The sequence below is a fragment of the Hemiscyllium ocellatum genome, chromosome 29 (assembly GCF_020745735.1).
Source record: "Hemiscyllium ocellatum isolate sHemOce1 chromosome 29, sHemOce1.pat.X.cur, whole genome shotgun sequence".
Taxonomy (NCBI): domain Eukaryota; kingdom Metazoa; phylum Chordata; class Chondrichthyes; order Orectolobiformes; family Hemiscylliidae; genus Hemiscyllium; species Hemiscyllium ocellatum.
This window is the reverse complement of record NC_083429.1, coordinates 21,808,835-21,953,013: the sequence shown is the minus strand read 5'-3', so window position 1 is coordinate 21,953,013 and position 144,179 is coordinate 21,808,835. Positions and strand designations below refer to the sequence as shown.

Genomic DNA, 144,179 nt, shown 5'->3' with positions numbered 1-144,179 from the left:
CATAGCCATGCAGCCTAGGGAATGTCACTGAGAACAGATAAAGCTGACAGCAAATGTTTTGGGAATGATGACACTTGAAGGTATGAGTTTGGTATCTCTGCTCCAGTGAGTGACAGAAGGAGCGTGTGAGTCCATTGCTTGTGTCTAGAACTCCCCCCTCCTCGTTTCCATGAGATCAGCACTGAACTCCTGATCTGCAAGTATGTTTTCTTTATTTTACTCAGGTTTGTTCCAGCTGGCAGCTTGCAAATACTCTATAGCCAACCTGCAAATGAACAGTCCAACATAATCAGCCTCCTGCTAATGTCAAACAGACACCAGAACAGGCACAACAGTGCTCCACTTCCACTGAGGAAGGGAGACGGCCAATACAGCCCACCGCCTGCCAGAATAGCCAGTCGCGGAACAGCCAAACCTGTGGAACTATTCTTTAATATATTGCTTCACCTCAATTCTTCTGTCAGGGGGTAGATGGTCAGGGGTGAAGTTGGAGGGATGTGGTTGGGAGCAGGGAGACTATTTGTCGAAATGCTTTCCTGGGCTAATATATACACCCAGCAAAGACTTCACAGCTTCACTGACTGTTCATTTTAACCCTTACTGAGCCAGGTAACTGTGTGCTCCTTCAGCCCCTCCGTATCAATACAATTTCCTGGGACAATGACAATACAGTCACTAACAGGGCCAGTGGACTAAGTGATAGGAACTATCTCCAGCTTATCCCATTCCCTCCTTGACACTACGCTAACTCCTTTCTAAACAGCTAATCTTTGACTCAGAGGTCTGGTCCAAAATTGACATTAATCATACCGATGTTGTAGCTGGAAGGTTATTTAACCGTATCAGGCCTCATCGCCATTCCAGATCTCATCCCAGCAGCGCTTTGTGGAAAATAAGCAAAAGCACGATCTCTGGCTGGCGATGATAGTACACACACTGTGGTAGAGCTGAAGACACATGCTCTGCTTTCCTTTCTGGCAGAACTCACCCGCCATGGAATTGGAGCTAATTTTCCTTCACAGATTCTGGAGTGTGCACTCACTCTCAGCTCTCATCCCTCACTCTCTTTCTCTCACGGGGTGCTGTCCCTTTCTCTTTCCCTTGTTTACCCCTAGGTCTGCCTATTTCCTTTCTCAGTTATCATTTGCCTCTCTCCGTCTCTTGTTTTCTCATTGTTTCTATCTCTCTTTCACAGTAAAATTTCTATGCCTCTCTCTTTTATTCCTTATTTCTACCTTGCTTTTGCTTCTCTGTGTGTGTGTGCTATCTATCTCCCTTTTCCCTTCCCTCTGTTCAGTGACTGCTGTACACTAGTTTTGTATTTTACTTTATTAACTGATGGGATGCAGGCACTATTGAAAAGGCCAACATTTATTGACCTTCCCTAATTACCAATGAGCTGAGTAAATTGCTTGGCATTTCAGAGGACTATTAAGAGTCGACCACATGGCTGTTTGGTCCTGACTAAGTAAGGATGGCAAGTTTCCTTACCTGAATGGCTCTGATGGTCCAGATAGCTTTTTATAACAACCGTGGTCTCATTGCTGAGAAAAAGCTTTATATTCCAGATTTTATACATTAATTTTAAACTTCAGACACTGAATTCCAGATTTTAATTAAAGCCAAATTCACCATCTGCCATGGTAGGATTTGAACACGGCTCCCCAGAACATTGGCTAGGTGTCTGGATTAACAGTCAAGAGTGTGGTGTTGGAAAAGCAGAACCAGTCAGGCAGCATCTGAGAAGCAGGAGAATCGATGTTTTGCGCATAAGCCCTTCATCAGGATTCTCTTGCTCCCCGTATGCTGTCTGACTGGCTGTTCTTTTCCAATACCACACTCTCTACTCTAATCTCCAGCATTTGCGCTCCTCACTTTCTCCTCTGGATTAACAGTTTATTGATAATCTCACCAGGCAGTTGCCTCCCTTGCTGTGTAATATCTGTGAAAGGACAGGAGTATGGAATGATAATTTATGTAGGTAGGCTCAGAGACTCTGAGATCATGTGAAACCGGAGTGAGGTAAGTCTGACAGAGCAGCCTGCCACTGGATTGACACTACAATACAAGCACCCTCTCCCTCCACCACCAACGCTCGGTAGTAACAGTGTATGCTGTCTACAAGGTATACTGCAGAAATTTACCACAAAAATCCTCAGGCAGAATCTTCCAAACACAACATCACTTCCATCTAGAAGCTCAAGGACAGCAGGTACATGGGGACACCACCACCATCATGTTCCCCCCCAAGCCATCACCATCCTGACTTGGAACTCTTATGCTGCTCCTTCAGTGTTTTCATTAGATTATAATCCATTTCCTACAGTGTGGGAATAGGCCCTTCCGCCCAACCAGTCCACACCGACCCTCCGAAGAGTAACCCACCCAGACCCATTTCCCTCTGACTAGTGCACCTAACACTACGGGCAATTTAGCATGGCCAATTCACCTAACCTGCACATCTTTGTGACTGTGGGAGGAAACTGGAGCACCTGGAGGAAACCCACGCAGACACGGAGAGAATGTGTAAACTCCACACAGACAGCTGCCTGAGGCAGGAATTGAACCCAGGTCCCTGACACTGTGAGGCAGCAGTGCTAACCACTGTGCCACCGTGCCGTCCTGTGTTGCTGGGTCAAAACTCTGGAATTCCTTCCCTATTGTCATTGTGGGTCTATCTACACAAAATGGACTACAGCGGTTCAAAACTAGTTCTGTTTGGTGGCTTGGCACTTCATACCTAGGTATACTTGATGCTGCTCCTGGCATGCCCTCCTGCGCTCACAATTGAATCAGAGTTGATCCCATGGCTTGATGGTTGAGTGTGGTAATATGTCAAGTGTTGACGTTGCAAATTAGAGTACAATTCTGCTGCTGCTGATGGCCCACAGCACTTTCTGGATACCCAACACTGAGTTGTTAGATCTGTTTGAAATCTATCCAGTTTAGCGTGGAGATAGGGCCACACAACACAATAGAGGGTTTCTTCAAAGATCCCCCAAGGATTGTGAGCCTACAGCCAAATCAGGCACGATATTATTGAAAAACAGAGCAGACACGTAGGGCCGAATGGCCTACCCCTGCTCCTAAGTCCAATGTTTCTAAAGACGGGTCACACCTTGAAGTGATTTGTCCCAATGAAGTACTTTATAAAATGCAGTGACTGCAGTGAAGTGCTGCAGCCAGTTTGTTCACAGCAAGGTGCTACAAACAGTCATGTAAAAAATGATTAGTTTTCCTATTTCCGCGACATTGATCACGGATTAAATATTGCCCAGGCTCTGCTTTTCCTTGAAATCATTGGACTGAATTCAATGGCTCTGGAGAAGGCCATGTTTTTGAGAACCCCAAAACAAATCTGTGCCCATCAGATAAGTACCAGACTGGCATTAAAGCTATCTTCTCTTTAAGATGGAGATGACATTTGCAATAGCTGTCCATCCATCAGATACTAAACATGATACCAGGGTCGGTCAGGAAGGCCCTGTTGAGGGGAGGGTGCGGTTGTTGGTTAGAGGAGTATTTTGCTGTTTTGTCCTATGCCAGGGAATGTGTGCTCAAGACAGACTGGCCACGTAGAAGGGCAAATTAAACACCTATTTAGAATTTTTTTGCACATTAATACTACATGCAGCCACGTACAGTAAGCTGAGACTCAGCAGGGTTGGATCTTACTGTGACATTACTCCAAGACTACTATCAACACATACTTATCCCCACCACACTCTGCTATTTATGCCCAGTTGAGGGCAACTTGATGACATCATTACAAGTTGATCCAGGTGCTCTAAGACTTTACATTAGAGGGAGAGAGGCTGTTTCTGAAGGGGTAATCCTTAACTATGAGGAGGGGAGGAGGCTTGCTGCTTGGCCCCTCAGTTAGGAAGACAGTTTCCACACCCCATTCCCCTCATCACCCCCATCCCACCCTCTATTCCCCTCCATCCTCTCTATGCCCCTATCCCTGCTACAGCCCCCACAATCCTCCCTATCCCCCATTACCCCATCGATCCTAACCTCACCACCATCCTCCCATGCCCTTCCCCCTATCCTGCTCCTATCCAGTCCAAGCCCGTCCAGGGTTCATTGGGCTGACTCCTCAGCTGTGGAATAGGTCCTTAATTTACTTCATATTTAAAGGCTTCAATTGGCCTCTGGTTGTGAAGACTATCCTTGTCTTCCCTCTGCACTAACGGAATGCACTGGTGAGGGAATTCCAGTAGCTCCCATTCTCCTTCCTGAGTCAATGCCTTGCTCACCAGGGCCACATTAAAGTCCTCCCATAGCGTGGGATCCATTATGTTGTGAGAGGGGAGACAGAGCCTCACTTTAAAAACCCCTCCCGAAGGCAACATCTCCCACACACTGGCTCATCAGAATGTCAGCCAGGCTTTGGTGCTTGAACCCACACACCAGGAGTTGAACCCACAAACCTCTGAGACGGAGCTCAAGGGCTACTGCTGAACTAGCGCTGAAAGCTGCGGTTAGAAGAATTTAACAAGATGGGCTGTCTGGCCTTTGAAGACTGCAATCCCTTCAGTGCTGGAGTGTCATCAGGTTTAGCAGCTGGATTTACCCTGCAGCAGGAGGATGTCTGACTGTAATAAGCAGCGGTTAGATACAGGCCAGAAAACAGGAGGAGACCCCATCGGTCAACAGTCAAAGGAAGGACACAGCTGAGGATGGAGGCTTTTCTTCAGAAGCAAAAGGCAGACGGGTTGCATTAACCTTTTGCCTTTGAAGGCATTTGAGGGGAAAAAAAATCACAGCAACTTTTGAAAGCAAACCAATGTAAACTGCTCGCTGTATTGGGTTACTGAAACTTTGTGCTCACTTCTTTATATTCTGATCCTGATCCCTAAGAAATTGATGGTAAGAGGTCATTGTATTTGCCTGCCTCCCAATGTTGGAGAACTTGTGGAACTGTCTCTGAGCTCAAAGTTCTAGGTTCAAGTCTCACTCCAGGACCTTATGGCCTGAGAAAGGCTCATTCCTGATACAGTCAAACTGGTCAAATGTCAATTTGTCACTTCCTTTCAACACACACCAATGGCAAAACAGGAGAGATCTGGCCCGCCAGGTGATGGAAAGAACAATAAAACTTCCATCAGCATTGTACATAGCTCCAGGGTGCAGCATGCAGCTCAGTCAGGGCAGGGACAACAGTTATGGTAAACGGCTCCCCAGCTCAGGACAGTGGGCCCAGAGTCCCAGCATCCAGCTGTTAGATCCTAGTATAAATGTGCATGTTGCTATAACAATTTGGATTTCTTGTACACATCACCACTCCCCAACAAAAGTGTAGAATGGAGTTGGCTGGATTGACCATTTGTCTAATGATGATAATGGGTTGTGGTGCTTAAATCCTCCCACAAAGGTGTGATTTGAAAATCTCAACCTTTCTTGCTTGCTCACTTTAAAGCATTGGGGTAAACATCTGACCGGGAGACAGTGAGGTCTGCAGGTGCTGGAGATTAGAGTTGAGAGTGTGTTGCTGAAAAAGCACAGCAGGTCAGGCAGATTCTGAGGAGCAGGAAAATCGACGTCTTGGGCATAAGCCCTTCATCAGGCTCTGGCCCGAAACGTCGACTCTCCTGTTCCTCGGATGCTGCCTGACCTGCTGTGCTTTTCCAGCAACACACTCTCAACATCAATATCCGACCCTCTGCTGACTGAGCTCCTGATCTCAGCTGCACTGTCCAGGAAGGGAGGTTTGTGGAGAGGGTGCTCTGCCTTGCTTACTGCCCCCTGTTGACCAGTTCCAGACATTGCCAAGAGCACTGGGATCAGCCTAAACCTCTGAGTATTCAACTCAGACATGAGAAAACATTGAAGGAAGGGAGAGGATATAGAACATAGAACAGTACAGCACAGTACAGGCCCTTCATCCCTTGATGTTGTGCTGACCTTCTACCTTACTCTAAGATGAGACTAACCTGCATACCCTTCATTTTACTATCATCCATGTGCATATCCAAGAATCGCTGTAACGTCCCTAATGTATCTGACTCTGCTACCACTGCTGGCAGAAAGTGAGGACTGCAGATGCTGGGGATCAGAGCTTAAAAATGTGTTGCTGGAAAAGCGCAGCAGGTCAGGCAGCATCAAAGGAGAAGGAGAATCAATGTTTCAGGCATCTACAGTCATTGTTTTTACTCTGTCAATCGCCTTCCAAGGCAAGTGTACACTTCCTTAATTAAGGAGACCAGAACTGTACACAATATTCAAGGTGAGGTTTCACCAAGACTCTGCATAAATGCAGCAGGATGTCTGTACTACGATGCTCCAATCCCTCTCTGATAAAGAGCAACATACAACCTCATTGCTTGCTGTAGTCATAACTAGACAAGCCAGGAAAGCATAACTAGTCAAGCGTCACAGAATCTCACCACCATAGCCTGGTTACCTCACCAACTTCAATTTGATTTTTACTTTCAGTATGTGGAGGAGTAGCTTGGAGGAAGTGTTGAGATGAGATGATTAGATTCCCTACGGTATGGAAATAGGCCCTTTGGCCCAACAAGTCCACACAGCCTCTCCGAAGAGTAGCCCACCCAGACTCATTCCCCTACCCTGTATTTACACCTGACTAATGTACCTAACTCTATGGGCAATTTAGTTTGGCCAATTCACCTGACGTGCACATCTTTGGACTGTGGAAGGAAACCGGAGCACTCAGAGGAAACCCACGCAGAAACGGAGAGAACGTGCAAACTCCACCCAGACAGTTGCCCAAGGCGGGAATTGAACCCGGGTCTCTGGTGCTGTAAGGCAGTAGTGCTAACCAGTGAGCACTGAGCCGCCCCGGAGACGCAGTGGGTAGCATTCCTGTCTCTGAGCCAGAAGTCCCAGTTTCAAGTCCCATTTCTGAGCACAATTCTGAAAGGATTGGCTGAACAGGTCGATTATCAATTTATAAATTCTTCTATCATAACCATGGCAGATGGTAAGAGCTGGACAGTCTCCTGCTTGTCCATGTAAGATGTGGAGTAGCTTCCCTCCAGCTACAGGCTTCTCCCACCAGACTATTGACCTGTTTCGAGAAACAGAGAGAAGGTGGTACTTTGTTTGCCTGATGTGTCTCTCCAGATGCTGGAAGGGTAAGCCTGTTGTGGCTTTGGGCAGGATTTGAGACCAGCAACACTCCGGTGCAATAGTTCAAACCCAGCTATGAAAATTGGGACAATTAAATTCAATAAATGTAGAAATTTGTGGGTTTGCATCAGAAACAGTGGCAAAGGAAATTTCAAGATCATTGTCCCTGTCCCAACTAGTTCACCAATATGTTTTCAGGGAAGGGAAACTGATTCCCTTCTCTAGCTGAATGTGATCCCACAATATGTGGTGATTCCCAATGTCCTTGAGGAACTATTGGAATGTAGCAACACTGGCACGCTAATACAGCCCTCACACCAGAAATGTTGTTTCTTCAAATTCACTTATTGACATTTTTCTTACCTCAATGACCATTTTGGATTAAGCTAGGCAAATGCTTCAGATCTAAGCCAGGGCTCAGCAGCCTTAACTCGGAAAGTGCTTTTTGTTTAAAGCTCTATAGTGAGAAATTGCAATATATCTATAGAATGACAGTGCTGTTGCTCAAATGCCAATGGTAATGAAAAAACCCGAGGGGATACTCCTCAACAATATTTTAAAGGCGTTTGAAGAAAGTTCTTCATTGAGTAATCTTTTCTCACAACTACAATATTGATGAAAGTTTAGAGAAAACAAAACAAACCATTAATTATCATCAAAGTGGGCTCAATCACTAAAGTCTGAATACCACATGAGCCTTTGATGAGGGAGGCTGCCAAGACTGATGCCAGTTCTCAGCAGTAGATGTAGAAACCAGTTTTATAATAAAAACCCAGCCAAATCCCTTTCCCTCCCAGTCACTGATAGCATCTTGCCTCTAGATTGAAGTTAACCATTGGTACACAAGCCAACTCAGTTATGATAGGGGCCATAGCAGGTAAATATGGACACAGAGCAGCTTAGATTAGACTTTATTGTCATGTGTACTCAAATACACAGGAACATTAGTACAATGAAAAGTTTTCAATGCCGTCACACACCCTACCATCTTAGGTACAAGAGCCAATGTGCAAAATTTAAGGACAAGGTAGAACGAAATAAGGATTAAAGTTAAAAGCTAAACATTATAGTATGAGAATAAAGAAATAAAGCTAAAAGTTCAACATTGCAGCCTTTCTTAAATGTTTAGCCAAGCTGGGTGCACTTCACACAAGGGTTTGATCACCTCCGCTTTGGCACGCTTTCCCTGTGCTGGCTCGTTCTCCCCTGCTCTCCTGACCATTGGATCTTAGACTGCCAAACCCTCAATCCTAGCTCCATCCATGCCGGGCCTCAGTCTCGCCTTCGGTCCGCATGCCAGGCTTTGGGATCTCACCGAGTGTCCGGTCAGATCCCCAGCCGCTGCCTCACACTGGACATTTAGCCAACCGCCAAATTCAACGAGCCCGATACCGCCGCCACTGCTCTCCAGAAGGTAGGTTAGGAGAAAGAAAACTAAAGCAAAATGCTGAAGCTAAAAAAAAGAGAATGATAAATGAGAAAAGGAGAGAAAAGAAAAGGAAGACGAAGAGAGGTCAGAGTTGATGAGCCTGCTCTGACACCTTTTGCAGAGTGTGCAGACACACACAGCAGCTCAGTTATGAGCAGGCCATACTTGAGTACACTCCATCAAGTCTGAATTAACACAAAGCACCTGATATAGACACAGAGCAGGCTTGGCTACAACCCTCAGATACTGTAGCATAACACTCCCAACACAAGCTTTCACAAAGTGACATTCCCAAAACACTGAGCTATTTCAAATATTTTTAATGAAAGATGAGAGAGATATTAAATAAATGGCAGCTGTTGGCCTTCATGAGAAACATGTTTTTAAAATGATTGCAGTCTTCAAAGTGTATTTGAAAGCTAATTGGGGCACTTCTCAAAACACTCCAAGCAGGAGAACAATGATTCAGAGCACAAATCTTTTCATAACCTCACAAAATGACAGGAGTAACTGCTTTGAAGTCAGAACAGTCCAGGGTTGTTTTCAGTTCCTTTGTGAGCTGTTTTTCAGCCAGATATTAACTCAGTATTCCTGCTCCGTGTTGAGACGAGGACCTGAGGGCACAGCCTCAGAGTGGAGGGATGACCCCTCAGAATAGAAATGAGGAGGAATTCCTTCAGCCAGATGCTAGTGAATCTGGGGAACCCGTTACCAGAGAGGGCTGTGGAGGGCAAATTATTGAATGTATTTAAGACTGAGATAGCTATGTTCTTGCTTGGTAAGGGGATCCATGGTTACAGGGAGAAGGCCTCTATCCTTGTCCCCTTCCCAATATTAACTATGGTTCAATGTGGGGAAATTTCCTGTAAATAAAATCCTGTGGCTTTGTTCAGGGAATGACAGGAAAATTTACAAAGTTTCCATCCAATATTTGGCCCTTACCCAATACTGTGAAAGAAAAACAGTGGATGCACCTTTAGGGGAGCAAGTATAAAATTATAGCAAATCCTAATAGTCCCACATCAATTTGGACGTTATAAATGTCAGTAATGGAAGTCAGATGTACTGTAATTAGCTTCTATGTTATCGTTATTTTCAAAAACAAAAGAACCTACATTATTGTTTCACCCGTTGAAATTGATATCTTAACGTGGAAGAGAACAACGTAACACGCTATCAATGTACCATTTGTGAGATCTTACTGTGTACAATCTGTCTTTTCCTATAACACAGTACTTTACAAAGCACTTTATTGGGACGTGCAGAGACTGGGTGAGGCATAGTATAAAGACAATTTGTATTCTTTCTTTTAGTACCGCTTTGATATTGTGTAAGAGAATCAGTGAGCCACTGCTGTCTCATTCCTCAGAAAGCGGAAACATCATCTGGTTTTGGTTTACAGTGCTGGCTGCTGGTCTTTCAGATGTTTGAGACAGAAATCCACACTAAGTGAGAGCGAGGGGACAGGCAACCAGGGAAAAACAATAATAGTGAGGCGTGAGCTGGAAGGGCCAGCAATGTTTGAGATTGCAGTATGTCATGAAATAATGTCTTCAGTTCTGAACTTTGGCAAACATCTCCCTGCTGCTTGCTGCTTTGTGATGCTAAGAGAATAATCAATCAGATTTACTTCTCAGTCTCACATACACAGGCTTCAGTCCTTCAGTCAGGCCATTTGGTGTCTATGACAGGAAGTTAATTTGAATATCTTCGGCTATGTATCGCTTCCTTTACCTTGAGATGCCCAATCCCACACTCCATTATCTTTGACACTCTGCCCAGAAGAGGGATCACTCTCTTCCAATTACAAATCAATAAAATCACTCAGACAGTACCTCCACTGGAGTAAAAACCTGCAGAATGGGCCCTACCCCAACACAGGATCCACAGGATAAATAGGGAAAATACGTATACATCAGTGGATAAGAATCAAATTTTATTTTACTGTGTAAAGGATTCAAGACCCTGGAACCATCTTGCAATGATATCATGGGGCTACATATCACTGAGAATAAATAGCGCAGAGCCAACGTGTAGGAATATGCAGCTCTCTCTGGAAGAACACCACCTGACTGTAAGACTCACATGAACACACGGAAATAGATTAGCCATTCTCTAGACTATAAGATATTGGAGCAAAGTTAGCTCACTCAGCCCATTGGGTCTGCTTTGCCAGTTGATCATGGTTGAGATGTTTCTCAGTTCCATTCTCCTGCCTTCTCTCTGTAACCTTTGACCCACTTACCAAACAAGAGCTTGTCTATTTCTGTCTTAAATGCACTCAATAACCTGCCTGCACTCCCCCACCCCCCAGCTTTCTAAGGCAATGAGTATCCTATATTTTTCACCCTCTGGCTGTAAACCTCCCCCCCCCCCCGCACCCCTCATTTCAGTTCTAAACCTTGATTCTGAGGCTGTGCCCTTAGGTTCTGATCTCAACTTGTAGCAGAAATACTGAGTTAAGCATTTAATGAGAGAAGATGTAACTTTTCTTCAATTTGAATTCAAGCTGCTGTATTAGAGATTCAAAGTCAGATCACTAGGATATTAGCTGTGTCCCTGATTGAGCAACAACACTATTAGGTCATCACCTCTCCCTTAAACGAGAACATGGAATATATGTGCACGTTTGGCAATACACAGTATTCATGCAAAATAAATCATGCTACTTTGTGGTCTAAGGCTAAAGACTTTCTTGACTTTGCCTTTTTCTTGATCAGTCTGTCATAGAGTCATTCAACACAGAAACAGACCCTTCGAGTCCCATTTGCCTGCATTTGGCCCATAGTGCTCAAAACATTTCCTATCCATGTACCTGCCCAAATGTTGTAACTGTACCCACATCCACCACTTCCTCAGGCAGCTCATTCCATACATGTACCACCCTCTGCATGAAACGTTGCCCCTCAGATCCCTTTTACATCTTTTGCCTCTCACCTATACCCTCTAGTTTTGGACTCACCTATCCTGGGAATTATTTATAAATCGTCCTGAACCCCAAATGACAATGTATCATCAATCAAACCCGACAGTGAGAGCCTGTAGCTTTTTTAGGATTGTAGAGTGAGACATAGTGGGAGCCAATATAGGGAATTAATGTCCAGCAGAAAGGTATCAGACCTGACTCTAGCTGAAGTGCCCTTTGATAGACCGTGAGATCATTATACATACAATTGTGCAACTTAACTGACTCCACTAGTCCCCTTCACAGGTATTCAAGTCATTGACTGAGGGGCATCTGAGTATTTCCTGGCCTATTATTCTTTAGAAACCACAGGACATTGATCATCAGGAGGTAGGTGGATTTTGAACGTTGCTGTGGAGACAGGAGGAAGGGTTTTGACTTTCCACCATGACATACCAGTCATTCCCACCCCAAGATTTACCCTCGGTTCAACTGCCAGAGAGGCCTGGGGTTTGGAATTAATTTCTCCAGCTTGATAAGATGCACATCTCAACACTCTGCAAGTGCCATCAGCTCACCCGACTGAGTCCCAGAGCTGCTTCCCCCCTCAGTATTCTCTTCATCACCTGGCTCATTCTCCATTCTAGATTAGAGTGATGCTGGAAAAGCAAAGCCGTTCAGGCAGCATCCGAGGAGCAGTAAAGTCGATGTTTCGGGCAAAAGCCCTTCATCAGGAATACAGGTCAATTGCTGTGGGAGAGGGACTCCCTGAGATTCTTGTAGAGAGAGGAGGAAAACTTCTTCAAGGCAGGCATCCTTGCAAGAGGATTCGCAGTAGGGTTAAAATCAACGAGGTAAAAATAATGACTGCACTTTGGATGCTGCCTGAACTGCTGTGCTCTTCCAGCACCACTCTAATCTAGAATCTGGTTTCCAGCATCTGCAGTCCTTTTTTTTTAAACCTAGTTTTTACCTGCTCATTCTCCAACCAGGCGTGAGAGTGGGACACCATCAATAGGCATCCAGATCAAGTTGAGGGCATCAATGGAATTAAGGAGGACTTGTTGTATTTTTTTAAAAAGTGAAGTAGTGATAGAAAAGTTGGAGAAATTCCCACTGGGAATGTAGCTTTTAGGAAAACTACACTAAGTGATGACTTAGGGAACACAACTAAAATATGCAGTAGAAAATTCAAACTGACTTCTGACCAGAGCAGTGTCAGAATCAGGGGGAGTCCAGCAAGCAAAGCCATCCGACTGCTTCAGTCAATTAAGCAGCCAAGGCGCCTCATGCAATTTTTTGAAAGAGAATGAAGGACTCTCTGCACTAACCTGTTCCATCTTCAAGCTTCAAGCTAAGCAATTCACTTCTGGGCAGATCAACTGTAAGCCATCACAGCTGCTAGGAAGTCTCTGCTTATTTCAAGACACTCATTTCAGCCAAAAGCAAAAGCTTGTCTAAGAAATATCAGGCCTGCATTGAAATAGAGGCTGAATTAGGTTGCATTTTTATAATTACTGTTTTATCTTATTCAGGGCAGGGCTTATACACTCAATGGTAAGGTCCTGGGCAGTGTTGCTGAAAAAAGAGACCTTAGGGTGCAGGTTCATAGTTCCTTGAAAGTGGAGTCGCAAGTAGATAGGATAGTGAAGAAAACATTCGGTGTGCTTGTCAATTTTGGTCAGTGTGTTGAGTATAGGAGTAGGGAGGTCATGTTGCAGCTATACAGGACATTGTTCAGACCACTTTTGGAATACTGTATTCATTTCTGATCTCCCTCTATAGGAAGGATATAGTGAAACTTGAAAGGGTTCAGAAAAGATTTACAAGGATGTTGCAAGAGTTGGAGGGTTTGAGCTATAGGGAGAGGCTGAACAGGCTGGGACTATTTTCCTTGGAGTGTTGGAGGCTGGTGGATGAATTTTATAGAGGTTAATGAAATCACGAGGGGCATGAATAGGGTGAATAGCCAAGGTATTTCCCCCAGGGTAGGAGAGTTCAAAATTAGAGGGGAGAGGAGAAAGATTTAAAAAGAACCTAAGGCGCAAATTTTTCATGCAAAATGTGGTGCGTATATGGAATGAACTACCAGAGGAAGTGGTAGAGGGTGGGACAATTACAACATTTAAAAGGCATCTGGATGGGTATATGATTAGAAAGGGTTTAGAGAGTCATGGGCCGAATGCTCCCAAATGGGACTAGATTAATTTAGGGTATCTGTTCAGCATGGATGAGTTGGACTGTACCTCTATGAGTCTATGACTCTATTTTTGTGCATGTTTTGTAATCGTTTCGATATGTTTCATGAGTAAAACATTACATTTTCGTGAATCTCCAGAGAAAGTGTGTGAGAAATGAAAATCTTTGCTTCATTTTAAATTCACTAAAGCTTGCAGCAGCATGTTTAAATTGACGCAATCACTTCAAGGATTAGAAATGCTCGCATCTATACTGATCACAAGGAAATGAAAGGAGCAACCTGAAGCTTTCCTGTGACAAGAGAGGCACATTTTTCATCAGGAGTCGTTTGGGAAAAAAATCCCAGCACATTTCCGCTAATCGCCCATCGCCCAGTGGAAGGAAGTCAAATGTTACTTCCCAACAGTCAACCCAAGTAAGATCGACTTCCAATAGAGGTTACCAATTAAATCTGGCAATTTCCTGGTCAACTTTTGCCTGAAATGTCAATTTTCCTTCTCCTCGAATGCTGCCTGACCTGCTATGCTTTTCCAGCACCACTCTGATCTAAACCCTGAGGTAAGAGATGGCTGACTCATTGGGTATCCCATCAGTGTACGAGCTCCAAGGTAGAGGAAGGGGGACTGTCTGCTTGCTTTATACCAGACAGTCTGATTATCACTGGTCTGCCCTCGAACCAGTGAAGGGGCTGAAGCACAGTTGGCTGAATGCCTACCATGTGGGGTTAATGGAAATCTGCTGGGATTTTTCTTCCTAATGACTCCTGATGGAAAATGTTCATGTGCTGCCACAGGAAAATTTCAGGTTGCTCCTTTCTCCTGCTTGTGATGAATATGGATGTGGGCCCTTCTAATCCTTGAAGTGATCGAGTCAACTTAAACAAATTAGGAGAGTGGGTAAATAAGTGGCAGATGAAATACAACGTGGGAAAGTGTGAGGTCATGCACTTTAGTCAGAAGAATAGAGGCATGGACTATTTTCTAACAGGGGAGAAAATTCAGAAATCTGAATGCAAAGAGACTTAGGAGTTCGAGTCCAGGTTTGTCTTAAGGTAAACATGTAGGTTGAGTTGGCATTTAGGAAGGCAAATACAATGTTGTCATTCATCTTGAGGTTACTAGAATAGAAAAACAGGGATGTACTTCTGAGGGTTTATTAGGCTCTAGTCAGATCGCATTTAGAGTATTGTGAGCAACTTTGAGCCCCACACCTCAGGACTGATGTCCTGGCCTTGGAGAGGGTCCAGAGGGGGTTCACAAAAATGATTCCAAGAATAAAAGCCTTAAGACATCAGGAACATGGAGTTTAGGAGGTAACTAATGAGGGGGTATCTGATTGAAACTTTCAGAATACTAAACAGCCTGGACAGAGTTCACGTTGAGAAGATTTTTCCAATAGTAGGAGGGACGAGGACCCGAGGGCACAGCCTGAGACTATAAAGAAGATCTTTTAGAATGGAGATAAGGAGAAACCTCTTCTAGCCAGAGAGTGGTGAACCTATGGAATTCATTGCCACAGAAGGCTGTGGAGGTCAGGTCATTGAGTATATTTAAAACAGAGATAGATAAATTATTGATTGCCAAGGGGGGTCAAAGGTTATGGGGAGAAAGTGGGAAAATGGGGTTTAACAAACCTATCAGATTTGATGGGCTGAATGGCCTATTCTCTGCTCCTATATCTTATGGTCTAATGGTAGAATGAAGCTAACAGCAGGGGTTCAATTCCTGTGCTAGCTGTAGCTGTTCATGGAGACCCTGCCTCCTCCCTTCACCCCACTCTTGAGCAAAGGTTCTCTGAGCTGCACGTTCTCTTGTAGAGAGCGAGTTTTGTGGATTATAGCTCCTTACATCTCTCCAGTGTTCAAACTCCTATATCCAGCCTCGAAGAATTCTTAAATACTTTCAGAGTAATTAAATTAAGACTCTGTAGTCTGTTAAAATTACCTCATATATATCTTTTTGCAAACACGTTTTAATTTGATATTGTACATTTGCAACTTTCCTTTCAATTGCCATCTCCTTATACTTACAGACAGGCAGGAGCCAGGGGGCGGGGGTGGGGGCAAGTGGGGTGGAGTCAATGGTCCTGTATATGAAGGACTGATCCTTATTTCAACTCTTCAACCCCACTGTCCCTTATTCCCCCAGAGGTGCCTGTGAGTGGCTGATGACCGGAGGTCATTGCTTTGGATTGTGAGAATGTGCAAAGCAGGAGGGAGGCGTTGCCAGCAAGTGCAACTCCTCATTCCCCTTTGCACCCCTCCCACTCTCTCCTCTACTGCTTGCCCTTCCATCTCCCCCTCCCCATAATCTCCCTGTCCATTCCAGTTCTCTCTCCATATTCCCCTCCCTGTTCTCTTGCACCTTTCCTACACTCCTGCCCCTTCTTTACTCCTCCTCCCTCTTCCTCCCCACTGTCTCTTCCCTACCTCTTCTGCATTTACCTTCTACTCATCCACCTCTCCTGCCCCTCCCCCATCTCTGCATCCTCTCCCCTGCCCCTTGCCCCACTGCATTGCACCCCTCTCCCCCATCCCCCACATGGTCAAAATGAGTCTTATTTCATTCCATTAGAACTGGTCAACCTCCGAGAGCAGGGGAAGAGTAACTTAAAGGTGGAGCTTTATGATCGTCCTGTTTAATCACAGCAGCGTAACAAACATCTTCTGTGCACTGCCATAGGTGATATTTCAAATAGGAAACTAATTAGCGTTTCTTGAAAGACAAGAACCAGACAGCATGGATATAAAGCAATTTTCAAAAATAGCAAACGCTTTGTGAGAAGCGAGTCATTAGGGTCTGAAATGTACAGTTTCCTCATTTCCCCTTCCCCCACGTCATCCTAGTTCCTAACTTCCAGCTCAGCACTGTCCCCATGACTTGTCCGGACTTGTCCTACCTGCCTATCTCCTTTTCCACCTATCCACTCCACCCTCTCCTCCCTGACCTATTACCTTCATCCCCTCCCCCAATCACCCATTGTACTCTATGCTGCTTTCTTCCCAGCCCCACCCTCCTCTCGCTTATCTCTCCACGCTTCAGGCTCTCTGCCTTTATTCCTGATGAAGAGCTTTTACCCGAAACGTCGATTTCGCTGCACTTTGGATGCTGCCTGAACTGCTGTGCTCTTCCAGCGCCACTAATGCAGAATCTGGTTTCCAGCATCTGCAGTCATTGTTGTTACCTCTCTGAAATGTATAGCCTGGAAATGTGGGGTGGAGGCAGGTTCAACTGAAACATTCAAGAGGAGCATTGAATGATTGATTGACTGATTTATTGTTGTCACATGTACTAAGATCCAATGAAAAGTGTTGTTTTACATGCTACACAGGTAGATTCTATTATACAAAATGTATCAGGGTAGCAGAACGGAGTGCAGAATACAGTGTTACAGGCACAGAGAAGGTACAAAGACTGAGACATTAACATTTGAGAGGATCCATTCAAAAGTCTGATAACAGCGGGGAAGAAGCTGTTCTTGAATCTGTTTCTACATGCGTCCAAACTGTTGTGTCTTCTTCCTGATGGAAGAGGGTGAAAGAAAGTATAACTGGGGTGGGTGGGGACTTTGATTAAGTTGGTTACTTTCCAGAGATATAGGGTGTATGGATGGAGTGGAAGACTGGCTTGTGTGACGGACTGGGCTGTGTACACGACTCTCTGTAGCTTCTTGTGGTCTCAGGAACAGCAATTACCACACTACACTGTGATGCGTCTGGATAGGATGCTTTCTACAGTGCATCTATAAACATCGGCAAGAGTCCTTGTGGATATACTGAATTTCCTTAGCCTCCTGAGATATTGTGCTTTCTTGACCATTGTGTCAACATGAGTGGACAAGGACAGATTGTTGATAGCTTGAATAGAAATAATGAGTAGGGTTATTGGGAAAAGGCAGGAGAATGGCATTAAGGTTTATGCTCATTTGGAGAGACAGTATTGACGTGATGGGTGGAGTGGTCTCTTTCTCCACCATGACATTGCTGGGAATCTGTGATTCTGTGAAGACTCGGAGCCAGCAGCTTTGCTTTGTGAAGGGTAAACACCATGGAATCACGGGAAGAAAAGGTTTGTGTCGCAAGAAATCGCGGTTTTATATGTGATTGTATGCCCCAGCGAGCCATCCTGCAGGGGGAATACAGAGATAAGAGTCAAGAGTGTGGCGCTGGAAAAGCACAGCAGGTCAGGCAGCATCTGAGGAGCAGGAGAATCAACGTTTAGGGCAAAAGCCCTTCCTGTTCTCTGGTTTGCCCAGCGCCACCTGCAACATTTTCTGGTTCCCAAAAATGCGAGAAAAATCAAATTTTAGACTGGATAATGTTGGAGCTTCACTGAGTGTATTCCATACTGCTCTCCGTGTGTTCGATGGACTCAGACATTATCACACAGTAAATGCAGCACTTGTACAGTCACACCACAATTAGCACCCAGCTCTTGGTGAACAGTGTAACACGGCTGCCACATTATCCATGGGGTTTGAAACATACCCACCTTGTCTATCCCTCCTGAGTATTTTATTTTCTAAAATTTGTGCAGCATTTGCTTTCAAACTGAGGGACAAGTTGCTGCATGTTTCATGACAGAAGTGTGAGATCCTAACGACATGCCTTGAAATTATTTTCCCGAGGTATTCTGGTGATAGAGCTAAATGAACTACAGCTGGCTAGTAACGTTAGAGCACATGCAAATGCAATGCCCATTTTCAATTACAATGGCCTGTCCTTAATGTAATTATTTTTGCATTGAAAGGGTGCATCTGCTATTCTTAAAGCTCCACCAATGGCTAGGCTAAGGAGAGCAGGGTGGAAGAAATAATAGGAACCTCAAACATTATGGTGTGTTCATCTCGGGTTGCACTTTTTCTATACTTGAACGTGTTCAGTCCAGCTCAGCATTATTAATACCTATTCTGTCTGAAAACTCTCATCCACAAGCCATGAAGGAACAAATATATTTTAAAAACTTCCTCTTAAAATAGGCATTGACTTAAGGGTCAGCAGGGGTAGAATGGGTTCAATTATATTCACAATCTATCCCACAACAGACGATTCACTTACAGTCATCCCAGGCAAAAGACTTTGACCAAGATGTTCTCCGCACTCTTCAGCACATAACCCTTAATTCTCTGAGACACAATCTTGCTTACAGTGAACAGAAAGTACTTTTGCGGTAGATGTATTCAGGACTTATTGAACCGCTGTATCTGCCCAGAGTGTTCATGAAACAAGTCTCTTTTCAGAGTTCTTCTTTAAATTAAGCAACACTTATGGACTCATCGAGTTATACAGCACCGAAACAGACAATTTGGCCCAACTGATTCAACTAGGCTTCCTTAACCGAACTAGTCCCATTAGCCTGCATTTGGCCCATATCCTCCTAGATATTCCTATTCATGTACTTGTCCAAATGTTTTTTAAATGGTATAGTTGCACCTGCCTCTACCACTGCCTCTGGCAATTTGTTCCGTACATGAACTCCCCTCTGTGTGAAAAAGTTGTCCCCGACTTCCCTTTCAAATATTTCCCGTTTCACCTTAAACCTATGCCCTCTAGTATTGGACTCTCCTATCCTGGGGAAGAGACCTTTACTATTCAACTAATCCATGCCCCTTATGATTTTATAAACCTCTATAAAGTCACCCCTCAGCCTCCAATGCCCCAGCCTAACTGGCCTCTCCTTGTAACTTAAACTCTCCAGTTTCAGTAATTTCCTTGTATATCTTTTTTGTACCATGTTCAGTTGAATACCATCCTGCCGAGAGCAGGGAGGCCGGAATTGTGTGCAGTACTTCAAATGTGGCCTCACCAATGTCTTGTTCAGCCATAACATGACGTCCCAACTCCCATAATTAACGCTCTGACCTATGAAGAGAAGTGTGCCACACCTTCATATTTCAGAATAACCTTTCATTTAAAAAAAGTAAATAAAATCAACAGAAGTTGAATCTGGCCTTCAGTTCCCTGCTCAATGGAGTGTGTCTGAGAGTGTTGCGATCCGATGACCAATTTTATTGGGTGTATGGCAGTGGGGGGTGAGGTTTGCTGATTTTGAGGCATCACTCTTTCTACAGGGAGAATCTTTACTCACTGCAGGAAAGAACCTCTGAACAGAGTTGGGGTGAGGACAAAGACAAGAAGGAATGCTTCTCTCAGAGTCATGAATCTGCGGAATTCACTACCTCAGAGTGAACACTAGGAAACTGAATAAATTTAATGAGGCGATAGACAAATTCTTAATGAGCAAAGATTTAAAGGGTTAAGGAAAGCGGGCAGGAACATGGAGTTGAGGCCAAGATAGATCAGCCATGATCACATCGGGGGCGGTGTCACCAACCGACTGATTTTCACACAAGGGAGCAGTGTCACCAACATCCTGATATTCACACTAGGGGGCTGTGTCACCAAGAACCTGATGTTCACACAAGGGGGAAATATCACCAAGCGCCTGATGTTCACAATAGAGGGCAGTGTCACCACAGACTGATGTTCACACTCAGGTGCAGAGTCACCAACAGCCTGATGTTCACACTCAGGTGCAGAGTCACCAACAGCCTGATGTTCGCACTAGGGGGCACAGTCACCGACAGTCTGATGTTCACACTCAGGTGCAGTGTCACCAACATCCTGATGCTCACACTAGGGTGAAGTGTAACTAATAGCCTGATATTCACACTCGGGGGCAGTATCACCAACTGCCTGATGTTTCACACTAGGGGGCAGTGTCACCAACAGACTGATGTTCACACTCGGGGACAGTGTCACTAACAGCCTGATGTTCACACTCGAGAGTCGTGTCACAACAGGCTGATGTTCACATTAGTTGGCAGTGTCACCAACAGCCTGATGTTCACACTAGGGGGCTGTGTCACCAACAGGCTGATGTTCACACTAGAGGGCCGTGTCACCAACAGCCTGATGTTCACACTCGTGGGCACAGTCACCAACAGCCAGATGTTCACACTAGGGGGCACAGTCACCGACAGCAGATGTTCACACAAGGGGGCACAGTCACCAACAGTCTGATGTTCACACTTGGGGGCAGTGTCACCAACATTCTGATGCTCACACTAGGGGGAAGTGTAACTAATAGCCTGATATTCACACGCGGGGGCAGTATCATCAACTGCCTGATGTTCACACTAGGGGTCACAGTCACCAACAGCAGATGTTCACACTAGGGGGCACAGTCACCAACAGTCTGATGTTCACACTCGGGGGCAGTGTCACCAACATCCTGATGCTCATACTAGGGGGAAGTGTAACTAATAGCCTGATGTTCACACTCGGGGGCAGTATCACCAACTGCCTGATGTTCACACTGGGGGGCAGTGTCACTAACAGCCTTATGTTCACACTAAGGAGCAGTGTCACCAACAGCCTGATGTTCACATCAGGGGGCAGAGTCACCAACAGGCTGATGTTCACACTAGGGGACTGTTTCACCAACAGACTGATGTTCACAATTGAGGGCACAGTCACCAACAGCCTGTTGTTCACACTTGGGGGCAGTGTCACCAACAGCCTGATGTTCACACTAGGGGGCAATATCACCAACAGCCTGATGTTCACACTAAGGAGCAGAGTCAAAAGCAGGCTGATGTTCACACTAGGGGGCAGTGTCACTCAACAGCCAGATGTTCACTCTCGAGGGCTGTGTCACCAACAGCCTGATGTTCACACTCGAGGGCAGTGTCACCAACAGGCTGATGTTCACACTAGGAGTCAGTGTCACCAACAGCCTGATGTTCACACTTGGGAGCATGGTCACCGACAGACTGATGTTCACACTAGGGGGCACTGTCACCAACAGCCTGATGTTCACACTTGGGGGCAGTGTCACAAACACCCTGTTGTACACACTAAGGGGCAATGTCACCAACAGGCTGATGTTCACACTAGAGGGCACTGTCACCAACAGTCTGATGTACACACTCAGAGACAGAGACACTCAACAGGCTGATGTTCACACTGGGGGGCAGTGTCACCAACAGCCAGATGTTCACACTGTGGGGCAGTGTCACCAACAGCCTGATGTTCACATTAGGGGGTTTTGTCACCAACAGACTGATGTTCACACTCATGGGCAAAGACTCTCAACAACCTGATGTTCACACTTGGGGGCAATGCCATCAACATCCTGATGTTCACACTAGGGTGCAGAGTAACCAACATTCTGATGTTCACACTAGAGGGCAATGTCACCAACAGCCTGATGTTCACACTCGGGGGTACAGTCACCAACAGGCTGATGATCACACTCAGGGGCTGTGTCGCCAACAGCCTGATGTTCACACTCGGTGGCAGTGTCACCAACAGCCTAATGTTCACACTTGTGAGCAGTGTCAGCAACAGCCTGATGTTCACACCAGGGGGCAGTGTCACCAACAGCCAGATGTTGACACTAGGGGGCAGTGTCACTCAACAGCCAGATGTTCACTCTCGAGGGCTGTGTCACCAACAGGCTGATGTTCACACTCGGGGGCACTGTCACCAACAGGCTGATGTTCACACTAGGAGTCAGTGTCACCAACAGCCTGATGTTCACACTTGGGAGCATGGTCACCGACAGACTGATGTTCACACTAGGGGGCACTGTCACCAACAGCCAGATGTTCACACTAGGTTGCTGTGTCACCAACAGCCTGATGTTCACACAAGGGGATAGTGTCACTAACTGCCTGATGTGCACACTAGGGGGCAGTGTGACCAACAGACTGATGTTCACACGAGGGAGCAAGGTCACCGACAGACTGATGTTCACACTCGGGGGCACTGTCTCCAACAGACTGATGTTCACACTTGGGGGCAGTGTCACGAACACCCTGATGTACACAATAGGGGGCAGTGTCACCAACAGGCTGATGTTCACACTAGAGGGCACTGTCACCAACAGTCTGATGTACACACTCAGAGACAGAGACACTCAACAGGCTGATGTTCACACTCAGGGGCAGTGTCAAAAACAGCCAGATGTTCACACTGGGGGGCAGTGTCACCAACAGCCTGATGTTCACACTGGGGGGCAGTGTCACCAACAGCCTGATGTTCACATTCGGGGGTTTTGTCACCAACAGACTGATGTTCACACTCATGGGCAAAGACTCTCAACAACCTGATGTTCACACTTGGGGGCAATGCCATCAACATCCTGATGTTCACACTCGGGTGCAGAGTCACCAACATTCTGATGTTCACACTGGAGGACAATGTCATCAACAGCCTGATGTTCACACTCGGGGGCACAGTCACCGACAGGCTGATGATCACACTCAGGGGCTGTGTCGCCAACAGCCTGATGTTCACACTCGGTGGCAGTGTCACCAACAGCCTAATGTTCACACTTGTGAGCAGTGTCAGCAACAGCCTGATGTTCACACCAGGGGGCAGTGTCACCAACAGCCAGATGTTGACACTAGGGGGCTTTGTCACCAACAGCCAGATGTTCACACTCGGAGGCTGTGTCACCAACAGCCCGATGTTCACACTAGGGGCAGTGTCAACACCAGGCTAATGTTCACACTAGGGGGCCCAGTGTCATCGACAGCCTGAAGTTCACACTCGGGGGCAGTGTCACCAACCGACTGATTTTCACAGAAGGGCGCAGTGTCACCAACATCCTGATATTCACACTAGGGGGCTGTGTCACTAAGAACCTGATGTTCACACTAGGGGGAAATATCACCAAGCGCCTGATGTTCACACTGGGGGACAGTGTCACCAAAGGGCTGATGTTCACACTCGGGGACAGTGTCATCAACAGGCTGATGTTCACACTCAGGGGCAGTGTCACCAACAGCCTGATGTTCACACTTGGGGGCAGTGTCACTAACAGGCTGATGTTCACACTCAGGTGCAGTGTCACCAAAAGCCTGATGTTCACACTCGGGGGCAGTGTCACTAACAGGCTGATGTTCACACTCAGGCACAGTGTCACCAACAGCCTGATGTTCACACTCAGGGGCAGTGTCACCAACAGCCTAATGTTTACACTAGGGGACAGTGTCACCAACAGCCTGATGTTCACACTCACGCGCTGCGTCACCAACAGCCTGAAGTTCACACTCGGGAGCAATGTCACCAACAGCCTGATATTCACACTAGGGGGCTGTGTCACCAAGAACCTGATGTTCATACTGGGGGCAGTTTGATGTTCACACTAGGGGGAAATATCACCAAGCGCCTGATGTTCACAGTCGGGGCCAGAGTCACCACAGGCTGATGTTCACACTCAGGTGCAGAGTCACCAACAGCCTGATGTTCACACTCAGGTGCGGAGTCACCAACAGCCTGATGTTCGCACTAGGGGGCAGTGTCATCAACAGCCAGATGTTCACACTAGGGGGCACAGTCACCGACAGTCTGATGTTCACACTCAGGTGCAGAGTCAGCAACAGCCTGATGTTCGCACTAGGGGGCAGTGTCACCAACAGCCAGATGTTCACACTAGGGGGCACAGTCACCGACAGTCTGATGTTCACACTCGGGGACAGTGTCACCAACATCCTGATGCTCACACTAGGGGGAAGTGTAACTAATAGCCTGATATTCACACTCGGGGACAGTATCACCAACTGCCTGATGTTCACACTGGGGGGCAGTGTCACCAACAGGCTGATGTTCACACTAGGGGACTGTTTCACCAACAGACTGATGTTCACAATTGAGGGCACAGTCACCAACAGCCTGTTGTTCACACTTGGGGGCAGTGTCACCAACAGCCTGATGTTCACACTAGGGGGCAATATCACCAACAGGCTGATGTTCACACTAAGGAGCAGAGTCAAAAGCAGGCTGATGTTCACACTCGGGGGCAGTATCACCAACAGGCTGATGTTCACACTTGGGGGCAGTGTCAAAAACAGCCAGATGTTCACACTGGGGGGGCAGTGTCACCAACAGCCTGATGTTCACACTGGGGGGCAGTGTCACTCAACAGCCTGATGTTTACACTTGGGGGCAGTGTCACGAACACCCTGATGTACACACCAGGGGGCAATGTCACCAACAGGCTGATGTTCACACTAGAGGGCACTGTCACCAACAGTCTGATGTACACACTCAGAGACAGAGTCACTCAACAGGCTGATGTTCACACTCGGGGGCAGAGTCTCAAACAGCCAGATGTTCACGTTGGCGGCAGTGTCTCCAACAGAGCGATGTTCACACTAGGGGGAAGAGTCACCAATAGCACGAAGTTCACATTCAGGCACAGCGTCACCAGCTGGCTGATGTTCACACTCGGGGGCAATGTCACCAACAGCCTGGTGTTCACATTTGGGAGCAGTGTCACCAACAGGCTGATGCTCACACTAGAGGGTTTTGTCACCAACAGACTGATGTTCACACTCGTGGGCAAAGACTCTCAACAACCTGATGTTCACACTTGGGGGCAATGCCATCAACATCCTGATGTTCACACTAGGGTGCAGAGTCTCCAACATTCTGATGTTCACACTAGAGGGCAATGTCGCCAACATCCTTGTGTTCACACTCGGGGGCACAGTCACCAGCAGGCTGATGATCACACTCAGGGGCTGTGTCGCCAACAGCCTGATGTTCACACTCAGAGACAGAGTCACTCAACAGGCTGATGTTCACACTGGGGGGCAGTGTCACCAACAGCCTGATGTTCACACTGGGGGGCAGTGTCTCCAACTGGCTGATGTTCACACTCGGGTGCAGTGTCACCAACAGACTGATGTTCACACTCGTGGGTAAAGACTCTCAACAACCTGATGTTCACACTTGGGGGCAATGCCATCAACATCCTGATGTTCACACTAGGGTGCAGAGTCACCAACATTCTGATGTTCACATTAGAGGGCAATGTCACCAACAGCCAGATGTTCACACTCGGGGGAGTGATACCAACAGCCTGATGTTCACACTCGGTGGCAGTGTCACCAACAGCCTAATGTTCACACTTGTGAGCAGCGTCAGCAACAGCCTGATGTTCACACTAGGGGGCAGTGTCACCAACAGACTGATGTTCACACTCGGGTGCAAAGTCACCAACAGCCTGATGTTCACACTAGGGGGCAGTGTCGCCAACAGCCAGATGTTCACACTCGGGTGCAAAGTCACCAACAGCCTGATGTTCACACTAGGGGGCAGTGTCGCCAACAGCCTGATGTTCACACTAGGGGGCAGTGTCACCAAGACCCTGATGTTCACACTAGGGGGCTTTTTCACCAACAGGCTGATGTTTTCACTATAGGGTAGTGTCACCAACAGCCAGTTGTTCACACTCGGGGGCTGTGTCACCAAAATTCTGATCTTCACACTCGGGGGCAGTGTCACCAACAGCCTGATGTTCACACTAGGGGGCACAGTCACCAATAGCCTGAAGTTCACACTCGGGCACAGTGTCACCAACTGGCTGATATTCACACTAAGATGCAGAGTCACCAACGTTCTGATGTTCACACGAGAGGGCAGTGTCACCAACAGCCAGATGTTCACACTCAGGAGCAGTGTCACCAACATCCTGATGTTCACACTAAGATGCAGAGTCACCAACGTTCTGATGTTCACACTAGAGGGCAGTGTCACCAACAGCCAGATGTTCACACTCAGGAGCAGTGTCACCAACAGCCTGATGTTCACACTAGGGGGCAGTGTCACCAACAGTCAGATGTTCACACTTGAGGGCAGACTCACCAACAGACGGATGGTCACAGTGGGGGACAGTGTCACTAACATCCTGATGTTCACACTCAGGGGCAGGGTCACCAACAGATTGATGATCACACTAGGGGCAGTGTCACCAACAGACTGGTGTTCACACTCGGTGGCAATGTCACCAACAGCCTGATGTTCACAGTGGGGGGCAGTGTCACCAATAGGTTGATGTTCACACTAGTGGGCAGTACCCCACAACAGCCTGATGTTCACACTCAGGGGCAGTATCACCAACATCCTGATGTTCACACTCGGGAGCTGTGTCACCAACAGAGTGATGTTCACACCACAGGGGACAGTGTCACCAACAGCCTGATGTTCACACTCGGGGGTGTGCTACCAACAGCCTGATGTTCACACTAGGGGACAGTGTTACCAACAGCCTAACGTTCACACTTGTGAGCAATGTCACCAACAGCCTGATGTTCACACTCGGGAGTAGTGTCACCAACAGACTGATGTTCACACTAGGGGGCTTGGTCACCAACAGCCAGATGTTGACACTCGGGGGCAGTGTCACCAACAGCCTGATGTTCACACTAGGGGGCAAAGTCTCTCAACAGCCAGATGTTCACACTAGGGGGCTTTGTCACCAACAGCCAGATGTTCACACTATGGCGCAGTGTCACCAACAGCCTGATGTTCACACTAGGGGGCAGTGTCACCAACAGCCTGATGCTCACACCAGGGGGCAGTGTTACCAACAGCCAGATGTTCACACTCGGGTGCAATGTCACCAACAGGCTGATGTACACATTAGGGGGAAGACACACCAATAGCCTGAAGTTCACACTCGGGCACAGTGTCATCAACTGGCTGATGTTCACACTAGGGGGCAGTATCACCAACAGCCCGATGTTCACACTAAGGAGCAGAGTCAAAAGCAGGCTGAAGTTCACACTAGGGAGAAATGTCACTCAACAGCTTGATGTTCACACTCGGGGGCTGTGTCACAACAGCCTGATGTTCACACTCGGGGGCAGTGTCACCAACAGGCTGATGTTCACACTCGGGTGCAGTGTCACCAACAGCCTGATGTTCACACTCGGGGGCACTGTCATCAACAGAGTGATGTTCACACTAGGGGGCAGTGTCACCAACAGGCTGATGTTCACACTCGGGGGCACTGTCACCAATAGACTGATGTTCACACTGGGGACAGTATCACCAACACTCTGATGTACACACTAGGGGGCAGTATCATCAACAGGATGATGTTCACACTCAGGCGCACTGACACCAATAGACTGATGTTCACACTCGGGGGCAGTGTCACCAACAGCCTGATGTTCACACTCCGGGGCAGTGTCACTCAACAGCCTGATGTTCACACTTGGGGGCAGTGTCACCAACAGCCTGATGTTCACACTCCGGGGCAGTGTCACTCAACAGCCTGATGTTCACACTAGGGGGCAGTGTCACCAACAGGCTGATGTTCACACTAGAGGGCACTGTCACCAACAGACTGATGTATACACTCAGAGACAGAGTCACTCAACAGCCTGATGTTCACACTCGGGGGCAGTGTCACCAACAGACTGACGTTCACACGAGGGGGCAGTGTCACCAACAGACTGGTGTTCACATTCGGGAGCAGTGTCACCAACAGACTGATGTTCACACTCGGGGGCAGTGTCACCAACATCCTGATGTTCACACTAGGATGCAGACTCACCAACATTCTGATGTTCACACTAGAGGGCAGTGTCACCAACAGCCTGATGTTCACACTAGGGGGCAGTGTTACCAACAGCCTGATGTTCACACTAGGGTGCTGTGTCACCAACAGGCTGGTGTTTTCACTATAGGGTAGTGTCACCAACAGACTGAAGTTCACACTCGGGAACAGTGTCACCAACAGCCTGATGTTCACACTCGGGGGAAGAGTCACCAACAGCCAGATGTTCACACTCGGTGGCTGTGTCACCAAAAGTCTGATGTTCACACCAGCGGGCAGTGTTACCAACAGCCAGATGTTCACACTCGTGGGCAAAGTCACCAACAGCCTGATGTTCACAGTAGGGGACAGAGTCACCAACAAGCTGATGTTCACACTAGGGGATAGTGTCACCCAAAAGCCTGATGTTCTCACTCGGACTTAGTGTCACTCAACAGGCTAATGTTCACACTAGGGGGAAGTGAAACTACACATTCTGATGTTCACACTCGAGGGCAATGCCATTAACACCCTGATATACACACTAGGGAGCAGTGTCACCAACAGGCTGATGTTCACACTAGGGTGCAGAGTCACCAACAGCCCGATGTTCACACTAGGGGGCAATGTTACCAACAGCCTGATGTTCACACTCGGTCTCTGTGTCACCAACAGCCCGATGTTCACACACGGGGGCTCTGTTACCAACAGGCCGATGTTCACATTAGGGGGCAGAGTCACCAACAGACTGATGTTCACACTAGGGGGCTGTGTCACCCAAAAGCCCGGTGTTCACACTAGGGGCAGTGTCACTAACATCCTGATGCACACACTAGGGGGTATTATCACCAAAAGACTGATGTTCACACTCAGGGGCAGTGTTACCAACAGCCTGATGAACACACTAGGGGGCTGTGTCACCAAGACCCTGATGTTCACACTCGAGGGCACTGTTACCAACAGCCTGATGTTCATACTAGGGGGCTGTGTCACCAACAGCCTGATGTTCACACTAGTGGGCAGAGTCACCAACAGCCTGATGTTCACACCAGGGGGCAGTATTACCAACAGCCTGATGTTCACACTAGTGGGCTGTGTCACCAACAGGCTGATGTTTTCACTATAGGGTAGTGTCACCAACAGACTGAAGTTCACACTCGGGAGCTGTGTCACCAACAGCCTGATGTTCACACTCGGGGGCAATGTCACCAACAGGCTGATGTTCACACTAGGGGGCACAGTCACCAACGGGCTGATGTTCACACTTGGGGGCAATGTCACCAACTGGCTGATGTTCACACTAGGGGGCAGTGTCACCAACAGCCAGATGTTGACACTCGGGGTCAGTGTCACCAACAGACTGATGGTCACAGTAGGGGACAGTGTCACCAAGAGACTGGTGTTCACACTCATGGGCAGTGTCACCAACAGCCTTATGTTCACACTCGGTGGCAATGTCACCAACAGCCTGATGTTCACACTCATGGGCAGTGTCACCAACAGCCTGATGTTCACACTCAGGGGCAGTGTCACTAACAGCTTGATGTACACACTAGGGGGCTGTGTCACCAACATCCTGATGTTCACACTCGGGGGCAGAGTCACCAACAGACTGATGTTCACACTCAGGGGCAGTGTTACCAACAGCCTGATGTTCACGCTAGGGGGCTGTGTCACCAACAGAGCGATGTTCACACTGGGAGGCAGTATCACCAACAGCCTGATGTTCACCCCAGGGGGCATTGCCACCAACAGCCAGATGTTTACACTTGGGTGCAAAGTCACCAACAGCCTGATGTTCACACTCGGGGGTAGTGTCACCAACAGCCCGATGTTCACACTAGGGGGCTGTGTCACCAACAGCCTGATGTTCATACTAGGGGGCTGTGTCACCAACAGGCTGATGTTTTCACTATAGGGTAGTGTCACCAACAGACTGAAGTTCACACTCGGGGGAAGAGTCACCAACAGCCAGATGTTCACACTCGGTGGCTGTGTCACCAAAGTTCTGTTGTTCACACCAGCGGGCAGTGTTACCAACAGCCAGATGTTCACAGTAGGGGGCAGAGTCACCAACAAGCTGATGTTCACACTAGGGGATAGTGTCACCCAACAGCCTGATGTTCACACTCGGGGGCAGTGTCATCAACAGGCTGATGTTCACACTCAGGGGCAGTGTCACCAACAGGCTGATGTTCACACTCGGGAGCAATATCACCAACAGACTGATGTTCACACTCAGGGGCACAGTCACCAAGCGCCTGATATTCACATTAGGGGGCTGTGTCACTAAGAACCTGATGTTCACACCAGGGGGAAATATCACCAAGCGCCTGATGTTCACAGTAGGGGCCAGTGTCACCACAGCCTGATGTTCACACTCGAAAGTTGTGTCACAACAGGCTGATGTTCACACTCAGGTGCAGAGTCATCAAAAGCCTGATGTTCGCACTAGGGGGCAGTGTCACCAACAGCCTGATGTTCACGCTAGGGGGTAGTGTCACCAACAGCCAGATGTTCATACTAAGGAACAGAGTCAAAAGCAGACTGAAGTTCACACTAGGGGGCAGTGTCACGCAACAGCTTGATTTTCACACTCGGGGGCTGTGTCACCAACAGACTAATGATCACACTCGAGGGCAGTGTCACCAACAGGCTGATGTTCGCACTCGGGTGCAGTGTCACCAACAGCCTGATGTTCACACTCGGGGGCACTGTCATCAACAGAGTGATGTTCACACGAGGAGGTAGTGTCACTCAACAGCTTGATGTTCACACTCGGGGGCAGTGTCACTCAACAGCCTGGTGTTCACACTCGGGGGCAGTGTCACCAACACTCTGATGTACACACTGAGGGGCAGAGTCAAAAGCAGGCTGAAGTTCACATTCGGGGACAGTGTCACCAACAGACTGATGTTCACACTTGGGGGCAGTGTCATGAACACCCTGATGTACACACTAGGGGGCAGTGTCACCAACAGGCTGATGTTCACACTAGAGGGCACTGTCACCAACAGACTGATGTATACACTCAGAGACAGAGTCACTCAACAGGCTGACGTTCACACTCGGGGGCAGTGTCACCAACAGGCTGACGTTCACACTAGGGGGAAGAGTCATCAATAGCCTGAAGTTCACACTCGGGCTCAGTGTCACCAACAGGCTGATGTTCACACTCGGGGGCAATGTCACTAACAGCCTGGTGTTCACATTCGGGAGCAGTGTCACCAACAAGCTGATGTTCACACTAGGGGATAGTGTCACCCAACAGCCTGATGTTCACACTCGGGGACAGTGTCATCAACAGGCTGATGTTCACACTCAGGGGCAGTGTCACCAACAGCCTGATGTTCACACTCGGGGGCAGTGTCACTAACAGGCTGATGTTCACACTCAGGTGCAGTGTCACCAAAAGCCTGATGTTCACACTCGGTGGCAGTGTCACCAACAGCCTGATGTTCACACTCAGGGGCAGTGTCACCAACAGCCTGATGTTCACACTCGGGAGCAATGTCACCAACAACCTGATGTTCACACTCCGGGGCACAGTCACCAAGCGCCTGATGTTCACAGTAGGGGCCAGTGTCACCACAGCCTGATGTTCACACTCGAGAGTTGTGTCACAACAGGCTGATGTTCACACTCAGGTGCAGAGTCATCAAAAGCCTGATGTTCGCACTAGGGGGCAGTGTCACCAACAGCCAGATGTTCACACTAGGGGGCAGTGTCACCAACAGCCTGATGTTCACACTAAGGAGCAGAGGCAAAAGCAGGCTGAAGTTCACACTAGGGGGCAGTGTCACTCAACAGCTTGATGTTCACACTCGGGGGCTGTGTCACCAACAGACTGATGTTCACACTCGGGGGCAGTGTCACCAACAGGCTGATGTTCACACTCGGGTGCAGTGTCACCAACAGCCTGATGTTCACACGAGGGGGCAGTGTCACTCAACAGCCTGATGTTCACACTCGGGGGAAGTGTCACCAACACTCTGATGTACACACTAGGGGGCAGTATCATCCACAGGCTGATGTTTACACCAGGGGGCAGTGTCACCAACAGACTGATGTTCACACTAGGGGGTTTTGTCACCAACATTTTGATGTTCACACTCGTGGGCAAAGTCTCTCAACAGCCTGATGTTCACACTTGGGAGCAGTGCCATCAACATCCTGATGTTCACACTAGGGTGCAGACTCACCAACATTCTGATGTTCACACTAGAGGGCAGTGTCACCAGCAGCTAGATGTTCACACTCGGGGGCAGTGACACCAACAGCCTGATGTTCACACTGGGGGGCAGTGTCTCCAAAAGGCTGATGTTCACACTCGGGGGCAATGTCACCAACAGCCTGATGTTCACACTCAGGGGCAAAGTCACCAACAGCTAATGTTCACAGTAGTGGTCTGTGTCACCAACAGCATGATGTTTACACGAGGGGATACTGTCACTAACTGCCTGATGTTCACACTATGGGGCAGTGTCACCAAAAGGCTGATGTTCACACTCGGGATCAGTGTCACCAACAGAGTGATGGTCACTGTAGGGGACAGTGTCACCAACAGCCTGATGTTCACACTAGGGGGCTGTGTCACCAGCAGCCTGATGTTCACACTCGGTGGCAGTGTCACCAACAGCCTGATGTTCACACTCGGTGGCAATGTCACCAACAGCCTGATGTTCACAGTAGGGGGCAGTGTCACCAACAGCCTGATGTTCACACTAGGGGGCGTGTCACCAACAGAGCGATGTTCACACGAGGGGGCTGTATCACCAACAGCCTGATGTTCACACCAGGGGTTAGTGTCACTAACTGCCTGATGTTCACACTAGGGGGCAGTGTCACCAACAGAGTGATGTTCACACTAGGGGGCAGTGTCACCAACAGCCAGATGTTCACACTATGGGGCAGTGTCACCAAATGCCTGATGTTCACACTCGGGTGCAAAGTCACCAAATGCCTGATGTTCACACTAGGGGGCAGTGTCACCAACAGCCTGATGTTCACACCAGGGGGCAGTGTTACCAACAGCCTGATGTTCACACTAGGGTGCTGTGTCACCAACAGGCTGTTGTTTTCACTATAGGGTAGTGTCACCAACAGACTGAAGTTCACACTCGGGAGCAGTGTCACCAACAGCCTGATGTTCACACTCGGGGGAAGAGTTACCAACAGCCAGATGTTCACACTCGGTGGCTGTGTCACCAAAATTCTGATGTTCACACCAGCAGGCAGTGTTACCAACAGCCAGATGTTCACACTCGGGGGCAGTGTCACCAACAGCCTGATGTTCACACTCGGGGGCAAAGTCACCAACAGCCCAATGTTCACACTAGGGGAAAGTGTCACCCAAAAGCCTGATGTTCACACTCGTACTTAGTGTCACTCAACAGGGTAATGTTCACACTAGGGGGAAGTGACACTACACATTCTGATGTTCACACTCGAGGGCAATGCCATTAACACCCTGATATACACACCAGGGAGCAGTGTCACCAACAGGCTGATGTTCACACCACGGGGTAGTGTTACCAACAGCCTGATGTTCACACTAGGGGCAGTGTCACCCAAAAGCCTGGTGTTCACACTAGGGGGCAGTGTCACTAACATCCTGATGCACACACGAGGGGGCAGTATCACCAAAGGACTAATGTTCACACTCAGGGGCAGTGTTACCAACAGCCTGATGAACACACTAGGGGGCTGTGTCACCAAGACTCTGATGTTCACACTCGAGGGCACTGTAACCAACAGCCTGATGTTCATACTAGGGGGCTGTGTCACCAACAGGCTGATGTTCACACTAGTGGGCAGAGTTACCAACAGCCTGATGTTCACACCAGGGGGCAGTGTTACCAACAGCCTGATGTTCACACTACTGGGCTGTGTCACCAACAGGCTGATGTTTTCACTATAGGGTAGTGTCACCAACAGCCTGATGTTCACACTGGGGAGCAGTGTCTCCAACAGGCTGATGTTCACACTCGGGGGCAATGTCACCAACAGCCTGATGTTCACACTCAGGGGCAAAGTCACCAACAGCTGATGTTCACAGTAGTGGTCTGTGTCACCAACAGCATGATGTTTACACGAGGAGATACTGTCACTAACTGCCTGATGTTCACACTATGGGGCAGTGTCACCAAAAGGCTGATGTTCACACTCGGGATCAGTGTCACCAACAGAGTGATGGTCACTGTAGGGGACAGTGTCACCAACAGCCTGATGTTCACACTCGGTGGCAGTGTCACCAACAGGCTGATGTTCACACTCGGGGGCTGTGTCACCAACAGCCTGATGTTCACACTCGGTGGCAATGTCACCAACAGCCTGATGTTCACAGTAGGGGTCAGTGTCACCAACAGCCTGATGTTCACACTAGGGGGCTGTGTCACCAACAGAGTGATGTTCACACTAGGGGGCTGTATCACCAACAGCCTGATGTTCACACCAGGGGTTAGTGTCACTAACTGCCTGATGTTCACACTAGGGGGCAGTGTCACCAACAGAGTGATGTTCACACTAGGGGGCAGTGTCACCAACAGTCAGATGTTCACACTATGGGGCAGTGTCACCAAATGCCTGATGTTCACACTCGGGTGCAAAGTCACCAAATGCCTGATGTTCACACTAGGGGGCAGTGTCACCAACAGCCTGATGTTCACACCAGGGGCAGTGTTACCAACAGCCTGATGTTCACACTAGGGTGCTGTGTCACCAACAGGCTGTTGTTTTCACTATAGGGTAGTGTCACCAACAGACTGAAGTTCACACTCGGGAGCAGTGTCACCAACAGCCTGATGTTCACACTCGGGGGAAGAGTCACCAACAGCCAGATGTTCACACTCGGTGGCTGTGTCACCAAAATTCTGATGTTCACACCAGCAGGCAGTGTCACCAACAGCCTGATGTTCATACTAGGGGGCTGTGTCACCAACAGGCTGATGTTCACACTAGTGGGCAGAGTTACCAACAGCCTGATGTTCACACTTGTGACCAATGTCATCAACAGCCTGATGTTCACACTACTGGGCTGTGTCACCAACAAGGCTGATGTTTTCACTATAGGGTAGTGTCACCAACAGCCTGATGTTCACAGTAGGGGACAGTGTTACCAACAGCCTGATGTTCACACTTGTGACCAATGTCATCAACAGCCTGATGTTCACACTCGGGAACAGTGTCACCAACAGACTGATGTTCACACTAGGGGGCAGTGTCACCAACGTCCTGATGTTCACACTCGGGAGCTGTGTCACCAACAGAGTGATGTTCACACTAGGGGGCAGTGTCACCAACAGCCTAATGTTCACACTCGGGAGATGTGTCACCAACAGAGTGATGTTCACACCAAGGGGCAGTGTCACCAACAGCCTGATGTTCACACTCAGGGGCAGTGTCACCAACGTCCTGATGTTCACACTCGGGAGCTGTGTCACCAACAGAGTGATGTTCACACTAGGGGGCAGTGTCACCAACAGCCTAATGTTCACACTCGGGAGATATGTTACCAACAGAGTGATGTTCACACTAGGGGGCAGTGTCACCAACAGCCTGATGTTCATGCTAGGGGGCAGTGTCACCAACAGCCTGATGTTCACACTAGGGGACAGTGTCACTCAACAACCTGATATTCACACTCGGGGGTGTGCTACCAACAGCCTGATGTTCACACTAGGGGACAGTGTTACCAACAGCCTGATGTTCACACTTGTGAGCAATGTCACCAACAGCCTGATGATGACACTCGGGAGCAGTGTCACCAACAGACTGATGTTCACACTAGGGGGCAGTGTCACCAACAGCCAGATGTTGACATTCGGGGGCAGTGTCAACAACATCCTGATGTTCACACTAGGGGGCAGTGTCACCAACAGCCTGATGTTCACACTAGGGGACAGTGTCACTCAACAACCTGATATTCACACTCGGGGGTGTGCTACCAACAGCCTGATGTTCACACTAGGGGACAGTGTTACCAACAGCCTGATGTTCACACTTGTGAGCAATGTCACCAACAGCCTGATGTTCACACTAGGGGGCAGTGTCACCAACAGCCAGATGTTGACATTCGGGGGCAGTGTCAACAACATCCTGATGTTCACACTAGGGGGCTTTGTCACCAACAGCCAGATGTTCACACTATGGCGCAGTGTCACCAACAGCCTGATGTTCACACTAGGGGGCAGTGTCCTCAACAGCCTGATGTTCACACAAAGGGGAAGACTCACCAATAGCCTGCAGTTCACACTTGGGCACAGTGTCATCAATTGGCTGATGTTCACACTAGGGGGAAGACTCACCAATAGCCTGAAGTTCACACTTGGGCACAGTGTCATCAACTGGCTGATGTTCACACTAGGGGGCTGTGTCACCCAAAAGCCTGGTGTTCACACTAGGGGGCAGTGTCACTAACATCCTGATGCACTCACTAGGGGGCAGTATCACCAAAGGACTGATGTTCACACTCAGGGCCAGTGTTACCAACAGCCTGATGAACACACTAGGGGGCTGTGTCACCAAGACCCTGATGTTCACACTAGGGGGCACTGTCACCAACAGCCTGATGTTCATACTAGGGGGCTGTGTCACCAACAGGCTGATGTTCACACTAGTGGGCAGAGTTACCAACAGCCTGATGTTCACACCAGGGGGCAGTGTTACCAACAGCCTGATGTTCACACTACTGGGCTGTGTCACCAACAAGGCTGATGTTTTCACTATAGGGTAGTGTCACCAACAGCCTGATGTTCACAGTAGGGGACAGTGTTACCAACAGCCTGATGTTCACACTTGTGACCAATGTCATCAACAGCCTGATGTTCACACTCGGGAACAGTGTCACCAACAGACTGATGTTCACACTAGGGGGCAGTGTCACCAACGTCCTGATGTTCACACTCGGGAGCTGTGTCACCAACAGAGTGATGTTCACACTAGGGGGCAGTGTCACCAACAGCCTAATGTTCACACTCGGGAGATGTGTCACCAACAGAGTGATGTTCACACCAAGGGGCAGTGTCACCAACAGCCTGATGTTCACACTCAGGGGCAGTGTCACCAACGTCCTGATGTTCACACTCGGGAGCTGTGTCACCAACAGAGTGATGTTCACACTAGGGGGCAGTGTCACCAACAGCCTAATGTTCACACTCGGGAGATATGTTACCAACAGAGTGATGTTCACACTAGGGGGCAGTGTCACCAACAGCCTGATGTTCATGCTAGGGGGCAGTGTCACCAACAGCCTGATGTTCACACTAGGGGACAGTGTCACTCAACAACCTGATATTCACACTCGGGGGTGTGCTACCAACAGCCTGATGTTCACACTAGGGGACAGTGTTACCAACAGCCTGATGTTCACACTTGTGAGCAATGTCACCAACAGCCTGATGATGACACTCGGGAGCAGTGTCACCAACAGACTGATGTTCACACTAGGGGGCAGTGTCACCAACAGCCAGATGTTGACATTCGGGGGCAGTGTCAACAACATCCTGATGTTCACACTAGGGGGCAGTGTCACCAACAGCCTGATGTTCACACTAGGGGGCAGTGTCCTCAACAGCCTGATGTTCACACAAAGGGGAAGACTCACCAATAGCCTGAAGTTCACACTCGGGCACAGTGTCATCAATTGGCTGATGTTCACACTAGGGGGAAGACTCACCAATAGCCTGAAGTTCACACTCGGGCACAGTGTCATCAACTGGCTGATGTTCACACTAGGGGGCTGTGTCACCCAAAAGCCTGGTGTTCACACTAGGGGGCAGTGTCACTAACATCCTGATGCACTCACTAGGGGGCAGTATCACCAAAGGACTGATGTTCACACTCAGGGCCAGTGTTACCAACAGCCTGATGAACACACTAGGGGGCTGTGTCACCAAGACTCTGATGTTCACACTCGAGGGCACTGTCACCAACAGCCTGATGTTCATACTAGGGGGCTGTGTCACCAACAGTCTGATGTTCACACCAGGGGGCAGTGTTACCAACAGCCTGATGTTCACACTGGTGGGCTGTGTCACCAACAGGCTGATGTTTTCACTATAGGGTAGTGTCACCAACAGACTGAAGTTCACACTCGGGAGCAGTGTCACCAATAGGCTGATGTTCACACTAGGGGGCAGTGCCCCACAACAGCCTGATGTTCACGCTCAGGGGCAGTGTCACCAACGTCCTGATGTTCACACTCGGGAGCTGTGTCACCAACAGAGTGATGTTCACACGAGGGGGCAGTGTCACCAACAGCCTGATGTTCACACTCAGGGGCAGTGTCACCAACAGCCTGATGTTCATGCTAGGGGGCAGTGTCACCAACAGCCTGATGTTCACACTAGGGGACAGTGTCACTCAACAACCTGATATTCACACTCGGGGGTGTGCTACCAACAGCCTGATGTTCACACTAGGGGACAGTGTTAACAACAGCCTGATGGTCACACTTGTGAGCTATGTCACCAACAGCCTGATGTTCACACTCAGGAGCAGTGTCACCAACAGACTGATGTTCACACTAGGGGGCAGCGTCACCAACGTCCTGATGTTCACACTCGGGAGCTGTGTCACCAACAGAGTGATGTTCACACTAGGGGGCAGTGTCACCAACAGCCTAATGTTCACACTCGGGAGATGTGTCCCCAGCAGAGTGATGTTCACACCAAGGGGCAGTGTCACCAACAGCCTGATGTTCACACTCAGGGGCAGTGTCACCAACGTCCTGATGTTCACACTCGGGAGCTGTGTCACCAACAGAGTGATGTTCACACTAGGGGGCAGTGTCACCAACAGCCTAATGTTCACACTTGGGAGATGTGTTACCAACAGAGTGATGTTCACACTAGGGGGCAGTGTCACCAACAGCCTGATGTTCATGCTAGGGGGCAGTGTCGCCAACAGCCTGATGTTCACACTAGGGTACAGTGTCACTCAACATCCTGATATTCACACTCGGGGGTGGGCTACCAACAGCCTGATGTTCACACTAGGGGACAGTGTTACCAACAGCCTGATGTTCACACTTGTGAGCAATGTCACCAACAGCCTGATGTTGACACTCGGGAGCAGTGTCACCAACAGACTGATGTTCACACTAGGGGGCAGTGTCACCAACAGCCAGATGTTGACACTCGGGGGGCAGTGTCACCAACATCCTGATGTTCACACTAGGGGGCTTTGTCACCAACAGCCAGATGTTCACACTATGGCGCAGTGTCACCAACAGCCTGATGTTCACACTAGGGGGCAGTGTCGTCAACAGCCAGATGTTCACACTAGGGGGAAGACTCACCAATAGCCTGAAGTTCACACTTGGGCACAGTGTCATCAACTGGCTGATGTTCACACTAGGGGGCAGTGTCACTCAACAGCTTGATGTTCACACTCGGGGGCTGTGTCACCAACAGCCTGATGTCCACACTCGGGGGCAGTGTCACCAACAGCCTGATGTTCACACTCGGGGGCTGTGTCACCAACAGGCTGATGTTCACATTCGGGTGCAGTGTCACCAACAGCCTGATGTTCACACTGGGGGGCAGTGTCACTCAACAGCCTGATGTTAACATTAGTGAAGAAGTGTCAACCACAGGCTGATGCTCACACTCGGGGGCACTGTCACCAATAGACTGATGTTCACACTCGGGGGCAGTGTCACCAACAGCCTGATGTTCACACTCGGGAGCAATGTCAACAACTGACTGATGTTCACACTCGGGGGCAGTGTCACCAACAGGCTGATGTTCACATTCGGGTGCAGTGTCACCAACAGCCTGATGTTCACACTGGGGGGCAGTGTCTCCAACAGGCTGATGTTCACACTCGGGGGCAGTGTCACCAACAGCCTGATGTTCACACTCGGGGGCAGTGTCACCAACAGGCTGATGTTCACACTCGGGGGCTGTGTCACCAACAGCCTGATGTTCACACTCGGGGGCAGTGTCACCAACAGGCTGATGTTCACATTCGGGTGAGTGTCACCAACAGCCTGATGTTCACACTCGGGGGCAGTGTCACTCAACAGCCTGATGTTAACACTAGTGAAGAAGTGTCAACAACAGGCTGATGCTCACACTCGGGGGCACTGTCACCAATAGACTGATGTTCACACTCGGGGGCAGTGTCACCAACAGCCTGATGTTCACACTCGGGAGCAATGTTAACAACTGACTGATGTTCACCCAAGGGTCAGTGTCACCAACAGACTGATGTTTACACTAGGAGGCTGTTTCACCAACATCCTGATGTTCACACTCGGGGGCACTGTCATCAACAGCCTGATGTTCTCACGAGGGAGCATGGTCACCGACAGGCTAATGTTCCCACTCCGGGGCAGTGTCACGAACACCCTGATGTACACACTAGGGGGCAGTGTCACCAACAGGCTGATGTTCACACTAGGGGGTTTTGTCACCAACAGCCCGATGTTCACACTCGTGGGCAAAGACTCTCAACAGCCTGATGTTCACACTTGGGGGCAGTGTCACCAACAGCCTGATGTTCACACTGGGGGGCAGTGTCTCCAACAGGCTGATGTTCACACTCGGGGGCAATGTCACCAACAGCCTGATGTTCACACTCGTGGGCAAAGACTCTCAACAACCTGATGTTCACACTAGGATGCAGACTCACCAACATTCTGATGTTCACACTAGAGGGTAGTGTCACCAGCAGCCAGATGTTCACACTCGAGGGCAGTGTCACCAACAGCCTGGTGTTCACACCAGGGGGCAGTGTCACCAACAGCCAGATGTTGACACTATGGGGCAGTGTCACCAAATGCCTGATGTTCACACTAGAGGGCAGTGTCACCAACAGCCTGATGTTCACACTAGGGTGCTGTGCCACCAACCGGCTGTTGTTTTCACTATAGGGCAGTGTCACCAACAGACTGAAGTTCACACTCGGGAGCAGTGTCACCAAAAGCCAGATGTTCACACTCGGGGAAAGAGTCACCAACAGCCAGATGTTCACACTTGGTGGCTGTGTCACCAAAATTCTGATGTTCACACCAGCGGGCAGTGTTACCAACAGCCAGATGTTCACACTCGGGGGCAGTGTAACCAACAGCCTGATGCTCACACTCGGGGGCAAAGTCACCAACAGCCCAATGTTCACACTAGGGGATAGTGTCATCCAAAAGCCTGATGTTCACACTCGGACTTAGTGTCACTCAACAGGCTAATGTTCACACTAGGGGGAAGTGACACTACACATTCTGATGTTCACACTCGAGGGCAATGCCATTAACACCCTGATATACACACTAGGGAGCAGTGTCACCAACAGCCTGATGTTCACACTAGGGGGCAGTGTCCCTCAACAGCCTGATGTTCACACTCAGGGGCAGTGTCACTAACAGCCTGATGTACAGACTAGGGGGCTGTGTCACCAACATCCTGATGTTCACGCTCGGGGGCAGTGTCACCAACAGACTGATGTTCACACTCAGGGGCAGTGTTACCAACAGCCTGATGTTCACGCTAGGGGGCTGTGTCACCAACAGAGGATGTTCACACTAGGGGGCTGTATCACCAACAGCCTGATGTCCACACTAGGGGATAGTGTCACTAACTGCCTGATCTTCACACTAGGGGGCAGTGTCACCAACAGAGTGATGTTCACACTAGGGGGAGTGCTACCAAAAGCCTGATGTTCACACTAGGGGATAGTGTCACCAACAGCCTGATGTTCACAGTAGGGGGCAGTGTCACCAACAGCCTGATGTTCACAGTAGGGGGCAGTGTCACCAATAGGTTGATGTTCACACTAGGGTGCAGTGCCCCTCAACAGCCTGATGTTCACACTCAGGGGCAGTGCCACTAATAGCCTGATGTATACACTGGGGGGACGTGTCACCAACATCCTGATGTTCACACTCGGGGGCTGTGTCACCAACAGTGTGATGTTCATACTAGGGGGAGTGGTACCAACAGCCTCATGTTCACACTAGGGGACAGTGTTACCAACAGCCTAATGTTCACACTTGTGAGTAGTGTCACCAGCAGATTGATGTTCACACTAGGGGACAGTGTCACCAACAGCCAGATGTTGACACTCGGGGGCAGTGTTACCAACAGCCTGATGTTCACACTCGGGGGCAATGTCACCAACAGGCTGATGGTCACACTAGGGGGAAGAGTCACCAATAGCCTGAAGTTCAAACTCGGGGACAGTGTCAACAAGACCCTGATGTTCACACTAGGGAGCAGTGTCACCGACATCCTGATGTTCACACTCAGGGGCAGTGTCACAAGCATCCTGATGTTCAGTCTAGGGGGCTATGTCACCAACAGCCTGATGTTCACACTAGGGAGCAGTGTCACCAACATCCTGATGTTCACAATCAGGGGCAGTGTCACCAACAGACTGATGTTCACAGTAGGGGGCAATGTCACCAATAGGTTGATGTTCACACTAGGGGGCAGTGCCCCTCAACAGCCTGATGTTCACACTCAGGAGCAGTGTCATCAACAGCCAGATGTTGACACTAGGGGGCTTTGTCACCAACAGCCAGATGTTCACACTCGGGTGCAAAGTCACCAACAGCCTGATGTTCACATTCGGAGGCTGTGTCACTAACAGCCAGATGTTCACACTAGGGGGCAGTGTTGCCAACAGCCTGATGTTCACACTAGGGGGCTGTGTCACCAACAGGCTGGTGTTTTCACTATAGGGTAGTGTCACCAACAGACTGAAGTTCACACTCGGGAGCAGTGTCACCAACAGCCTGATGTTCACACTCGGGGGCAGTGTCACCAACAGCCTGATGCTCACAGTAGGGGGCAGTGTCACCAATAGGTTGATGTTCACACTAGGGTGCAGTGCCCCTCAACAGCCTGATGTTCACACTCAGGGGCAGTGTCACTAATAGCCTGATGTATACACTGGGGGGACGTGTCACCAACATCCTGATGTTCACACTCGGGGGCTCTGTCACCAACAGATTGATGTTCACACTAGGGGGAGTGGTACCAACAGCCTCATGTTCACACTAGGGGACAGTGTTACCAACAGCCTAATGTTCACACTTGTGAGTAGTGTCACCAGCAGATTGATGTTCACACTAGGGGGAGTGGTACCAACAGCCTCATGTTCACACTAGGGGACAGTGTTACCAACAGCCTAATGTTCACACTTGTGAGTAGTGTCACCAGCAGATTGATGTTCTCACTAGGGGGCTGTGTCACCAACAGCCAGATGTTGACACTCGGGGGCAGTGTCACCAACAGCCTGATGTTCAAACTAGGGGGCTTTGTCACCAACAGCCAGATGTTCACGCTAGGAGGCAGTGTCACCAACAGCCTGATGTTCACACCAGGGGGGCAAGGTCACCAACAGCCTGATGGTCACACTAGGGGGAAGAGTCACCAATAGCCTGAAGTTCAAACTCGGGGACAGTGTCAACAAGACCCTGATGTTCACACTAGGGAGCAGTGTCACCAACATCCTGATGTTCACACTCAGGGGCAGTGTCACAAGCATCCTGATGTTCAGTCTAGGGGGCTATGTCACCAACAGCCAGATGTTCACACTTGGAGACAGTGTCACCAACAGCCAGATGTTGACACTCGGGGGCAGTGTCACCAACAGCCTGATGTTCAAACTAGGGGGCTTTGTCACCAACAGCCAGATGTTTACGCTAGGAGGCAGTGTCACCAACAGCCTGATGTTCACACCAGGGGGGCAGTGGTACCAACAGCCTGATGTTCACACTCGGGGGCAAGGTCACCAACAGCCTGATGGTCACACTAGGGGGAAGAGTCACCAATAGCCTGAAGTTCAAACTCGGGGACAGTGTCAACAAGACCCTGATGTTCACACTAGGGAGCAGTGTCACCAACATCCTGATGTTCACACTAGGGAGCAGTGTCACCAACATCCTGATGTGCACAATCAGGGGCAGGGTCACCAACAGACTGATGTTCACACTCGGTGGCAATGTCACCAACAGACTGATGTTGACACTAGGGGGCTTTGTCACCAACAGCCAGATGTTCACACTCGGGTGCAAAGTCACCAACAGCCTGATGTTCACACTCGGAGGCTGTGTCACTAACAGGCTGGTGTTTTCACTATAGGGTAGTGTCACCAACAGACTGAAGTTCACACTCGGGAGCAGTGTCACCAACAGCCTGATGTTCACACTCGGTGGCAATGTCACCAACAGCCTGATGTTCACAGTAGGGGGCAGTGTTACCAACAGCCAGCTGTTCACACTCGGGGACAGTGTCACCAACAGAATGATGTTCACACTAGGGGGCTGTGTCACTAACAGCCTGATGTTCACACTCGGGGGCAGTGTCACCAACAGCCTGATGTTCACACTCAGGGGCAGAGTCACCAACATGCTAATGTTCACACTAGGCGACAGTGTCACCAACAGGCTGATGTTCACACTCGGGGGCAGAGTCACCAACAGCCAGATGTTCACACTAGGGGACAGTGTCACCAACAGGCTGATGTTCACACTTGGAGGCTGTGCCACCAACAGCCTGATATTCACACTAGTGGGCAGAGTCACTAACAGGCTGATGTTCACACTAGGAGGCAGCGTCACCAACAGGCCTGAAGCGTCGATTCTCCTGCTCCTTGGATGCTGCCTGACCTGCTGCGCTTTTCCAGCAAACATTCAACCAGGTTCTACTCAATCAGAACCCTTCAGATGTGATGGCCTCTTTATAACCTTCAGACATTGCGAGAGCCATTGTAATTGCTGCAGGTCAAACGTTGCTGGTCAAACAGTTAACTGAGAACAAATCACAATCACAATTCCAATCCCAATCCCAAACCCAATCCCAACCTGTAATGGGAGCACATTCAGAGATAGCCTTCTTCTAAGTTATCCTTCCCAGAAAGACCCATTCCCTATAAAGGCCACTGGGATAGACATAAACGGAACTGCGGCCTACTTTGGCAATCCCTGCTCTCCCCACTTCCAAGTAAGGGTCACATTCAACTCAAAACATTAACTTTTCTCTTTCCACGTGTCCAATAAAGATATTCAGGATTTTCTGCATTTATTTACTGCTTGTCTGATGCTCAGTTTTGAAGTATTTCTCTTTATGCAACATTTGAGAGAGTGCTTCAGAACACCCGGAACAACCCAGGTCAGCACACATTCCCAGGGAGCACACACCACCTATTGGCAGCTCGTATTATTGCAATGCAAAGTGGTTTGGGACTGTTCGGAACTGAATATGAATCTGCTCCATCCCCTCACTTGTCCATTGTTTGGTCAGTTCCTGGTCCGTCACAGCACCCGCCTCACGGAGTTCGATGCTTGTGGGTTAAAGTCACACCCTGGAGACCAGGACTCAGTTTCAGCTGTCCCTTCAATTTCCAATGCCATGTTAAATATCCTTTCAGGTGGATTATCAACAAACTCATTGTTTGAAGGATAACAGAAGAGTTCTCCCCTAGTATCGACATTTATCCCTCAACTAACATCACCAGAAAACCTATCTGGTCATTTCACACCTATTTGTGGGTACTTGCTGTATTTATACTGACTGCTGCATTTCCTTCACCCTATCAATGACCAGTTCTTACAAATACAACATCTTGTAATAATATATCACTCTTAATGCAATAAAGGAATGTTGATGATCAAAATTTGACACTGAGCCCTAATTGGGGATATTTGACCAGGTGGCTAAATCTGGTAACAGAAGTGTTTTCATTGGTTGCTTTGAGATCATCTAAGGCGCTCTTTAAATGCAAGACCTATATTTTGTGGCTGGGCTCTGACTCCTGGCTTTGAACAACATCCATGGATGCTAGAAAAGAAGAATTGCTCAATAAACAACTTATTCCAGCACAGGGCACTGTAGGAGCTCAAATCGGATGTCAGTCACACAACGTGAGCTGGAACCTGCATCCACAACTCAAAAGAAAGCTAGGTTTTCTCAACCCCCTGATCTACCAACAATCTACTAACAATAGCTGTTCTTCATTGAGATAGTGTCATGAGATATTTAATGTTGTCCCAGGGGCAGCAGATGTGATATCGGCTTCAATGAGATATTGGAAAGGCGCTGTCTCTGAGGACTGCACGGGAAAACCCACCTCGATTTTACGCTCAACTCTTTGAAGTGAGTGCCCACAACTTTCTCACTCAGGGGTGAGATTGCTTTTGTGTCTTGAATCTGTGCAGAAGTTGCATCCATATCCACCCCACTGCCTGACAATCCTTGCTCCATCCAGGCTGAGATTAACTCTGAGCCAGCACCAATGGCACTTGGCACTGTGCCACCCTGTGTGGCTCGGTGCCGCATAACTAAGGGGTCCTGTTTTTAAAATAATAGGGTATCCACTTACAAGGGTGATGAGGAAACCTTTCTTTTTTTAAAGGCTAGTGAGTCTTTGGAATCTGTTTCCTCAAATGGCAGTGGATGCAGAATCTTTCAATATTTTTAATTCAGAAGTAGATAGATTCTTAGAATCATAGAATCCTTCCAGTGTGGAAACAGGCTCTTTGGCCCAACAAGTCCACACCAACCCTCCAAAGAGTAACTCACCCAGACCCCATTCCCTTACCCTAATATCATATATTTACCCCTGACTTATGCACCTAACCTACACATCCTCGAACACTATAAGCAATTTAGCATGGCCAATTCATCTGACCTGCACATCTTTGGATTGTGGGAAGAAACCAGAGCAGCCAGAGGAAACTTATGCAGACACGGGAGAATGTGCAAACTCCACACAGACAGTAGATTACCAGGGCTGGGGGAATGTGGCAGCGTGGGGTGGGGGGGGGTGGTAGGGGGGTGGAAGGTGGTGGCATAGAATTGATATTAACACCAGGGAAGCCATAATCTTATTGAATGGCAGAACAGTGTTGAAGGACTGTTCCTTGTTCCTTGTTCATATGTTTGTATGTCTTGACTGACCAAACATTTATGGTGGCTCAGTGGTTAATGCTACTGTCTCACAGCACCAGGGACCTGGGTTCAAGTCCACCCTTGAGTGACTGTCTGTGTGGAGTTTGCACATTCTCTCTGAGTCTGGTGGATTTCCTCTGGGTTCTCGGGTTTCCTCCCACAGTCCAAAGATGCAGGTTAGATGGATTAGCCATGGGAAATGCAGGATTATAGGGTAGGGTGGGGATGCCCTTCAGAGGGTCAGTGTGGATGCGATGGGCTGAGTGGCCTGCTTTTGCTCTGTAGGGATGCTATGATTCAAACAATAGTGGTGCACGAGCTGGGACTAAGGATCAGCCACGCGATTCCAACAAATATCCAAAGGGAAAGGATCATGTGGTCTGGACCTGTGTCTGGAAGTTATTGTCTAATCTAACTGGTAAACGGCTTCCAAGCTTAAATTGAATCCAGCCTTTCTGAATTCTTGCAGAATCAGACAATGTTAAGCTGCGAGGTGAATCAGACTGGAGAAAAGCCAAGCTGTCATTCTCTGCACCAAATCTGCATGTCTGTCTGATTCAACTGGAGTGGTTCCACTCTGTCAAAGTGATCTTGGGGTTCAAATGTACTGAGGGCACTGGGCCAAGTGTCATTCAGAAACCCTGCCTTGGATGTAACTTCTGTGGAGCTTCAGGGTTTAATAGGAGTCTCGCCTTGTTTCTGGGTTAAAAAGTCATTGGTTTGAGTCAAGATCCATGGCAGTGCAGTACTGACAGAGAGCGATACTGTCAGAGGCACTGCCCTTCTGAGCTCTTGGTAGAACTGATCTGCTCCCTCAGGTGAACACACAATATTTCACAGAATTACTTCAGAGAGTCTCGCCAGAATCCTGTCCAAAATTAATTCCTCAAGCAGCATAACAAAATGTGGTTAGCATAACGTTGTTCCACAGGTGCTGTCTGACCTGGTGAGTATTTCCTGTACTTTCTAGTTGTATTGCTACGATATGGGAGCTGATCTGTGAACCACTAACTGTCACAGGTTTCCATTATTACAGAAATACATTACCATCTCCAGGGATCTTTGGGATATTCTTGGGAACCCAGAGAAAGAACGGGCAACCTGTGTCTGAAATAATCTTCACAGGCACCAGATCGCTCCGCTAATAAAGTACTTTGGAAAAGGTCTCACCGTTATGATGTAGGAAGCACAATAGTGAATTTACACTCAGCAGATTGCTACACACAGCCTGATAATGACTGGTTCATCTGTTTTGGTTTTGTGAGGAGGATTAATTGAGGATTATGTATTGGCCAGGAATTGGAGATAACTGCTCATGTGCCATGGATCTGTTGATTCCACTTGAGCAGGCAGGTGGGAGCTCAGTTTAACATCTCACTTTTAGATTGGATTCCCTACAGTGTGGAAACAGGTCATTTGGGCCAACAAGTTCATACTGACCCTCCGACTAATGCACTTAGCACTACGGGCAATTTAGTTTGGCCTATTCACCTAACCTGCACATCTTGGGATTGTGGGAGGAAACCGGAACACCTGGAGGGAACCCACGCAGACACAAGGAGAATGTGTAAACTCCACACAGTTTCCCGAGGCAGGAATTGAACCCTTGTCCCTGGCGCTGTGAGGCAGCAATGCTAACCACTGAGCCACCAATGAGATATCTGGAACATGGCTGTTTCTACCCGGTTCTGAACCGGGGACCTTTCGAGTGTTAGGTGAATGTGATAACCACTACACTATGGAAATGGGCCCACTTGAAAGGTAGTGCAAAGATCTCTCAGTACTGCTGTGGAAGGTCTTGATTTTTGAGTTCAAAACATGGAATTGGACTTGAACCCCAGGACCTCATGATTTGAACGTGAATGTGCTACCAGCTGAGACTGCCAGCTTTATTGAAACCAATGCTCATGATATCATTTGACGAAGATTTTATGTCTGTGCTCATCACAAGGAACCAAGGAGAAAACCAATAAACAACATTTGTACTACGTGAGAGGAAAGTGCAGATTGTTTGAAACTAATTGGTAGACGTATTGCCAAGGAGAGTGCACCCATTGATGATGATTGACAGTTAACTGCCAGGCTTTGTTTAAAGTCTAAACCAGGCAGGTTTTACCAGGTAGGCAGGTCAGATACACTTCAGTTCTGCACTGTCAAATGACCATTAATAATTTTATTCATGTTCTTGTACACACACAAGAGAAGAGATGTCAACAGCTGGCTTTTATAGATCAGACTATAAGGCTTGCTGACTCTTAGCATTGTCTCCTGTGGATCTTATAGTTCTGCTGTAGCTTTTCCACAAAGATACTATAAATGTATTTGCCCAGTGTCACGGAGAATTCTAATAACCAAGGGGCAGTGGCCACGATAGATTTCACCTGCTTTTTACCCCTCCCCCAACCGATGAAAGAGATTCCATGGATAATGCTGAAGAGAACCAATTATCAGCCGCAGGTCTCAGGTATACACTCACGAGACGTCTAGGAATGTGCAGGGGGATTTCTGGAAATGATGCTCTGAGGAAATATCTTCATGTCCGACCACAGAAACAACACTGAAGTAAGGGAAACGCATTCCTGACCACGGGGGACGTATTAAGAGTGTGACTGGCAAACATATGTTAGCACTCTGCAGTGACCTTTCCCTGGTTAAACCTTCTCTTCTGAAGATATTATAATAATGTTTCTGTGAGGGGAGACAGTGCTTCAGTCACACATGGGCCTGTCTAAAGGCAACCACTTTGATCAGTGCTGCGGATCCTAGTTCTCTATTTCACCTCCATTACAGATAAGGCGACATGTTGTCTGTAAGTATGCATTCCTCTCCTCCAACTGCAAACAGTGGACTCCTTCACAGATAAATCACTGGAATCCCCGATCCATTCCCCTAAAGCTCTCCGTCCAGGATTGATTGATAACAGACTGCGGTCATGCTCTGCGCTGTCCTCCCCACTCCCCTGAATCCAACATTGCAGTGCCCCTAGACAGACACACTTAAGGTCAACAACTTGCCCAGCTCAGAGTGCAGTGCCTGGAAATCTGTACAATCCAGTTGCACACTTGGAGACAGCTTTTCCCAAAACGGCTTGCCAAGTTTGATGGAAGTTAGGGATCTCCATCTATATTTGCACCTTGATGTGGAGGTGCCAGTGTTGGACCGGGGTGGACAAAGTCCGAGGTCGTACGACACCAGGTTATTGTCCAATGGGTTTATGTGAAATCACAAGCTTTCGGAGCACTGCTCCTTCATCTGGTGAGTCTGACGAAGGTACAATTTCTGTCCAACACTGCAGGCGGCTTCAGGAAGCATTTGCCCATTCCTAGATATGGGTGAAGCCAGAACACACTTTACTGTCCACCTTTTAGAATAGGAGGAGGCATTCAGTTAGATCACAGCTGACCAGTACACCAATCCCACAGACCAGTTAGACCACAGCTGACCAGTACATCAATCCCACAGACCAGTTAGACCACAGCTGACCAGTACAGCAATCTCACAGACCAGTTAGACCACAGCTGACCAGTACACCAATCCCACAGACCAGTTAGACCACAGCTGACCAGTACACCAATCCCACAGACCAGTTAGACCATAGCTGACCAGTACACCAATCCCACAGACCAGTTAGACCACAGCTGACCAGTACATCAATCCCACAGACCAGTTAGACCACAGCTGACCAGTACAGCAATCTCACAGACCAGTTAGACCACAGCTGACCAGTACACCAATCCCACAGACCAGTTAGACCACAGCTGACCAGTACACCAATCCCACAGACCAGTTAGACCATAGCTGACCAGTACACCAATCCCACAGACCAGTTAGATCACAGCTGACCAGTACATCAATCCCACAGACCAGTTAGACCACAGCTGACCAGTACAGCAATCTCACAGACCAGTTAGACCACAGCTGACCAGTACACCAATCCCACAGACCAGTTAGACCACAGCTGACCAGTACACCAATCCCACAGACCAGTTAGACCATAGCTGACCAGTACACCAATCCCACAGACCAGTTAGACCATAGCTGACCAGTACACCAATCCCACAGACCTGTTAGACCACAGCTGACCAGTACACAATCCCACAGACCAGTTAGACCATAGCTGACCAGTACACCAATCCCACAGACCAGTTAGATCACAGCTGACCAGTACACCAATCTCACAGACCAGTTAGACCATAGCTGACCAGTACACCAATCCCACAGACCAGTTAGACCACAGCTGACCAGTACACCAATCCCACAGACCAGCCTGCGATTAATATTCCTTGATCTCTCAACCTTATAAAGTCTATCAGTTTCAGTCTTGTAACTTTCCATTGAAAAGCCTTTTTGAACTAATTTTTCAAATGTTATTCTAATATTTTAGTTTGGTTCAAACTTTCAAAACTTACAATTTGGTTTCTTGGAAGGAATATGGATAGAACAAGCAAATAAACACCATGAAATCATTATTATGGTTTATTGTGGTAAATATTGTGTCTACATTTAGAGGGTAAAAGCATTAATAGGAACCTGTTAAAGACTGGAATGCAAAATGCATTGAGTAACAGACTCTTGCTTATAACAAGGTGGCTCAGTGGTTAGCTCTGCTGCCTCACAGATTCCAGCCTTGGTGACTGCCTGTGTGAAGTTTGCACATTCTCACTGTGTCTGCATTCTGGGTGCTCCCGTTTCCTCCCACAATCCAAAGATGTGCAAGTTAGGTGGACTAGTTTCTCATGGTGTGCGGTGGGGGGTGGGGTTGTGGATTAGCAATGGAAATACAGGGATTGGGTGGAGTGCTGCTCAGAGGATTGATATGGGCCGAATGGTCTGATTCTACATTGTTGTGATTCTATGACAGAGGGAGTTCCAAATTTCCCGAGCCTTTTGCCTGAGGAGGTGCATAACTGATTTTATTCCAAATATCCCATGCTTAATTTTAAGACTATTGGCCCTCCTTCCAGATTCCCACTCCAGAGGATGTTGTTTCATTGCATCCAACCCTTTTATCGAATCCCTTTACAATTCAGGGGCAAGAGAAAGGAAGGAGGAACTAGGACTAACTCAATCGGTCTTTCAACAAACTGGAATAGGAAAGATGGGCAGAATGTATTTTATCTGCTCATAGGATGTAAGCGTTAATGGCTAGGTCAGCATTAATTGTCCGGAGGATAGTTAAGAGTCAACCACATTTCTATGGGCCCTGGAATCACATGTAGGCCAGACCAAGTAAAGAAGGCAAATTTCCTTCCCTAAAGAATATCGGTAAACCACATGGGTTTTGACAACAATTGGCAATATTACATAACCTCCATTAGGCTGGTCTCTTTATTTAATCATTACTGACTTCATACTTCACTAAGGTGACATTTTAACCCATGTCTACACAACATTGTTTCTGGATTATTAGTCCAGAGACATTACCACCGCTCTACCACTTCGCTCTGAATGGTCTTCATTGGGTATTGGGTGACTCTAGATATTCCTAATTCAAGGATGTCCCTACACACCTCTGGAGCAGCTGAGACACAAACCTATATGTCCAGAAGTTGGAACACTACCTGCCACAGGGTCTGCTGTTCTTTTGGTATTCCCGGGGTTGGGGGTGGGGGGGGGGGAGGTGGAGAGTGGGGGCTGTGTGGTGGGGAATTTCTCATCCAAGTGCTACCCCAGGCCTGATTCTGCTTATACCCTATGGTCAGACAAGGCTAGGCATCTTCAGCTTAGTGCGACCACAGACATTTCAATGACACAGCCAAGCTGTCAGCTCGAAGTAATGATGTGAAAAGGATTCTGGAAGCATGCCACATTTCTGACATCACTTTAAAACTTTAAAGTTAGTTTTAGTGACAGCATTTGCTTTTCCAAGAATGTGCTCAATTGTTTCTATGTTATTTGCTGTGGGGGTGCTGTTGCCTCATCACAACCCCCTTCTACACAAAGCACATTGCGCTCTCAGATGGGTAGTTATCTGTGAGGGAAGATTTAAAGGAGCAGGGACTGGTGAAGGGATGCTGGGCCGGTCACTGCCCATATGCTTCTACAACTCTGCCAGGGTATTCCAACAGCTGCAAACTTATCGGTATTGGTCAGAGGACAAACACCCATTAGGTTTTAGTTTAACAAAAGCAGAAACTCCACATGACTGGCAGCATCTGTGGAGAGAACCCTTGGAGGTTTTGTTTTAATTTAAATTTTAATTTAATTTATAAATTTTCAGATTGTCTCTCTCCTACATTCACCAGCTGATACTTTCTGTGTTTATAATAGAACATAGAACAGTACAGCACAGGAATAGGCCATTCAGCCCACAACGTTGTGCCAAACATGACGTCAAATTAAACTAATCCCTTCTGTCAGTCCTTATCCCTCCATTCCTTCCATATTCATGTGCTAATTGAAAAGTCCCTTAAACTCCTCCAATGTATCTGCCTCCACCACCAGCCCGGCAGCAGACTCCTGTCACAGTCTGTATAAAATAAACCTGCCATTCCCATCTCCTGTAAGCTTTATCCATCTCACCTTAAATGCATGCCCCCTATTATTACACATGTCAACGCTGGGATAAAGAGTCTGACTGTCAAACCTTCTTTTATAGACTTCTATCAAGTCTCTCCTCAGCCTCTGCTGCTCCAGAGTAAACATTCTGAGTCTCTCTAATCTCTCTTTATAGCCCGTACCATCTAATCCAGGCAGCGTTCTGGTAAAACCCTCCTGCACCATCTCCAAAACCTTATATCCTTCCTCCAATGTGGCGACAGAATTGAACACAATACTCAAAGCATGGCCTAAACAAAGTCTTACAAAGCTGTTAAAATTCCATCCTGACTCTGTTGCTCAGTGCCCCAACCAGTAAAGGCAAGCATGTCATATGCCTTCTTTACAACGGCAATGTTTGGGGAAGGCTGCTCCATTTCCTTTGTCACATTCGAAATGTAAAAGGATGGAAATAATGATCCTCATTACAAACAAATATCACCATTTTGTTTTTAGAACCATGATGTGCTTTGACGCGGATCACTTGAAAATAAACCCAGTTTTGTTTCTTCCTGAGTGGTGCGAGAGCAAAGCGACTGGTGCCCCCTATAGGGTGAGTGCAGTTCCAACAATGCTCAAAGAAACCCAACACCATCCAGGACAGAGCAGCCCACTTGACTGATATCCCATTCAACACCTTTCCCTCCACCAATCACACACAATGGCAGCAGAGAGGACCACATACAAAACTCATTGCATTCAGGTTTACCAGAAACATAGATGTAGTGCAAGATGTCGACTTATTTTTAAAGAAGTTAGATTACTTACAGTGTGGAAACAGGCCCTTCGGCCCAACAAGTCCACACCGACCCGCCGAAGCGCAATCCATTCATACCCCTACATTTACCCCTTACCTAACACTACGGGCAATTTAGCATGGCCAATTCACCTGACCCGCACATCTTTGGACTGTGGGAGGAAACCGGAGCACCCGGAGGAAACCCACGCAGACACGGGGAGAACGTGCAAACTCCACACAGTCAGTCGCCTGAGTTGGGAATTGAACCCGGGTCTCAGGCGCTGTGAGGCAGCAGTGCTAACCACTGTGCCACCGAGCCGCCCACCGGCAGAGTGCATTGTCCCGAAGTGCATTGTCCCAAACCTTATTAATCACATGTGACTAGGGACGACTTGAGTTCAAGGTGGCATGGCTTCAAAAGTAACTTCTAAAGCACGTATCCCAATTTCTGGTGCCCCTTTGTTTTCCTGCAGTTCCTCACTAAGATTCTATGTTGGGCAAGTTTGCCCAATTCAAATTAACTTCAATATTAAAAAGTGGATAGAGAAATGCAGTCTCAGACATGAATCACTCTTCATTATTGCCTGGTATCTCTCATACCTATCAATTGTCAGATTTCAGTTTAGCAACTCCAAAAGCACCCAGCTCAGAAATGAGATTGGTTCAAGTGGGACGCTAACTGCCCTGCAGGTGAACAGTGAGGGTGGGGGAGTCAGGGATAACCCTACCAAAACACTGGCAATGCAGAAAGGACAGAGAGCATTCAATATTTCCAGGCTTACTTGCCTGAGTATTTTTGGCAACTTGGCTTTCATGGTTAACAGTTATACCAAAATACTGCAATGAAAATCAGACTTTTTGGTGTCATAGTGCCCAGAGCCTTCCATTAAAGGAAATACAGGCAGAATGTGCCTGCCAGAATTCTCTCTCCAGTTCTGTGCTGCCCACTTCACAAAGATGATTTGGAGATGCCGGTGTTGGACTGGGGTGTGACAAAATTAAAAATCACACAACACCAGGTTATAGTCCAACAGATTTAATTGGAAGCACACTAGCTTTCGGAGGTAGTGGTGGTAGTGAAGGAGCGTCGCTCCAAATAATGATGGAGATTCCTTCCAGTGATGGCCAAAGCCAATCCTTGCTGACAGAGAAGTGGCCTTCATCTGGAGAAGTGTTGACTGACTCAGACATTAATGTGTTAAATAAGCCATTTCATTCCTCTTTATTCACAAATCTTTCAGTGAAGTGCTATTGATCTGATGCATTCATCAAGGCAAGGCGGGGCAATGGTCTTTAAAGAACAGACAGAACCTCCGCGTCTTCCCTTACCTTTCAAGTCCAGAGTTAGTTTTGTATTCACTAATTTAAGCTTTGATGGTGCTTAGCATCTTTACCTCTCTAACATAAATCATATGGGAATATTCTACATCACATGACACTTCCTCCGACATTGCAGTTGCAACCATTGCTTTGTTTGGCAGCTCATACAATATTGAAGCACCTGTAAACTGACTGTGTGCAGCACCGTGAAGTCACCACAGGCTACAGAGAGCTCTGTGTTACCTATCTCCACAAATTCAATCATAACAATACTTTCAGCCAGAATGAAGCCCTCACTCATCAATGTTGCCTTTGTGTGTTTCTGAAAGAATCCATTGTTGACAAGAACCCACCTAGCTCCTCCCTGCATCTTTCACCTCCCTCCAGCAACACTCTTAATCAGCTCCATATATTTATCGAGGTTTTAATGAAAGGATTCCTCCTATTTACTTTTGTTGCCCTTAATCTGTAACCATATGCCCTTCACACTTATCTCATTAAAGCTTCTTTGACTAACTTTCATAAAAGTAAGAAAAGAACGGTCATCTATCTTTCCTTCTACATGATTCCCCACTTCAGGCCTTACAAAGGAGTGAAGATTATTGATGAGTTACAGAAAACAATTGAGTCTGGGAGACTGCTCTGAAGAGCAGTAGTGATTGCTGTCGTGATTCATTCTCAGGCTGAGACGAGTGAACTCCAGTGACCACAGCCACCTTCCTTTAGAAAGATGCCTCCAGCCTGTGGAGAGTTTTCCCTGATTTCTGAGGTTCTGCTTCAGTAGGAGTTCCTTTCTGCCTCACTCCACTGGATGCTGCCTGGTGTTAATGTCAGTTGCTCTCAACTCTTGCTGTTAACTCTTGTGCCTGTTACATAGTGAGGCTGTGGACAAGATGGAACCTAATGGTCTTGGTGTAAGGTAATCTGAACATCAGGCACCGTGTAATCAGTTACTGCTCTGTATAAACATGGAATGAAATAATCAGAGAAATATTATGGCGGCTCAGTGGTTAGCGCTGCAGCCTCATAGCACCAGGGACCCAGGTTTGATTCCAGCCTCGTGCGACTGTCTGTGTGGAGTTTGCACATTCTCCCCATGTCTGTGTGGGTTTCCTCCCACAGTCATGTGCAGGTTAGGTGGAGTGGCCATGCTAAAATGTCAGTAGTTTCCAGAGATGTACAGGTTAGGTGAATTAACCATGGGAAGTACAGGGTAACAAGGACGGGGTAGAATGTTCTTCAGATGGTCAGTGTGGACTCAATGAGCTGAATGGCCTGCTCCATACTCTTGGGATTCTATAAAGCATAGAAATGGACCTCTTGTGTCATGCTGATTCCTTGAAATATTATCCCACCCTCTTTCCTCATAATCCTGAAAGTTCTCCTTTTCTGGAAGGAAGGAAACAGTGGAGGAATCAGTAACACCTTGAAATGAACCATACTCATTTTTCTAGAGCATTGTTCTGAGGTACGCAAGAAAAGTCAGGCATCATTTATATGTTTCATGCATTCTTCCTTCTGGTACATATGGGATATTAAGCCAAGGCCCTATTCGCCTTCAGAGCTAAAGACCCCATGATGCCTCTCACTGAAGAGCAGGAGGACTCTCTCCTTATTATCCTTCAACTAACATCACAAAAACAGATTCTCAGGTCATCATCATATTGCTGTTTTTAGGAACTGCTTGTGCACTAGTGAATTAATGCTGCATTTCCTACATCACAACAAATATCTAAGCTTCAAATGTACTCCATGGTCTGTAAAAGTGTAACTACGTAGAAATGGAAATCTTTCTTCCTTTAACTACAAATTCCCTGTTGAAAGTTATCGTTCACCCTCTCGGGCAGTGTGTCCTCGACTTTAACCACTTACTGCGTTAAAAAAAAATCTCAATTCTGATTGTGTTACAAAATATTTTAAATGTATGTTCTCTCATTTCTGATTCACATTCCAATGAGGTCAGTTTTGTCCCCTTATTGTTCAGTCAAAATCCCTCATAACATTGATAACCCAGCCTCTCCAGCTCACTGAGGTCCCTCATTCCACTGGGGTAAATCTGCTCTGTACCCTCTCCGAGGTCTCTGAGATCCTTCCCAGAGTGTGCTGCCGAGAATGGGCCCTGTATTTCTCAAACTTTCCTTCCATGGTCACTATTTATTGCCCTTCTGTAAAAGGTGGTGAACCTTTGTGAGCAGGAGTCCTCGTGATGCAGGTAGGCCTACTGTGCTGTTAAGGAGGGAGTTCCAGGATTTTAACCGTTCGACAATGAAGAAGCAACAATGCAGTTCCAAACTGGGGAAGGGTTGAATTACAGAGGGATGTTAGATGCTTCCATTTAGTGGCATCCCATGTTCCACTGCCTTTGCTATTCCAGGTGGTTCACAGTGCTGTCACTGAGAGTTGGGCGGATTGAATGGTGATCAGTAGGGTGTCAATCAATGCAGGCCAATTTATCCTGGATGGTGTCGAGCTTCTCGAGTGTCATTGGAACCACATTCATACAGACGAATGGAGAGAGTTTCACCACACTCCTGATTGGTGCTTGTGAAGATTTTAGGGAGTCAGGGAGTGAGGTTGGTGTTGCAGACCCCCCGGCCTCTGACCTGCTCTGATATTTATGTAGAAGCATTGAAATAAACATTGAGAGAGATATAGCACAGAAGGAGACCATTCGGCCCATCTTGTCTCAGTCAGCCATGGAAGGGCTAACCAGTCAATCCCCACCCTTCTGGCCTTGATTCATATTCTCATGAATTACCACACTTCAAGGACACATCCAAAAGATTTTTTTTTAAAGTTGTGAGCATTTCTGTTTTGTGCACCCTTTAAGGTTCTGACAAACCACCTTTGGGGTAAAACTTCATTCTCGTTTCCCACTAATCCTTCGGCCAAAGGTCTATGCTCCCAAATCTTTCATCTTCCTACTGAGACCGACTGGAACTTCCAACCCACTCTATTCAGAACCCTCATAACTATATGTACTTCAATTAAATTAGCGGCCTTTGTTGCAAAGAAAGCAAACTGAGGCAATCTAATCCTTGCAGCTAAAATTCTCCATTTCTGGCAAAACCCTCATTACCTCCTGTGCAGACCAGAACTGTACACAGTGCCCGAGTATTTTATACAGTTCTAGCGCAAACTCGTAGCTCTTATACCTCCAGCCTCAGCGAATCAGGGGATGATTCCCGAAAGCTTTCCTGATTCCTGTTTTGCAGGCTTCAGGAACGTGGAGACATTTACTCTGCTTTTTCCTCTGTATTCCCTCTGCCTGTCTGGCCCCAGAAAACTCAAATTACTTTCTGTCTCTTGACTGACCAGGAACCCCCTCCACGTTTGCCATCTGTGATGATTAAAATACTCAGCCTGCATAGCCATTTTGGGAATGCAGTCCCCTTGGTCATTAAGTGCTGGAATGGGACTTGATTCCAGAGCTTCTAACTCTGATACAAGGGCACGACTCACCATGCTACAAGACTCCCTCAGGGCTATTGTATAGCATTGCAATTTACTTAGGAGATCCCTGATTATCAAAGTATTTGAAAAGACATCTCGCAACCACAAATGATGGACAACTATTGGTCTAACAGCAGACCAACCAGCCTCTGTATTAACATTAAATGTAAAGTCGTTGCATTGCAATGTAAGAAATGAACAATAACAGGAGTTTTACAAATTTCATCGATACAGTGATGACACTAATGGGATGGTGATTCCTCTTGAGATTTTTGTCTCCTTATTTCCTTACCACAAAGTTAGAAACTTAAAGCTGGGAATTATCAGTCAATTACATTGACATGTCTAACTGGAAAAGTGCTGGGGTTGAACTTGAAAGAGCTCATTCAAAGCATTTAATCAGCGTTAAATCCAAAGTGACAGGTTTTTGAAAGGCAGGTCATGCAAAGATTTTTCCAAATTCTTTCAAGGTCGTGGCACACTTGGGAAATTTTCTGGAACTTGATTTGCATCAAAACTTTCAGAAGGTCCCAGGCAGAGTGGTTAGTCTGACGAGATTCTCTCTTGGGACCTGAGGCAGAATTATAAATTGGATTAATTGGTGAAATGGGTGGATGCATAATAGGGATAATTGGGAAGTGATGGCCAAGGTGACTCAGAAATCACAGTGTAGCAATTGTTAAGTGTGCTGGAATTATTTATATTTGGTTATTCCGATGGTTAGATTGTGAAGGGAGTCAATGGTGGAAACCAGGGTCAAGACAAGTAAAAATCGTTCAGCAAATTGTTGTGATCTGGAATGTATTCCCAGAAAGGGTGGTGAAAACATATTCAAGAATACTTTCTAAAATCTTACACCTGATAAAGAGAAGAAAAATCTGTAGGGTTAGAAAAATAAAGCAGAAATAAATAGATTACTCTTTCAAAGAGCAAGCATGGTATGATGGAATGAATGGCCACCTTCTGTGCTTTGTGATTCCATGGATGTTAGTGAAGGTCTTGGTAGAACAAAGATACACCAAGCATACAGAATTCCAGAGTCATACAGCAAGGAAACAGACCCTTCAGTCCAACCAGCCCATGCCGACCATAATCCCAAATTAAACTAGTCCTGTCTGTCTGCACTTGACCCATATCCCTGCAAACATTTCTTATTCACGAACTTATCCAAATTTCTTTTACAGATTGTGCTGCACCTGCATCCATCGCTTCCTCTGGAAGTTCATTCCACCCATAAACCACTCTCTGTGTAAAAATATTGTCCCTCGTGTCTTTTAAAATCTTTCTCCTCTCACCTTAAAAATATGCTCCTAGTTTTGAAATCCCCCACCCTAGGGAAAAGACACCTCCCATTCACCTCATCTATACCCCTCATGATTTTACAAGCCTCTATAACGTCACCTCTCAATCTCCTACGTCCTCATGAAAAAAAAAGCCTCTTTATAATTCAAACCCTCCATTCTTGGCAACATTCTTGTAAATGTTTTCTGAGCTGTCTCTAGTTTAGTGATTTTGTTCCTACAATAGGATGAAGGGCTTATGCTCGAAACGTCGAATTCTCTATTCCTGAGATGCTGCCTAACCTGCTGTGCTTTGACCAGCAACACATTTGCAGCTGTGATCTCCAGCATCTGCAGACCTCATTTTTTACTACAATAGGATGACCAGAACTGGACACAATACTCCAGAAGAGACCTCATGGACATCCTGTAGATGGCACAGTGGTATCATCCCTAATTCTGAGCCGGGGGGGGAAAGTTTAAAGGCCCACCTGTTCCAGAGGGTGTGTATTAACATACTATTAAAGGTTGATCAGCAAATTTCAGCGGCCATCAGATAATAATCAAGCAGCAGGGTAGACTGGCACATGATACAGAAACTTCAAGGTAGCTGAAGCAGGGAAAAGGACTAGAAGCCAAACTCAGTTGGAATTTGAGGAGTTAAATTTGAGGGATATGGAGTTCAACTTCCTTCTTATTCCAGTCTTCCTGTCTATCTCACACACTTCGCTTGTACATGTGCATAAATCACAAAGGCATCCAAATCTCAAGTTCAATCTTTTGAAGCCTTGTCCAAGATGTCAATGACTGGATGGACCTTCTTCCCATTTGTTTGACAGCTAGAACTGTGGAATATGTGGTGCAGATACTTCAGAGGAATAGGGGTTACTGAGGGGGTGGGGCGTGGCAGAATTTGACTAAGCTGCTGCAGCTGGCCTGCGAGATGGGGAGATGGGAGGGAGCTGTGAAATTGTGAGGAGATGAATCAGGATAGCTCCCTGATTCCAGAAACTGTTTCCCAAGAACCGAATGCGAAGCAATTGGTTGACACCTCTGAGGAGACTGTCAGCCCACTTGAAAACTTAAAGGAGGAAGGAAGGGCCATTTTGCAGAGTTGCCATTATTTCATCACTTGGAGAAGCTGCAGCATAAAGGAACCCAGGGGTCCATCAGAAACAGAAACTCCCTGGTCCATGTTCAGGAAAACATGCCCTCCTGTACCTCCACATTTTGCCCAAGGGCAACTCTCTCCAACTCTCAGCGCCCTGAATGTTTCATTTGGTTTTTGACATAATTGTCCCAGTTTCTGTGATCTCCAGCCCATGATCTTCAGTGATTGCCCTTCACCATGGTGCTGCTGAGGCCTCAGGCAGGTTGCCCTTTGATTAAGCCGATTAGGGCACACTAAGCTGTGAAATGGTCAAATCTTTTCCCCTGGCTGGGCTCAGTCCAGTTTACTCACCCTGACGTTGCAATCCCACAGCTCACAGTAACATTCAGCTCAAATACAAGTCAGGTTCATTATTAAACAGTCGACTGACAAGAGACAGATGCAGAACTTATCTAAATACTGGTGTAAAACTCAAACAAGAAACAGGAGATGGGTTGCAGCCTAGCAATTCTAAAACCACGGAGCTGAAGGAGTGAGTGTAGAGAGCCCAGTATCTGATGATAAACAAATGCTTCTGCTCATCTATAACATGTCACTGGCAGATACACAATGCACCAAATAATCTCCATTTTAGAGTAATTGCTGTGAATCAAACAGTTTTATGTGTGAACTGTTTATATCACTATCAGGTTCTCATTGAGCAAGTGTTCAGTGCAAGAGGTTACCCTGAAAAATAATGCATGCCATTACCATAAGTGGCCATAGCAAAACGCAGCTTGCGTCAGCACTCATATTGGTTCTGTTACAATTATAAAATTGTGTTATTCAGTGTTTCAATGTGGAAGGCAGCATAGTCTAGAATTTAGTCTCACTTTCCAATCACTGCTGACCCACTAAAGCCCTAAAATGGTGGGACAATCATGTATGTATGTTTCGTACCAACTGGACAACCCTGAGACGTTCTTAGACCATAAGATACAGGAGCAGAATAAGGCCTCGAATCTGCTTCACCATTGGATTATGGCTGATACCTTTCTCAAACCCTGCCTTGTCCTACCTTCTCCCTGTAAATCTTGATCTCCTCATCAATCAAGAACCTACCCATCTCAATCTTAAATACACCCAATGAATTGGCCAGCACAACCTTCTATAGGAATGAGTTCCACAGATTCACCAACCTCTGGCTGAAGAAATTCCCCCTGATCCCAGTTCTAAAGGACCTCCTTCACTCTGAGGCTGTGTTATCAGGTCCGAGACTCTCCTATTAATGGAAACACCTTCTTCACATCCAGTCCATGCCGGCCTCTCAGTATTCTTTAAGTTTCAATCTGAGCCTTCCCCTTTTATCTTTCTAAAATTCATTGCGTACAGACCCAGTGTCCTTAACTCCTCATATGAGAAGACCTTCAACCCCAGGATCATTCTTGCAAACCTCCTCTGGACTCCTCCCAATGTTAGCACATCCTTCCTTAGATAAACAGCCCAAAACTACTCATAATAGTCCAAATATGGTCTGATCAGAGTCTTATACAGATTCCTGAAGAAGAGCTTATGCCCAAAATGTCGATTCTCCTGCTCCTCGGATGCTGCCTGGCCTGCTGTATTTTTCCAGCACCACATTTTTCAACTCTAGTCTCCAGCATCTCACTTTCTCCTTTCACAGCCTTAGCAGTACATCTCTGGTCTTGTATTCGAGCCCTCTTGAAATGAATGCCAACAGTACATTTAACCTTCCTAACTGCCACCCGAACCTGCATGCTAACCTTAAGAGAATCCTGAACTAGGGATTACCAAGTCCTTTTGTGCTTCAGATTGCCAAAGACTTTCTCCATTTAGAAAGTAATCTATGCCTGTATTTCAACCTACTAAATTACAGAACCTCACACTTTCCCACATCGGATCCCAGCTGCCATTTCTTTCCCCACTCTCTTGACTGTCCAAGTCCATCTACAGCCTCCCTGCTTCCTCAACACTATCTGTCCCTCCATCTATCTTGGTGTCATCTGCAAACTTAGCAATGATCTCTGAACCTTCACCCATACTGTCAATGCATAACGTGAGTAGTTGTGTTCCACCAGTCACCAGCCGCCATCCTGAAAAAGACCCTTTTATCCCTAGTTTCTACCTTCTGTCAGTCAGCCAATCCTCCTTCCATGCAACCTCCAATCCTTTGTCCATGCCAGTTCCTTGTCCCTACCACCACAGCCTCTTTTTCATTCAGGAGCCTCCTGTGCAGCACCTTCTGGCTTCTTGAAATCCAAATGAACCCCATCCATTGGCTCTCCTTTCACTAACTTGCTCATTACCTTCCCAAATAATTCTAACTGATTTGGAGAAAGTGAGGACTGCAGAAGCCAGAGATTAGAGTCAAAGCGTGTGGCGCTGGAAAAGCACAGCCGGTCAGGCAGCATCCGAGGAGCAGCAGAATCGACATTTTGGCCAAACCCTTGTCAAATAGTAACCAGCTGAAGCCTGGAGGAAGAATGCCTCATCCTCCGCCTTGGGACCATCCAACCACAGTTTCCTCATTTCCCCCACCACCATCTTATCCCAGTCCCAACCTTCCAACTCGGCACCGCTCCCTTAACCTGTCCTACCTATCCATCTTCCTTCCCATCTATCCGCTCCACCCTCCTCTCTGATATACCATTTTCTACTGTTAGAGCAAGTTAAGAGTTCATGTAGAACTCTGAGCTCAAAAACTGCATGAATTTATGTAAAACACTGTTATCTCACTTTTTAGATTAGAATCAATCTAAACATCAGGTCATAGACAGAGAACACAGGGGGCTAACACCTTCAACATATTGTCTAGCTATCACCATTGTTAACAGCTAACCCGAGAATGCAACTTTTAAAAAAAGGGTTTTGTAATTTACACATGAAAGAAGTGAAACTATCACTGTATTCTAACAGATGAAAGGCTTAACAGACAATCAATTTTTCAATGTATAATTTCAGTTACATCACACTGCAAATTTTTGCTATAAATTCTGTGTTACGATCGAGCCCTCCACAGTCACCTGATGAAGGAGCGTCGCTCCGAAAGCTAGTGTGCTTCCAATTAAACCTGTTGGACTATAACCTGGTGTTGTGTGATTTTTAACTAAATTAAGTTTGCCTTTAATGTGACTCTATTGTGGTGGGCTTTGAACGTGAGCTTCAATTTATCCTGTTTTAAAAAAAACCTTACAAACCATGATCTGAAACCAAACAAGTAGAAAGTATCTCTTCCCTCTGTACTGAATTCTCACAGGGCCTCCAAATTCCCTATGTACTCATTTGGGCTGTGTCTCACCCTGGAGGTGATCTCACCTTCCTGACCCCATGTGAAGCTAACATCACATCAAGCAGCCACCTGAGTCTTTAGAAACCCAAGGCCTCACTGAGAATTCCTCTCCAGGTTGGCTTTCCCAAAGGCAGCTCTAATTGTGCACTCAGAAACCCAAGCCTAGGGATTGCCTGCCAAGCCAGAGGATAAATAACTTACCTGAATGTGTATCATGGAAGAGAAGGACTGGGGAGAATATCTGGGGAACTTTGACCTCTCCATTTCAGTATGCCCTTCAGCTTCCTCATCCGTCTGTGTGATATGTTAATGAGTTGGTACACATCATCAGAGGGAGTGACATAATGTTCAGTCACTTTCTCTCGCAGCCTTGTGACAGGATGAAGCTACAGCAAGATGTTTCTTTTATAAAGTTAATACTTTCTTTACCTCAATCGATTTGGAAAATGTATAGAACAAGAGCCAGAAAAATACACATCCAAACAAACACAGAGACAGACAGACAGACACAGATAAAGACACACACAGAGACAGAGAAACACACACACACACAGACAACAACAAATAGATGCACAAAACACACACACATAGATACACACAGATACACCCACACACGCACAGAGACACATACACACACACAGACACAAAACACATGCACATATATGTAAGTTTTCTTTCTCTTATTGTCCTTTCTGTATTTCCAAGACTCTTAAAGAGAAGGAGCTCTGCATTGAGCCATGAGGATTAATGATGCCGTTACGCTCAGTTACTCCATTCCACGGCACAAAGCTGTTGAGAGACAATATGGTGCTTCTGTGATCGTTAGCCAGCAGAAAACAGTGCATCTCCTGAGCTCCAGCTTCAGAGGTCAAAGAAATTCCTCAGTGGTCACAAAATATATTTGTCAAAATGTTTTGGGTGGCTGGCATTACTGTGTTTGAATTCTGAGCAAGTTCCCTTCCTCTGTTCCCTTGATGTAGTGGGTAGAGAAATGATGGACTGTGCAGTGTTTTACCTGCTGTATGTGTTGAATCCTGGCTTTCAATGAAACTTTGATAAATATTTACCCTCGCTCTTCACTACACTGTGGGTGTGCCTACAGCTCAGGGACTGCAGTGGTTCAAGAAGGCAGCTCATCACCACCTTCTCAAGGGGCAACTAGGGGTGGGCAATAAATTCTGGCCCAGCCAATAATACCCACATTTCATGTATGAGTTAAGAAAAATCTAAATGTAATTACAATGGAATGGGCACATTGGGGAGCAATAATTAAGATCTCACTGGCCTTTTGGAGAACTGAGCTGGGTACCAGGAAGTATATTCAGAGCAGTAAATAACCATTTAGCTACACTAAGTGCTGCATTTGAGTACCAGTGTGGACTGCTTGTTCCAACCCCTCCAACTCAGCATGGACCTTACCTTTGAGCCGTTCTCCCTTTTCTGGTTCCAAAGGACTGTGCCAGAGCCAGTCAGTGGAAGGACACAAATGAAGGAGTGGGAGGGTAGTGGCAGAGTAAGGAAGGAACAAGGTCATTCACTGTGACACTGACACTTACATTACACATGCTTAGCAATATGCAAAACGCCCCATCTTCTGCCTCGCAAAACTTCAACCCCAGGGCATCAATGTGGACTTCAACAGTTTCCTCATTTCCCCTTCCCCCACCTCACCCTCGCTCCAAACTTCCAGCTCAGCACTGTCCCCATGACTTGTCCAGACTTGTCCTACCTGCCTAGCTCCTTTTCCACCTATCCACTCCACCCTCTCCTCCCTGACCTATCACCTTCATTCCCTCCCTCACTCACCCATTCTACTCTATGCTACTTTCTCCCCACCCTCACCCTTCTCTAGCTTATCTCTCCACGTTTCAGGCTCTCTGCCTTTATTCCTGATGAAGGGCGTTTGCCCGAAAAGTCGATTTCGCTGCACTTTGGATGCTGCCTGAACTGCTGTGCTCTTCCAGCACCACTAATGCAGAATATATTATGAGCCACTAGACTTGAGGGCACTACAGACAATGTTGGAGGCAAGAGTAACATAGACATCACCTCACTAGAGAGCAAGATCATCAGCACGGACTGTCCAGATGATACAGATAGGCCCATTGATGGGTTGGCATACAGACTAAGGATGATGTGTATGCACAATGGAATGTTTGGTCTGCAGGTTACCCCAAAAAGCCTGGAGGAGGTCAGCAGTTGCAGGGCTCCCGGCACCGTTGGAAGCTCATTCTTGATGGAGTAGATGTGCCAAGCCAACACCAGGAGAAAACCTGAAGCCCCATCCACGGTGCAGCATTGAGTCTCTGACTCTGTTGGAACGTAAGCAGAAGCCATACACATAATTGCATGTGGTGGTGGAAGCTCAGGTTGCTGCCGTGTCATCTCACCGTGCAGCCACAGAGGCTCAGGCGGATGGCCAGGAGCTGTGGTGACCCGCGTTCGAACAGGATTGCAGGCCGTCACCACAGACTGGAAATCTGGCCTTGAACATACAGGAGGAGCGGCCAAAAGCCTTTTGGGAACAAATCAATTTTTCTGAACAAAGCACTTTCTCTCAGGCATGCGCTGTGATTTTGACTCCCCTTGGCCTACAACCTGACAGTGAGATGGAGTGGATGTCAAGTTGCTCGAAGTGAAATGTCGAGGAGCAGATTTCCAGTTGCTGCTGTGTCCCAGTTATCTTTGCCTTTGACACACATGAGGTGATCGAGATACAGTCATAGAGTCACACAGCACAGAAACAGACCCTTCAGTCCAACCAGTACACACCGACCATGACCCTAAACCAAACTAGTCCCACCTGCCTGTGCTTGGCCCATATCCCTGCAAACCTTTCCTATCCCAATATCTTTTAAACATTGTAACTGTACCTGCATCCACCACTTCCTCTGGCATTCTACAACGAACCACTCTCTGTGTAAAAGAGTTGCCCCTCAAGTCCTTTTTAAGTCTTTCTCCTCTCACCTTAAAAACATGCGCCCTAATTTTGAACTCCCACACCCTAGTGAAAAGACTCTTGTCAATCACCTTATCTATGCCCCTCATGATTTTATAAACCTCATTAAGGTCACCCCTTAACTTCCTATGCTCCAGTGAAAAAAGTTCCAGCCTATTTCTATATCTCAAATCCTCCATTCCCAGCAATGTCCTAGTAAATCTTTTCTGAACTTTCGTCAGTTTAATAATATCCTTCCTATAACAGGGTGACCAGAACTGCACACAGTACTCTAGAAGAGGCTACACCAACATAGTAAGGGTAGAGTCTCCCATTCTTTCCATTGAGCGTGGCTGATGAAGAATCTCTCTCTCTCTCTCTCTTTCTCTCTCTCTCTGCCTGGCAGGGATATACATTGGAAGGGCCTGTAGTCGACAGCAGTTTGTAGTTTGGCTGCATTATGAAAATACTGTCCTCGGCCATCAAGTCGTTGGCTGGAACTTCAACCCAGGCCTTCTGGTTCGGAGGCAGTGACACTGCCAACTGCAACACAAGATCTGCTGGAAAGGTTCTTCACAGATGTCAAATAACACATTGTTACGCTTTACTGAAATGTTATTAAGTTTTTTACTTTAGAAGTAATTCCTTAGTGAAAGAAACATGCACACGTTAAGTCAATGTGGCAATGATTGCAAAACTGGAATTTGAGAGACACAGCACAGCTGAAGTGTAATTAATATCTGTTGCTCATGTTGAAGGACCACACCAAGAGTCAAAAGGCTGCAGTAAGTAAATCGATTTTCTGAGCTACAGATCTTGGTTCAGATCTCTAAGCAACAGGACTGGGAAGTTTGAGTTATAGGGGAGAAGCTGAACAGAGCATAGGAGGCTGAGGGATGACCTTATCAAAGTTTAGAAAATCATGAGGGGCATAAGTAAGACAAATTGCAAAGGTGTTTTCCCTAGAGTAAGGGAGTTCAAAATTAGAGAGAATAGGTTTAAGGTGAGAGAGGAAAGATTAAGAAAGGACCTAAGGGGTAACATTTTACACAGAAGGTGGTGCATTTACAGAATGAACTGCCAGGATAAGTGGTGGAGGCTGGTACAATGACAATACTTAAAAGGCATTTGGCCAGGTGCATGAATAGGAAGGGTTTAGAGGGATATAGGCCAAATGCTGGCAAACAGGATTAGTTAAGCTTGGGAAACCTGGCCAGCATGGATGAATTGGGCTGAAGGGGCTGTTTCTGTACTGTATGACTCAATGACTTAATAACAGAATCACATGAGAGAAATTCAAGTGTACAGCTCACTTGAGTATTATTCTCCTACTGGCTAAAGGTCAATGATTGAAAATAGTTGTCAGTGAGTCACCCAGTAGGAGAACTGGGGCACCTATATAAGGACTGGGGCTCCACAGCTGCCCTGCTCACTGACAGACGTACAATCTGAAGATGGCAGAGAAGGGGAAGGTGATGCCACTATTCTCCCAACATGGACCTGGATGCTTGGGGTGGGGCAGGGTTTGATGGTGGGAGCATGGTGATGATGGTGCAGACGAGCTATGTCAGAGGAAGCCATGATCCCAGAGCCAAGCATTCTGGTTTGAGGTTGCTACCTGAAACACTGTGATTTTCATAGTCTGCAGGATTGGCCAATAGCACCAATGGCCTTCTCTGCCAGAGTAAGTGCCATAGTCATCACTCTGCTATCCCACACTTATCTCTTCGACTGCATCCACTTCCCACCAAGGTCCATGCTCTGCCATTCCTACTGTTGCCCTGTAATTGCCCCCCCACTTGCTCTTTCACTCCCCCCCCCACCCCTTTCCAACTCACAAACCTCCCATAATGCAAACCCTGCATGCCCTCTGCGCTGTCTTATCACTCCCCGGGAACACCTCACCACTTTTCCCCCACCAATGGCTCTTCCACTCTCCTCCAACCGCCACCAAGACAGAACCCCACTGGTTCTCACCTACCACCCCACCAACCTCCGCATACAACGTATCATCCGCCGCCATTTCCGCCACCTCCAAACGGACCCCACCACCAAGGATATATTTCCCTCCCCTCCCCTATCAGCATTCTGCAAGGACCACTCCCTTCGTGACTCCCTCGTCAGATCCACACCCCCCACCAACCCAACCTCCACCCCCGGCACCTTCCCCTGCAACCGCAGGAAATGTAAAACTTGCGCCCACACCTCCACACTCACTTCCCTCCAAGGCCCCAAGGGATCCTTCCATATCCGCCACAAGTTCACCTGTACCTCCACACACATCATCTATTGCATCCGCTGCACCCGATGTGGCCTCCTCTATATTGGTGAGACAGGCCGCTTACTTGCGGAACGCTTCAGAGAACACCTCCGGGCCGCCCGAACCAACCAACCCAATCACCCCGTGGCTCAACACTTTAACTCTCCCTCCCACTCCACCGAGGACATGCAGGTCCTTGGACTCCTCCACCGGCAGAACACAACAACACGACGGCTGGAGGAGGAGCGCCTCATCTTCCGCCTGGGAACCCTCCAACCACAAGGTATGAATTCAGATTTCTCCAGTTTCCTCATTTCCTCTCCCCCCACCTTGTCTCAGTCGGTTCCCTCAACTCAGCACCGCCCTCCTAACCTGCAATCCTCTTCCTGACCTCTCCGCCCCCACCCCACTCCGGCCTATCACCCTCACCTTGACCTCCTTCCACCTATCCCACCTCCATCGCCCCTCCCCCTAGTCCCTCCTCCCTACCTTTTATCTTAGCCTGCTTGGCTCTCTCTCTTATTCCTGATGAAGGGCTTATGCTCGAAACGTCGAATTCTCTATTCCTGAGATGCTGCCTGGCCTGCTGTGCTTTGACCAGCAACACATTTTCAGCTATCTGCTCTAGAACCACAGGACTGACCATAACCCGCTCCCTGTATTGCAGAGGCGCAAACCCCATAACAGAGAATGTGGGTGGCACGGTGGCACAGTGGTTAGCACTGCTGCCTCACAGCGCCAGAGACCTGGGTTCAATTCCCACCTCAGGCAACTGTCTGTGTGGAGTTTGCACGTTCCCCCCGTATCTACGTGGGTTTCCTCCGGGTGCTCCAGTTTCCTCCCACAGTCCAAAAGATGTGCAGGTTAGGTGAATTGGCCATGCTAAATTGCCCGTAGTGTTAGGTAAGGGGTAAATGTAGGGGAATGGGTCTGGGTGGGTTGCTCTCCGGAGTGTCAGTGTGGACTTTTTGGGCCGAAGGGCCTGTTTCCACACTGGAAAGTAAACTAAATCTAAAAAATGCCTTGACTGTGGCCAATCCCCTGGACTGGAATCACAGGCTGTTCTGGACTGACTGCGCTGTGACTCTATGACTGATGGATAACTGCATGGACTGTGATGAGAACAGTTCTGTGTAGACTTGGAGACGCGGCTGCCTGCTTTCTGCACAAGCCATGTCTTTGCCGCATTAGCTGCTGGTACATGGTGCAGGAGTGAGATTGTCCGTCCGTCTGACTGAGGACTGTGGCCAGCAAAGGCAAGCTGCCTGGTTGTGTGACTGAACTCATTGACACAACAAGACCTGGCTAAGGGAGGAAGTGGCTATTCCTGAGGTACAGCCTGGTCTGATCCATGAGCTGGGTCCCTGTCCCTGCGATTAAGGTGCCCCCCGCTGCTTTCTAGACGAGATGCTGGTGCACCCTGTGAAGCAGCTCCGCACTTCCAAAGGCAAGTGGATCGGAGAGCTGCCTTGGGGACAGTGAGGGGTTGGCAACTCTCAGATGCCACTGCCCCCAGATGAGGGGTGCATACAGCTGGTGCCCATGACTCATGCCCTGAGGTATTGATGCTGAGCAATATGGAGCTTCCTCACAGTCAGTCAAAGTCACTCAGTACTCACTCTGACTTCCATGTTGAGATTCCTCAAGGTCCAGTGTGCTTGCTAAAATAGGAAGTTGATTATTACTGAGGTGAGTTATGACAATCAGGCGTTTTACAAAGAATCCTCCTCCTTAATCAGCAACTCACTGCTGCCTGGTGGAAAACCTGCCTCACTGCTAGTGCAGAAAAAAAGAAGGATGATAACCTTAAGGTCGAGGTGGGTTTGGTCAGATTCCTTACCTGATTCTGTCACAAATCTCTCTGAGACCACAGCATTCAGACCAATACAAGATAATTCCCAATATGTCTATAGTTGCTGATGACACAAAGCGATGTGTGCTGTGAGGAGGATGCAAGGAGGCTTCAAGGGGATTGGAACAGGCTGGGTGAGTGAGTAAGGGCATTACCGATGGAATATAATGTGAAAAAAGATATAGGTAGAAAAAGAGAAATGTAGAATATTTCTTAAATGGTGAGAGTCTTTGGCAAGTGTTGACGTCCAAATGGCCTGGGTGCCTTTCACAAACTATTGAAAACTAACATGAGGTGCAATGAGCAGAGAGGAAGGAAAATAATATGCTGCATTTATTGCCCTGCCAGTGAAAAATCTGCCTGACTCCATGACTCTCTGAGGAAGATTAGCAACTCTGTGAAGTAACATCTCTCCATTTCCATCTTCAATGGGAGATCCCTTAGTTCAAAATTGTGCCCCCTGGTGTTAGACTCCCACAGAACACCCACAGCAAGAATCCAACTCATTTCTTTGAATTATAAATCCAGACCTCTGGATATCTAGTCTAGTAAGCATAGAGCTTTATTATTGTACTGTACTTGACATTGCTATTAATTTTGTTGACCCCAATCCAAAGTGATGATGCTGCCAGTAATGGTACAGGGCCATAAAATACAAGAATGACTGATACTCATGATGGTCTAAGTTCAAGCACTGTGGGATCAGCCTCTGAATGCAGCAGCCTGAACAACAGCTGGAAATCTCACTGGAAGGAGAAGCTTCAGATAATGGGGGGAGGGAGGGTGGCAGGAGAAGGAGGCACAGGTGGCCATGCACTATTAGCAATAAAGTCATTTGCAATGAAATTCATGTATCTTTCATAGTCCAGTCAATTGCAGCACATATTAATATAATCATTTCCTAAAGTTGCTCAGCACTCGAACAGAAACCATGGAGCTCAATGGGCCAGTGTCCCTTTCATGTTTTCAGAAAGCACAAGCATCAGTATGACTTGATCAAAGTTTGAATCTATCCTCCTGGAGCGAGAACTCCACTGTTTCCTCAAGGTCCATCTCAGACTCTCAGGTGCCGGTTGATTCTGGGGCTGTGCTATCTCCTTGCTCAGCACCAGCAGACGGTGATTCGATGGTGGCCGTAGTGGTGAGAATCTCCTCAGCTGAAGCACCTGGGCTGGTCTCTGAAAGAGGGAAGGCAGCCATTGGGAATGAGTCCCGTGTTCCTGAGAAATGCAATCCCAAGTTTCCCTTGCAGCACATGAGAGACCGATTGATTTCCTCAACAAAGCACAACTCCCGCTATCAGGATTGGGTGAGATGGTGACATAATGGTAATGTCACTGGGTTAGTAAGCCCATGTCCATTCTCTTGGGACACAGGTTCAAAACCCAACACAGCAGCTCATGGCATGTAACGTCATTCAACTAATAGATCTGCAATTGAAAGCCAATTGCTGTAATGGAAACTTTAAACAAATATTGTTAAAAAGCCCAATGGATTCGCTGACGTTCCTTTAGGGAAGAATATCTGCTATCCTTAGTTGGTCTGACTGACATGAGGCCCTAGGCCTAGGCAATATGGTGTAAGCTCTGAAATGGCAATATCACAGAAAGTGAAATGCCACAGAGCAAGAAAACATCTCCCCAGCACCTTTAAATGGCCAACAAAAACTGCCCGAGCCAGCAATGCCCATGTCAAAAGAAGGCATTAAAGTATACAATGATACAGGGCCTGCATTCAGTGACTGGAGTGTAACACAAGGCAACAGCCACTTTATGAATCTGTGTTTGTCGATATTGGCATAAAATATATTTTTGGTGTCTTCCTTCCAGGCTATGAATATTTAGCGTTTGTTGAAGATACCATCCTAACTTCAGTGATATACACAACTCCTGAAAGTGACCCATGTTAGAATTAGCTCATACTTGCAAGACGTTTGATATAGTTTAGAGATTTAATGTTATCCTTGCTTTGATAAGAAACAAGAAGGGATCTTCAGAGAAACATTGGCCAATTATAGAGTCATAGAGATGTACAGCATGGAAACAGACCCTTCAGTCCAACTTGTCCACGCTGACAAAAATTCTGCCTGGTGTCTTCCTTGATGTTAATTTGATGCAGTGAATGACAGGGAATTTCCACCCCATGCCTCCACATCCACCCCCAGCCACATCCTGAGATCCAGAATTTACCAGCATCCCTTCTGAGCTTAAAATATCACAAAGATTGAGGAGCTCTACTTGTCAGTGGAGAGGCATCAACCAGGCCCCAGTCCTTCAACAAGCCGTTCCTGATGAAGGGCTTTTGCCTGAAATGTTGACTCTCCCGTTCCTCGCCTGCTGCCTGACCGGCTGTGCTTTTCCAGCACCACACTCTTCATGGCGTGTTTATCTAGTCCTTCAAAAGACCATTGAGCCATCTCTCATTAGAAATTTGGAAATGATATTGGAGAACTAAAAGAACTGGGTGATAGATTTTTCGAACATGAGCTTGATTAGAATTCCAGTTCTATGTTACTATGACCAATATGACTCAAGACAAACTAAATTAAAAAGTTTGATCACTATTCTGACTTCAACAGCCCAGGTACATGGTCTCTGAGCATCAGATGTATGTTCGGTCCGTTATGTCCTATTATTGGCTTCAGAGCTCAACGGGAATTGCCAGGGCTCGTAGCTAAAGGGTGGAGAGGGTTAGGGTTGGGAGGAATGCAAACTATTCCCCACAGGGATAGGGGAGTAACTTATCAGGATGACGGAACCAGTTAGGATGAGAGAACCATTCAGGGTAAGGGAGCCATTCAGGGTGGTGGAGCCAATCAGGGTAAAGGAGCCGTTCAGAGTGGGGGAGCCAATCAGGGTAAGGGAGCCATTCAGGGTGGGGGAGCCAATCAGGGTAAGGGAGCCATTCGGGATGACAGAGCCAAAGAGACGACATCTTTGAGGTTTTGAAGTCAGTTCAGGGATAGCACTGAGGCTATTTGCTCAGCTTTTGGATTGTGAGTGGGTGAGACCTTTAGAGAACAAAGCTAGTAATGATAAATCTGATACCTTCAGTCTGTTCTCTGTTTTCCACAATGTCTTCACCCTCAGCTGGGGAAGTAACATCAGCATCCTCCGGAAAATTAATCTGCTCCTGCAATTCATTGGTCGGTCTATCGAAAGGAAGGTGAGACATTTCTGATTATTACCATCTCAGTTCATTGAAACCATTTCCCAACTCAATGCGTTCCCCATAAGAAGCCACTGAATAATAAAGTCGATTCGGCTCAGCTGGTCAGTCCCTTTCTCATACTAACTGTATAATAGATTAAAAATCTGCTGAACCTCTTCATTTATAAATCCTAATGGTCATATTTATAACGATATTTGTCTATATCTGGATATGTTCATCTTGTGAGTATTATATTCAACTTTAAACGTAAGACACCTTTTGTTATAGAGCAGTGAACGACTCACCAAGGGCAACACTGAGCAGGTTTTGGAATAAAACAAACACCATCAGTACATCATTGGTTTCAACCACCTACGGCATTGAGAAAACCAATTTCAAAGCTACATCTAGCTTTGAAAACTCAAGAATTTCACCAGGGATTGAAAGGTTACATTAGGTTTTCAGGTTGCATACGCTTGTTTTGTTAAGCTTTGAGTTTAGAAGGATTGAGGTGGTGAAATGACACTGGGATTGGATTGAACACACAATGTGAGTACTTTCCCAGTTTTTGGTCTCCTAGCCTGAGGAAGGACATTCTTACTATTGAGGGCGTCCAGCAAAGGTTCACCAGATTAATTCCTGGGATGGCATATGAGAGGACTGGATCATCTGGACTCGTACTCACTGGAATTTAGGAGATTTGGGTGGGTGGGGGGAAATCTTATAGAAACGTATAAAATCCTGATGGGAGTGGACAGGTTAGATACAGGAAGAATGTTCCTGATGTTGGGGAAGTCTAGGAGTCATAATCTAAGAATAAGGGGTAAGCCATTCAGAACTAAGAATAGGAAGCATTTCTTCACTCAGAGAGCTGTGGAATTCTCCCCCACAGGAGCTGACCTGTTGGGGTCAGGTTATTAGATAGATTCAAGAGGGAGCTGGAAGTTGCTCTTGGGGCAAAAGGGAGCAAGGGAAATGGAGAGAGGCTGGGAATGGGGATACTGAGAGTGTATGACCAGCCATGATCACATTGAATAGTGGTACAGGCTTGAAGGGCCCAATGGCCTACTCCTGTACCTATTTTCTATAATGAGAAACTATAGCTTCTGTTGGGGAAGCACCATTTTAACATTTGAGTTATACCATTCAGGAATGCAATTGGGAGGTAACTTTCCAGACAAATGGCCTTCTGAAACTCGCTCCAAGAAGACAAGGCTGTTGGTGCTCGAGGAGCTATTGAAATTCTCAAGACAGGCATGCACTTTAAGCAGTGTCAGGAATGAAAGGTGAGCTCTCAGGAACAAGTGGAAATGCTGAACATTTCCCCTGCAGAAATACCTGGTCATGGTATTTTTCAGTACTTACCGCTGAAATAGCAGGTCGTGCAGCCCTAAGAAACAGAGATAATTGGACATTAAAATAGAGCCGTAGCTCCCTCAGAAACTAACCAAGGACAACACAATAGTTATGCAGGGTTATTTTAGTAAATATACTTTCTCTGATACACGGCATAATTTAAAACATCGCATTTAAAAATTTATCAGTTCTCCCTTATTCAGGATTTCATAACAGCGTCCTCTTCCATCAGTTCCCCCTCATTGCTCAGGATGACAGAGTCCCTTTCAGGCTGTGTCACAGATACATTTCCTGCAATCTGAACCCATCAACTCCACAAATCTTGGATTAATGACCATATTTATACTGGCTGTTGTGTGATACAATGGCTACGTGTTGTCTTGGATCCTAACTGGCCTGACCTCAGCAGCACAAGGTGCATGGGAACACTGTCACTTCCATATTCCCTTCAAAGCAACACACCGTCCCACCTTGGACATTGACTCAGAATTTCCTGGGGCCTTTAATTACAGACTAGAAGGTGGAGCCAGGGCATGACCATCATTTGCCTGCCAGGTGGCTAAATGCACTAATTGTTTGGTCATTTAGGGATGTCCCACCTCCCAGACACTTTACCCATGTTGGCAAGTTCCTGGGGAGTTTGTCCAGTGAAACGTGGTGACCTCCTTGAGGGAGGAGAAAGTGAGGACTGAAGGACTCAGGGTAGCGGCAAGAAGTGCCCCTTTTGGTGCACTCCAAGGAACCCCCCCCACCGAATATCTCTTCATTGGCAATGGCTGTCCCCATGGCAACAGCGGCCCATGACCCCTCCCAACCGTCGACACTTGCTGTACACTGACTGCCAGCCTTTCACCCAACTCGCCTCAGCTGTCATTGAGGGCACCTGGGTGCCCACTAATAGTGGCATGTCTGAGGCTGCTCTGCTGCCAGCCCTCTGACTGGTGAGATTGGAGGTGCCACTGACTCAATCAGGCATTGACCATGAACACTGTGACCCTATAACCCCAAAAGTAGACATGTGTGATTTTCCAGATCTAGCACCTATCCTTACCAATCGTAAAAATGTTGTTGACATTGAGTTTTCAGCCAATCATACTATAGAGCGAATCACTAACTGGTCAATTCAGAACTTCTGAGATTAAGGCTAAAACATATTTGAGGCAGAGTAGAAGAAGTTTTATTCTGCTGTGCTGGGGTCAGAACAGTGGAACAATAGTCAACTTGGCTCACTTGGAAGGCTGAGGGCTCAAAGATTTTTCTAGATCTTGAGAGTGTCGCATTAGGACTGCCACCCCAGAACAGTGCTGAATGAGGGAGGGCTGCATTGTCAGTAGAGCTGTCTTTTAGCCTGTTCAAGTGGCTGTTAAATATCAGTGGTACTAACTGAAGAGCAAGAAGCTTTCTCTCATATTCTGACACACATTCTACTTTCAGCCAAAAACAGGCACCAATTGATTATTCATATCATTGCTGTTTCAGGGCACCAGCTAGTGCATGGCCAACAGACAACTGTAACTGCCCTTCACAGAGATGTATTAGATGTAAGATCTTTATCAGAGATCTGATAAGGCACATTATAAACTCTGATCCTTTCCAGAGTAAAGAGGAGCTTTACTCTATACCTAACCTATGCTGTACCTCTGGGACAGTTTAATGGGGTCGGTGTACAAGAAGATTAACTTTGCATCTAACCCTTGCTGTACATGCTCTGGGTTTGTTGGGTCAGTGTAGAGATTGGTTAACTCTGTATTTAACCCTATGCTGTACCTGCCCTGGGATATTTGATGGGGGCACTAGAATGCAGGGCTTCACAAACTGGGGCTCAAGACCCTAAGCTGAAATTCATAGGATCATCGAGGGTAGAAGCAGGTCATTCGGCCCATTGAGTCCACATTGACCCTCCAAAGAGCATGCCACCCAGATCCACACCATACCCTATCCCTGCATTTCCCACGATGAATCCACATAGTTTACACATCCCTGGACACCATGGTCAATTTAGTATGGCGAATGCATCGTGTTAATCTTCTTGTACACCAATGAACAGTCTCAGAGGTATAGCATAGGCTAGGTACAAAGTTAAGCTCCTTCTTTACACTGAACCTAAAGATCTTTGAACTGTGGGAGGAAACTGGAGCACCGGAGGAAACACACAGACACGGGAAGAAGGTGCAAATCAAGCCCAGGTGCCTGATGCTGTGACGCTGCAGTACTAACCACTGAGCCACTGTTCTGCCTTTTGGGGTCTCGAGCAAATTATAAAGTGCTCCCCCCTTTTAAGAAGTGCCCACTTTCACAGGCCAGTGTGTGGTGGCAGTTGAAGTGCCATTTTGATGAGGAAGGGCTGGGAATTACTTACATGGAATGCTTTCACGGTTCCTTATAATGTACTGAATCACCAAGACAGTTCCTACAACAGCTATCAGCATTCCTGCCACCGCAGCGCCAATCACAGCTGGCAGGGCACTAAAAGGGGGGTCCGCTGAAAATAGACAGAATGCCAACTTAGTAGTGCCTTCTTAAAGTGGCACAATTGAAACCAAATTGTTCACTCAATTTTTAAAAACTCTTTTAAAAATGATGCATAGGAATTTAAATAACAACAGAAATTATTCAGATCTATATGAACAGTCAACATGGGAAATTTCTCCATTAGAAATGTTATTAATGAAAAGTAATTGTGAATATATCGATCATATTGTGCACTTCAACAAAGAAGAGGGGAGAAGCTGCCTGAGCAGGAGAGTTGGAGAGGAAATCACAGAGCGTTGGTTCCATGTACGTTCAAAGCTGTTACCGAGGACACTGATTATTACACAGTGTATCCAAGAGCTAAAATGCAGAAAATGGCAAGTGGGCTGTAGCTATCAAGAGGTGAAGCTATGAAGGGATTTGGAGACAATGATGAGGATTTGGAACTGGGTATTGCTGAGGGGTGAGGAATCAAGATTGACAACAGAGAGAATGATAAGTGACCAAGGGTTAGTATAGAATAGTTGAATTTTCAGTTGATGCTGGCTCCTTTAGGAGGGAATTGGACTAAGCATGACTGGGGCAAAGATCCCATTGTTGGATTCACAAGCAGCACTTGGTCTATATAATGTCTTAGAGTGGCTTAATTACCTGAGGAGGTAGGAGGGAAGCTATCCAAAAAAGACAGATGGAGGTCTCATATGAAATTTTAAGGTAATGTAAAATAAAAGATGTTCTGATAATCCAGGGAGTAGAAAATGTGGACTGCAGATGCTGGAGATCAGAGTGGCGAGTGTGGTGCTGGAAAAGCACAGCAGGTCAGGCAGCATCTGAGGAGCAGGAGAGTCGACATTTTGGGCATAAGCTCTTCATCAGGATTGATGGGAATCACAGCTCCTTCCTTATAGCTCTCTTTAGCTCGAGAGTAGTTAGAAGGTAAAGTTTGGAGCTGTAAGAACTAGCGAAGCGAGTTAGATATATTTAAGGAGAAGCGAGAAAGATATATCAGAGAGAAAGGAATAACAGGATATGGAAGACACTTATATGGAACGTAAACACTATCAAGGACCTTTTGTGTCAAATGGCCCCTTTTTGTGCTGAAAGATCCTGTCTATACTATGGTGCAGTAACTACATAATGTGGATGAGGTCAGGACATAGAGCAGTGAATTCCAATCTTTGTGAGAGACTAAATGAACTGTCTGAAACTCAGTTATTACCCAAATTGGACATCCAGGACGAGATTTCAACGCATCCAACACCATCCACTTCTACAGAGTTAAAATCAGATCTGACTATTCAGGATGAGCAGTTGTACATTGTGTCAAGAAGGAGGTGAGCTACATACCTGCGGTAGAGGGGTTTTGATATTAAAAGTGGAAGCATAGGATTGTTAAGTAGGTGGTTAAACTTTAGAAAATGTCTGATGGATGCAAGGTTAGAAAAGGGGGACTGGAGGCTGGAGAGACCATTGGAGACCATTTCAATTTCCACAGTCGTCCAGCTCCAACATCACAGAAACAGGCAATTTCCCCAAATGTCAAGATTAGAGATGGGCTAGAAAAGCACAGCAGGTCAGGCAGCATCCAAGGAGCAGGAAAATCGACGTTTCGAGCAAAAGCCATTCATCAGGAATGAGAAGGGCTCCTGCTGAAACATCGACTTTCCTGCTCCTCCGATGCTGCCTGACCTGCTGTGCTTTTCCAACAACACTCTCATCTTGACTCTGATCTCCAGTATCTGCAGTCCTCACTTTCGCCTAATTTCCCCGAATGGATCATACTAACATTTTTGCTTCACATAAGCTTACATCTGTTCCTCTTTGCCTGAACTTATCAACATAGCCTTCTATTTGTTTCTGCTGAATGGCCTCCTTCTGTGACTTATTGCTGGTGGGAGTGATCTGGGACCCATGCTTTAGGAAGAGGGCACAGAAGAAATGAAACAAACGACAAGAGACGGGGGTTGGGTAGATGGCGGTTATCATATATGTGGAGAGACATGGGTTGTTCTCTTTAGACAGGGCTAAAGGGAGATTTAATGGAGTGTTCAAAGCGGTAAAGCATTTCGACAGAGCAAATAAGGAGAAGCAGAAGGGACAAATGTCCGAAGACTCAGAATTGAGGCAAAAATTGAACCAACAGGGAGGAGCTGAGCTTGATCTCTTGAGCTTCTGAATCAAGTGCAGAGAAGATCAGCGCAGTTTAAAATCTGATTGAAGATTTGTAGCTCGGGTATCCGTTGTTGTGGTTCTGCTCGCCGAGCTGGAAGTTTTTGCTGCAAACGTTTCGTTCCCTGGCTAGGGAACATCATCAGTGCTGTTGGGGCCTCGTGTGAAGCGCTGCTTTGATGTTTCTTCCGGTATTTATATTGGTTTGTTCTTGCCGCTTCCGGGTGTCAGTTTCAGCTTTTCAGTTTCAACCACTACAGCTGAAACTGACACCCGGAAACGGCAAGAACATCCATCAACAGACACATCGACCTGGACCCCACATACAAATCACTGCAGCTGAAACTGACACCCGGAAGCGGCAAGAACAAACCAATATAAATACCGGAAGAAACATCAAAGCAGCGCTTCACACGAGGCTCCAACAGCACTGATGATGTTCCCTAGCCAGGGAATGAAACGTTTGCAGCAAAAACTTCCAGCTCGGCGAGCAGAACCACAACATCAGCGCAGTGCTGCACAAAGATGATCGACAAAGTGGGAATCTCAATATTTGATTGAGGATGTTCTGCAGCTCATTCCAGCTAATGATAGCATCTTTGTAAATGTTAACTTGACTTCCTCCCACTGCACTGCTTAGTAACTCCTCCAACTCATCTGCTACATTGTGAGAGAGCCACAGAGAGGGGGGAAGAGATAAACTAAATACTGAATTATTAGTCATCAGAATGAGTAATCTGATGTAAAGATCATGCAAAAGGATGATCAGGAAAACTTCCTCACTTGGCAAGAGTTTTGAAATTATTGCCAAGAGGGACGGTGGAGTTACAAGATAGTACAGTACAAAATGCAGATGGTTGATTGATTATAACATGAGAGTTGGGAGTTAAAGTTATAACATAGACCGTGCTTAAATGAACAGATCAATAGGGTATCTGAAGATTAGAAATCTTTCCAGTTGGTGTATCTGAAAGTTAGCTTCTTAACTGGCTATGATATAATTTTGTGAGGGGGACAAAGGATTAAAGCGACCATGTTGTTATGATATGAGGAGTATTAAGGGACAGGCTAGTTAATGTATCACAAGATTAAGATATTTAACCACTGAGATTTGTGAATTAATTAGTTAGAATTTTAAACACTGGGATAAAAAAGAATTACTGTACTGGCTAGTTAAGATATCCACTAGGTAGGGTACAAGAGGACTGAAATAATTGAAAGGCAAGTTTCCACAGGCCATGTTGCATTTTCTTGACCTTTCTTCATTAACAATAATCAAAGGCAACAGATTCTCCGCAGCTTGAACTGGACAACATTTGAACCCACAATATTATCAAGCCTCATCCATGCACAGATATTTTACACAGTGTACTGAGTATATGGTTTTGCATCAAAGAGAGGGATTCCACATATTGTCTGGCTGAATTACATTTGAAATAGTTTGAGAGGTCAGTATTCTGGTCTTTTACACAACTTCCAACAGCTTAACCACAAAATCTGAAGAAAAAAAGTACAATTCACAGGAAAGAAAAGAACAGATTCTCTCATTTCCAACCTGTTCTATTTCAAACTCACCTTCAGGTAGCATTATTCCTAGAAATCTCACAAAGTAAGACCTAAACCATAATTAATGTGCAGTCATTCATTATTATCAACTCAGAGTTTGCAGCAAGTAACTGAAACTATCAAGAAACCATTGTGAGTCTTTTCTGCTCACACATTGCCTCTGGACTGGCAAAGTGACCCAATGTTTGTCTTTTGAGGAGATACTTGCACTGAGAGAGTTTAAAAAATGAAATTTCCACAAAGCACAATCAAAATTCAGCACAGCCAGTGTGAGAACTCTAGCTCAAACACATAATTTTCTGCATGACTAAAATGGTGGACTGAGAGTAGCGTGGATTTTACTTCTGGATTTCTTAGTTATTAACTTCCAGTCGTATAAATTTTTATTTTGATTCATTTTTGGTTCTTCAAAAGACACGGAGGTAAGTACATGAATAAGAAGTGTTTGGAGGGATATGAACCAAGTGCAGGCAGGTGGGGCTAGTATAGTTTGGGATTATGGTCAGCATGAGCTGGTTAGACCTAAGGAACTGTTTCCTTGCTGTATGACTCTGTGATTCATAAATTGAAGAAATTCTGAGAAAGAAGGAGGCCATTCAGCCCTTTGGGCCATTAGTATTCAACTGCAGATAACTTGTGATCGAAGCCCTTTGCGTAGATCTCCTTCACAACCTTCTGTTTGCTGTTTAGTCTATGAGCACTCCCTGCAATGGGTTTTAACACTCAGCTTCTGGCTAACAGGTTGTCAAATGGCTACTATGGTTATCACTCATGAAACCAACAGCAAGTGGGAAGAGGCACGACACTGAAGTCCATCCCTTCCGCTGGGAACAGGCAGTCCAATGGCCAGCTGCAAACTGGAATAAGTGGGAAAAGGGGTTAGATCAGAGTGCCCGAATTACAAGCAGTACAGTGACAGTTCTCCAAACACTTAGCAATTGTCCTTTTACTAGGGCCTAAGTAGAACAATGGCCCTTTCTTAAACTACGATCAATAACAACTGGCATTGTTTGGTAATCACAGCAAACTCTACCACACAAACCAAACAATAGAAATAGGCAGCATCTTAGAGAATGAAATGGCTTCCAACAAGGTATCACACGGAGAAGCTAAAGAACAACTTGAGCCACAGCAAAACCAATATCCCTTCGGTATCCATTATTTTGCAGATTCAGAATTTTCAACGCAATTTTTGGGTTTCTGGCAGAAATCCCGCTTTCCCGCTTTGGGTCAGTCCAATAAACCTTAGTATCCAATGCAGTTCCTGTGGGAAGATACCAGATTGGGTAGTACCATAGACTAGCAACAAGAGACTTTTCAGCCTGTCGGGGCTGGGCTAGCTTTGTCTCTTGTACAGCAATCTAGTTAGGCTAATAAACATATCTAATGGTACATATCTGATGGGTTAAAAGGCTCCAGGGAACAGGTGGGAAGGTGGAATTGAAGCCAGGAGAATCAACGTTTCAGGCATAAGCCCTCCATCAGGAAGAGTGTGTTTATGGGATGTTACTATATTTGAACAATCAATTAGTAATAGATACTGTATCTATTATTTTGCTAAGCATTTCAAAAATTCCAGCTAAGCCAATTTTTTTCTTTTGGTGTATATTAACTACAGTGTATGAATAAATTGTGTTTTGCTTAACATCGAGTAGTTTGACCAATCAGATTGCATATGGAACACAGCACTTAATTTTTTCATATTTTAAAGGTAAAGGTCTAGTCTACCTCCTTTATATATCTTGAGGGAGTTTGGTCTGGCCCATTACATAAATACAGCTGAGGACTGAACACAGGGTTCAGGAAGCTGTCCTGAACTTCAATGGGTCGGGAGCCTTTGAACTGTTAATAATTCCAGGCAGTGTCGGGGAAGGAAGCCCGGAAACAGTATGTGTTTGGTGAAACTGAGAAATATCCAAGTTTGGCAAAACCCAAGGGCAGAATCAGTTTAGTAGAATCATGCCTATGAGTAAAATGCTGCCTTCAGTGCCCTGAGAGGCATGGTCCCAGAAAAGGAAAGTTTCACTGCCAGGATCTGAGCAGACCATGAGGCAGTCTATGATGGAATGGGCATTTTGAGGGATTCCCCACACTAGGTCTTCAAAAGTGACGAATTAGAATCCCTTGTAAAATTCAACTGAGATTTGGTGACCCATACTCTCACGAAAGTCAGGGATCACTAAAATCTGGGATCTGTCTTGACTGTAATTGTGTTTTGATGTCTCGGTGAGGTGTTTGACCACAGTTTGTATCTTACCCACATTTAGATTAGATTAGATTAGACTTACAGTGTGGAAACAGGCCCTTCGGCCCAACAAGTCCACACCGACCCGCCGAAGCGCAACCCACCCATACCCCTACATTTACCCCTTACCTAACACTACGGGCAATTTAGCTTGGCCAATTCACCTGACCCGCACATCTTTGGACTGTGGGAGGAAACCGGAGCACCCGGAGGAAACCCACGCAGACACGGGGAGAACGTGCAAACTCCACACAGTCAGTCGCCTGAGTCGGGAATTGAACCCGGGTCTACATTTACCTTTGTAATAATTCTATTTGTGACACTTATAGTAGATTCTTTGCTGTCTCAGCATTGTATAGAGTCAGAAAGTCATAGAGATATGCAGCACAGAAACAGACCCTTCGGCCCAACTCGTCCATGCTGACCAGATATCCTAACCTAATCTAGTCCCATTTGCCAGCACGTGGCCTATATCCCTCTAAACCCTTCCTTTTCATTTACCCATCCAGGTGACTTTTAAATGTTGTAATTGTACCAGCCTCCACCACTTCCTCTGGCAGCATATTCCATAAACGCACCATCTTCTTCATGTAGCTCCCTTTTAACTTGTTCCCCTCTCACCCTAAACCTCTGCCCTCTAGTTCTGGACACCCTGATCCGAGGGAAAAGACCTTGTCCATTTACCCTAACCATGCCCCTCGTGATTTTATAAACCTCCATAAGTTCACCCCGCAGCCTCTGACGCTGCAGGGAGAACTGCCCCAGCCTATTCAGCCTCTCCCTGTAGCTCAATCCCTATAATAAACTTTATTTTGTTTGCTTTGTTCTCTGAGTAAGTACCTCAGATTTCAGTCTTTGTCTACTTTGAAAAAAGTTTATGATCCCAGCCAGACTATAATATAAATTTAGTGGTCCCATCCGGGAGCATAACATCCTTCAATCACTGGAATCTGTTTCATTTTATTTACTTTGTGTGTCATGGCAATGGAAGGACTTCAAAATATTTACCGATATCTGAACTTGTAATAATGGCATGTGTTTTTAAAAGAAAATGACGGATAGCCAAGAGATGGTTTCAGATATAAATTTAGTGTCTGTCTAGAGAGAGAAAGACACAGAGAGAGAGTAAAACAGACACACAGCAAGATTTGGAGAGAGAGAAAGAGAGAGAGAGACTTGGAATGTCACACCTGGTGAGATATCAAGGAAGCTTAACAGAATTGGAATTAAAAGAGAAAAATGTATTACAAATTGAACTGTAACCTTCTGAGAGTTGTCATGAATATAATGGGAAGAGAAGAAAGCGATCTGAGTGAGGGATGTGTTTTGTCTCTTTCAAGAATGTGTTAAAAGCCAATTCCAACCTGATAAAGAATCACCATAGTGTTACCAAACCAATAGGCGGTTTTCTCACTAGAGAGAGAGACAACTGGTAGTTTAACCTGAGGGGCACCACATGGTAAGGAGAACCCTTCACGATAACCTTAGGCAGTGGGGTAATTGAAACCACACAGTTAGCATCATTCTGTATTGCAAACTAGCCAGCCAGCTAGCCAACTGAGCTAAACCAACTCCAAACTCTTTTCTGTAAGTGCTAGGAAAGAAGATGTGCTAGTGAGCTGAGGGACTGGCATATGCCATGGTATGAGTTTCTCATAGATGCAGACATTTTCACCACAGGAGGCGATTCAACCCATTATATTCACACCAGTTGACAAAGATCTGATTACGTTAATCCAATTAGTCTGTAACCCTGGAGGCTATGTCAATGGAAGCGAATCTCTAAATACTATTTAAATATTAAGAGAGTTTCTGACCCAACCTCTCTTCCAGACAGTCAGTTCCAGACTCTAAGTTCCCTCTGAAAGAAAAGAATTCTTCTCAACTCTCCTCTAACCCTTCTGCTTCTTACTTAAAAACAGTGACTCTTCAGTGACCATAATTCAGTTACATTTAGTTTAGCGATAGAAAGGGATAGATACATGCCACAGGTCAAGAGTTATCGATGGGGCAAGGGCAATTATAATGCGATTAGGCAAGAATTAGGATGCATAGAATGGGGTAGCAAAATGCAGGGGATGCAGACAATCGAAATGTGGAGCTGGTTTAAGGAACAGATATTGTGTATTTTTGATAGGTACGTCCCTGTCAGGCAGGGAGGAAGTGATAAGGGAAGGGAACCATGGTTTACTACAGAAATTGCATCGCTTGTTAAGAAGAAGAAGGAGGCTTATGTGTTGGTGGGACAAGATGGTACAGATGAGGTGATGGAGAGTTACAGATCAGCTAGGAAGGATTTAAAGAGAGAGTTAAGAAGAGCAAAGAGAGGACATGAGCAGTCTTTAGCAAATAAAATAAAGGAGAACCCTAAAGCTTTCTATAGGTATGTGAGGAATAAAAGGATCTTTCGGGTAGGAATAGGGCCAGTCAAATTCAGAAGTGGGAAGTTGAGTGTGGACCCTGTAGAGATCGGAAAGGTGCTAAATGGACATTTCTCAACGGTGATCACTCAGAAAAAGGAGAATATTGTGGAGGAGAAGAATGAGGTATGAGATATTAGACTAGAAAGGATCGAGGTTAGTTACACACAGGTGTTATCAATTCTAGAAGGAGTCAAAGGAGACAAGTCCCCTGGGTTATATGGGATTTATCCGAGGATTCTCTGGGAAGCGAGTGAGGAGATAGCAGAGCCATTAGCTTTGATATTTGAGTCATCATTGTCTACAGGTTAAGTACCTGAGGACTGGAGGATTGCAAATGTTGTGCCCTTGTTCAAGAAGGGCAGTAGAGATGATTCAGGTATTTATAGACCAGTGAGCTTTACGTCTGTTGTGGGAAAGGTTTTGGAAAGGATTATAAGAGATAAGATTTGTAATCATCTTGCAAGCAACAATTTGATTGCAGATAGTCAACATGATTTCGTCAAGAGCAGGTTGTCTCTCACAAACCTCAATGAGATTTTTGAGAAGGTGACCAAGCATGTAGATGAGGGTAGGGCAGTTGATGTGGTACACATGGACTTCAGTAAAGCCTTTGATAAGGTTCCACATGGTAGGCTGATGGAGAAGATGCAGAGGCATGGAATTGAGGGTGATTTAGCAGTTTGGATTAGAAACTAGCTTTCTGGAAGAAGGCAGCTAGTGGTGCTGGATGGAAAATATTCAGCCTGGAGTCTGGTTACTAGTGGTATGCCACAAGGATCTGTTTAGGAACCACTGCTGTTTGTCATTTTTATAAATGACTTAGACGCAGGCATAGGTGGGTAGATTAGTAAGTTTGCAGACGACACTAAAGTCGGTGGAGTAGTGGACAGTTTGGAAGAATGTTACAGGTTGTTGTGGTTCTGTTCGCCGAGCTGGGAATTTGTGTTGCAAACGTTTCGTCCCCTGTCTAGGTGACATCCTCAGTGCTTGGGAGCCTTCTGTGAAGCGCTTCTGTGATCTTTCCTCCGGCATTTGTAGTGGTTTGAATCTGCTGCTTCGGGTTGTCAGTTCCAGCTGTCTGTTGCAGTTGCCGGTATATAGGGTCCAGATCGATGTGCTTATTGATTGAATCTGTTCAATCAATAAGCACATCGACCTGGATCCAATATACCGACCACTGCAATGGACAGCTGGAACTGACAACCGGAAGCGGCAGAGACAAACCACTATAAATGCCGGAGGAAAGATCACAGAAGCGCTTCACAGAAGGCTCCCAAGCACTGAGGATGTCACCTAGACAGGGGACGAAACGTCTGCAACACAAATTCCTAGCTCGGCAAACAGAACCACAACAACAAGCACCCGAGCTACAAATCTTCTCACAAGCTTTGAATGTTACAGGTTGCAGGGGGACTTAGATAAACTGCAGAATTGGGCTGAGAGGTGGCAAATGGAGTTCAATGCAGCTAAATGTGAGGTGATGCACTTTGGGAAGAATAACAGGAAGGCAGAGTACTAGGTCAATGGAAAGATTCTTGGTAGTGTGGATGTGCAGACGGATCTTGGAGTCCATGTACATAGATTCCTGAAAGTTGTTGTGGTTCTGCTCGCCGAGCTGGAAGTTTTTGCTGCAAACGTTTCATTCCCTGGCTAGGGAACATCATCAGTGCTGTTGGAGCCTCGTGTGAAGCGCTGCTTTGATGTTTCTTCCTGTATTTATATTGGTTTGTTCTTGCCGCTTCCGGGTGTCAGTTTCAGCTGCAGTGATTTGTATGTGGGGTCCAGGTCGATGTGTCTGTTGATGGATGTTCTTGCCGTTTCCGGGTGTCAGTTTCAGCTGTAGTGGTTTGTATATGGTGTCCAGGTCAATGTGTCTGTTAATGGAATTTGGGGATGAATGCCATGCTTCTAGGAATTCTCTGGCTGTTCTCTGTCTGGCTTGTCCTATGATAGTGGTGTTTTCCCAGTCAAATTCATGTTGCTGGTTGTCTGAGTGTATGGCTACTAGAGATAGCTGGTCGTGTCGTTTTGTGGCTAGCTGATGTTCATGGATGCGGATTGTTAGCTGTCTTCCTGTTTGTCCTATATAGTGTTTTGTGCAGTCCTTGCATGGTATTTTGTAAACTACGTTAGTTTGGCTCATGCTGGGTATTGGGTCCTTTGTTCTAGTGAGTTGTTGTCTGAGCGTGGATGTTGGCTTGTGTGCTGTTATGAGTCCTAAGGGTCGCAGTAGTCTGGCTGTCAGTTCTGAGACGCTCCTGACGTATGGTAGAGTGGCTAGTCCTTTTGGTTGTGGCATGTCCTCATTCCTCGGTCTATCTCTTAGGCATCTGGTGATAAAGTTGCGTGGGTATCCGTTTTTGGCGAATACCTTGTATAGATGTTCCTCTTCCTCTTTTCGCAGTTCTGGTGTACTGCAGTGTGTTGTGGCCCTTTTGAATAGTGTCCTGATGCAGCTTCGTTTGTGTGTGTTGGGGTGGTTACTTTCATAGTTTAAGACTTGGTCTGTGTGTGTTGGTTTCCTGTGTACCCTTGTGGTGAATTCTCCGTTCGGTGTTCTCTGTACTATCACATCTAGGAATGGGAGTTGGCTATCCTTTTCCTCTTCTCGTGTGAATCGGATTCCTGTGAGTGTGGCGTTGATGATTCGGTGTGTTTTTTCTATATCTGTGTTTTTGATGATTACAAAGGTGTCATCAACATATCTGATCCAGAGTTTGGGTTGGATTTGTGGTAGGGCTGTATGTTCTAACCTTTGCATAACTGCCTCTGCTATGAGTCCCGAGATTGGTGATCCCATGGGTGTTCCGTTGATTTGTTCGTATATCTGATTGTTGAATGTAAAGTGTGTGGTGAGGCACAGGTCCAGTAGTTTAAGTATGCCGTCCTTGTTGATAGGTTCGGCATCCTGCGTTCTGTTATGTATGTCCAGTAGGTTGGCTATTGTTTCTCTGGCTAGGGTTTTGTCAATTGAAGTGAACAGTGCCGTCACGTCGAATGATACCATGGTTTCTTCTTTGTCTATGTGTGTATTCCTGATGACGTCCAAGAATTCCTGTGTTGATTGTATGGAGTGTTTGGATCCGCTGACTAGGTGTTTCAGTTTTTGTTGTAGTTCTTTGGCCAGTTTGTATGCTGGTGTCCCTGGTAGTGATACTATGGGTCTGAGTGGGATGTCTGGTTTGTGTACTTTGGGTAGTCCATAGAATCTGGGGGTGTTGTTGCTTTCAGGTTTCATTCTTTGCTGGTCCGCTTTGGTTATCTGTCCGTTAACAAGGACGGCATACTTAAACTACTGGACCTGTGCCTCACCACACACTTTACATTCAACAATCAGATATACGAACAAATCAACGGAACACCCATGGGATCACCAATCTCGGGACTCATAGCAGAGGCAGTTATGCAAAGGTTAGAACATACAGCCATACCACAAATCCAACCCAAACTCTGGATCAGATATGTTGATGACACCTTTGTAATCATCAAAAACACAGATATAGAAAAAACACACCGAATCATCAACGCCACACTCACAGGAATCCGATTCACACGAGAAGAGGAAAAGGATAGCCAACTCCCATTCCTAGACGTGATAGTACAGAGAACACCGAACGGAGAATTCACCACAAGGGTACACAGGAAACCAACACACACAGACCAAGTCTTAAACTATGAAAGTAACCACCCCAACACACACAAACGAAGCTGCATCAGGACACTATTCAAAAGGGCCACAACACACTGCAGTACACCAGAACTGCGAAAAGAGGAAGAGGAACATCTATACAAGGTATTCGCCAAAAACGGATACCCACGCAACTTTATCACCAGATGCCTAAGAGATAGACCGAGGAACGAGGACATGCCACAACCAAAAGGACTAGCCACTCTACCATACGTCAGGAGCGTCTCAGAACTGACAGCCAGACTACTGCGACCCTTAGGACTCATAACAGCACACAAGCCAACATCCACGCTCAGACAACAACTCACTAGAACAAAGGACCCAATACCCAGCATGAGCCAAACTAACGTAGTTTACAAAATTCCATGCAAGGACTGCACAAAACACTATATAGGACAAACAGGAAGACAGCTAACAATCCGCATCCATGAACATCAGCTAGCCACAAAACGACACGACCAGCTATCTCTAGTAGCCATACACTCAGACAACCAGCAACATGAATTTGACTGGGAAAACACCACTATCATAGGACAAGCCAGACAGAGAACAGCCAGAGAATTCCTAGAAGCATGGCATTCATCCCCAAACTCCATCAACAGACGCATTGACCTGGACCCCATATACAAACCACTACAGCTGAAACTGACACCCGGAAACGGCAAGAACATCCATCAACAGACACATCGACCTGGACCCCACATACAAATCACTGCAGCTGAAACTGACACCCGGAAGCGGCAAGAACAAACCACTATAAATACCGGAAGAAACATCAAAGCAGCGCTTCACACGAGGCTCCAACAGCACTGATGATGTTCCCTAGCCAGGGAACGAAACGTTTGCAGCAAAAACTTCCAGCTCGGCGAGCAGAACCACAACAATGGATACCCGAGCTACAAATCTTCAATCAGATTTTAAATCCCTGAAAGTTGCCACTCAGGTGGATAGTGCTGTTAAGAAGGCATACGGTGTGTTAGGTTTCAATGGCAAAGGGATTGAGTTCCGGAACCGCAATATCATGCTGCAACTATACAAAATGCTGGTGTGGCCACATTTGGAATATTGTGTTAAGTCTGGTCTCCCCATTACAGAAAGGATGTGGAAGCATTAGAAAAGGTGCAGAGGAGATTTACCAGGATATTGCCTGGTCTGGAGGGAAGGTCTTATGAGGAAAGGCTGAGAGACTTGGATCTGTTCTCATTGGAAAGAAGAAGGCTAAGAGAGGATATGATAGAGACATACAAGATGACCAGAGGATTAAATAGGGTAGACAGTGAAAGACGTTTTCCTAGGAAGATGACTTGTACGAGAGGGCATAACTACAAATTGAGGGGAGATAATTTAAGACAGATGTCAGAGGCAAGTTCTTTACACAGAGAGTGGTAAGGGTGTGGAATGCCCTACTTGCTAATGTAGTCAACTCAGCCACATTAGGGAGATTTAAACAATCCTTAGATAAGCACATGGATGATTTTGGGATACTGTAGGGGGACGAGCTGAGAACAGTTCACAGGTCGGCACAACATCGTGGGCTGAAGGACCTGTTCTGTGTTGTATTGTTCTATGTTCTATGTTCTACTAATAGAAAAAGTGCCTTCCTATCATGCCCTTCAAGACTTTATATGACTTTATCAAATCCCCTTTCAACTTTTGCTGCTCCAAAGAAAATGGGCCCAGCCTCTCCAATTTTTCGTTAGATCCTCCAGCCCAGTCTGGATCCTGATAAATCTTCTTTGCACCCTCTGCAATGCAATCATATCCCTCCTACAGCGTGGATTACAGAAATACATGCAGTTCTGTAGTTATGGTAAACCAGCATTTAATACATTTCCAGAATATTCTGTGCTTCAGTTAATAAAGCTAAGTATCCCTTATGCCTTCCTAACCACTTTATCTATCTGCCCTGCTACCTTCAAGATCTGTGGATATGCTCACAATCTTCTGAGCTTTCATTCAATATAATCCCTTGCCTTGCCCTCCCCAAATACACAACCTCATACGTTTTGAGATTGAATTCTATTTGCTCCTGCTCTGCCCATTTGATCAATCCATTAATTTCCCCCTACGGTTTTTGGCTATCCTCCTCAATATTTACCACACCACCAATTTTTGAGTCATCCACAAACTTTTCTCGAACATACCGCCTACATTTACCTCCAAGTCATTAATGTACACTACAAACAGAAAGGACCCCAGCACTAAGCCCGAAGAAACCCCACTTGAAACAGACATCCTCTACCATCACCCTCTGCTTTCTGTCTCTCGGCTAATTTGCATTGGGTCCCATGACCTCTTACTTTCTTGACCAGTTTAGCATGACGGACTTATCAAAAGTAATGCTAAAGTCCCTATGGAAAGCATTTATCAACAGTCCTAGTTACTTCCTTGAAAAACTTGGTCAAATTTGTCAAAGTGACCTTTCATAGAATCATAGAATCCCTACAGTGTGGAAACAGGCACTTCGGCCCAACAAGACCACACTGACCCTCTGAAGAGTAACCCATCCAGACCCATGCCCCTAACATATTATCCAAATTTACCCTGACCAATGCATCTAACCTACGCATCCCTGAAACACTATGGACATTTTAGCATGGCCAATTCACCTAACCTGCACACCTTTGGATTTAAGCACCATGCTACCATAAATTCTGGAATCTGACTTATCTAATTGTTCAAAGATCTGGGAACATAACAATACTCACCATTAAATCAAACCATGAGTTCAAGACAAACTTCTTTATCCTTCTATAAGTTTCAGTTACAAAGGGCATTAGTGAGACCTCATCAATAGTACTGTGTACTGTACTTAGAGAAAGATGTTAATGCACTGGAAGCAGGTCCGAGCAGGTTGTACCAGGCTAATCCCTGGAATGAGTGGACTGCCTGATGAAGAAGGGCTAGACAGGCTGAGCCCTGTATCCTCTGGGGTTTAGAAGGATTAGAGATGATTCAGTTGAAATGTATAAGATCCTGAGGAGATTTGACCAGGTGGATGTAGAACAAATGTTTCCTCTTATGGGAGAACTAGGCAGTCATTGTTTAAATATAAGAGGTCATCCATTTAAGACAGCAATGAGGAAAAATTATTTGAGGGTTGAGAGTCTTTGGAATTCTCTTCCTCAGAAGACATGAATATTAAATCTTTTCTTTAAATTAAGGCAGAGATAGATTCTTGATGAATCTTAGAATATCTATGGTGTAGAGGCAGGCCATTTGGCCCATTGAGTCCACGCTGACCCTTCATAGGGGCATCCCTACTCAGATCTACCCTATCCTCTGTAACCCTGCATTTCCTATGGATAATCCACCTGGCCAGCACATCCCTGGACAATTTCCCATGGCCAATCCACCTAACCTGCACATCTTTGGCTTTCCTTACCAGTCCAGGAATTATCGTAGATTACTCTGTGTTTTTCCAAGCAAGGGCATATATTTTAAGTGTGGATGTAAATTCAGTGGATGTCTAGGGAGAATGGAGGGAGGCTGGAATGTTGCACCTAAAGAGGTATCAAAGACATTTCAAAGGGATGGACTTAGAAAGGGAAAAATGTATTACAAACTGAACTGTAACCTGGTGGGAGTTCTCTCAAACTGCGACTATGATGGAACAAAGGACCACAGTCTGGACACGAGATTTGTTTTAAATCTTGCCTTTTCAAGAATATACAAGAACAATGGTTAAAAGCCAGTTCAACCCTGGTCTGTGTGTGAAAGTGGAAGAAGTTGGGCTAATGAGCTGAGGTATTTGTGTGTATTAGCCTGGTTCAAGCCCTCGTGTCCTTTGAAGATCTCAGTTGAAGAACCATCCCTAGTCACCCCTCTTTTACTATTATTCACTCTGAATACTTTAAGTCACTTCGCTAATAAGCCTGGCAAACAGGAACATGATGAAAGAAAGACTCAATTGCTCTGAGCGCTGGCAGCCAACCACCATGAAAATGAACCAGAACAGAAGAGTTTCAATTAACCTTCAAAGACAGGAATCCTGAAATCAAATGCTTGACCATGTTTACATTCCATTGAGAACTTTTCACAAGCAAGCTCCAGTTTGAAACATATATCTTTTAACTTTTATCTGTTTGGATTCATTTCTCATTCGCAATCTGTGTGCGTGTTGTGTTATTATTTCTACTAATGTTTAGAAATTAATAAATCAGTTTTCTGTTAAATTATGAAACCCTGGTTAAACTGACTCACGAGTCGTAGTCATACAGAACAGAAACAGACTCTTCGGTCCAACTCATCCATGGTGTCCAGACATCCCAATCTGGCCTAGTTCCATTTGCCAGCATTTGGCCCATATCCCCCTAAACCCTTCTTATTTAGATGCTTTCTAAATATTGTAATTGAACCAGCCTCCACCATTTCTTCTAGCAGTTCATTCTATGCACACACTACCCTCTACGTGAAAAGGTTAACCCTAGGTCCTTTTTGAATCCTTCCTCTCTCATATTAAATGATGCCCTCTAGATTTGCACTCCTCAAACATTGGAAAAAGACCTCGCCTATTTGTTCTACCCATGCTCCACATGATTTTCTAAACCTCTATAAGGTCACCCCGCAGTCTCTGATGCTCCAGGGAAGAAAGCCCCAGCCTATTCAGCTCTCCCTAGAGCTCAAACCCTTCTTCACCATCCACTGCACAACCTATTTCGGTTTCATCTGCAATCTTACTAACCATACAATATCTGGATACAAATGAGAGGTATTTAGATGGTGAAAAGCAGTGGACCCAGCACTGATCCTTGAGGCACACCATAGGCCTCCAGTCCAAAGCAATCCTCCACCACCATCCTCTGTCTCCCACCTTCAAGCTAATTTGTATTCAATTGGCTAGCTTCCCCGGATCCCTTGATCTAACGTTACTAACCAGTTTATTACGCCTTACTGAAGTCCATATAGACGACATCTACTGCGCTGCCTTCATTATTCTTCTTTGTCTCCTCTTCAAAAAACTCAATCAAGTTAGTGAAACACAATTTCTCATGCACCAAACCGTGCTGAAAATCCCTGATCAGTCCTTGTGATTCCAAATGCACGTAAAACCAGTACATCAGAATCCCTTCCAACAAGTTACCTACCAGTGACATAAGGCTGACTGGACTGGAGAACCCTGGCACAATATCCAAGCTGCAGTCTTGCGGCAACACACCCATGGCTATTGATGATACAATTATCTCAGCAAGGGGCACAGCAATCTCTTCCCTAGCTTCCCGCAAAGTTCCGGGATATACCTAGGGATTTATCTGCCTTTGTGAGTTTTCAGACCACCAACACCTCCCCTTTGGCAATATTAATTCTTTTAAAGACATCACTATTTCTCCAAATTACTGAGCTTCCATGTCCTTCTCCACAGTCAGTACTGCATTGATGCAAATATTCATTTAGTACCTCCTGCATCTCCTGTGATTTCACACATAGGCAGCCTTGTTGATCTTTAAAGGAAACTATTTTCTCTCTAGTTACTCTTTTATTCTTAATGTATTTATAGGATCTCTTTAGGTTCTCCTTAACTCTATTTGCCAAAGCTATCTCATGTGCCCTTTTTCCCTTCTGATTTCCCTCTTAAGCATAATCCTACTGCACTCATACACTTCTAGGGATTCACTTGATCCCAGCTGTCTACACCTGACATATGCCACTTTCTTTTTCTTGACTAGAGACTCAATTTGTCTAGTCATGCAGCATTCCCTCCACCCCCCCAGCATTCCCTACAACTTGCAGCTCTGCCCTTCACAACAGTAGGAACATATCGTTCCTTAACTCCCGTTATCACATTCTTAAAGGCCTCCCATTTTCCGACACATCTCCTCCACTTCCCGCGCCTTCGCCCTTAAACTTCAACTGCAACAAGGATAGAACCCTCTTGGTCCTCATTTTCCATCCTGCCAATCTCCGGATACAGCGCATTATCCTCCAACATTTCTGCCACCTACAATCAGACCCCACCACAAGAAATATATTTCCCTCCCCAGCCCTATCTGCATTCCGCAGAGTCCATTCCCTCCGCGACTCCCTTGTCAAGTCCAACCCACACTCCGCACTTGGCAACTTCCCTTGCCGCACCGCTAAGGGTAAACCTTGGACCCACACCTCGCCCCTCATCTCCATCCAAGGTCTCAAAGAATCTTTTCACATCCAGCAGAGATTTTCCTGCACATCCACACACCTCATCTACTGTGTCCATTGCCCTCGATGTGGTCTCCGCTACATCGGGGAGACAGGACGCCAACTCGTGAAGTGTTTCAGGGAACATCTCTGGGACACATGCATCAAACAACCCCACCACCTGTGGCCAACCACTTCATCTCCCCTTCCCACTCTGCCAAGGACATGCAAGTTCTGGGTCTCCTTCACTGCCAAATCCATGTCAACTGGTGACTGGAGGAAGAATCTCTCATCTTCCGCCTTGGGACCCTTCAATCACACGGCAGCAACATCAACTTCACCAGTTTCTAAATCTCCCCTCCCCCCACCTCGTTCCCAGATCCAATCCTCCAACTCAGTACCGCCCTTTTGAGCTGGCCTACCTGTCCATCTTCCTTCCCACTCTCTGCTCCACCCTCCCCCGCAACTTATCACTATTACCACCTGCCTGCATCTACCTATCACCTTCTCAGATACCATCGCCCCACCCTCCAGCCCCATTCCCCTATTTATCTCTTAGTCCGCTCCCCCCTCCACATTCCTGATGAAGGGCTTATGCCCGAAGTGTCGATTCTCCTGCTGCTCGGATGCTGCTTGACCTGTGCCACACTATTTGACTATAAAGTACCAGTCTATGTTTGGAAAGTTAAAATCCCCTCCCATTACAGCTCCATTTTCCTTACAGATATCTGATGTCTCCTGGCATATTTGTTTCCCAATTTTCTGCTGACTATTAGTGCGGCTATAATACAATTCCCAAAGGTGAACATGCCTTTCTTATTTTTAATTTCCATCCACATAACTTCAGTGGACAATCTTCCAGGAATATCCTCCCTAAGTACAGCCGTAAAATTGCCTCTAACCAAAAACGCCTCTCCCCCTCCTGTCTTGCTTCTCTTTCTATCCTTCTTGTAGCATCCATACTCTGGAATATTAAGTGCCAGTCCTGTCCATCCCTGAGCCATGTTTCTATAATAGCTATGATATCCCAGTCTCATGGTCCCAATCATGCCCTACGTTCATCTGCCTTACTTGTCCGGCTTCTTACATTGAAGTAAATGCAGTTTTATTGACCAGTCTTACCCCGTTCTTTGTCAAGCTCTTGTCTGACGTGACCATTTGACTTGTTCCTCTTAACTAATGTATCAGCCTCTGCTTTTTCTCTTTTCTTACTATGGCCTTGATTCCCCCAGCCCCCAACCTTATGAAGATAAATCTTCCTGAGTCATTCTAGCTAGTCTCTCCTCCAGGATATTGGTCCCCTTCCAATTTAGGTGGAACCCCTGAAGAGATCCCAATAGTCCAAAAATGTGAATCCTTGCCCCCTGCACCAAGTATTCCTACTCTCACTAGCAAATGACACTGGGAGTAGTGCAGATATTTCTACCCTCGAGAACCTCCTTTTTAACCTCCTGCCTAGTTTCCTGTCTGCAGAGCTCTCTAATCTTTCCCTACCTATGTTGTTGGTACTAACTTGTGTAACAACCCCCCTGCTGGTCACTCTCCCCTTTCAGAATATTCTGCACCTTCTCAGAAACCTCCTTGATGCTGGCACCCAGGAGGCAACACACCATGCTGATGTTTCACTGATGGCTGCAGCAACATCTGTCTATACCCAAGATTAGAGTGTCCCTAATACAATCAATCGCTTGGAACCTGACATCCCCCTTATTTCAGTAGAGCCAGTTACAGTACCAGAAAACTTGGCTGTGATATCCTCCCCTGACAGCGCATCCCCTGCTGATATCCAAAGTGGCATATCTGTTTTGAGATGGGGATAATCCATAAGACCATAAGACAGAGGAGTGGAAGTAAGGCCATTCGGCCCATCGAGTCCACTCCGCCATTCAATCATGGCTGATGGGCATTTCAACTCCACTTACCAGCATTCTCCCCGTAGCCCTTAATTCCTCGAGACAACAAGAATCTATCAATCTCTGCCTTGAAGACATTTAGCGTCCCGGCCTCCACTGCACCCTGTGGAAATGAATTCCACAGGCCCACCACTCTCTGGCTGAAGAAATGTCTCCACATTTCTGTTCTGAATTGACCCCCTCTAATTCTAAAGCTGTGTCCACAGGTCCTAGTCTCCTCGCCTAATGGAAACAATTTCCTAGCATCCACCCTTTCCAAGCCATGAATTATCTTGTACGTCTCTATTAAGTCTCCCCTTAATCTTCTAAACTCCAATGAATACAATCCCAGGATCCTCAACCGTTCCTCATATGTTAGACTTACCATTCCAGGGATCATCCGTGTGAATCTCCGCTGGACACGTTCCAGTGCCAGTATGTCCTTCCTGAGGTGTGGGGACCAAAACTGGACACAGTACTCCAAATGGGGCCTAACCAGAGCTTTATAAAGTCTCAGTAGCACAAAGGTGCTTTTATATTCCAACCCTCTTGAGATAAGTGACAACATTGCATTCGCTTTCTTAATCACGGACTCAACCTGCATGTTTACCTTTAGCGAATCCTCGACTAGCACTCCCAGATCCCTTTGTACTTTGGCTTTACAAATTTTCTCACCATTTAGAAAGTAGTCTACTCTTTTATTCTTTTTGCCAAAGTGCAAGACCTCGCATTTGCTCACATTGAGTTCCATCAGCCATTTCCTGGACCACTCTCCCAAACTGTCTAGATCCTTCTGTAGCCTCCCCACTTCCTCAGTACTACCTGCCTGTCCACCTAACTTCATATCATCGGCAAACTTTGCTAGAATGCCCCCAGTCCCTTCATCCAAATCATTAATATATCATGCGAATAGCTGTGGCCCCAACACTGAACCCTGCGGGACACCGCTCATCACCGGCTGTCATTCCAAAAAAGAACCTTTTATCCCAACTCTCTGCCTTCTGTCAGACAGCAAATCCTCAATCCATCCCAGTAGCTCGCCTCGAACATCAGGGGACCTCATCTTGCTCAGCAGCCTCCCGTGTGGCACCTTATCAAAGGGTTTTTGAAAGTCTAGATAGACCACATCCACTGGGTTTCCCTGGTCTAACCTACTTGTCACCTCTTCAAAGAATTCCAACAGGTTTGTCAGGCATGACCTCCCCTTACTAAATCCATGTTGACTTGTTCTAATCAGACTCTGCTATTCTAAGAATTTAGAAACCTCATCCTTAATGATGGATTCTAGAATTTTACCAACCACTAAGGTTAGGCTAATTGGCCTATAATTTTCCAACTTTTGTCTTGATCCTTTCTTGAACAAGGAGGTTACAACAGTGATCTTCCAATCATCCGGGACCTTTCCTGACTCCAGTGACTCTTGAAAGATCTCAACCAATGCCTCCGCTATTTCCTCAGCCACCTCTCTCAGAACTCTAGGGTGTATCCCATCGGGGCCAGGAGATTTATCAATTTTAAGACTTTTTAACTTTTCTAGCACTATCTCTTTTGTAATGGCAACCATACTCAACTCAGCCGCCTGACTCCCTTTAATCGTTGGGATATTACTCATGTCTTCCACTGACGCAAAGTACTTGTTAAGTTCTCCTGCTATTTCCTTATCTCCCATCACTAGGCTTCCTGCATCAGTTTGAAGTGGCCCAATGTCTACTTTTGCCTGTTGTTTGTTTCTTATGTATTCTTATGTAATCACAGGGGAGTCCTGCACACCTGGCTATGTCTCATAACATTCCTAGGGGTCAACCATCTACTGTATCTGCAGTGTCTCCAATTTCCTGAAAAATGCCATCTATTACAACACTCTGCTATTGTAAATTCCTCATTGTCTCTAACTGCTGCTCTAATAGATCCATCCAGTCCAACAGGATTCACAACCAAACACACTTCCTGCAGTCATAGTCTACAGGAGTAGTCAAATTCTCCCCGATTTCCCAGATCTGACAGGAAGACAACATTATGTTACTAAAGCCATTTTTGTGCCTTTACCAGACCCAGAAATTACCTAAAAACAAACACACTACACATTGCTCAAGTATGCAGCGATAGCACAGTCTTACTGCTGAAAGACACTGCTCTGGGATAACCTAATATCAATTCTTAAATGTTAAAAGTCAATCAAGAGGCATATCCCAGTATAAACATAATTTTAAAAATTCCCTCACCTTACTCACTATTATAGATTTACAAAACAAAACAGATTAACGTTTAGAGGTTTTAGGAGTCTTAAAATCAAACACTTAGCTGATCAGGCTCAAAAAACAAAGATCATTCTCTTCTCCTGTAGTTTCAGCTAGCAATGTTTTTGAAATCACTGATAACTCTGCAGCAGCATGTGAGGCTGGATATTAGACTTTCCTATGTCAGCTATGAAATGGCAATGAGCCTCACCCCTTTCCCTCTCTGTCTCATTGGTAACAACATGCACAATGACCTGCTGCTGGTCACTCTCCCCTTTCAGAATATCCTACACCCTCTCTGAGACATCCTTGACCCTGGCAGCTGGGAGGCAACACACCATCCTGATGACTCCTTTTAAAATATAGCTTCATTTGATCTGGGAAAATGGTCTCCACAAAGAAGGGAATTGTTTGGAAATTAACCTTGTTGTTACCAACTGAAGGAGAATAAAGAAGGAGAATCCAGCTATCTTTGCTCACCCAAATTCCAGACAATTTCAGGGTATCCCATCTAGATCTGTAATAACTTGGTGATCCTCACCTGAGCTCTGATTATATGATATGTATGGCCCACAAAACTTTCCCTTTGTGAATTCTGAAGAAGAATCATGTTGGACTCAAAATGGTTTCTCTCTCCACAGATCCTATCAGCCCTGCTGCGCATCTCTAACACGTTCCATTTCTGTTTCAAATCTCTGGCATCTGCAGTACCTCGTTTTTATTTATGACTTTTTTTCACCAATGTATTCTTCTAGAATGATGCACTCCTCCCCCACCTCCCTGAAGGCCACACGACAGGGTTTGCTTGATGTGCTCCCACACAGCAAGTTCCTCTGCTGGAAGGGGATATTAGTGCATTCATTGCTCAATTGGACCTCAGTTCACACGCAAGCCTTCCAATGCCACAATTAATTGAGGGGGGAGTGGGGGAGATTGGGAGGTGGCAGAGTTCCTTGCACTCAACCAATCAAATAGTCCCCATCTTGAAACCCAACTCCATGGTGGGAATTAACTTCACCTTGTGAGCATGTACGAAGGTATTTAGATAGGCTCAGTGAGTGGGCAAACATTTAACAGATCATTTTGGTAGAAGAAATAGAAAGGCAGACTATTATTTAAATGGAAAGAGACTGCAGAATGTTGTGGTGCAGAGGGATCTGGATGTCCTCGTACATGCCACAAAATGTTATCAGGTATTTAAGAATGTGTTTTTTTAAATTGCATTTGGGGTGGAATATGGACAGTGTACCTGATAGCTTTGTACAGTCTTCATCTCCTTAATTAAGGAGGGATGTATTCTTAGATCAGAGGAGGTTGACTAGGCCGAATGCTGGAATTATGAGGTGCCACATCAGGAAAAGTTGAGAACATTTGGCCTATACACATGGGAGTTTAGAAGAATGAGGGGAGGTATTATTGAAGCATACTGTGAAATCACCACAAATTAAATTTGGCTAACCCACAACTCCAGTTGTTAGTGAAGGTATCATCCACTGGAAGGACAGGACATCTAATCGAAGGATGTCCATGAAAAGTGGAAGTTCCAGACTGGTAATTCAGGAGTAGCTACAGGTGCACACACTTGCCTTACAGTAATGTCTGCAGTGGTCTCAGCCCATGTCCTCAGCAGAGTTACAGCAAGAGTCATTTTTAATATGGATGAAGCTGGAGTGTTCTTTTACCAGATTGTCATCTCATGTTTAAAGATTAAAATGTGTAATGGTGAAAAGTGAAGCAAGGAGTGTCTCTCTGTGATGGTCTGTACCAATGTGGATGGCACAAAACACTGTGGCTTCTTGTTATAAGACAGACCAATAAAGTCATAGAATCATTAAATTCCTGCAGTGTGGAAACAGGCCGTTCAACCTATTGAGTCGACACTGATCCTCCGAAGAGCATCCCACCCCAATCTACTCCCCAACTCTATCCCTGGAAACCCACATTTCTCATGGCTAATCCAACCACCCTGCACATCCCCGGACACTTTAACAATGCAACATAGCGAATCCACCTAACTTGCACATCTTTAGACTATGGGAGGAAACCAGAGCACCCAAAAGAAACCCACGCAAACTCAGGGAGAATGTGCAACTCCACAGAACTCCGAGGGCGGATTTTATCCTGAGACCCTGGCACTGTGAGGCAGCAATGCTAACTGCTGAGCCACCATACCCCTTTCCCCCACCTCTCTATTGCTTTGTGAAGGGCGAGACACTACCTTTTCTGTAAAAAGCTAAGACAACCATTGAGGTGACTTCCAGCATTTGGAGGCGAACAACAGGAAAGTGAACAAAATGTATTGAAGGAAGGTACGGCAGATCATCGCTCTGAAGAGCCAGAGGAGTGAATGCCTACTCGCTCACTGACCTGTTACCCTCACTGCAGTCACAAAGGCCATGAGGAAGTTCTGCAATGTTACATCACACCACAGAAACACGGAAGATGTGCCCAGAAACAGCGTGTTCAGCAGAAAAAGATTACTGAACGTTTCCAAATCTAACTCTCAGCATTTAACAATGACTTTTACTGTAAATGTCAGGTTACTGTAAATGCCAATCAAATGAAAAATAATGATTTCTTATGTATTTACTTCATCATTGTGTTTCTATAAGGTTTGGGGTTTTTTTGCCTTAGACAAATCAGGTTACATAAGGGCATCCTCAGCTGACTCGAATCTCTGCTCAACACCAAACCTGTAGGTGATATGGCTGATGGTGATTTTACTGTCTCTGATTCTGTGGGCAGCTGATGAGGTAGCTACTCAGAGGATGCTTCCTCTTGAGGTAAATCTAGATGAAGCGAACACAGTTTAAAAATAGGCACCTTCCATTTAAGATGGAGGTGAGGAGGAATCTCTTCAGACAGAGTCATTAATCTTTGGAATTCTCCGCCCCAAGAGAATATTAAGGGTTTGTTCATTGAACATATCCAAGGTTGAATTAAATTGATTTTGGATTGACAGGCAATGTGAGAGTTATGGGGGGGAGCAGGCAGAAAAGGACCACAGTCAGTGCAGCCATGATCTTAGTGAATGGCAGAGCAGGTGTGAGGGGCTGAATGGCCTCCTGTGCTTTTATTTCATATTTCCTTATGTGTATCCTTTTATACATCACTAAAATGATTCAATGGGTATTACATACATTGGGTGTATTAGATCTGTTGAGTAATCTGTTCCACAAACTGAGCAAAGGAGTTATGGAGTCATACAGCATAGAAACAGGCCATTCGGCCCCTACATCAATGCCAACCAACACTACTAATCCCATTTTCCTGCACTTGGTCCATAGCCCACTGATCATTTATTTCACCATTGGGATCAGTGCTGGGGAGGAGGGTGGGGGATCCTCTGTTGTTTGTCATTTTATGTAAACAATTTGAATGAGAATTTAGGAAGAGCGGTCAGTAAGTTTGTGGGTGATACCAGAATTGGCGTAGAAGGTTATCTAAGATTACAAGGTTCTTGATCAATTGCACCAATGGGCTGGGATTGGCAGGTGGAGTTTAATTTAGAGAAATGTGATGTATGCATTTTGGTAAAGCAAACAGGGTCAGGTCTTACACAGTTAATGGTAGGGCTCTGGGTAGTGTTGTCGAACAGTAAGGCTAGGGTTTCGGATTCATACTTCTGTCAAAGTTGCATCACAGGTAGTCAGGCTGGATAAGAAGGCATTTAGCACACTTGCCTTCATTGATCAGACCATTGAATGTAGGAGTTTGGATATCATGTTGAGGTTGTACAGGCCATTGGTGAGGCTACCTTTTAGAATATGACATACAGTTCTAGTTGTCATGCTATAGGAAGGATATTATCAAATTGGTGAGTGTTCAGAAAAAAAATACTAGGATGTTGTCAGGATTTGAGTTAAGTGGAGAGGCTGGACAGGCTGGGACTTCTGTCACCAGAGAGTAGGAGGTTGAGGGGTGAACTTAGAGGTTCATAAAATCATGACGGGCATAAATAAGGGTCTTTTCCTTTAGGGTGGGGGAGTTGAAAGGGAGGAGGCATATTTTTAAGGTGAGAGAAAGATTTAAAGGGACCTTAGGGGTAACTTTTTCACACTGAGGATGGTTCATATGTGGAATGAACTGCCAAAGGAAGTGGTAGATACAAATACAGTTGCAACATTTAAACAGGTACATGAATAGGAAAAGGTTAAAGGATATGGGTCAAACATAGTCAAGTGGGACTAGTTTAGTTTGGGAAACTTGGCTGGCATGGACGAGCTGAATTGAAGTTGTTTCCAAGCTGTATGACTAAGTCTATCCAAAACAGCCTGATCCCTCTTTGGATTCACAACATATTTTCCTTGTTCCTACTTCTGCCACTTTGATTTTCCCAAGGCATATTCAAATTAAAGTTACCCATGATTAATATACTGCCTTTTTCACATGCCCTCACTATTTCCTGTTTCATTCTCTGTTTCATAGAACTGATACTGTTAACAGGCTTATAGATCAGTCCCACTAATGTCTTCTTTCCTTTGTAAGTTCTTACCTCTACCCAAATGGATTCTACATCATCTATTTCAAGACAACTTCTTGTGATTGTGTTTATTCCAATCACACGCTAACAATGCTAGCCCTCCACTCTTCCCTTCCTGTCTGTCATTTCAAAAACTCACATTCCCCTGATTATTTAATTCTCAGCTTTGATCTCCTTGTAATGGTTGCTCTGTAATTCATAGGATCCCTGCAGTGTAGAAATGGGCCATTTGGCCCAACAAGTCCACACCAACCCTTCGAAGAGTATCCCACACAGGACCAATCCCCAACCCTATTACTCTACATTTCCCTTGATTAATGCACCTAACCCACACATCCCTGAACACTATGGGCAATTTAGCATGGCCAATTCACCCTAACCTGCACATCTTTAGGCACGGTGGCACAGTGGTTAGCACTGCTGCCTCACAGCGCCAGAGACCTGGGTTCAATTCCTGACTCAGGCGACTGACTGTGTGGAGTTTGCACATTCTCCCCGTGTCTGCGTGGGTTTCCTCCGGGTGCTCCGGTTTCCTCCCACAGTCCAAAGATGTGCGGGTCAGGTGAATTGGCCATGCTAAATTGCCCGTAGTGTTAGGTAAGGGGTAAATGTAGGGGTATGGGTGGGTTGCGCTTTGGCGGGTCGGTGTGGACTTGTTGGGCCAAAGGGCCTGTTTCCGCACTGTAAGTAATCTAATCTAATCTTTGGACTGTGGGATCAAACCAGAGCACCCGGAGGAAACCCATGCTGACACAGGGAGAATGTACAAACTCCACACAGTCAACTGAGGCTGGAATCAAACCAGAGTCCCTGGCACTGTGACGCAGTAGTGCTAATAAGCTCATACTCATTTCGTTTATTCCAAATACTATGTATTTTTAAGTAAACAGTATTCATTAATTTTGCCTGTTTACCTCTTTTGCCTCCATCACCCTATTTGTTGTTTTGTTTTATGCTTATGCACTCTCAGTTCTTTACTTATTTCTCTTTCTCTTTCATTTCCTCAGATGTGTAGCTTGATGTAGTACTGCAGTATATTATCGATAAAGATTGCCACCCAGCCATTCACAATGGGATGTGCCATTTGAAATCTCAAAGCTATTTACACCCAATAGGCAGGAATGACTGGAACATGACTGAGTGATGGAACCTTGATTCATTTTTCTCAGTGTCTAGCCACAGTGTGCAGTGTCACAAAGTTCCTCATCCACTCATTACGGCTGAGAGAGGCTAACTCTGTAAAGACGAAAGATTGAGCCTGTGAACTGTGCAGAGGGTTCAGTTACATAGTAAGATACTTGCTTTACCAACAAAGTGGCTGGAAGAGTTTTGAGGAGTGCTTCGCAGGGTCCGTGCTGGACCTAGTGGTGTTTGTCATTTATACAAACGATTTGGATGTGAATTTAAGAGGATCAGTTAGTAAGTTTGTGGATAACACCAAAATTGGTGGTATAGTCAACAGTGAAAAAGGTTATCTAAGATTACAAAGGGATCTCAATCAATTGAGTTAATGGACTGAGAAGTGGCAGATGCAGTTTAATTTGGATATATGTGAAGTATTGCATTTTGGTTAAACAAACAAGTGTAGGTTTTATACAGTTTGTAGTAGGGCCCTGGGTACTGTTGTCAAAAGAGAGACTAAGGGGTTTGGCTACATAATTCTTTGAACATTGCACAGCAGGTAGATAGGGTGGTTAAGCAGGCATTTAGCACGCTTGCCTTCATTGTTCAGACTTTTGATTATGGGAGTTGGGACATCATGTTGAAGTTGTACAGGACATTGGTGAGGCCACTTTTGGAATATTGTGTACAATTTATAGATAACGTCTTTAACCTGATGAGGAGGGGAGAAGAATATTAATGATGAAGTAGGATCTCTGCCACCACTGTCAGTATTAATTAGTTTCTTTCAATGTTACTCTTAAAACCCAGTTTCCAACAGTATAACATCACAAATCCCTCAATAGAACAGTAGGGAAGTAACCTCCAGACCTGGGAGCTTTCTGATGCTGTATTAACACCCATGGGGTTTATATTTGAACAAAACCATTTGCCTATACACAGCGCAGCATAATGCCAATCCCATCTGAGCTGTCTTGAAGTTAACTTGTCAGTTTTAGTTTTGGAATAATTGGTACATCATTGGACCAGAGCTTCAATGGCACATTGTGGTTGAATTGGTTACTTGTAGCATGGGTTTGCTGCCAGAGTGTCAAATAAAAACTAGTGTCTTTCAGGAAGAGCGTGGGCCTGCACAGACCCACACTTCCAAACATTCCTGTGACCTACAATGGCCCAGGAAACCTTTGTAAGAACAATTGCCAAGGACAATTTGAAATGTCCCACCAATGTCTCAGCAAATGTGCCTCACCATTATCAGCCTTATCTCAGTAATGTATAAAATAGAAACCACGGAGATAATGGGTTGCCTCTCCCAGGAAATCATTTTCAATTCTTCCAAAAGATGTCATGCCCTACCTGGAGTTTTTACTTCTGAAGGATACCCTGTTGTCTTGTGATTGACAGCAAGAATTCGGAAAGCATATAAGACCCTGGGGTCCATGCCCCCCAGCTTGTGACCTCTGATGGCGGGATCGATGGAACTGGCGACAATCTGCCAGGGGTTGTATGGGTCGGTCATGGATTGTTCCACCTCAGTTGTACCCCGGACCCTAAGGGATCGTCTCGCAGGCCTCCTCTGTATCATGAAGCCTGTTAAGTCACCAGAGCCCTGAGTCATCCATTCGAGAACCACCTCCGTCCTCTGGCGGCCGTACAAGAGCTTGCTGATGGTCACGTTCGGGGGTGTTGGATACTCTGTCATGGAAAGGGAGAAAAACACATGATTACCACAACAAACAAATGTAGAGCCATCAAGCAGCTTAATGCAGGAAAACCTTTGGTGGAAACTGGTAGGACGGGGAGCACATTTTAAACAATTTGATTTTAGCCATCTCTGGCAATTTATTAACCACCCTTAATTGCTCCTTGTGGACTGGCCTTTTCGGAGGGCCATACCAAACCAACCACATTGCTGTGGATATGGAGTCACGTGTAGGCCAGCCCAGATAGATTTCCTTCTCTAAAGGACACGAGTGAACAAGATGAATATTTACAACACTGTGCTGGGCCTGTCCTGCCAATGGGACAGTATTTACCCAGGGATGGTACTGGTGTCATCTGTGATGTTGTCTGTGAGGTAGGATCCCATGAGTATGACTGTGTCAGACTGTTATTTGACTAGTCTGTGAGACAGCTCTCCCAATTTTGGTACAAGCCCCCATTTGTTAGTAAGGAGGACTTTCCAGGGTTGTGTGGGCCATTGTGATTTCTGGTGTCTTGCTGGATGACAGGCAGCCTGCCCAGTTTCATTTCTTTTATCATACTCTGTGATTGCTGGATGCTACTCAATAACTCCCAGGTCCATTTCACAGAGCGGTTAAGAGTCAACCACATTGCTATTGGTCTAGAGTCACATATAAACCAGACCAGGCAGATGACTTAAAGGACTCTAGCGAACCAGATGAATTTTTACAACAAATGATGACAATTTCATGGTCACCATCACTGACTCTAGTATTCAATTCCAAATTTTTGTCAATGGAAGTTAAATTCCATCAGTTGCTGTATGAAGTTCTGTCCCCAGAGAACTCACCTGCACCAGTGGATTCCGAGTCTACTGGGTTCCTGATGAAGGTCTTATGCCTGAAACTTTGATTCTCTGCTCGTCCAATGCTGCCTGACCTGCTGTGCTTTTCCAGCACCACACTCTCAATACTAATGGCATTACCACTATACCACCAAACACCCTTTATGGGAGGCAATCTTTACCTAGTCTGGCCTACATCTTATAATTTAATGGAAGGTACAGATAAATATGTGACTCTAATATCCATAAGGTAGACCAAGAGAAGACATCAGACACTTACATTTGAGAGTTGTGCTTAGCAATCTGCAATGTACAGATATGAATAGGAGTGTTCAAGTACATCACACGCAGGATAAAGAAACCAAAAGCATCATAGAGTATTTATGAAACTTCCCACAGCCATAAGATGCTATGGAGAAGGGCTACCAAGATGGCTAGTACTGCTGCCTTACAGCGCCAGGGACCTGGTTCGATTCCAGCCTTGGGCAACATGTCTGTGTGGAGTTTATACATTCTCCCCGTGGGTTTCCTCCCACGGTCCAAAGATGTGCAACTTAGGTGGACTGGCCATGTTAAATTTCCCAGTGTATCCAGGGATGTGCAGGCCAGGTGGATTAGCCATGGCAAATGCAAGGTTACAAGGGGTGGTTCTAGGTGGGATGCTCTTGGAGGGTCAGTGTGGACCTGTTGGGCCAAATGGCCTGCTTCCACACAGTATGGATTCTCTGATTCTAGTTAAGTATCTAAATGTGCCATTTTAGGTTAGAACATGGAATAACTATCAGACTCAGAATAATGTTACTGACTCTCAACTATCCACACAGTGGCCTAGTGAACCATTCAACTGAACTTAAGGCAGCAACTCCCAACCACTTTTTCCAAGGGTAATTAAGGAAAGCAATAAATGCTGGCCTAAGCAATGATGCTCAGGTTCTGTGAATGAACTTAAAAAGAATAGGGAGGGTTTCCAACAGAATCAGAATGGGAATAGGTACAGGCTGTGACCCAGCCAGGATTGGCAATATGATGAAGATGTGCTTTCAATACCATTGAATTAAATTTACATGAAAGCATTCTACAAATCTCCATCTCAACCTTGATAGGAACAGCTTCAGTCAGGGAAAATGCCAGGTTTTCTGTAGGGAAATTTAAAGAGACATCTAAGGGTTTCTTAGTTATGAAATAAAAATATACATTAATAGGTGATAGATGCTTGGTTCATCGCATGCCGTATGTAGTGCATGTGATGGTTTGTGTGGTATGTATTATAGTATATATAATGGCATGTGTGCATACATGCACAAACACACAAATGAATAGAGAAACACACACAAACTGTACCGAAATGCACACCAAGACACAAATTCACACATACATAAAAATACACTCACACACACACGCGCGCACAAAATATACACAAAACAAAAACACTAATATACAAAACCATACAGAACACATGCAAACATTATATACATAGATGCGCACACAAACATACACAAACGCATACGAAAATACAAAGACCCACATACAAAACCACATAGATTCACACACACAAAATACACAGAAACACACACAAAATTCCATGCATTCACACAAAGATATCCACAGCTTCACACTGATACACTCACACTCACTCACCAACATAACCACACAATGACTCATCCCCTCACACAGTCACACACCCACAAGGACACACATACACTAATACAGTCATTCACACACTCAATGTAATGTATAACTGAAGAGTACACAATACAAACATTAATTTGCACTGTAACAATCACTCACTGTTCACAAGGAGCTGGATGCTGAGTCTTGAACTCCCCACAACATTGCTTGCTGTGCACCAGTAAGTTCCATTGTCATGGTCTCCATCAGCTTCCCGAATGGTGAGATTTGACCAAGAGGTCTCCTGGTGCAGCAGGTACTTTTTGGGCCTGAGCCAGACACTTTCATTCCTAGTATTGTGCCAGACGATCTCCGAAGTTGGGTATGCAGCTTTAAGGATGCAGGTCACATAGACATCACTTCCCTCAAACACTGTCACACTGTTTCTCGGGGTAAGAAGATCCGGTGCCTCTGAAATCAGAATGAACATAGTGGATTCTAATTTTCAAACACAGCTTTGCATTATTTCATAACAATTTTTAGTTTCTAAACATTTTACCATAGTGAACAAGCAAAATCCCTTCGTAATATTGACAAACTCAGTTAGGTGACCTTCAAACCTCCTTTGTAGATCAGTAAACAGGCCCAACATACTGGAAAATTCTGGTAAAACTCAGCACATCAGACAGCTCCAATGGAAATCTGAACACAACGCTATTTCTATCCACTGACGCTGGCTGACCTTCTGAGTATTTCTGTCACATTATGCCTTCATTCCAAATGACCATCAAATTGACATTCTGCCTATATGCCATCAACCCTAATCTTTCCTCATAATTGAGATCCTTGATAACCAGACCATTTTGGTTGCTTATCTCAGTATCTGTGGTGATATCTTTAACAAAACTGATGAGTTAAGCACAGCAGCTACTCTCCTACATGATAATAAAAGTATGATGTTCAGGATTGATGGCCTAAGAGTAGTAAATACTTTAAAGTGAAGACTTTTCTGCAAGACTCCATACCCAGTCGGATGCTGCATGCCCTGCTCCTGCTTAAAGGGTGTGTTGCTTGACATATAAACTCCTTGCCACTGTACGTTGGACTAGACGGTAGCACCTGATTGTTGATAGATCGTTCAGCTTTACCCAGGAAGTTGCCTCTCCAATTTGCCCAACGCAGAGAGGCCTGAGGTAGGCCTCCTTCCCAATTACACGACAGCATGGTGTATTCCAAACTCTTCACTGCAGTAGCGGAACAACTAGGTCTCCCTTCAGGCAACACTGAAAACATAAAACAATTTTAATTACTGAAAGTCAAGGTGGATGAAAGGGCAAACAGAAAAGTAATCTTGAATGAATCTAAAATATCTTGTAAAACACAAGTCCAGTTTATTGTCATGTGTATCCCGATAAAAGATTTTCTAAAAGATCTAAAATGATGTGTATTTTAAGGCCTATTCTGCATTTCTAACGACAATCTTCTCTTGTCTCCTGCACCAGTGGCTGTACAACAAATTATACTTCAAAAGAAACTGGACACATTGGAATTTTCTTATAAAATTGTGTAATAAAATATCAACAATCCTCAAAAAAGTGATATACAGTTGTTGTTTTTGTCTTTTATTTATCCCATTATTTGGTCAACTTTCCTGTGTGAATGTCAGAGGATTATTTGTGTGCTGCTTACATAATGAGCTCAGGGTATTAAGATATACATTATCAACTGAGAATCCCCAGATCTTGCTGATTGATTACATCATGTTCCAGACTGAGAGGATCACATCCTATGTTTTGCTATTGTGAATAATAACTTGCTGGATTGTTAAGCAATTGCACATCCTGCAGGAAGTTCAGTCTCAGACTTAACAACTCTCTTAAAGTGACAATATAATGTCAATCGACAAACTGAATCCCAGAAAGGGAACAACTTTATCTCAAGTCTCATGCATGCAATTGGTTAATTGCTGTCAGAAATATGCAAACTCTTATACCTGTTTTCCCTCTCCCACAATCTTACTCTTTCTCTTTATTTTACTCTGATTTAACTCTGCTTCAGCTCCTGCTCTGTCATTCCCTTGTTTATTGAGCAATGCTCACCAGGTGGAAAGGAGATGTAATGTTGGTCCCAGTTAACTCAAGCCCTCGTGTCCCACTCAACTCATTGTCAACTCACACACCTCCAGTAAGCCATGCTGCAAAATAAATTGGAATTGAAATGTGCAAGGCACAGTTGAACCAATAGCCCTCAGAGCCAGATGCTCCCCATCCAACAGGATTTCATCCATTGTTGCTAAAGTAATGCAGAAGAACAGTGTAAGCTATTCAGTTGATGCCCATCTACATTTTTGGAAATCTGCAGTTGCTTTTGCGAGCTCATGATCATTTTCATAATACAGTACTAACCAGGAACATTTCTGAGAGTGAGCAATGGACTTGTTAAGGTACAGTATTATGGAATATCAGATAGGGGCTGCCAATCTTTATCAATAGTTGGTGGCTTTTACTTTTTGGATTTATTCTTATAAGGGATGCAGGCATAACTGGCTATTTATTCCCATTCCCAATTGCACTGGACAATGTAGTGGTGAGTCATAGAATCACACAGTACAAAAAAAGCCTTTAGGTCCATTGAGTCAGGACCACCTTCTTGAACAGATCCAATCCTTTGAGGGTGTCAATGTACCCACTTTGCCCCTAGGGAAGCAGTTCCAGGATTCTGACCCAGTGACAATGAAGGAACAGAGATATATTTCCAAGCCAGGATAGTAAGTGGCTAGGAGGGGACCTTGCAGTTGGTGGTGTTTCTAGGTGTTTGATGCCCCTGTCCTTCTGGGTGTCAAAGGTCATGAGCTTGGAAGGTGCTGTCTAGGAACTCTGAGTGAAATGCTTTGACTGGGGTCAGCATCAATCTCAAATGTGTGGATCCCACAGTCAGGGCATGGATAGCCAAGGTCCTTTCTCCAGGGTAGAGGAGTTCAAACCTAGGGGGCATAGGTGAGAGGGAAAAGATTTAAAAGATACCTAAGGAGCAACTTTTTCAGGCAGAGGATGGTGGGAGTATGGAAGGAGTTTCCAGAGAAAGTGACAGAGACAGGTACAATTACAATATTTGTAAGGCATCTGGATGGATAAATGAAGATGGGCAAATGGGAATAGATTAATTTAGGATATCTGGTTGGCATGAATGAGTTGGACTGAAGGGTCTGTTTCCATGCTGTACATCTCTATGACTCTATGTGCAGGCTAAGTGGATTGGCCATGTTAAATTGCCCATAGGGTCCAGGGATGTGCAGGCTAGGTAGATTAGCTGTGAGGAAATGCAGGGTTACAGGGATAGGGTTGGGAGGAGGGGTCTGGGTGGGACGTTCTTCAGAGGGTCAGTGTGGATTTGATGGGCCATGTGACCTGCTTCTACACTGTCGGGATTCTATGATTCTATTAACAGCGTTCCAGAGAGAGGGAAAGAACTGGAGATGGAGTAGGAGAGACGAGCAATGAACTTATTCTGCCCAGGCCCTCATTTGTGAATGAATTATACTCACGTGCAGTGGTTTGGCAGGACCAATCTGCTCTCAGAGCTGGGTGAGAGGCTCGGCAGGAGTACGTGCTGTTGTTGGAGGTCTCCCGTCCCGCCTTTACTCTTGAAATACTGGATAGACCCTCAACATCAACGCCATCTCTTTGTGTGTCAACCCACTGCAGAGTTGCTGGAGGGTTCCCACCTTCCCATGAGCACCACAGAGCTATATCCTGATTATCATTAACAGATAGCACAGTGCAGATGGGCTTCCCGTCGGGTAGATCTGTACAGGCAGGAAGGACTAAAGAGGTTAGTAACTGAGTACGTGAGGAAACCCGGTGAATAAAGCTGAACCTTGGATCCTACCTTCACTTTTTCAGCCGCCTCTTCCCATTTATAATTAGCCAGTGGACAACCTGTTTCCAATGGAGCCATGTACAAACAGACGAATCAGGAGCAGGAGCAGGAGTAGGACATTAGACCCTTCAAGCCTTATTTGCCATTTGATGAGATTGATCTGATTAAACAATAATTTATCTATCTCTGCCCTGAAAGATACTCCATGATCCTGCCTCCTCTGGAGTCCAATGTGGAGGGTACAGGAGAGTCAGAGGACTTCCTTGTGGGTCTGCTCCTCGGCCTAACCACGTTAGCTATTAACATGTCCAGAAGGCCGGCTGTGGAGGGGGTCATGGTTGGGGAGGACAATTCAGACTCATCACCCTCTTGGGGAAGAAAAAAAACTCCTCATCTCCATCTTCCAATTTTTAAATTGTCTTCCCTAATTCTGACTCCTCCTACATCCTTTCAACAATCACCTTGTCAAGGCAGCTCAGGAGCTTTCAACAAAGTCACAACATCATTCTTTTGCATTTCAGTGGATACAGGCTCGGCCTACTCTATCCTTCCTCAGAAAACAAACCCCAGCAATCTGTGAAGTGAACCTTCTCTGACCTGCTTCTTTTTGGTTTATTCACTGGTGGGATGTGAGTGTCAAATGCAATGATTGTCGGTGTTAGAAATGCAGCTTCCTTCAAAGGCCAGCCAGAGCAGGTTCAGAGCTTATTTACTTTTATTTGCTCATGGGACATGGGAGTTGCCGTCTGGGTAGTAAATGCTGGCCATTCATAGCTATCCTTGAGAAGGTGCTGGCGAGCTGCTTTCTTGAACCGCTGCAGTCTGTTTGTTGTAGATTGACCCACAACCCACAGAGGGAGTTCCAAGATTTTGACACTGAAGCAACCATGATACAATTGCAAGTCAGGAGGGTGAGTGGTTCAGAGGGGAACTTGCAGGTAATAGTATTCCCATTTATCTGCTGCCTTCTAGATGAAGTGGGTTTGGAAGGTTCTATCTAAGGATCTTTGGTGAATTTCTGCAGTCCATCTTGTGGATAGAACACACTGCTGTTGCTGAGCGTTAGGTTGGACAGAGTGAACGCATGCAGATGGGGTACCAATCAAGTGGACTGTTTTGTCTGGAATGGTGTCAAGCTTCTTAGGTATTGTTGGAATGAACATATCCATGCATTTGGGGAGTGCAAGTGCTGAGTAGTTGGTGGACAGGCTTTGGGGAGTCAGGAGGTGAGTTATTGGTTGCAGGATTCCTAGCCTCTAACCTGCTCTTGTAGCCACTGTGTTTATATGGCCATTCCAATTCAGTTTCTGGTCAATGGTATTCCCAGGGATGTTGAAGTAGAGCAAGTGATACTGGTTGGAATTTGGATCTAACAGCTGGGTTCTGTTGGTTGAAGACGATTGCACTCTCTTTATTGTTATTCACAAAATCTTTTCGTTGCTTTTTTAGTTGCATATCAACACCATGTTCCTGAACTTTGGAGTCCAATGTGGAGGGTACAGGAGAGTCAGAGGACTTCCTTGTGGGTCTGCTCCTTGGCCTAACCACGTTAGCTATTAACATGTCCAGAAGGCCGGCTGTGGAGGGGGTCATGGTTGCTGATACCTGCCCTCCCTTCCCTGATTACATTCATGCCCAGGTGCCCATGGAGAGGGAGAACGTGGTGTCCACCAATATTCTCGGTGCCTTTACAGCACGGAAACAGACCCTTCAGTCCAACCAGCTCATGACCAAAATCCCCAAGTAAATCAGTCTCACCTACCTGTGCTTGGCCTATATCCCTCTAAACATTTCCTATTCATGAATTTATTTAAATATCTTTTAAATGTAACTGTACCCATATTCATCACTTCCTCTGAAGATCCATTCCATGCATGAACCACTACATAAAAAAAGTTGCCCCTCATGTATTTTTAAAAATCTTTTCTTCTCATCTTAAAAATACACCCCCTAGTCTTGAAACACCCCCCCCCCCCACCCTAGGGAAAAGACACCTGTCATTCAGCTATCTGTACCCCTAATGATTTTATAAACCTATATAAAGGTCACCCTTCAACCTCCTATGCTCCAGTTAAAAAAAGTCCCAGCCTATCCAGCCTCTCCCTATAACTCAAACCTCACATTCCCAGCAACATCCTAGTAAATCTTTTCTGAACCCTCTCCATCTTAATAACATCCTTCCTGTAGTAGGACGACCAGAACCGCATACAGTATTCCAGAAGAGTCTTCAACAATGTCCTCTACAACCTCAACATGACATCCTAACTCCGATAATCGAAGATCTGAGCTATGAAGGCAAGTGTGCTAAATGCCTTCTTGACCATTCTATCACGTTTATGTACCTGAACCCCGAGGTCTCTCTCTGTTCTACAACACTACCCAAGGCCCTACTTTTAATTGAATAAGTCTTGCCCTTGTTTGTTTTACCAAAATGGAATACTTCACATTTATCCAAATTAAACTCCATCTGGCACTCCTCAGCCCATTGACCCAATTGATCAAGATCTCTTTGCAATCTTAAATAACCTTCTTCACTCTATGACTTTTAAGGTGAATGTTGGTTTCAATATCAAGGAGTCGGTGAAATCGATTTTTGTACAGTGACAAATTGTGAAAGTAGGGAAAAACCACATCTTTAAGGAACGCAACCAAGAAAATCCATGGACAAGATATCCCATTGAAATTCATCTTCATCATTCTCAGATAACATTCAGACCCATTCCAAAGGACACAATGTTTTTGCCTCGAATATTCCACCAGTTACTTATCCAAATCATTAATCATTCTTCACATATGGTCACTCTTCCCAGCATCCTCTTTATGTTCCAGGTTATGCAAAACCTGGAGTGATAAGTCGCCTGGGACTTCTTGACCTCACTTGGACTGATTGCTTGGTCTGGCAGCATCTGAAGTGGAGGCAGTACTTGAGAAAAGAATTGCTCAATGAGCCAATTGTCCAAACCATTTAGCGAGGGTAATAGTGGGACAGCAGTGAACATGGAGCAGAATGAGGGAAGCACACTACCAAATTATACAATTTTTATGTCACTGGCGACTAACTTTGGAAAGATTTTATTCAGTTGAATGAACTCAGCCAGTCAAAGGTTCTGGGGGTCAGCCAAGAAAGTGGAGTTGAGACCACAACCAGATCTTAATGAACAGAGGGAAAGACACATGGGGCTGAATAGCCTACTCCTGCTCCTAAGTCCTCTATTCCTACGCTCTTCAAAGGCATCAAAAGATTGCCTGGGATCAGGTTAAGCTTGTTGGAGATATGGTAGTAAAAGGAGTGACTGATTCATATTCACTGTTCTAATGTTGACCATATCAGAAGGACATAGAGGGGAGAATATAATCCTCTTCTGTCCCTTTATATCAGGCAGCCTGGGTGACCACGTCCCATTGTGAGCTGCTGTTCCTGATCCTAGGTAGGGTGAGGACAGAGGTGGCAACATTTGCTACTACACAATCCTCTGCATTCTGTTTTCAGACCTTGTCAACTGTGAGTTTTGAGCACTGCATCGTATGCTGGAGAAAGATGTTACAAAGAGTGTGGCTGATTGACAACTGTTTGAAATTAAATGAAAAAGACCACAAATTTTCAGTTTAAAAAGTGCAACATCAATAATTATAAATATGAACAAAACATTTGATTGTGTTAGAAGACCGTCGAAATTGTGTAAACTGCTTCCATACTTTATCATAAATTAGTATAGGACATCACGACAATATACAGACAGCACCTTGCACTCAGATCTTTATTAATCTCACCTTATAGATTTAAAAATATCTTGTAGGCAATCTACAATCTGAAAACCGATCAAGAAATATTGCAGTTTATGGCAAAATCAAAAAGAAACAGTTGAGGCTAAACAAAAGTTTCTTGAAGCCAAACAATTTGAGATTAAATTCTACTCACAGTAGACAGTGAGTATGATGGTAGTCTTAGTCCTGGCGTTGAGCACCGTGTTGTATGCAAGGCACATGTAGCTTCCTGTCTGACTCCGAGCAATTCTCTCAATGACAAACTGCTGTCCTGTGTAGATCTGTGAGTTATTATGGAACCAGATGTACTGGCTGGGTGGATTGGAAGATGCTGAGCAGGTCATGGAGACAGTGTCCTGTTCAATTGCTGCATAACCGACAGAGTTGAGAGCATAAGGAGTGATATTGATGGCTGGCTGATCAGGACCATCTGGAAAAGAAAAGGTGTGAACTAACTTCACCATGTGTTGCTAAAGGTCACAACTGCACTTTTAGATTGAACTTCATTGACCACCACTACGTAATATTGACAACTGAACAAATATAATTGTGGTCTAAGGCTAATTATTCTCTTCCCCCATTGCCAGTTGAACAGAGTTATGTTGGGACAATGCCAGAATTAGCCCAGTAATGTTACAAACTGGCTGAATAGGTTGGGACTATTTTCCCTGGAGTGTCGGAGGCTGAGGGGTGACCTTATAGAGGTTTATAAAATCATGAGGGGTATGGATAGGGTGAATAGCCAGTATCTTTTCCCCAGAGTGGGGGCGTACAAAACTGAAGTGAGCGGGAAAGATTTAAAAGAAACCTAAGGGGCAACTTTTTTCATGCAGAGAGTGGTTAGTGTATGCAATGAGAAGCCAGAGTTGGTGGAGGATGGTACAGTTACAATATTTAAAAGGCATCTGGATGGGTACATAAATAGTTTAGAGGGATATGGGCCAAATGATGGCAAATGGGACTAGATTAATTTAGGATATCAGGTCAGCATGGACCAGTTGTACGGAAGGGTCTGTTTGGATATTGTACATCTCTGCGATTCCATGCTAAACATGGCTTCTGGATATCCCAGTGCCCTTTTCAGGCAATGGGTTGATTGGTTGTAAAACCACAACAGCACTATAGGAAAAATATCAGTTCATTTTCTCACACCAGGATTCCACATACACCAGTAAAGTAATAAATAAATCATCGTTTCTTGTGATGTTGGCTGTGAGATGCAGATTTCCCAAGATGCTGTGAAGATTGCTTCCCCCTTGTCTTCCTATAATACCATAGGATTGTGTGTATTCACATGACAGAGTTGAAGGGGCCTTGATTTGACATCTCATCCAAAAAACAGAAACTCCCACAGTGCAGCATGAGGGTTATAATGATTAATGGCTAGGTTGGTGTGAATAACACATTCCACAATGATGATAGGAGAACTCACATGACTAAGACTTAGACACACTAATGGAAAGCTGCAGGCAATTCCTTAATATAGGATAAACTAGCTATTGTTTGAACATACCAACAGCTGAGTAATCACTTCAAATCCAGACTAACCTATATATAACACGGAATTGCAACACACATTGTCATAACAGGTTTCCCTTTTGAGTGGGATTTCAATCCATACACATATCAACATAAAGGTGATAGTGCTACCCAATGAGCCACAGTCAACACCAACAGCAAGAGAAGCCAGCAGCAAACCAAACTGAACAGGAAATGACATCACCACATGAAATGACATCACCAACTCAAGAAAATTTAAACACATAAATAGAAAGCGGACCATGCCACCAGTGCCTCATCCAGAGGCTCATTGATGATGTTCCCTGGTATGGTGATGAAACATCTGAAAATATACCTTCCAGCTCATCAAGCAAACCTACATCTAGAACCCCAACCTGAGCTACGAATCTTCTCAAAACGTGCTAATTGTAAACTTTGTCACTGTACTCCTGTACATCTGCATTTGTGTACATGTGACAGGAAAGGATATTCTATTCTATTAGTTAGAAAGCCTCAGATGGAACCAATTACACTGTATGTCAGGGATAGAGGATTTTCCCTGGACCTGGGAGTTATTTCTGTTCCAGAGTTGAAAGAAAGTGGTTGTGCAGAACCTAAAGTTCACTACAGTGTTTACAATAAAAATATCATCTAACAAGCTTCAGCCTGAGTGGTTAAAAGAACTTACAGATGACATCGAGCCAAACCCGGTCACTGGTCACTTCATTGACCTCGTTCTTGGCTGTGCAGGTATACCAGCCTGTGTGGTTCCTGTTTACTGAGGTCAGGTTCAGTAGACTCTCCGTGGTCTCAGAGACATTGATGGGACCTGTGGACAAAGCTGCCTGCCTGTTCCAGATGTACTCCAGTGGTCCAGTTCCATTCTCCACAGAACACAGCAGTGAAATCGCAGAGCCTTCAACAGGAGCAGAGATGCTCATCTGAATGGATGGCTTGGTAATCGGAACTATTAAAACAAAGGGAACATGGTCATTTCCACAGAGCAAGCTGACATCTTCCATTACTGCAAGTTCAAATCTAAAGCCTTCTCCAGCTCCTGACCATAAGTAAATTGCTCCTCCTATAATGTTCAAATGGTGGTCAATGTAAGCTCAAGTATCAGGAAACCTTTCCTAATCATATACCCATCCAGATGCCTTTTAAATGTTGTCATTATACCAGTCTCCATCACTTCCTCTGGCAGCTCATTCCATATACACACCCACCATCTGTCTGAAAATGTTGTCCCTCTGGTTCTTGTTAAATCTTTCCCCTCCCACCTTAAACCTGGGCCTCTAATTTTGGATTCCCCTACCCTGGGGAAAAGCGTTGTGCTGGAAAAGCACAGCTGGTCAGGCAGCATCCGAGGAGCAGGAAAATTGATGTTTCGAGCATATGTTCTTGATCTTTGAATGCTGCCTGACTAGCTGTGCTTCTCCAGCATCTATAGTCCTGACTTTCTACCCTGGGGAAAATAGTTTGGCTATTCACCCCATCCATGCTCCTCATGATTCTATAAACTTCTTTAAGGTCACCCCTCAGCCGCTGACTCTCCAAGGAAAAACAGTCCCAGCTTATTCAGCCTCTCCCTGTAACTCAAACTCATCAGTCCCAGCAATGTCCTTGTAAATCCTTTCTGGGTCCTCTCAAGTTTAACAACATCTTTCCTGTAGAAGGGAGACAGAAATGTATGCAGTATTCTAAACGTTGTCTCACCAATGTCCTGTGCAGTCGCAACATGATGTCCCAACTTCTTCACTCTATGCACTGACCAGTAAAGGCAAGTATGTCAAATGCCTTTTTCACCATCCTGTCTACCTGCGACTCCACTTTCAAGGGAGCTACACCTGCACTCCTAAGTCTTTATTCAGCAATTCTCCCCAGGGCCCTCCCTTTAACTGTGTAAATTCTACTGTTGTTTGTTTTATCAACACCTCATATTTATCTAAATTAAACTCCATCTGCTACTTCTCAGCCCATTAGCCCATCTAGTCAAGGCAGTGTTGAACTCTGAGATAATCTGCATCACTGTTCACTAACACCACCTGTTTTGGTGTCATCTGCAAACTTACTAACCATGCCTTCTGTATACGCATCCAAATCATTTATATAATTGATGAAAGAAACGGTGCCAGCACTGATCTTTGTGGTACACTGCTGGGCACTGCATGAGCACAAATCTCTCACAATACTGAAATAAAGCTAATTCCTTTTCCCATCCTCCAACAACTAAAACTTTAGTCTGACCAAAATAAAATTCAGAGGAGAACAGAAGATCAATGATTTTGCAGTTATTACAGTGGGTGGCATAGTGGCTCAGTGGTTAGCACTGCTGCCTTACAGCACCAGGGTCCCAGGTTCAATTCCAGCCTTGGGCGACTGTCTGTGTGGAGTTTGCACATTCTCCCTGTGTCTGCGTGGGTTTCCTCCGGGTGCTCTGGTTTCCTCCCACCATCCAAACCTGTGCAGGTCAGGTGAATTGGCCATGCTAAATTGCCCATAGTGTTAGGTGCATTAGTCTGGGTGGGTTACTCCCCCAGAGGGTTGGTGTGGACTTGTTGGGCCAAAGGGCCTGCTTCCACACTGTAGAGAATCTAATCATATCCACGTTGCAAATTTATCTGTGCATTTCTACAGTGTATCACTAACATTAACTAACATGAGGGAGGAATCTGGATAGAAGTGATCACAACTTAGTTCCACCCTCATTAAATCAAAGAACAAAAATAAAAGTAAGATTTGCATTACTAAAGTGTTTTTCACAACTTTGGGGTGTTCCAAATACATATTTCTGAAGTATGTCACTAAGACAATAGGGAGGCCTCAGTAATATCCCTGCTCCCTTTTCGATCTTAAGATATTCTACCATCTCCACCAATCCTTATCAGATTGGGTGGATCTTCAGCATTAAACCTTTCAGAACCATTAGCTTATTTTTGAGCATCTGCAGGAATTTGTTGAGTGTTTGAAGCTTAATCTTCTACTTAGTGCTCCATCAATCAGCAGTAAAACATCAAACTCTCCCAGAAAGGTTAAACAACTAAAGCAAAATAGAAGCAAACAAGGTTCTTAAGAATAAAAAGCACAGGATTAGAATATCCACATTCACCGAATAAGCTACTACATGGACGTTAGATCAGGGTGGTGCTGGAAAACCACAGCAGGTCAGGCAGCATCCGAGGAGCAGGAAAATTAACGTTTCGGGCAAAAGCCCTTCATCAGGAATAGAGGCAGGAAGCCCCCAGGGTGTAGAGATAAATGGGGAGGCGGGGGGAGGGGGGGGAGCTGGTGGGGCTGGGGAGAAGGTAGCAAAGAATACCATGGGTGAATGGGGATGGGGATGGAGGTGATAGGTCAGAGAGGAGGGTGGGGGAAGGTAGCAAAGAGTACAATAAGTGAATGGGGGTGGGATGGAGGTGATAGGTCAGAGAGGAGGGTGGGGGAAGGTAGCAAAGAGTACAATAGGTGAATGGGGTGGGGATGGAGATGATAGGTCAGAGAGGAGGGTGGAGCAGACAGGTGGGAAGGGACATAAGCAGGTGGGACAGGTCATGGGGACAGTGCTGAGCTGGAAGATTGAAACTGGGGTGAGGTGGGGGGAGGGGAAAAGAGGAAACTGGTGAAGTCCACGTGATGCCCTGAGGTTGAAGTGTTCTGAGGCAGAAGATGAGGCGTTCTTCCTCCAGGCATCAGGTGGTGAGGGAGCGGTAGTGGAGGAGGCCCAGGACCTGCATGTCCTCGACAGAGTGGGAGGGGGAGTTGAAATGTTGGGCCACAGGGCAGTGTGGTTGATTAGTGCGGGTGTCCCTAAAGTGCTCTGCGAGGAGGCGTCCAGTCTCCCCAATGTAGAGGAGACCGCATCGGAAACAACGGATACAATAAATGACATTTGTGGATGTGCAGGTGAAACTGTGATGAATGTGGAAAGCTCCTTTGGGGCCTTGGATGGAGGTGAGGGAGGAGGTGTGGGCAGGTTTGCAATTCCTGCGGTGGCAGGGGAGGGTGCCAGGACAGGAGAGTGGCTTATTGGGGAGAACACTTCAACCCCAGGCATCAATGTGAACTTCACCAGTTTCCTCATTTCCCCTTCCCCCACCTTATCCCAGTTCCAAACTTCTATCTTAGCACTGTCCTTAGCACCTGCCAATCTCCCTTCCCACCTATCCACTCCACCCTCCTCTCTGACCTATCACCTCCATCCCTACCCCCATTCACCTATTGTACTCTTTGCTACCTTCTCCCCTGCTCCCCACCCCCACCCCACCCCCACCCCACCCCCATCCCATTTATCTCTCCATCTTGGAGGATTCCTGCCTCTATTCCTGATGAAGGGCTTTTGACTGAAATGTCAATTTTCCTGCTCCTCGGATGCTGCCTGACCTGCTGTGCTTTTCCAGCACCACTCTGATCTAAACTCTGGTTTCCAGCATCTGCTGTCCTCACTTTTGTCTACTAAATGGACTTGCAGAGTGCTTATTTAACTAGAAAGTGATTCTGCAGTTTTAAATAGTGCACACTCTTCCTCATCCACAAACCTGGATTAATTGTTGCAACAACAGATCAGTATTTATGTATACAATATTGTTATTATTAATTCCAAACTGTTTTTTCTTTTAAAAAAAGAGTGGACATTGGTGAGGCCACCTTTGGAATATTATGTTCAATCTGGTCTCTCTGCTATAGGAAGGACATTGTGAAACTTCTAAAGAGTCAGAAAAGGATTTTGCCAGTGTTTGAGGGTTTGAGCTAGAGGGGGACGCTGAATAGGCTGGGGCTATTTTCCCTGGAGCATCGGAGACTGAATGGTGACCATATAGAAGTTTATAAAATTATGAGGGGCATGGGTAGGGTGAATAGCCAAGGTCTTTTCCCGAGGGTAAGGGAGTCCAAAACTCAAGGTGAGAGGGAAAAGATTTAAAAGGGACCTAAGGAGCAACTTTTCATGCAGAAGGTAGTGCGTGTGTGGAATGAGCTGCCAGAGGAAGAGATGGAGGCTGGTACAATTACAGCATTTAAAAGGCATCTAGATGGCTGTATGAATAGGAAGGGTTTAGAGAGATATGGGCCAAATGCTGACAAATGGGACTAGATTAATTTAGGATATATGGTCAGCATGGATGATTTGAGTCTGCTTCTGTGCTGTACAACTCTATGACTGCTACAGGAAACATCAATATATGTGCATTTACTAACTGGAAAAAGTGCTACCATGATATCCAGGGAATGTCACACCTGTAACTTGCTACGAAAACCTCAAACAGGTCAGGATTTAACAAGAAGCGATAACATAGAGGTGGGTGTTCCACTGTGTAGACCTCTCTATATGTCACCATTAGTCCTTCGACTGTTCTGAAACTGTGTCTTTCAATAATATATGAACTGGAAGTGAACTGCAGTTTACAGATATAGTATTACTTAGTGATGACTGGATATTACCTGTGCTTATAAGCTATTATTGACCCACAGTGTTGACCCTGGATTTTAGCATTGGATGTTTGGCTTATTCTGTGTGTCTCTGTGGTGTCCATATCTTATAAAATGAGTTGATTCTGCTGTGCTTTTGGGTTGTACTGATATTTTCCACTCAGGATCTGTCTTTGAGTCTGTATGGCTTCTGCTTCAAACATGAACTGGGTAGCTTTCTACAAAGTTAAATCTTCCTTGGACTGGAAGAAATCTGACAACGTTCCACCATCAATTCTGAAAACAATTCTGTCTCTCATGGATTGTCATGTCAAAGCTCCAAGGCGTTTGGTATGCTTTCCTTTATTTGTCAGAGTATTGAGTATAGGAGTTGGGAGGTCATGCTGCAGCTGTACAGGACATTGGTTAGGCCACTGTTGGAATATTGCGGGCAATTCTGGTCTCCTTCTTATCAGAAAGATGTTGTGAAACTTGAAAGAATTCAGAAAAGATTTGCAAGAATGTTGCCAGACTTGGAGGATTTGAGCTATAGGGAGAGGCTGAACAGGCTAGGGCTGTTTTCCCTGGAACGTTGGAGGCTGAGGGGTGACCTTATAGAAGTTATTAATGAAGTTGAACTCTTCTAAATCTTTCTCCTTCAAGAAATTGATTTGTACTTAAATAGAAATAATTACCAAATTGATTTGTTCTTAAATTGAAGTAATTACCAAAATCTTTTAGGGTATCTTCAAACATATCTATTTACAACATCACCTGCAATTGAGTCCATGAATATGGTAGTGAATCTTTCACCTTTTATAATCATCAAAATGGTGGCTACCCTCTCCGTGAGGGCTTTCTTCACCTTCTGTGGCCAAGGTGGCGGTTTCCTGCTACTTCCTGATAAAATGGGCATTTTCCCACCTTTCACAATCTAAAATACTTAGCATCTTCTTTGACGCAAGTTTTAAATACTGCTTTCAGGCTATGAGTTTCATAAATCTTCCTGTCAAAATCACAACTTCGTTATTGAGTCCTGGTCTTTTATAAAGAACAAAGAACAATACAGCACAGGAACAGGACCTTCAGCCCGACAAGCCTACACCATCCTAATCCTTAATTACGCTCACGATTCACTGCCAATGTGCAGCATCTACCTCTCTGTTCACCTCCCATTCTATCAAAATACACCTTAAGTGTTGCTAATGTGCCGGTTTCCACCATTTCCGCTGCAGGGTGCTCCAGGCACCCACCACCCTCGGGGTAAAATTTTTTTCCCCACACTTCTCCTGTAAACTTTCCCCCTTTCACCTTGAACATGTGCCCTCTTGTAGCTGACCTTTCCACTCTGGGAAAAAACCTCTAACTATTCACCCTATCTAGGGCTCACATAATTTTGTAGACCTCTATCTGGTCTCCTCTCATCCTTTTCACTGAAAACATCCCAGTTTATCCAACCTCTCCTCATAACTACAACCCACCAGAACGTGCAACATCCTGGTAAATCTTCTCTGTACCCTCTCCAAAGCATTTATGTCTTTTTTGTAGTCTGGTGACCAGAACTGTATTCAAAATTCCGAATGTGGCCTAGCTAAACTTTTAAATCCTTAACTTTTCGTAAGTATTATTCTACTGCTAGTCTTTTCACTATATATCTTCCAAGTTGCTTATTTTTAACTTATATAAATTCTGAGATCCTCCTGACTCAATAACCCGGACATACACTTCATTTCTGGGCATTTCACCGAGCCTTGTAACTGAGTTTTGTGAAGCCTAATGTCACTATAAGAAATGACAACACTGTTATACACTCTCATACATATGTTTTCTGGTCTTTGCTCCATTTTTATTCACTTGTCCCTTCAGGATCTCTAACTTTATCTCTTGAAGCCTTCAGTTGTTCCTCACAGATGTTCCTTCACTCAGGCCTCTGTATTATTTAAGTGTGGGGGGCTTTTCTCTCTTGTCTAAGCCCATGTCTTGCCCCAGTGCTTCTTACCAGCTTCTTATTGAGATCTTGTCTTTAGATTGTTGAGTTTGCCTATTAACTCCTTCCCTGGTGGCTGTTTTCTCTTCCTTTCCATTGGTAATCACCCTTCAGCAGTTGACTCACTGTCTGTGTCTTCTTAAAGTGGAAATGCTCTTCAAGTGATAAACTTACTCACTTCCTTTGTCTTTTTTCCCTCAATTCCTGTCTTCATGGTAGAGATCAGACCCACACTACTGCAAAAGTTGGCTATTTTCCCAGAAGCCAGTGTACTAGTAATATCAACAGGATGGAATTCGTAGGCCCAACTTCATGTTTCTGTGAAACATTGGTTCAAATCCCATCACTGCAGCTGACTAAGTTTAAGTTTAACCAATATATCTGGAATTTAAATCTCAGTAATGGTGGCAATAAAACGATCATTGCTGATATCATAAAAAAATGTTTGGTTCACTAATGTCCTTTAAGGAGGGAAATCTGCCACCTGTTAACTTTCCAGTCTACATGTAACTCCAGGCACACTCTTAATCACCTTCTGAAATGGTACAGCAAGCCATTAAGAGTGGACAACAAATATCAACCATGCCAATGATGCCCACATCATGTGAGGGATAAGGAATAACAAAAACATGATCACTAGTGCCACTTGTTGGCATTTGACCCCTTGACCAATACATGATGTTGGCTAAGGGACGCTGCACCAATTCTCCCTTTGTCTTTGCTTTGTCTTTTGGGTATTGAGTGACTCATGATGGACAATACACCATCATAGAGTATCTACAGAAGAGGTTCTGTCCTTAGGTCACAAGAAAATTTATTGTATGACAACAATAAGTGCAACTACATTTGGTCAGGCATAATTAATGGGACCGTAGGGACTTTGTATAGATACACCTGCTCCCTCTAAAAGATAGAGTAGAACTCCTGGTGTCCACCCCATAGGTTGTGTGAGACATAGAAACATAGAAGATAGGACCAGGAGGAGGCCATTCGGTCCTTCGAGCTTCTCCGCTAGTCATCATAATCATGGCTGATTGTCCAACTCAATAGCCTAATCCTGCTTGCTCCCCATAACCTTTGATCCTATTTGCCCAAGTGCTTTTTTTAGCCACCTCTTGAATACATTCAGTGTTTTGACAGTAAAATGAGTGAAGCTAAGGTAAGATGAACATTAACTCCTAAAATATTAACTTATTCAACAATAGACTGACTTACATATTCCTCCAGCATTTACACAGTTCATGCTATTTAAACCTGCTAGCTGGCAATCCTTATCACTAAAACAAAATATAAATGGAGATAATCTAAAGATGGCTTTTGAAGCGATTGGATTGTGTTTATCTCCTTTTCCAGTCTGTTCCACTGTATGATTTTTCAAATGACTTTAAAGACTATTTGTTTCCAAGACAGTTTATTATTATTTGTGTGGATGACTCCCTTGTGTATTGTCATTGCTGAGAGCACAAGGAACAAGGTTCTGTGAATTGCCACTCGTCGATTCCATATTTGACAGAACCTGGTCATTCTACTTCTCTCCCACCTTTATTGCAGTCACTTCCATTCCAAATCTTCGATCAATGATGTGACATGGTATGTTCCCCATTCTGATTTGGATCACTTTATCTCTCTCTCTCTCCATGCAGGGATCATGAACACCTCTAGCATTACCATGGACAGCTTGGAACAAGCCTGCATGCAAGTTTTTTTGAAACACCTTAATGTTGACTGGTGTACTCGTCCACAGTTAAACCATGGACAATACGCATGCTCTTCCTATTCCAGCACTGATGAATTTGGGGCCCATTGTTGCATGATGTTCTTGTCAATCAGATTCTTTGACTTACAATGAGTCACCCTGTGGCTGCATTGCTTGTAATTTATGAACACATCACGCACATGATCTTCATGACCTCAGTTGTTTGTGTCATTCGTAGAAGTGTATAGGGAATCAATAGTTGACAAAAGTTCAAAACCCACCCAGAACAAAAAACACTACAGCCAGAATATCTACAGGCTCCTCATGAATCTACTCACCTATTAAACCCTCAGCAACAGCAATTCAACACTATTTGGCTTTAGGATATACATATTTGCAAAAGTGAAGGGGCAGCTCCAAACTATACTATGAAGAGGTTGGATATGATAACGAGATGGTGATGTTTATCATAATGTAAGGGTGATGTCAGTGATCATGGGTGAGTGCATGAGAAAAAAGGATGGAATGGTCTGTATTGCTGGGAGATATACTCACAGAGAACAGGATTATGTACAATATGTAAACAGAAGCGATTACATAAACCTGTCAGAGTCGGGTAACAGTCACTTGTAGGTAAAGGGGACAACTATTATCAGCCACAAACTACCAGTAGAAAGAATTGTAGCTTTCTCTAATTTAAGAATAGAACCCAAATCACAAGTTTCATGGCAACACAGACCACACTTAGCATCAGATGAACGTGTACATTCCATCCCAGTCCTGATTAAACCAGCCGATGACATACCATGAGCTGGGGTGATCCGTTCACCAATATCTGCCTGTCTCATGATGCAACTGAGTGAGGGAGACCCTGGATGGTGTGGTGGGCTTTCTCAGGTTGAGTTTTCTTTCTGTAAAATGGTTCATGCAAAATCACAGAAAGACTGCTCACTCTGTTTCAGTTCAGGAGCAGCCAGTCAAGGGGTGGCTCCAAGCTGCTGGGTTCATGGGGGTGAAATACAACTGTGGTGACAGCACAAGGCAGTGCTGGGGAGGGAGGTGGCTGCATTTTCCAAACTGCCTGTGGAAGAATTAAAATTGTGCACTTCACAGAACCACTATGGCAAAGAAGGAAAGCCATTTGGCCCATCATGTAGATACAGTGATGTTTCTTGAGTTAAATGAACAGTATAAAGGATTAATAGTTGTGATACTCATTGCAAGAGTGCAAAGCAGTAATGTCTGATCAGATGGAAATGGAACCCACAGGAACATCATTCAAATGGATGCAACTGAATGTCTCTGTAAATTATGTAGATGGTCAATAAGGGTTCACTAGGTTAGCAATTTCCTCTTTTACCAAGGCTCCTGGAGGCCCCTCTTGAGATTGAGATATAACTCACCTAGGACGTGTAAATCCACAAAGATGTAAATGAGTTTTGCCCCATCGTTGGTATCGTACAAACTTTGACACGTGAATCGTCCCTCAGCTGCGAGCTGTAGGTTGTCTATCACTAGGGCCGCACTGTCAGAGAGGACTTTTACATCTCCAAACATGGAAGCCATTTTCTGCAGCTTGTCACCCATCCCATAATTGTACAGGACTGCCCGAATGTCACTGAAGCCAGGCCGGGTAAAGCCCCAGATGTAAATGGTGGGCACAGACTGGCCACATTCCAGTACCACAGACCGACCTATGACCCCTTTCACTTGGCTCTCGATGTATGTGACCTCCTCAGGATCCAGGATGACCAAACCTGAGTGAGAAAGAGACTCACAGATACAATCGGAGAATTTTCTTTTGGAAATATTCAGCAAGCTAAACAGCTTCATTGGTGGGAGGAGTAGAATGAGCTGCCGGAGTTTCCTTACTTCCACTGGAAATCTGGAAGTACATCCTCAAGAGTGAGAGAGCTCCCATCTCTGCCCCCAATTATCCTTGGATTGGGGCAAACCAGACCACCCCACCCCCCACCACCATAAACAACCCACAGGTATTCCACCAGGCTTTCCCAGTCAGGAGTGCAGCTATCCACTCAGAAAGCAGGACAGTAGGCTAATGGTCAATGAAGGCTCTTAACTGGTCATTAACCTTCTGCTTGAGGGCCTTCATTAGTGATGGGTCAGGAATGTTACCCCCAGACCTTTCCCCACAGCGTTGTTGGTGAAGTGTCAGCAAGTGGGCATGTAGCTCTCTAATGCCAACCCACCTGATTATTTTGCCTCCTGGAACCATCCCATTCACATCTAGGGAGGAATAAATCCAAGCCAACATTTCAGGTGCATGACTGTCCAGCAGATTTGGAAGAATTTAAGGATGTAACAGGAACCGAGTAATCCTAAACAATGGAAATGTGCAGTTCTTGGGACAGAAACAGTTTTATATTAACCCATGAGCATCCAGAGTTAGAACCTGATCAGCTGCTAAACTCCAATTGTGCCTTTATTCCATTACCCCAAACCTCAGATGGAGAACAAAGGTCCTGTGTGATGGACAATAAAAATTCATGATTCCATCTTCCCTCACAGACCCATCCATTTATGAGCTACACAAAGAGCTGAGCAACATGCTAAACAGAATGGGAATTCAGTGAGAGCAGGAATTCAGTGAAGGGGTCATTAAGGAGGTGCTACTTCTTTTTATTCATTTGTAAGACGTGGGTGAGAACAGCCACCAACATTTGCCCTTCAGAAACTGGTGGTGAGCTGCTTTCTTGAACCGCTGTTGACCCACAATACCACTGGGGAAGGAATTCCAGGATTTTGACTCAGCAACAATGATGGAATGGTGATATACTTCTAAGTTAGGATGGTGAGTGGCTTGGAGGGGGATCTTACAGGTGGTGATATTTTGATGTATCTGCTGCCCTTGGCCTTCTAGATGGAAGTAGTCATGGGTGACTAAGAGTCTTTGGTGAATTTCGTGGATAGTACACACTGCTGCTACTGAGTGTTGGTGATGGAGGGAATGACACTTGTGGATGTGGTGCCAATCAAGTGGGCTGCTTTGTTCCAGATAGTATCAAGCTTCTTGAGTGTTGTTGTTGGAGCTGCACCCATCAATGGGAGTGGGGAGTATTCCATCACACTCTTGACTCGTACCTTGAAGATGGTGGACATGCTCTGGGGACTCAGGAGGTGAGTTACTCTCTGCAGTATTCATAGAATCATAGAATCGCTACAGTGTGGAAACAGGCCCTTTGGCCCAACAAGTCCACACTGGCCCTCTAAAGAGTAACCCCCCCAGACCCATTCCCCGACCCGATTACTCTACATTAAGTGCTGACTAATGCACCTAATCTACATATCCCTGAACACTATCGGCAATTTAGCATGGCCAATTCACCTAAGCTGCACATCTTTGGACTGTGGGAGGAAACCGGAGCACCAGGAGGAAACCTATGCAGACACAAGGAGAATGTACAAATTCCACCCAGACAGTCGCCTGAGGCTGGAATCAAACCCAGGTCCCTGGCGCAGTGAAGTAGCAGTGCTAACCACTGAGCCACCACATCGCCCTAGTCTTAGCCTTCCCTCTTGATCACCACTGTGTTCATGTGGCGAGTCCAACTGAGCTTCTGAGGAATGGTACCCACAAGGAGGTTGATAGTAGGGAATTCAGTGATGGTAATACCATTGAATGTCAAGGGTAGCAGTTAGATTGTGTCTTATTGGAGACATCTCTATGGCGCAAATGTAACTTGCCAATTGTCAGCTCAAGCCTGGATATTGTCCAGAACTTGGAGGAGAAAGTGAGGTCTGCAGATGCTGGAGATCAGAGCTGAAAATGTGTTGCTGGAAAAGCGCAGCATGTCAGGCAGCATCCAAGGAATAGGAGATTCGACGTTTCGGGCATAAGCCCTTCTTCAGGAATCTGAAGAAGGGCTTATGCCCGAAACGTTGAATTTCCTGTTCCTTGGATGCTGCCTGACCTGCTGCGCTTTTCCAGCAAAACATTTTCAGCATTGTCCAGAACTTGTTCCATTTGAACATGGACTGCTTCAGTATCTGAGGAGTCGCAAATGGTGCTGAACATTGTGCAATCATCAGCGAGCATCCTCAATTCTAATGGAGGGAAGGTCATCGATGAAGCAGCTGAGGTTGTTTGGGCCTGGGACACTACCCTGAGGAACTCCTGCAGCCTTGTCCTGGAGTTGAGATGACTGACCTCCAAGAACCATAATCATGTGCCCAGTATGTCTCCAACCAATGGAGAATTTGCCTGCAAATACACATTGTTTCCAGTTTTATGAGGACTCATTGATGCCACGCTTGGTCAAATGTGACCTTGATGTCAAGGGCTGTGACTTTCACCTCACCCGCAATTTGCAACCAATCAGCTGTTCATTTATAAATAAATCGTTAGAATACCTAATTAACTCAAAGTTGATAAAACTAAAATTAACCATGTTGCAGATAGCAACTTTAAAACAAGTTGAACTGCAATAAACAACAGTGTGGTGTATATAAATAATAAATAATTAATACAATTATTAAGGTGACTCTGAAATAAGTGTATGGATAAAACATTAAGTTGATATACTGAGAAGCATTAATGGGATCGCTGAAAGGTGCTATTTGCAGTTCTGGGTGCGCTGGTCTGTTTTATTTGTCCTTGATAATCACACAGGTAGGAGGTGTCTCTACCTCCCTGCAACCGAACTCGGAGTTTTCAAGCCTGAATCACTGCGAGACCTACGGGAGGCCGAGAACTTCTTGCAGTGAATGTTTGAAGGGGTAAAAACAATGACTGCAGATGCTGGAAACCAGATTTTGGATCAGTGGTGCTGGAAGAGCACAGCAGTTCAGGCAGCATCCAAAGTACAGCGAAATCGACGTTTTGGGCAACAACCCTTCATCAGGAATAAAGGCAGTGAGCTGGAAGGGTGGAGAGATAAGCTAGAGAAGGGTGGGGGTGGGGAGAAAGCAGCATAGAGCACAATAGGTGAGTGGGGGAGGGGATGAAGGTGATAGGTCAGGGAGGAGAGGGTGGAGTGGATAGGTGGAAAAGAAGATAGGCAGGTAGGACAAGTCATGGGGACAGTGCTGAGCTGGAAGTTTGGAACTAGGGTGAGGTGGGGGAAGGGGATATGAGGAAACTGTTGAAGTCCACATTGATGCCCTGGGTGGTGTCTCGAACATATGTGGGGAGTTCCTGGACTTGGGGGGAGAGGACAGTGTTGAGGTAGGTAGAGATGAGTTCAGTGGGGCAGGAGCATGCTGAGACAATGGGTCGGCCAGGCTGGTCAGGCTTGTGGATCTTGGGAAGGAGGTAGAACCGGGCAGTGCGGGGTTCCCGGACTATGAGGTTGGAAGCTGTGGGTGGGAGATCTCCTGAGGTGATGAGGTTCCGTATGGTCTGGGAGATGATGGTTTGGTGATGGCGCGTGGGGTCATGGTCGAGGGGGCAGTCGGAAGAGGTGTCCTCGAGTTGGCGTTTGGCTTCAGATCTGTAGAGGTCAGTGCGCCAGACTACCACTGCGCCCCCTTTAACCATTGGCTTGATGGTGAGGTTGGGATTGGAGCAGAGGGATTGGAGGGCTGCGCGTTGTGAGGGTGAGAGGTTGGTGTGGGAGAGGGGGGTAGAAAGGTTGAGGCGATTAATATCCCAGCAGCAGTTGGAAATGAAGAGATCGAGGGCAGGTAATAGGCCAGCGCGGTGCATCCAGGTGGATGCAGTGTGTTGGAGGTGGGCGAAGGGGTCCTCGGAAGGTGGGTGGGAATCCTGATTGTGAAAGTAAGCTCGGAGGCGGAGGCGGCGGAAGAAGTGTTCAATGTCACGGCGTGTATTAAATTCATTGATGTGTGATAATCACACAGGTAGGAGGTGTCTCTACCTCCCTGCAACTGAACTCGGAGTTTTCAAGCCTGAATCACTGCGAGACCTACGGGAGGCCGAGAACTTCTTGCAGTGAATGTTTGAAGGGGTAAAAACAATGACTGCAGATGCTGGAAACCAGATTCTAGATTGGTGGGGCTGGAAGAGCACAGCAGTTCAGGCAGCATCCAAAGTGCAGCGAAATCGATGTTTCGGGCAACAACCCTTCATCAGGAATAAAGGCAGTGAGCCTGAAGCGTGAAGAGATAAGCTAGAGGAGGGTGGGGGTGGGGAGGAAGTAGCATAAAGTACAATAGGTGAGTGGGGGAGGGGATGAAGGTGATAGGTCAGGGAGGAGAGGGTGGGGTGGATAGGTGGAAAAGAAGATAGGCAGGTAGGACAAGTCATGGGGACAGTGCTGAGCTGGAAGTTTGGAACTAGGGTGAGGTGGGGGAAGGGGAAATGAGGAGGGAGATGAAGGTGAGTCCTTTGCTGAGGACTAATTGTTCATCCTCAGTGAGGGGGAGGTCTGGAGGGATGGTGAAAACCTGGCAGGGCTGGGAGCTGGGACCCGGTGTGGGTGTGGAGCTGGGAGTGGGGGGCGGAGCCAGTAACTGGAGTGGGTGTGATGGTGGGGGGAATGGGGGTGGAGTCATGAGCAGGGGTGGTGTTCCACTCAGGGTTCTGGGGGCCAGGAATGGTGACAGTGGGATCTGTGGGGGGCACGTCAGCAAAATGCAGGTGAGTGGCGCTGGTGGGGGCGGAAGTGATGGTGACCACAGCAGTAGGGGTGGCGGAAGTCATTGAGCATGTGGCATCAGTGATGATGTGAGGGGCGGATGTGATGTCACGTGTGATGCATGAGGAATTGTGAGGGGCGAAAGTGGTTGTGGGAGTGGTCATGATGAGGGCGGAAGTGATATAATCAATCAGCGTGGGGGTGGTAGCTGCATCAGCCACATGGCTAATGGCGTCTGAGTCGTTTGAAGGGGTGATCACCTCACAGCGGATTAAGAAGAGGCAGGCAGTTCAGGAATCTTCCAGAATTGTGACACACTGAAACTCAATTTCTACGCTGGGAACAGCATCTCAGGGGATTTTGGTTTGGATAGCACCACCAGGGCCATGTGTAGAGCTGCAGTTTTGTTTTCTATATTCGTGTTTGGGATGTCAGCACCACTGGCCTAGTTAGCATTTGTTACCTATCCCTGATGACAATGGCAGTAAAGGGCTGAGTCAGAATTTCCGAAGACATGGAGGAAGTTATGGGCAGAATCTCACATATCGAGTCCTGAATTATTCCCAGAGTCACACGCAGATTGTATACAACAGACCACCAAATCACAGAAAGGGTACAGTGAAAAAGATTTTCTAGAAAATTGCATAAAATACAGAAGAATAAAAGTGGGTGACTTTAATTATTCCGAGATAGACTGGGAAAACAATAGTGCAGAAGGAAAACAGTAGGGAGTTTCTTGAATATGTCTGAGCTGAAAATGTGTTGCTGAGAAAGCGCAGCAGGTCAGGCAGCATCCACGGAGCAGGAGAATTGATGTTTCAGGCATGAGCCCTTCTTCAGGAATGAGGATTTTTTTCCCTCTTGAATATGTCCCCAAGAAAACCTTCTAGGTCTATGTGCTTCTTGTAAAATAAGAGCTGAAATCGTGCTAGATTTGGATCTAAGGAAGGAAATGGGGCTATTTAGCATGTTTCAAAGAGGGACCATTTAGGAAACAGTGATCATAACATATAATTAGGTTTTGAATAGTTATGAGAAACAAAGGAAATTCAAATCTTATAAGAATCAATGGGAGACTGGGTAATTTCAGTGAATTAAAAAAGAGATTTGACAGATTGGAATCAAATGGATAAAACCACCAAGTTCTGGCTTTGGAGGAAGAGGCACCATTGAAACATTAAAAGAGTATTTTGTATCTGTCTTCACTAAGGAACGGGATTCTGACAATGTCACAGGAAAGGAGGAGAGAAATAGGAAGGGATAGAATTAGAGGAGGAACTTAAATCCTAAGGAAGCAGAATGTTCACTCATTACGAGTTCCCCTTGAAGCCTGTTACTTCAATCTCTTTATCCCACAATTCTTATGGCCAACACAGAACTGACTCAACACTGAGCGAGACTCCGATTCAAGTGAAAGTTGGCAAAAGGGAAACTTTTACCTAACCTAGCGCCACACTACTCTCCTACACTTCAAAACATCCTTTAACCAAATTATCATATGTCTAAAACTTTTCACACACAAACAACAGCATTGTTGAACATTCACCTGCAGCAGCACAGCATACATTTACACACTTCATCATTTGCATTGAAACCACTCAATTAGAAATATTAGCTTTAAAATTATATTTTGTTCTGTAAGTCTGTAACTTTAAAAGTACTTCCCCATGAGTTTGCAGAACAGACAGGGCATACCCATAGATCTTACCAATGGTCAGAGGAGTGAGGACGCAGAGAATCTTAAACAGGGTTTGAAAATTCCAAGTCAGTCCATCCCCCATTGCAGGATCATGCTGCTGTAAAGTCCACAGGATGTGAACACCCCCTTTTCAATTAACGTGCCATCAGAATCAGCAGCCCTCACTCCTTCTCTGTGTGTTGACAGCCTTGGTGCATTTTGTCCAGGGATCTGGTGTAATCACCAAACTACCTGGACTGACTCACACAAATATAACTCACAGGATGGGAGGCACCTGAAAAGTTCTCAGGTTGACTCTGAATGATTTATTACCTCTTCAGTTTCTGTTTACAATGCACTGCATGATCTATTTATTATGCAGGCATAGACTTCTCCCCCTCCGTTCCAATCATTTGTCTGATTACTTCAATCAATTCATACAGAGAGGAAATCAGTATCTTACCTAGGGCATTTAACCAACATGGGAAGGAGTCAACCTTTGCAACAAGGAATTCTGCATATGTTAGAATGTGGTTATCAAAGGGCTCTCAGCGAAACCCTTTTCTCTCGCTTCTATCCTTCCTCACCTGTTCTACCTGCTACCATAAAGGTTGAAAATAATCTATAAATGCTGGAAAAACCATTGGAAATCAACTGGAGAAAAACAGTTTCAAAAGTTGTTACTTCTACTATTAAAATGTGAACAAGACTCTGCCTGGCATTTAATCAGTGGTTGAGAGATGTATACAGCATATTGAGTATTCATGAGTGTGAATTATATACACTCAATATGAAAGTGTGGATAACATACTGGAATCTAATTCAGACATTCAGGTGTTTTACGTGTAGAATTCGAAGGTTATTGCAGAAATTAAAAACACATAGTATAAGGGTTAATGTATCAACATGGAGAGATATTTTTGAGTCAATCTGTTATGTGATGTTATTACAGATAGGACTTAAACACAGGACTCTTGGCACAGAGGTAGGGACACTGCCACTGCACCACATCAGCCCCTTCTTGGCGTGGATAGAAGATAAACTGGCTAACAGGCAACAGAGAAGAGGCATAAGTGAATCTATTTGCTGTTTGGCAAGATGTAATGAGAGGTATGTCACAGGCCTCAGAGCGGATGCCTTCAGCTTTTTCTAAATTGTAGAAATGATTTGGATGAAGGGACTATGTGATCAAGAGTGTAAAGGGTACAGACAGGTCAAGCAACACGAAGAAGTTTGCCTTTTGGAACTTTGAGAAGAGCTGTTTCCATTCTGTGGGAAGTCATTTATATATAGAACAACAGACCATCTGGTCTATGTCAGGCTGAAATAAAGAGATTTATCAGACAGGCATCTTCAAAAAAACACATTCGTGATTTGTTATCAAAACACAATTTATTTAATGAAAATGTAATCTTTTATTAATATAATCATCAGAGTCTCAGGGAAGGATCCCCAGGCCATGATGTACAAGGGCTTCAAGATAACGTTGTTTCAGGACTTTTCTCCGGCCATGGTCCACAAGAGGAGGGCATTCGATGAGGCAAAGAAGCGTCTGAGAGACTTAAATATTCAATATTCCCTGCGATATCCGGCAACGCTGCACTTCAGCCATGGAGGATCCGTACATAACTTTGGATCACCGGAGAAAGTAAAAGAATTCCTGGGTGCTCTCAAATAGACTGCGGGACTTGAACTGTATGGATAACAACTTTATTTTGTAGGCCCCCCCCCCCCCCCGCTTTGTTTATCTTTCATTCTTTCTCCATCTTTCGTTTGTCCATCTTTCCCCGGGGACGGGGGGTCCTGTTCTTTATTCTTTCTTTGGTCTTTCACCTATAGCTCGCGCGGCTTATTTGATCATTTGGGGGATGTTTCTGAGTAGGGTCTTCTTTCTTTTTTTCTTATTTAATTGCTTAATACTTGATGGGATTGTAATTTTGTAATCTTACATATTTCTATCTTGTGTTGTTTTATTAAGTGTATCTAGGTGATAATGTGTGTGTGTGGGGGGGTCACCACCTTTTAACTCCTGCTTTGTAAGATACTGGAATTTATTGGCCCTTGGGCCAAGGGCAGGGCACTAGCTGGTGGAGGTTATGGTGAGGTTATTGGAAGGTAATAGTGCCCCCTTGGAGCAAGGGGAAAAGTCTCCTTTTAAACATGTTTTGTGTTTTTTTTTACTTAGGAATAGTTCTTAATTGTGTTGACTTAAATGTTTTAAAGTGTTCTTTTACATGTGATTTTTTTTGGTCTTTATTCAACATCTTTTGGATGGGGTTCTTAATCCTGGGGGGTCTTGGGCTTGCTTGGATGATCATGGCTAACCATTCATTTAGGGTGGTGCACCTGGAATGTCAAGGGCATCCATTCGCCAATCAAAAGAAAAAAGATATTATCAATAATTAAAAAAGAAAGAGTTGATGTGGCTCTCTTACAGGAGACACGTCTACTTGATAAGGAGCATTCGAAGCTGCAATAGGGTGGGTTTGACCAGGTATTCTTTTCATCTTTCAGTTCAAAAAGTAGGGGAGTAGCCAATCTTATTTGGAAGAGTCTTCCCTTCCAAATGCTAAGCCAGATAAAAGATGAGTCTGGACGATATATATTGATTAAATCCCTAATATAAGAAGAGGAATACTGGATTTTGAATCTTTATTGCCCCCCGGCACATCCTTTTAAATTTGTAATGGAAGCGTTCTCTAAGTTGGTGGATCTCAGGGTCCGCCACCAAATTATAGGGGGAGATTTTAATTGTATCATTGACCCAGAGGTGATCAGGACACCTAGGAATTCTGCGGGCATATCTCTGAGATCTAAGCAATTGGGGGATCTGAACAGGGAGCCGGGCTGGTAGATGTGTGGAGGTGTTTCCACCCTGAGGGTAGAGATTTTACTTTCTACTCTAACCCCCACAAATGTCTTACCAGAACTGATACGTTTTTTGCCTCATTGACCCTTTAGAATTTGATACTGTCTTGTAAAATAGGGAATATAACTATTTCTGATCATGCCACAGTATACATGGAAGTTAAGGCTAGTGATGACGGAATTGGTCCCCGACCTTGATGCATGGACCCTTTCTTATTGAAGGATAGCAAGTTTATAAAATATTTTTTGCAGGCATTTAAAACCTTCTGGGATATCAACTGGCACGGCTGGTAACCCGTCAACGATGTGGAAGACTGCTAAGGCATACTCACGAGGCTTGGTTATTTCATATTGTGCGATCAGGAAAAGACAAAAGGGAGAGCAACAGCATCTGCTCGAAGTTCCCCTGAAGGCAACTGAAACTATGTATGTTGAGAGGCCCTTCATTACTAAGCTACAGAGGATCACAGCCCTTAGGGCAGCAGTGACTACCATACTTACTCAAACAGCAAAGAGGGAGATATTATTTGCGAAGCAGAGATTATTTGAATACGGTGACAAGCCTGGCAGGTATCAGCATACCTTGCCAGAAAGAAAAAGGCTTCCCAAGCCACTATGTCTATCAGAGAGATTACCGGCACCCTGACTTGTAATCGTAAAAGATTAATAAAGCTTTTAGAAAGTTCTATTTTGAATTGTATAAGTTGCGGGACTGTGAGGTTAAAACTAGGAAGATGGAGTCTCTCTTTAAAAATCTGGCCCTCCCGGGGTCTCTCTTGAATGCCCTGCTGACAACCCAGGAAGTATAGGAGGTAGTTAGGCAGCTTCAGAGTGGCAAAGCGCCTGGACCAGATGGATTCCAGGCTGAGTTCTATAAAGAATTAATAGGGGAACTGGCTGGGCCACTCATAAATGTGTATAACTATTCACATAGACAGGGATGTCCTCTCTCACCATTATTATTTACACTAGTGATTGAACCACTAGCGGAAGCTACATGAACTGACCCTAACATAGCGGCTCGGAAGTTGGATCGGGGAATTACTCTCAATGCGGATGATGTCCTCCGTTTCTTAAGTGATCCTTTGACATCCGTGCCCCGCTTAATTCAATTGGTCGATTTATTTGGTATATTTTCAGGTTATAAAATCAATTTTCTGAAATCGGAGGCCTTGCTATTGGGAGGCCTTGCCAGTATATCCAATTTTCCAGATGGATCTTGTTTCCCCTTTCGGTGATCACTAGAAGGTTTTCTGTACTCTGGTGCTTTTATTACTCTGGTATTTGGTCAGCCATATAAAGCCAATTATAGACACTTATTAGAGAAAATAAGACAGCACCTTCAACGCTGGGAAGCTCTCCCAATATCCTGGTTAGGCAGAGTAGCCTTAGTTACAATGAATATTTTATCTCGTCTTTTATACCCTATAAGAATGCTCCCCTTGATGCTGCTAAGACAGGCGTTGTATAAACTTTATGGTTGGCTCAGCTGCTTTATTTGAAATCATAAACGGCCCCTTATCAAATTAGAAAAGCTGCAGCTTCCACAAGTCAGAGGAGGACTGGACTTTCTGGATTTCAGGAGGTACCAACTGAGCTCCCTATAACCTTATGTAGCTGATTGGGTCTCCTGTGACCCACAACCAATCTGGCTAGATACTGAGACTTCCCAAGCAAACTGTCCCCTCATCAATCTACTATTTATGGACAAGATGAGAGTCATCACGGACTATTGTATCAACCTTATTGTTTTAAATACAATTCAGGCTTGGTGGATAATTGCGATAAAATGAGGGTAACCTGCAAAACCCCTTCCCTGACACCCCCATAATGGGAACATTGGGATTTCAGCCAGGGTTGACCGATGCTATATTCAAAATTTGGGAGTCCAGAGGTATCTCCTGTTTGGGAGACTTGTTCAAGGTCATGATGTCCTTCAAGCAGCTGCGCCAGAGGTTTGGACTGCCCAGCAAGGACCTCTTCCAGTATTTCCAAATACGAGACTTGATACAAAAGAAGACCACACTGATAGTCAATCCTTATAAATCGGATCAGGAAAGGAGAGTGCTTTGGCCGATGGGGCCACCCTCGGTCAGTGCTTTCTACCACTCACTATGCAATAAGGTATGGAAGGACGTGGAAAGGTTGTATAAAACCTGGAATCAAGAATTAGGGTTGGTAATTTCTTTAGAAATGTGGGAGGACATCTGGGAAAATGCCAGGAGGATCTCTATCTGTAACAGACCTCAGGCTACTCAATTGAAGATACTTCACAGGGCTCACATTGCACCTGAACGATTCGCAGAGTTCAAGGCAGGGGCATTCCCAATCTGTCCCAAATGCAAAATCAAAGTTGGCCCTCTCACGTATTGTCTGTGGACATGCTGTAAGATCCACAGGTGTTGGGATAGAGTAGCCTTGACAAAGATTTTGGGTACGGAGATTGGATTGAATCCAGTGTCCCTACCTTTAGGCTCCCCAAAGTTTCCCTCTCTGGACGTCTCTGGATGTATATGGGAGAAAGTTATTTACTATCCTTTCCTTTTGTGCGAGGGAAAATATTTGAGTGAATTTGGATATCTGAAGGTCCCCTGGGACTTTTAAATTGGCACACAGGATAGTCATGAAATATATTCCCTTTGCCTTCCTTATGAATACCGTGCACCAAAACATGGAATTATTTTACAGAACATGGCAGCCCTTTTTGAACTATACTGACCCAGATATTTCGGCCATATTGTCCAGGGCTTTTGCTGAGCCATGAGGATGGTTCCAGCCGGTTCAGGGGCCCCCAGGAGAGGTTGGTGACGATTCGCCGCCGATGATTAACCACTGCCGGTTCTCCACCAGCGTTTCTCCACTGGGGTCGTTTGACCTCTGGAGACTATTCACCACCCGAAATATATAGATGTACTGATTGTTTTCCCTCCTGCCTGTTCTTTCACACTTCTCAGTCCCCTTTATTTATACAATTACATACTACATATTGATAAAAAAAGAGGTAAAATAAATATCATTTTATTGATTTATATATAAAAATGAGTTACAAAGTTTAACCAGAAAAAGGAAATATATTTTAAAAATCTTTATAATTGCAGTAAAATCTCACATTAATATTAAACAATGAAATTTCAGTTCATTTGATAGTTATGCGCTATTCCTCTAAGATATTCCAAACAATCTCTTTCACCATATTCAACAACAATTTTTTTTATTCTATCGTCTGTGTCTCGATACTTTTTTAGCTTTATTCGTGGTGGGTAACCCGCTATCAGCTGTTCCATATATAAATCATGCCCTTTTGCACTTTCATTAACGTTCCCATACATTTCCATATGGTTGGGTGGTGAACTCCGAGTTCAAAAGCAATTCTCCGATGAGTAGCTTCAGTGTGATTACTTGTGTGATCTTTATCATTTATTGTTGTCTCATTGACCGACCACATATCATGGGGAAACATAGGTGCCCTTCGGCTACTGCCATGTCTATTGTAGAGTCCAATATAATTACATTCAAACCTACCTAGTGTTGGTTGTAGTTCTTGAGGCAAAAAATCTGCGAGTGCTTCTACATAGTTATCAAGGTCAGTACGTGGCACAAAAGCCAAAGCAATTATCATTTTTGCTTTTAAAGCATAGTCAGGATCGGTGTTGTATTGACGAGTTGCTCCAACTGCAGCAATATGTCTATGCATACTTTGCAGCAAATGAAAGAAACAGCCCTTAATTCTAACTTCAGGAAAACATTCTCTCATAGCACTAATACCTGCCTGCTCAAAGTCACAATGGATATACTGTGGCCTGGGATTAGCTACCAAGAACTTCATCATTTCACAAACATGCATACATACGTTGAATGCTGCTTATTTGGTAGAAGTATATACAATACTGGATGAACCCCATCAAGTCTTTTTGCTAAAATACAATATACCTGAGAGAATAAAATAGGGGCTATGTTGAACGTACCATCCACAAACCAGGTGGATTCTGATAAATGATGTATCCAAGATTCCCTGCCAAATATGATTATTCGATTACTTCCTTGACCACTATCCGCCAAAAGAAATATTACTTCTGCTCCATTATCCAGCTTATATACTTTGTATCTAATTGGAATCAGCAAATGCTGAAGATCAGTCGGGTTTGGTGGCGCTAAACT

At 45.5% G+C, this 144,179-nt stretch overlaps 1 protein-coding gene across 5 annotated transcripts; it reads right to left on the bottom strand.

Annotated features, from left to right (window-relative positions):
• Positions 1 to 70,302: 70,302 nt before the first annotated feature.
• LOC132829496 (V-set and immunoglobulin domain-containing protein 10-like 2) lies at positions 70,303 to 137,425 on the bottom strand. 5 transcript variants are annotated; one of them, XM_060846716.1, is made up of 12 exons: positions 137,184 to 137,425; positions 130,322 to 130,675; positions 120,521 to 120,799; positions 118,487 to 118,762; positions 114,233 to 114,493; positions 111,714 to 111,971; positions 110,869 to 111,159; positions 107,910 to 108,248; positions 78,502 to 78,624; positions 76,152 to 76,176; positions 74,684 to 74,787; positions 72,602 to 72,814 (listed from the first exon to the last, which is right to left on the bottom strand). In XM_060846716.1, the coding sequence occupies exons 1-12, from the start codon at positions 137,254 to 137,256 to the stop codon at positions 72,699 to 72,701; spliced, it is 2,499 nt and encodes an 832-aa protein (XP_060702699.1). In that variant the 5' UTR covers positions 137,257 to 137,425; the 3' UTR covers positions 72,602 to 72,698. The 5 variants fall into 5 exon arrangements, with proteins under 5 accessions (XP_060702698.1, XP_060702701.1, XP_060702702.1 ...); XM_060846715.1 differs by lacking the exon at positions 76,152 to 76,176 and having other exon boundaries at positions 70,303 to 72,814; XM_060846718.1 differs by lacking the exons at positions 76,152 to 76,176; positions 78,502 to 78,624 and having other exon boundaries at positions 70,303 to 72,814.
• Positions 137,426 to 144,179: the final 6,754 nt, after the last annotated feature.

Coding starts and splice junctions, on each gene's coding strand:
- LOC132829496 (XM_060846715.1), bottom strand. CDS start 137,256: ATGGGGGATGGACTGACTTGGAATTTTCAAACCCTGTTTAAGATTCTC. Junction 111,972..114,232: donor GTCCTGCCAAACCACTGCAC/GTGAGTATAATT, acceptor TTATGTTTTCAG/TGTTGCCTGAAGGGAGACCT. Junction 72,815..74,683: donor AAACAGAGAACAGACTGAAG/GTATCAGATTTA, acceptor TCCCTCTTTCAG/AGACCAGCCCAGGTGCTTCA.